Genomic DNA, 144179 nt, shown 5'->3' on the forward strand with positions numbered 1-144179 from the left:
TCCGCTGTCGCCACTGGCTTGCATGGTTTGGGATCTGTAGAGCTGCGCATTGTTGGATTTTCTCTTCAATATTTGGACTCTCAGTAGTGATTATTAAACCACACTGAACTGAGCTAAACTGAACTGAACTTAAACACTAAAAACTGAACTACACTGTTCCAATTTACTATGACCTTTTACGTAAAGCTGCTTTGACACAATCTACATTGTAAATGCGCTATACAAATAAAGGTGAATTGAATATTGAATTGAATTTTCTTATTATATAATTCTGCTTGGACTGTATAATCATGCAAACATTTGTTTGTAGAGCAAGTAGTTTGACCGTTTTTCTGCGGTTTATTATTCCGAGCCATTTCTCCCATGGGCGACTGAATCGGAAGTTCTAAAACAATTGCAATAACGAGCGCACTTCTGCATTTAAGAATAAGGTCAATACACAGCCAGAATACACTGAACGTTTTCAAAAGGTACATTTTTGTTCCTAACAGGTACTTTTAGGTACATAACAATACCTAAAAAGATAAATGTGTACCTCACAGTAACTTACAGGAACAACAATGAATCTTAAAGATACAAAAGTGTACCCTAAAGGCACTAACCTTTAAAGTACAAAATGTACCTTTTGAAAAGGTACCACCCCAGTGAAAGATTTTATACCTTTATTTCTGAGAGTGTAGGGGCAAACAAGGCGTAGATTTGGTGGAATGACCCCAATCCATGAACCTCTTTTTCTTCAGGATGTACTTCATTTGATTTTTAAAAGTTAAATGTGTTCAAGGGCTCAGTGTTAACCACTTCCGGACGACTCCATTTGAGTGAACATGCACACATTTTCTTTGATAAATACTTCCAGGACATTTGTGAGCTGTTCGGGCTTGTTTAAAAACACTTAGAAGTCCTGAAAATAACATATTTAGGAAAAGAAAACATCTGCTGGCATATTTCTGTTTACAAACTTGTTGCTGTTTGTTTGAAGGGTCATCATCACTTTAATAAATAGGCATCCCGTTTCATTCGTGAATTGCAATAGAATTAATGATAGTAGTTATGATAGCAATCACATCTTTAAGTTCACAAATTTCAGTTCAAGTGCAAGACTATTGTCAAGGGCTAGTAATGCAAAGTTGCCAGATATTGCTACAAACAAAACAAACAAAAGCAATCCCCTTCAATAGACTATGTTGAAATTGTATTTTGCTAATATATATATATAATTGCTAACTCCAAACTTCCTCTTCTGACTTAATAGCCAACATTTTTAACTCTGTCATTATTAGTAATAAAAACAAGTTCAGTGCTGCAGCATGGCACAGTAGAGACTTCACAACCTTACAAGCTCTTTCACTCCTGCATCTTACGGCTGCTGAGAGCCAGGGATGAGAATTTATTCTGCAACATGATTTAAAAGAAGTTTTCATTCGTAAAACTTTAAATTTATCTTTGAAAATATTACAAATTCACACATTTATTTGTTATAAATGTTTAAAATGTTCAATTTGGTATGAATGTTTTTTTCTTAGGGGCAAAAAAGGCACAGATTTTGTGGAATGACCTCAATCCATAAACCTCTTTCTCTTCAGGATGTACTTCATTTGATTTTTGAACGTCAAATGTGTTCAAGTGCTCAATGCTAACCACTTCCAGACGACTCCATTTGAGTGAATGTGCAGAGATGTTCATTGATAAATACTTCCAGGACATTTGTGGGCTGTTCGGGCTTGTTTAAAAACACTTTGAAATCCTGAAAATCACATATTTAGGAAAAGAAAACATCTGCTGGCCTATTTCTGTTTATAAAAGGTGTTGCTGTATCTTCAGTTCGGTTGAAGGGTCACGACTTTGATGAATGGGAATGCCGTTTCATTTGTGAATTGCAATAATATTAATGATGGTAATTATGATAGCAATCACATCAGCGCGTGTGTGCTGATCTGCATAACATGCTTTTGGAAATCGGTTTCCCAGTCTATAAACCATTCTAATGCAACAGGCTTTTTCATTATGTTAAAAATGTACTTCATTTGGTTGAATTGCAGCCGCTGAGCACAAGAGTCATTTCGTGTAATTTCTTGGATGCTTCCCAGCACACACATTATTGGCTTTTTATTCAAAATACTCCAACGCAAGCAGGTAAATGGAACAAAACTCTTACTGTGAGCCATCAGCGGGCAGCATAAATCCAACCATTAGTGTTTTCATTCATTCTCCACTGTATATATTCTGTGAGAAGATGTTTATGCAATGTTTACACAATCCAAATTTAATCTGCTCATGGTATATGCGAGTCGATGCGAAGGTTAATGGATTTTAATGTCCCTCATGATGTGATGTTACGAATTGTGAGCTACAAATTCATGGAGCGTGTCTAAAAGAAACATATGGTGAAGAATGTCAGCTGGACGATCCAGTTCATGTGCTCTTGTTACAGGTCACTGCTCGCTGAGTATGTAGATAGCGTGTTATTTCAAATGTGCAGGTACATGCAGCATATGGAGGCATTTTTGTGTGAAATCTAGGTCACTTCCTCTAGATCTACATAGTAATGAACTACTGAAATGTGTGCAGTTTTTGTCCTCTTTTAGGTTCCACTTCAAACTAAATATTATGATTAGTTTGAAAATATATCCACAATGAAAAAAAAAACATTGGATTCACTATATTTTTTAAGGGAAGTGATTGCAAACAATTCATATGGGCTGAATTTAAATAAATTAAATGAGCAATGTTTAACTTAATTAGTTTAGATTCAGCCCATATAAATTGTTTGCATCCACTTACCATAAAAAAAATTAGTAAATTCCATGCACCATTCTTTTCAGTGCAGTTAAAGCATGGAAAAACATATACACTGAATATAATTAAATATGTCCAGTCAGATAAAAGGGTTATATTGTCAGTTTACAAGACTAGATTGAGAAAAAGCCTATGAAAAATCTCTGTTTCTCAGACTACACACCATCTAACATGCAATTATTATCCAGAGTTTATAGTTATAACTGAATTTGGCTGTAAATTGAGACTGTAAAATAAAGTGAGAAACTGTTGAGGCTTCCGCTTGCGCTACATGCAATAATAAATCGCTTGATTACTGTAGTTCACAAACAAACGTCTTGATTCTCTTAGTGGATCAAAAACATTTGAATGCAACTAGTGTAGCTTTATTTACCAACAAACGACTGCTATGAGTAGGATCTTTTCAGTAATTCAGTAAGTGTAGACTGATTTGGTGAACTATTGAATTGCTTCTTAAAAACATTTAGCATGATCTAGTTTATTAAACCATTCTGATGCCATATCCATACTTGTACATTTTAGTTTAAAGGGAACCTACAGTGCATCCGGAAAGTATTCATAGTGCTACACTTTTTCCACATGTTTTATGTTACTGCCTTATTCTAAAATGGATTAAATTAATTGATTTCCTTAAAATTCTACACACAATACCCCATAATGACAATGTGAAAAAAGTTTTTGAAATTGTTGCAAATTTATTAAAAATAAAAAACCTGAAAAATCACATGTACAGAAGTATTCACAACCTTTGCTCAATACTTTGTTGATGCAGCTTTGGCAGCAATTAGAGCCTCAAGTCTTTTTGAACATGATGCCACTAGCTTGGCACACCTGTCTTTGGGAATTTTTGCCCATTCCTCGTTGCAGTACCTCTCAAGCTCTATCAGAATCAGAATCAGAAAGAGCCAGGTATGTTCACACATACGAGGAATTTGTTTTCGTGACAGAGCTTCTACAGTGCAACAGGATTACAGAGACAGGACAAAAAACAGATAATAAATATATTTTAAAAAATAGAAGTAAGTAGTGAATGCAAATATACAAATTGACAAGTGTATGTACAGCTAAATTACTATATACAACGTAATACGTGCAGCTGTTTTGTGCAAATTGGCATGTAAAGTGTGTTGTTAAATAAGTATATATGTGTATAAAAGTGTATGGCAAGTAGTGATGTTGTCTTTGTGTTCATGAGATGGATTGCCTGAGGGAATAAACTGTTTCTGTGTCGGGCTGTTCTGGTGCGCAGTACTCTGCAGCGTCAACCAGAAGGTAAAAGTTCAAAGAGGCAGTGTGCTGGGTGTGAGGGGTCCAGAGTGACTTTGGCAGCCCTTTTGCTCGCTCTGGATAAGTACAGTTCTTGGGGAGTAGGAAGGGTTGTACCAGCGATTCGCTCAGCAGTCCGAACTATTCGACGTAGTCTTTGAAGATTGTATTTAGTAGCTCAGCTAAACCAGGTTGGATGGGAAGCCACTGTGCCATTATCAGATCTCTCCAGAGGTGTTCAATAGGATTTAGGTCTGGGCTCTGGCTGGGCCATACAAGGACATTCACAGAGTTGTTGTGAAGCCTCTCCATTGATAGTTTGGAGGTGTGCTCTGGGTCATTGTCCTACTGGAAGACAGCCCCAGTCTGAGGTCAAGAGCGCTCTGAAGCAGGTTTTCATTCAGGATGTCTCTGTACATTGCTGCATTCATCTTTCCCTTTATCCTGACTAGTCCTCCAGTTCCTGCTGCTGAAAAACATCCCCACAGCATGATGCTGCCACCACCATGGTATGGTAGTAGCCTGGTGATGAGCAGTGTCTGGTTTTCTCCAAACGTAACGCCTGGCATTCACTCCAAAGAGTTAAATTTTAGTCTCATCCGACCAGACAATTTTGTTTCTTATGATCTGAGAGTCCTTCAGATGCTTTTTTGGCAAATTCCAGGCAGGGAGTGGTTTGCGTCTGGCCACTCTACCATATCACATTCTCCACAGAAGAACCCTGCAGACAGAGTGACCATCGGGTTATTGATCACCTCCCTAACAAAGGCCATTCTCCCCCGATCACTCAGCGAAGATGGCCGGCCAGCTCTAGGAAGAGTTCTGGTGGTTTCAAACATCTTCCACTTCCGGATGATAGAGGCCACTGTGCTCATTGGAACTTTCAGAGCAGCAGAACTTTTTCTGTAACCCTGGCCAGCCTTGTGCCTCGAGACAATCCTGTCTCGGAGGTCTACAGACAATTCCTTTGTCTTCATGCTTGGTTTGTGCTTTGACCTGCACTGTCAACCCTGGGACTTTACATAGACAGGTGTATGTCTTTTCAAATCATGTCCAATCAACTGAATTTATCACAGGTGAACTCCAATTAAGCTGCTGAAACATCTCAAGAATGATCAGTAGAAACAGAATGTACCTGAGCTCAATTTAGTGTTTCACCGCAAAGGTTGTGAATACTTATGTACATGTGATTTTTCAGTTTTTTTTGTGTAGAATAAATTTGCAACAATTTCAAAAAATCTTTTTTACATTGTCAGTATGGGGTATTGTGTGTAGAATTTTGGGGAAATAAATGAATTTAATCCATTTTGGAATAAGGCTGTAACATTAAAAAATGTGGAAAAAGTGTAGCACGATGAATACTTTCCACATGCACTGTATTATGGCCTTTTTTACAATATGTAAAATAAGTCTCCAGCTCAAAATACCTCACAAACAATGTTCTGTACCTCTTTGAAACTGCCCCTTAGGCTTTGATCCTAATTGGGCCATTTTCGTGAACGTCACCCTAAATTCAAATGAGATTGGGCTCTTTTCAAAAGAGGGAGAAGCTACAAATGCCTGTGTGTCAGCATAGTAGCAGATCCACAAAAAAGACTAATCTAATATGCTAATAAGAGAGAGATAGTCACTAATGAGCAAGACTTGTCAGGAAGAATGTCAAAGTGTTTCTGCAGACTGTTTTAGGAAGTGTGATTATAAAAAATAGAATTAATGAAGTTTTAGCATTAGAAGCTGGTTATATTCACAGACTTTTGCCACACATCTTTGTTTAAACCCATTATAAAAGTGATTTTTGCATAAAAGGTCCCCTTTAACAACATATTTTCTCTCTGTTTAGGCCTTCTGTCCACACTGTGACTGTTTGTAGGCAACAAAAATGTATCTTGAACCTCAAAAATACAGTTTTTGCGTCATTTTGTAGACTGTGAAAATTGAGGCTTTCAAATACAGTGTTTTACTGTTTTAGTCATGTGACCGATTCAGCACAGCAGTTGTTATGGATGCTCTCTTTTTGGGCAGCATTGTTGACCAACTTTTGAGAAAATATTGTAAATGATAGTGTGATCTGGCCTTTTAAAGTGCCATATCACCCTGCAGCCCAAGACCGGTTACTTACTGAAGCTAAGCAGGGCTGAGTCTGGTTAGTACCTTAATGGAGGATCACATGGGAAAACTAGGTTGCTGTTAGAAGTGGTGTTAGAGAGACCAGCAAGGAGCGCTCAACCTGCGATCTATTGAGTCCTAATACCGCAGTATAATGAAGGGGACACTATATGGTCAGTAAGCACCGTCTTTCTGATCAGATGTTAAACCGAGGTCCTGACTCTCTGTGGTCATTAAAAATCCCATGGCACTTCTTGTAAAGATTATAGGGATGTAACTCTGTGTACTGGCCAAATTGCCTCCATCAGCCCTTACCCAACATGGCCTAGTTAACCTAATTAACCTAGTTAAGCCTTTAAATGTCACTTTAAGCTGTATAGAAGTGTCTTGAAAAATATCTAGTCAAATATTATTTACTGTCATCATGACAAAGATAAAATAAAGCTGTTATTAGAAATGAGTTACAAAAACTATTATGTTTAGAAATGTGTTGGTATAATCTGCTCTCCGTTAAACAGAAATTGTGGAAAAAATAAACAGGGTGGCTAATAATTCAGTGGGGCTAATAATTCTGACCTCAACTGTATATGGTCATTATGGTTTTGCACATCCCAGCTAATGAAAACATTCTCAGTTTTGTTGCAATAAAGTAATAAAGATGTACATTTCTTAATATCCAGTTATGTAGATGTTTTAAAGAAAGTAAAAGTTTGTAAATGTTTTAAAGACAGATTTAAAGATAGTTCACCCAAAAATAAATATTTACTCACCATTAATTCAATCTGGTTCAAACCTTCATGAGTTTCTGCTGAACACAAAACAAGCTTTTTGATAGAAGGTCAGTAATTCATAGACACTGACTTTCAGATTAGGGAAAATGGCTACTTGTGATCGGACTGCTAAATATGTAAAGTAGAAACAGGACCTGAATGTTTATCATCATCATCATCATAAATAAATATGATCAGTTTTCATTAATTTTGACTGAAAGCATTCCATAGAAACATTCTAGCTGCTCTCAAATGGTAGTGGAATCCTTCCTTTTTCTCTCTCTCCCTCTCTCCCTTTCTCCCTCATGTCTTATAGCGTGTGAGGGAATGATCTGATGTGACGTTATGAGAACGTCTGCTCCAATATATCAAACATCTCTCACACCACAGCAGCGATCACAGAATATCTGCTCACTCACATAATCCTTATAACATACATGTCACCCTTTGACTTCAAATCAGATCCGACCCTACAGTCACAATCTTTACAAAACAGGCCTGTTTACGCATCTTGTATTTTTTTATCTGGCTAAATTATATAAAAAATATAAACTAAAAATAACTTGCAAGTAAAAAAAAAAATAACCTTGCACTTTAAAACAGTTCTATTTAATATCTAATTTAATGTAAATTATGTAATCTATTAATTATGTACAGCTATTAAACATACACTATATTGCCTAAAACATTTGTGGCATCTGCCTTTACATGCACAATAATTTTAAAGACATCCCAATCTAATTGCATACAGTTTAATTTGGAGTTACCTACCATTTGCAGTTATAACAGCTTCAACTCTTCTGGTAAGGCATTCCACAAGCATTAGAAGGACCATTCTTCTCTGCATTTGTGAGGTTAGGCACTGATGTTGGACAAGAAGGCCTGGTTCACAGTCTCCACTTTGATCTTAAAGGTGTTCAATCAGGTTAAGATCAGGACTTTGGGCAGGTCAGTTCATTTCCTCCACACCAAACTCTAGTTCACTCTAGAACTAGTTCACTCATTCATGCATTTATGGGCCTTGCTTTGTTAATCACTGCACAGTCATGTTGGAACATGAATCCCTATCCCCAAACAGTATTGACAATGTTGCAAGCATGAATTTGTATACAATGTCTTGGTATGATGAAGCATTAAAAGAACACTCCACTTTAAAAAAAATATATAATAATAAGCTCTTTTCATAAGTCCCCAAATGATAAACAGTTGAGTTTTACCATTTTTGAACACATTCATTCGATCTCCAGGAAATTAATGTTGCTATTTTTCTATAGGATGATCTGTCTTGGAACTATGCTCTCATTCCAGAGTAATGATCAACTTTTACTTAACGGAGTAATAAGCAACTTTCCGGTTGCACCACAATGTTTAAAATATTATGCAGCCCTGTTACTTCGTTATCTAGCTGGAGACTAGGCATGGGACGATAACCGGTTTTAAGGTTTACCACGGTTTGGAAAATTTTTGGTTTCGTTTTAAAACCGCAAACATTTATATCAAACAGGTATATGTAAAGGGTTTTTTTATTTGTATTTTTTTATTATTATTTTGTAAAGAAATCTGTGTGTTTGAAACAAAAACTGTGTTTTAAAGTTAGCAGAAGTCAATGATTTATTTTAATTATTTAATCTAACCTGTTTACTGCCCCAAATTATTATAAATTTTTCCTAAAAAGTTTCCTAAAATGAAATATATTGTGTTCAATGGGAAAAGGTTGTTGTTTTTTACTAAGACATTTAAAAATAAGTTATTTTAGAGCAATAATCACAATATCGTGATACTGTTTATCCAAGGTTATTATTCAGTCAGAAACTTATACTGGCCCATGCCTACTGGGGACTATTATCAGGTTCCTGGATTATTATAGTTCCTATATATCAACCTAGAAAATAGCAACTTTTCATTTTCCATCAGTCTTTGTACATGATGTAATTACAGAGTAGTCACATTATAAATTGGAAAATTATCTAAACTCTTTTTTTTAGATGCTAATGGTCTAATCTGATTCAATTATTTATGCTAATCTAAACTAAGCTAAAAGTGCTCCAGCCAAACCCAAAGATCGGCTGAATGATTAAAAAGTGGCAAAACTCAACTGTTTAACTCTAGGTGACTTGTAAAACTAGCATATTTCAATAAAAAGGTGGAGAGTTCCTTTAAGATTTCCTTTCACTGGTACTAAGGGGTCAGGGAAGGCGTTCACTCATGTAAATATGTCTGATAATCCATATCGTTTGCAAATATTTATGAAATAGTTGGCAATGGAATAATTAGTAGTGAGGAAATATGTGGGTAAAAATTATGCATTAAAAAGCCTACTGTAGTGTGGGTTCACAGGTAGGCCCTTCAGTAGTAGCATTGCTCTAAAAGGCCTGTCTGGCTGGGAGGTTTATATGGCGCTCCTCCATCTTGCCTCGGTTGACCCCCTCTAAGTACAGCCTTTGAGGTTTCTCTGGGGTTTAAAAATACTCTCCGCCAAATTCTTCTCTCTCACTGGCTTCAGATGGCGGGCGAATCTGAGCACTGAGCTTTTCCACATAAACATTGACAATCTTTTTTTTCCCCTCCCTCACGATTTGGAACAAGAGAGCTCCAAAAATATCAGGTGTGAACAGAGAACACCAGTGTGCTCACCTCCGTCTGCAGGGCAAGTCTTTCCTAGCGCTCTCTGAGGATTTGTTCTGTGCAAAACTATTGAATCGGTTATAAACCTCAGACTATAATCCTTTAAAACTATGTGGAAGCAATATAGCTTCATTTAAGCTTTACATCAATGCTACATATAGAGATTTAAAAGTCACTCTCTGAGAAAAAAAATAGCTGTTAGCATGCTAATCTACTCATAGTTTTGAATGCTTATTATTTTTTTGAATCCATCAAACATCTTTATTTTTATGACAAGCACACTAGGACTAATTAAGGCATATCATTAAGTCATTAAGATAGTGGAAAAAACAGAGTAACACTGACAATCTACTATTTAAGAAGAAAATGGCTGTTTTGCTCCAGATCATGGTTAAAGTCGGCATGAAATCAAAGTATCTGGATGCAGCCTTTATGATGCAAGCTGAGATTGCATCACTCAGCTGTGCAATGTCAGACACAATGCACTCAAATAGAGCGAGTGATGTCACTGTGAGGGGTAGGGTTAGGGGTGGGGTTAGGTGAGCCTATTAAAAAGCATTGGATGCAGCTTAGATTGCACTGCACCAGGTCTGCATCCAGACCCCTCTCAATTTTATATCTTAAATCAACCGTTTTAAAAGAAAATGGTTGTTTTACATGCTGTTACCCAAAGCATGGGTTTCAATATGTTAAATTTATTATTATTCATTCATTCATTCATTCATTTTGGCTTAGTCCCTTTATTAATCTGGGGTCGCCACAGCGGAATGAACCACCAACTTATCCAGTATTTGTTTTATGCAGCGGATGCCCCTCCAGTTTCAACCCATCACTGGGAAACACATACACACTTTTTCACATACACACATATATACTACGGACAATTTAGCCTACCCAATCCACCTGTACCACATGTCTTTGGACTGTGGGGGAAACCGGAGCACCCAGAGGAAACCCACGCGAACACAGGGAGAACATGCAAACTCCACACAGAAACGTCAACTGACCCAGCCGAGGCTCGAACCAGCAACCTTCTTGCTGTGAGGCGACAGCACTACCTACTGCACCCCTGTTTCGCCCAATTTATTATTATATTAGGCTTAATTTAATATTAACTTACTGTATGAGTATAAATGGACATTGAAACTGCAATCAATGTCATTACAAAAAAAGTTGTTTTAATAATGTTGATGTTAATACTAATTTGTGAATATTAATACTAATATTAGCATTAGCAAAAACATTGATGCTTTTTAGTATCTTTAATGTGGCAAATTTTGATATACAACATTAATCAAATCTAGTTTTAAACATGGCTCCTTGATGAGGTACTATAATTATTTAAAGTGACAGCACACAATTATTTTGCGGTAAGCAATCAGTGACTACGTTTACAGAGATGTCAGTAATAGAATTATTTGTCTTAATCTGAATAAGACAATAATATGATTAAGGTGTTTACATGAGTTGCTTTTTGACTGTTCCTTTAATGATGCCGTTTTACATGTTATAGCACATAATATAATTAACATCATTGCATCACCACGCTATCCACATTTCCTCCAGAATTTCATGTACTGTACTTTCAGATGTTTAATTTTACATTTTTGGACTTTAACTGCAATTTGGCACGTTCACTTTCATTCTGGAACATTTCATGCATGCCCCCCATGACAAACTGACATATTGGATGCAAGTATGAACTGCTGGAAGAGTTTTGTTTTAATGGAGTTTGATCCCGCATGCTGTATGGGAAATAAAACTCTGCATTTTGTGATGCAGGTTTCTGTGGTTCTTCACTGACTTGGTAGGTGCAGAGAATACTGTCAAACAGCTGTGTGTGTATGAAATATCCTGCCTCAAAATGCGGCGAAAATCCTACATGAGGATAATAGTTTGATTTATATGTCTGTTCTGCACATCAATAAAGCGACTAAAATAGGCATACTCCACATGTCTTAATTCGATTTCTGTTGAGTTCCATTATGACTTTAGTCGAATTAAGGTCATCAAAAATCACTGTTTACATTGTAGACTCTTAATCAGAGTATTGCCTTAATCATTTTAAAATCAGATTAATATTGTCCATGTAAACATGCTCAGTGTGAGGTTGAACATGAAGTCTTACAGTTTCATTCACTATCCTTTGGCTTAGCTCATGATTTTTAAGGGGAGCCACAGCAAAACGAACCACCAATTACTCTGGCATATGTTTAATGTGGCTGAACATAAATTATTAGAGATAAATAGCGAGACAATAGCTCCTTTAACACATGCAGACGTTTTTGAAAAACTACTGGTAAATTGCTGTAAAGAGATTATGTGTGAACAGACCCTTTTTATAAACGTTGGAAAATTAATTTCAGGAATTTTTGGTATAAAAAGTTAATATAAAATTTAAAATTAATCTTTTGCATTTTTTTAAATTTACCAATAAAGTCTATACAGTAATTTATCAGTTTTACTTTGTGAAAGGGTTTCAACAAACATGTCAAAATGCATGTACTCAATATAATAACATCACATACAGCATGCAACCCCTGATGGAGCTGCTAAACTTAGGTCCCAATTTCAGTTTTTAAGTGCAAAAAGTAAATTATTTAAGCGGTTCTTTTTTCCTTATTACAAGTTGTGTTTCTCTTTTCATGTGTAGCACTAATGATCAATCTACAGGTTATTGCAATAACACATCCTTAAGTGTTTCATTTTAAAAGTAAATCAGGTTTAAATGGCAAAAGTTCCTGCATGAGGACAAAAGTAACACTGTTGTTTGTGTCCCACTGCTGATAGACAAACCTCATTTTTCAGTTCCATATTAGAGTTTTGACTGTTTGGATTCAGATGTTTTTAAAAATGAATGCATATTGCCAATAATAATGAATAAAAATTCAAAAATTGTAGAAAATTTTAACATGTTGCATTGTTGAATTGCTTTTGAAACATTTGATGGAACGTTTTGCCAAAATAAAGGATAAAATATATTTGCAGTGAACATTAACAAGGTCATACTCAAGATATATATAAAATAAAGAAAATTAAGCCAGAAAATCTTGCAAATATTTCTGTGTTACTTTTGACCCACCCACGTGTTGTTACTTTCGTCTCTGCTGATTGGATTAAAAGTGACAGTGCGCAGCTTTTGTTTAAAGTGTTTGTTTAAAGTTATATTGGAGTTGTTCTACATTGAACCAAAATAACACCTGGTTTAGACAGAGCACTGTTGTGCATTGGTAACCACAGCAAAAATATATTTCTGCTAAAAACTTTGTCTTTTAAAATGTGTTTTTATGATAAATGTTGGCGTTACGGTGGCGCAGTGGGTAGCACGATCGCCTCACAGCAATAAATTCACTGGTTCAAGTCCCGGTTTGGTCAGTTGGCATTTCTGTGTGGAGTTTGCACGTCCTCATCATGTTTGCATGGGTTTTCTCTGGGTGATCTGGTTTCCCCCACAGTCCAAAGACATGCGGTACAGGTACATGAGGGTGTTTCCCAGTGATGGATTGCAGCTGGAAGGGCATCCGCTGTGTACAAAAAATGCTGGATAAGTTGGCGGTTCATTCCACTCTGGCGACCCCTGATGAATAAAGGAACTAAGCCGAAGGAGAATAGAATTATTATTATTATTATTATTATTATTATTATTATTATTATTATTATTTGTTTTTATTAATGATGACTAGTGCTTTGTGATAATAGTTTATTAGTATATAAAAATTATATTAAAATATCAAATATCAATTTAAAATCAATTTGATATTAAAATGATTAAATAAGCTGTGAATAACAATAATATTAATTTTCTATATCTTCCATTTTTACAACCAAAGTGTTTATTATATTTCCTACCCTATTAACTTCATTTTTAGACTGCCCTAAGCAAACATGTTAATATTACATTACAAAACCACAAGTGAATCGAGCCGAGGCTGATTCTCAATACTTGTCCTAATTATCCAAAAGAAACTGACGAATTTACTAACACAGCCTATTCTTCCATCCCTGTACTTCCTCAGATAAATCATATTTTACTGCCTTGTTTTCTGCCCACAGCATTACAGTTTTTACTGTTTATCACGATTCAGTTTTTGTGACTTAGCTTACAATTAGCTCCATTTAAGCTCCCGAAATGGGGCTCATCTCGAACGGAGGGGGTCGCGCTGTATCCCCAGCAGCAATAATAGAAATGGCTAAAGCAGCATGCAGTATCGAAGTGCAGCTGTCCCGTCTAATGAGATTTTAAAGTGCTCCCATAATGCCTCATAAATGGCCCCTACATGGGGAATTATATGCCGGAGACGAGGAATCTGATTGGTGTTTTGGAGGGGGCGGGGGGCGTCTGTCGTCCCGCCGCTGTGTTATCAACAATGAGCCATGCAATAGAGCGTCACAGTTATTTGGGACAGTGGCCCTGCCAGGCACACCCATTCACTACACATACAATCGTGAATTAGTCCAATGCGTGGATCGTTCGCTGCCACTGTCCTCCGAGCAACGCTTAATTCAGAAGGCCAAAACAAATAAATAAAAACAAACTTTCACTGTGGATTAATGCATATTTACAACAACATAATAATAATAATAATAATAATAATAAATAATAATAATAATAATAATAATAATAATAATAATAATAATAATAATAATAATAACAATAACAATAATAACAACATTATTATTATTATTATTATTATTATTATTATTATTGTTATTATTATTATTAGTGTTGTAGTTGTTGTTGTATTTTCAGTAATAATATAATAATAAGATGAAAAATTGTTTTGTTAGTGCTTCTCTTAAAAATACAAGCAAATAAATTCTAATTTTCACTAAAATGATTTACAAACATTCCCAATAATAATGGTATTACCATGCTAAAAACAAAGGAAAACATTATAGCCATGCTGTATGTCTAAATATGTTGAAAATAGCAATTATTCCTGTATCCAGAGTATTAAACAAACATAAAAAACACTTTAAAAAACAAATATTTTAAAATATAATGGGAAAACAAAAGACAAAACAATAAAAAAATAAATGTAAATGTAAATAAAAAATATAAAAATATCATATAAAAGGTCACAGTCCACAAAATAAATAATTAAAAACATAAACAGAAAAATATATAACAACATGTCCATGCATTATGTTATTTCCTTCTACTGTGTTCACAATAGAAAACATGATTCATTTTTCATATGTCCACAAAAAAATGTTAAAATGTGTTTACATAGTTTACATAGTTGACGGTTCTCCTCAGTACTTCACAGCAATCCATAAAACATGTCCATAAAAAATAGCAGTTACCATACATACATTTCAGTACTATAATATAGATTAAAGTGTCATGGAATTACCAGAGACATCATTGTACTATTGTATGTTGTACTATACAACACTGTAATTACAGTATATACCTAATGTTTTAATATTCATGAACCTTACAATTATACAACTGCAATAAATTAGCATGAAACTAAACACCATGATCAGTATATATATCTATCATGACATTATTAAGTTTCTACCAAAAATAAGTCTTAAAAATGTCAGTTATAATGTAAAATCTGTCTAAAATGCCTCGCAATATGGCCCTGAAATTGTCCCCTTGAATGCATACATCACACTTGACATGACCCGTACAGATGCAAATGCTTTTCCAGTGTTTTTATTTATTTTTTTTTTTTTATTAGAATATGCAAAATGATACATAAATTAGGATCATACAAATACAAAGAAAAAAAAAAAAACAACAACAACAATGTAGTCAGGTACTGGTAGGTATGTGTGTGTGTGCGTGTGTGTGTGTGCATGTAAAGGTAACTTGGTGGACAGGTCAGAGTACATACATAAAGGACAATAACAGTCAATGAATGAAGCAAGTATCAAAGATACAAATAAAACAGATAGAAAGAAAGCAGTCAGTGGTAAGGAGGAATAACAACAATGCTTCTAATGTATGATAGTAATAATGACTGTAAAAAGAAAGAAAGGACAACAGTAATAATAACTGACAACAACAATAATAATAAATCACAAGTACTACACCAACTACTACTACAGAAAGTTATTAATATTACAACTACTACTGCTGCTACTATAGCCACAAACATGACTACTACTACTACTACTACAATGTCTACTAATACTGATACTACTACAACAATGACTACTACTACTGATACTACTACAGTGTCTGCTACAACTAATACTACTACAACAATGTCTACTACTACTACTATACTACTACAGCAATCACTGCTACTACAACATCCTCCAGTGTTTTTAAAGTCTGCATGTACCTGAAGCTGCTCCAGACTTTTATTTCATTTTGATGTATGTATTCCCAACTGAAATGGAATATTAAGTAGGGGGTGGGGTTTTATTTTTGTGCTCTTTCTCTCATCTTTAACTCACAGGAGGGGCATGGCTAAGCATATTTCATCCAATCTGTCAAACTGACATTTTAGAGTGGAAGCAAATGCTTAAATTTTGATTAAAGATTACCAAAACAAACAGATTTTTGTACATTTTGATTTCAAGTAGACTTTGATTTCATGCAGACTGAGGTCAAGTTTACGCTGTCAGATCTTGATGTCCAATTCCAATTTGTTGCCTAAAGAATATATGATATTATTTTCCTGTCCGTTTACACGTTCTTTTAATTGTGACCCATCTCCGATTCATGTGTATGCACTTGCCATACAATTTACGCTGTCTCGCATGCATAATGGTAGGTTCTAGCATCTGCACCACACTTGCCACGATGAAAGAAATGGACTTGCATTTAGCTCTGCGAATTATGCGAAGTTCGCCCAACTTTAAAATGATTTTGAGGCGGAGGAGGAGAGAAAGGGCTCATCTCCCTACAGGGTAAGAAGACAGTTAACTTCTGCCGTCGACCACTGACCACTTTCCTCCTCCATGTTTCCTCTGTTGTTGTTGTTTACCACATCGGCGTCTCCACACACGCGCTTCCTTCTATGTCATTAAACTACGGAGAAATACCACATTGTCACAAGTTTAATGACGTACAAAACCGAATGCCTCAATGAATCTGGCTGGCATACTAGATAGTCGCATTGTCACATATCCGATTTATATCTGGTTTATATGAAGGAAGCCTGAAACCGATCTTTAAATATTTGAATGTATGCAGGGTTTTTTTTTTTCAAGTTTACACGGTCAGAACAGATCTGATCTGTGTCACATATGTGCAAAAATTTGGAATTGGGTCACATTTAACTGGCAGTGTAAATGGGGCCTAAGAAGCCTGTATAAAAAAAGAAAAGAAAAAAGAAAAGAAAAACACAACACAACACAACACAACACAAATACAAAACCAAACAAGACAAAACTGTGTCCAAAGAATAATGGTGTTTACATTCTAAAATGAACTAAACAAAATATTCAAGGAATAGGGGTGCGTGCTCACCGAAGCATCTCAACAGCACCTTGATAAAACAACATCAAATTGGACACCAATTTTTTTACCACCTAAATCGATACAAAAAGTATTATAATTAGGAAGGTTTCATTCATCTGAATGCTTCAATTCCAAATTCCAAATTTACAGTACATTGGGGCCATGTTCAACTAATAAGGATGCATGTATATTGAAGCATATTTTTCCCAAGCCAAGCTTATTTTTTACGTTTTGGTCAAAGGAAGTGCCATATTTTTTTCAAATTAGTGTCAGTTTTATGCAAAGTGCTCAGTGCTCAGCATTTTTTTAAAAACTTCAACAGTTTAAAAAGTCCTTATTGCTGAGCATTTTTGAAAGAGCACTAGCATTTTCCGCTGTCAAAAAAGCTTAGATGAACAGACACCTAATAGTATTTACATTCTAATATGTCCAAAACTAAACAAAACAAGACAACCATTTTTAAAGAACAATTTGAATGGCAATTAGAATTTTCAAAACAAAACAAGCATGTCAAATAAATAATTCCAGTCTAAAATGCCCACAAAAAAAAGTACACTTTAAAAAAATACTCCTGGAACCTGGCAGCTGTGGTTATCAGAATTATACCATTAAAAAGACAGTAGAAACTATAAAAGAAATATCAATTACCTTATTTCAATTTACAGTGTTATACACCATGTTTTGAAGTACATACACATCATACCTTTGGTACATAGACAAAAACACATCCACAAGCATGTGGGGATGATAAAGTTAAATGATGAACCAATGTTCATCACAAACACCTTTTCCCACAAGCAGAGAAATACTAAAATATAGAAGATGCTCAGAGTCTTTAAAAAAATGACACCGTGATAACACAATAATCATTACTGATCAACATTAGATGTAACATGAAATGTGTAATATACATAACTGATGAGAAAAATAAAAGAGCCATAGTAGTGTCAACAAAAAAGCATCATTCAGGGAACTCTGGGAAAGTCCACATATGTATCAGCAGTCATTCACCATATATAATAAGGAAACTTACTGTTAACTAGGTTACAAGTTTTTAACTGTAGTATTTTTACAGTTTTTTCACATTTGAATTCACTGCCACTGCTTTTTTTTTACACATCTCACAACTAAACAATTTTGTTTTTAATACTTCTACTGTTGAACGCATCTACAGATACATAAACAACTGACACAATCTAAAAATCACATAAAATTGGTAGGATTGGCCTAAAATTGTCCTTTTGGATTCACACATCACACCAGACGTGACCTATGGAGACGCAAACACTCCCCGGCGTGTTAAAGTGTGTGAATTCATCATTGTTGGAGGCCTGTACTCATACAGAACGAGCCGGAGAGACAAAACATGACTGTACGAGGACATTGAACACAGTGTGGGTTGTGTCCGGCCTCAACACATCTTTTGTATGAGATATGTAGCCTCTTTGTGCGCTGAGAGAGCTTGTTTGCATTAGAATACCATCTCGGAGGGTCACGTGTGTACCTCGCTCTCACAAACCTCGAAAACGCATTGGAGTTACAGCGTATTCTTAGGTCGCTTCTTTTGTTTCCATGTAAAAATGAGGTGTAGAGCATCAAACCTGCTCATCATGAGCACAGTCAGGTGCTGTTATTGGTGTTATGGGTCTCCAGCTGCGGAGAAGAGCTTCACCTGAGGCCTGGGATGCTCAATCTGTCTCAGCCCAAACTCAAACAGGACACCTCATGTGTGGAAAGGCATTTATAGTCATAGATCTATCAGTGATTTGATTGAAGAGTGTAATGCGTGTTGTGAGCTGGTTTGAATTATTGTTTTTTTTTTTTTTTTTGTAATAACTAATATAGAAAATGTTTGATGTTTGATTGATGTCTGATAGATGTTTTGAAATACGATTGGGTGCCGGCCTGTCACTTGTTTTTTTTGCCAAATAGCAGATGGGGGATAACTTTTTTTTCTTTTTTTTTGTACCAACAGTTCACTTTTTTTACAGCATCCATCTATCCATTTATCTATCGCTCATTTAAGCCTAGTTAACTTTATTATTAATGCAGTTTTAAATAAAGTATTTTGTGGGTTGTGGACAACATGTGCCTGAGTTATATTGTTATAAAAACTACATTTAATAAAAATACAAATCCAATCAAGCCAGTCATTAAACTTGAGGGCATCTCTTTACAAATAACATGAGTGTGGCTGCGTGGCTTGAAATTATTTTTGTGTCTTAGTTTTTTTCCCACCAATTTCAGATGGGGGAGTGTTGGCGTAACTTTTTTTTTTACAAATTTTTTTCTTTTGGAAATTCTGTTTGTTGTTTGTAAAGAAGAAAATCTTTTGTTTTTCAATTAAACATTTTATATACAGTTGAAGTCAGAATTATTAGCCCCCCTTTGATTTTTTTTTTCCTTTTTTAAATATTTTCCAAATTATGTTTAACAGAGCAAGGAAATTTTCACAGTATGTCTGATAATATTTTTTCTTCTGAAGAAAGTCTTATTTGTTTTATTTTGGCTAGAATAAAAGGAGTTTTTAATTTTTTTTAAAAAGCCATTTTAAGGTCAAAATTGTCAGCCATTTTAAGCAATTTTTTTTTCGATAGTTTCCAGAACAAACCATCATTATACAATGACTTGCCTAATTACCCTAACCTGCTTAGTTAACCTGATTAACCTAGTTAAGCCTTTAAATGTAATTTTAAGCTGTATAGAAGTGTCTTGAGAAATATCTAGTAAAATATTATTTACTGTCATCATGGCAAAGATAAAATAAATCAGTTATTAGAAATGAGTTATTAAAACTATTATGTTTAGAAAAGTGTTGAAAAAAATCTTCTCTCCATTAAACAGAAATTGGGGAAAAAATAAACAAGGGGGGCTAATAATTCTGAATTTATATTGTTGGTGACACACATTTTGGCAATAACAAGAACAGCAGCAACAAACAGTAAAACAACAAAAATAAAGACAAAACAAAATCTGATTGTAGTTGACAATAGCATATGATTTTAGGGGCAGGGTTATTTTTGAACAATAGCAATATTGGATCATATGTTCAAAAACAAACATTTTTGATAGTTCATTTACTGACACGCGTGCTGTAAAAAAGTAATCTGTTTTGATGAAATCTAAATTTTCAATGTTAATTTTGCAAAAGCATGTTGTCATTCTTTAAATATTTTTTCTAAAAGTTTGCTTTGGTTATCTTCAAAGTCTGACCATTTGAATCTCCATTTTTTTTTAAACTTCCAGGTTCTGCTGGTTGCAATTCTCGAATTTTCATTGCAAATTTTAAGCCAATTGTAATCATTTGTTTGGTTCAATTTTGAATTTCCCCAACCTTCACAGAGCCAGGGGAACCAGAGTAAGTGCTCCAGCTTGGCCTCCTCTTGTCCCCCTTTGCTTCTGCGTTATTTGTGGCCGTACTTTTCTGTTGACATCAGTTCGACATCTTCAGCCAATATTCTTAACCATGCCCCTCTTACGATAGAATGATGTGGAAAAAGAAAGCTCCGCCCCTTTTTAATAATCTGTTTGAGCTTGAAGTACATCCAAATACTGAAACAAAAGAATCAACATCTTATGTTTCACTGAGACATTAATACTGTTTCTAAGCCAATATAGACATTGTTTTTTGATTGTAGTTCCTTTTAAGTCAACATGAAACCAAAGTTAAGATTTTCCAATTTTTCTTCTGTCACAATTTACATTCACATTAAACAGTTCCGAGATTAGATAAAAAATGTAGGGCAGTGCATAATTTCTACATTAGGGAACCGATTGGTTTGTTAGAAGATAATGAAAGGTAACAAAATGAAAGAAGATTGATGAACAGACAAAAGTAGGTCAGAAACAAGACATGCACTGAGAACCCCTCCCAAAAAACATTCCATGTGACCAGAAATTAAGAAAAGCCATTTTGAAAGGGGAGGAAAGGTTGTGGTACTTGATAACAGATTATGAAGACAAATTAATTTGTACAAAATAATGAAGTGCACAAATAAATAGTTTAGAACACGCGCATTACTATATACATATTTCGATTTCATTCTGGCTGTAATTTCATACTAACACTACTAAGGAATATAAAAATGAAACATACAAACCTATTTTGAAGTTATTATGCCAAAACAATATTTACCTTACTGTATAATACCGCACAATCCCCTTTTCCCCTCAAACTGCTCATAAATACTAAAGATCTTGTAAGTGTCTGTGCATAAAAGCATCTTTAAAATACATTAAATATAAATATAAAGTCCTGCAGCCCATATTTCATGCCAGATGCAAAAATGCAGCACGGCCAATAGCATGTTAACATGCATAACGAGCCACCGCAGAGAACATTTGAGCATCTCTGCATTCATTTGCTATATTTAGAGTAAGCTTGAAGTGCTCAATTAGAGACGAAACCCGTCACAGGAAAAACACACTAATTACAGAGTGTATGAGGCCAGTTTCAGTTAAATCTCCTATTGAACGTACAGTAGGAGAAAGAAGGATTCTGATACATTTCATGAACACACAAAAACTACAGTGAGTTGAAATGTTGCATATGAAAGATGGTATGATAATCGCATGGCGGGGAGGAGTTACACTTGACAGCTGAATGCAAATGCAGCTCGCAGATTCACTGATGATTTATTTAAAGGGAATTTCCCTCTTTGACCCGTTCAGACGTGGCTCACAGTAAAACACAGTTCACGTTCACCTCGTGTTGCCCTATTTAACACTTTAACCCCTAAATATGCATACATACTTATGGTTAAAATGTAAACATGGCTTGGGGTGTTTTTAGGTTTAATTTAAAGTTATTGTTTTCAGGGATTTTCTATCCTTCATACACAACAATAAATTAAAAAGTACACACACAAACTAGGACATGTAATATTCCTCATATATATATATATATATATATATATATATATATATATATATATATATATATATATATATATACATTCAGTGCTCAGCATACATGAGTACATCCCCCACAAATCTCTCATTTAAAATAACATTTTCTATAAGATGCTTTACAATATTTTATTAGTGCGCATTAGGTTTGTAAGTAATGAAGCCAAATCTGGTGCTAATATAACAAAATAACTTATAATAATGATTAAAAAATTAGTACCACGAATTTTTATGTTAGTGAAAAATATTCAATACATTTTTCAAAAAAAAAAAATAATAATAATAAAAAAAAAAAAAAAATATATATATATATATATATATATATATATATATATATATATATATATATATATATATATATATATATATATATATATATATATATATATATATATATATATTTAATGCAGTTATTCAAGTGAAATTATATTGACCAAAATTTACTTTGGATTTAGAGCTACTGATGTATAAGTAAAACATTCCTCTGTTCCAGTGTGTCGCCATTTCTCAGTAAGGAAAATAAAATTAAGACATTCATTAACTTGTAAACAAACAATAAAACAACTAGCATGTTTCCTCCCGAATTTAATATCCTTAAAAATATATGTTTAATTAATGAGCTTGTTCACAATTATATTTAAATATTTAGCAAACAAAGAGACTATTAAATAAAACCCTTACATACCTCTGCTACTGCATAATGTAACATTTTGGCCTAAAGGTTATAAAAATAGGCATATTAAATAATTTGCTTTATTCATAGCGAGTTAGAAATAAAGCATATATTACAGACCTACATATTTCCACAGCGACACACTGACTGGTGTTGCTTTTATTTAACATTTGTATTCGTACTTAAAAAATAATGCAGGCTTGAAGATGAATGAAATGTCCGTGCACGTGCTTCTTTTGTTGACAGGCGCCATCTTGTGGTTCACCTTTACATTACAAAGGTTTGTTTTAAGGCACAGTTGCGCTGGTTTCAAACGTTTTGCGTTTTCTAGGTCAGGTTATGCACCTGACGAGCACAAAAACAGGTCAGAATAACCATAAGGCAATACCTTGACCCGAATATATACACGAGTGGCACTGCTCGTGTTTATGTTCACCTGTGAAATAGGCATGCATTTTGTTTAGGCCTTCGTGTGTGTGTGTGTGTGTGTGCGTGTGTGTGTGTGTGTGTGCGTGTGTGTGTGTGTGTGTGTGTGTGTTTGTGTGTGTTTGTGTGTGTGTTTGTGGTGGTGGTGGGGGGGGGGGGGGGGGGTCACTTGAGAAAACATTTTACAAGTAACTTTTATTTTTGGACCTTATTCTTGAAACAAAAAATACCAATAAAAAGGTGTGAAGCACCAAAAGCGTACATGTTAAAATAGATTTTTGTCTAAAATCGTTAAAAGTGTGGTTCTGATAACCATCCGACAAGCTACTTTAGAATAGTGCTTATGTCACTAAAATGCAGTATTTAAATTTCATAATTAAATAGAGGCGTATACTTGCAAAACTGTCACTTTTTGAGAAAAAAATAACCCTTTCACCAGGCTGCCTAGGGTACTGATATAACATTTCTTCTCATTTAAAATAGAAAACATTGCAAATAAGAGTCTTTCTATTGGTGAATAAAACAATAAACACTCATATTGTTCAAGCTTTTATTATTTTTGTTAACTTACATCTGCTTAAAATGAAAATAGGTATAGCCTATATGAGAGATTCAGAAACACAAACAGTAAAACGAAAGATAGTTTGATGACAGCCCTGTAGTGCAAGTCATCTTTGCCATAATTTTGTTGTTCATGAACATAAAACAATATTTATTCACATCAAACTTTTAATACAACATAATTTAGACGCAAGATTGTGCTTTGATACAGTTTACTAAAAACAAAACAAATGGTAAGGTCCTATTTTACAATACATTCAAATGCAATTTGATAGCCTAATAAACTCAGATCATAAAGCAAAACCTTTACACTTGTGAATAAACAATCAATATAAACAGATTCGTCACAAATATTATAATTACACAGAAAAATTTAAACCTGAGAGAAAAAGTTTAAAAGGATCAGTAAAATGCCGGTCAAACGACAAAAACTGAACTGTAAAACTAAAATATAAAAAAAATATAAGAAATATTAATTTTTACAATTTTGCCAGAGACACTTGGTGTCAAATCAGTGAAATGTAGCTGAATAAAAATCGCTAAGCTTCAACAGTGGCGGCGGGTCCGTTGGTTGTGGCCTCCGGTGTGTTTTTCTCTCCGTCTCCCTCTGCTGGTGAAGCCGCGGCACTGCTGTTCTCCTTGGCCTCTGGCTCACTGCTCACCGTGGCGTTTTTTCCGTCTTCCGTCTCCTTCAGTTCGGGAGCAGGGGTGCTGTTGGCGGGCTCGGCGGCAGGCTCGGCGGCGGGCTCGGCGAGGAGCGCGGTGGTTTCGTTGATCTGCACAGGTGTTTCGTTGATGATCTCTGCGCTGTCGGTTGCAGCCGGTGTCTTTATGGTGCCATTTTGCACCGGGAAGGCGCCCTCCAGAGCTGTGTAGAGGAACTGATACTGCTCCTGTGGTGAGTTCAGAGTATTTTAACTTCAGAAGTGCAACTTAATATAGTTTATGAACTTGTTGGATATACATTTACAAACTATGGTTAATTCTTTTTAACCGTTTACCGGTTCAGGGTAGCATTTTTGAGCATATGCTAGCTAAAACTGTTTGAATTAGCTCAGGCTAAAATATGGTTTGTCTGTGGCCCTGTTTGTTAACTTTTCTCTGAGGTACTTCAAAAACTATATTAAAAGCACTTTTATGAAACATTTTGACAAGGTTTAGCAAGGGTTTCATTAATTTGTGGCCCTGTTTGTTAACTTTTCTTTTACTTTTAAAAAGACACTTAATTTTGTGTTATAAATATATAGAAAGAACGTAGTCAGGGTTTATTTTATCTGTTCTGTTTATTTTCTTCATACCTCTATATTTTAATCTTTTATAGATCATTTAAGGCATGTTAACAATAACAATGGTCCTAACGTATTTCCTGTTTTACTTTTTTAATTTCCATAGCTTCAGAATTTTCAAAAATGTCTGCATATTGATAAATGATGTTACGATAGATGTTTTAACGTTAAATTATTATTAAATTGTATACTTACTATAGTTATGAAATAGTTTGACAACAAGCAGGAAATGTTCATAGGCCAATTGCATCACCTCATTGAAATTGTCTATATTAGCCTAAATTACAAAATAACCTTGCATAATTTAAATGTGAATGTGAAAGTGGCCCAAGAAAAACAATACTTCTCTGATAGCCACAAAATTACAATGAGCATTTGAATGAACACTTATTGATGAATATTTTTTGATATATAATAATAGAAATTTCATTAAATCCTGGTTACAAAAAATAATTAAAACTTACAAATGTTTCCACCATTCCCTGTCTCTCCTTACGCAAGTTTTTAACCACTTGGAAGACGTCAACCAACTTTTCTGTTAATGAGCAATCCATAAGATTCCACAAAGCACAGAAGAGTCCAGTACGCGAAGACCCATTGCTGGAAAAAAAAGTTTAAGAAAATATAAAAAGACATCTATCCATAGATCCATCCAGAAAAAATAAGTCTCCGATATTGGCCTTACCTGCAGTGCACTACTATAGGGATGCTCCTGTTTTTTTTGCTGTTGTCATATTTGCCGCTCTCTCTGATGTTCTTTATCATCTCTATCAACTCCTGAGCATTTTCTGGAAGTTCACTGCTTTTCCATTTCAGGAACTGGTACTGGTCCAACTCCAAGATTTCATTCTTCTATTATAGCATTCAAAACAAATTAATCAGGGCATCCAAAATGATATACTTATATAACATATTCTACATTAATTTTGTATGTGAAAGCAATATGTGTGCTGAGTAGTTTGTCTGAATTAATAGTATTCGGTAAACAGGTGAGAAGTACATGGATGACTTACAGGTAGGTAATGCAGGTAGGTGAGGTGATAATAATAAATGGTCAATGTGGTATGTTTACATTTAATTTATACTACTCACATTCGTACTAGAACATACTTTTTAAAGGTCGGCAAATACATTCAAATTCAAATGCAGAACCAACATGAGTAGTGTGTGATTTTGGACACATTAATGACTTAATTCAAGGAAGAAAATATGTCTTCAGTTAATAGCATGACAGATATTCCACTTACCTTTGTGGACTGTATTTCCAGATGACGTTTTACATATGTTGGGAAGCTTTCTGTCTTTTTCACCTCGATTTCCATATCTCCGAACACTTTCTTTTCATCTCCCCAATATTGACTGCACAAATCCTAAAAAAATACAGATGTGTCACTCTTACTGGTATGTCTGATCAATCAAATTTTAAGAAATGTCTACAGAAAAACATGAATAGTGTCGAAATTCAAAACATTTACTGTCATTGATGTTTATTTAGTGAGTAACCCACTATTTTTATGAGAGAAAAAAATTAAACATGACAATTTTCACTTAAGCCAAAAAATTAGAAGGATTTTAGAAGGATAGAAACATCATTATGTTTTTTTTTACAGAGAGATCTGATGATTGTAAAATCTATTTATTTTAGCCAAATCTGTTGCATTATTTGGTCATCTATTAGTAAAATCTGTTGACTTCAGCAATATGTCATGCATTATTTGGTCATCTATTAGTAAAATATGTTGACTTTAGCAATATTTGTTGCATTATTTGGTGATTTATTAGTAAAATCTGTTGACTTTAGCTATATTTCATGCATTATTTGGTCATCTATTAGTAAAATCTGTTGACTTTAGCTATATTTGTTGCATTATTTGGTCATCTATTAGTAAAATCTGTTGACTTTAACTAAATTTGTTGCATTATTTGGTCATCTATTAGTAAAATCTGTTGACTTTAGCTATATTTGTTGCATTATTTGGTCATCTATTTGTAAAATCTGTTGACTTTAGCTAAATTTGTTGCATTATTTGGTGATTTATTAGCAAAATCTGTTGACTTCAGCAATAATTTATGCATTATTTGGTGATCTATTAGCAAAATCTGTTGACTTTAGCTATACTTGTTGCATTATTTGGTGATCTATTAGTAAAATCTGTTGACTTCAGCAATAATTTAGGCATTATTTGGTGATCTATTAGTAAAATCTGTTGACTTTAGCAATATTTGTTGCATTATTTGGTGATCTATTAGTAAAATCTGTTGACTTTAGCAATATTTGTTGCATTATTTGGTAATATATTAGTAAAATCTGTAGACTTTAGCAATATTTGTTGCATTATTTGGTGATTTATTAGTAAAATCTGTTGACTTCAGCAATAATTTATGCATTATTTGGTGATCTATTAGTAAAATCTGTTGACTTCAGCAATATTTGTTGCATTATTTGGTGATTTAGTAGTAAAATCTGTTGACTTTAGCAATATTTCATGCATTATTTGGTCATCTATTTGTAAAATCTGTTGACTTTAGCTATATTTGTTGCATTATTTGGTCATCTATTTGTAAAATCTGTTGACTTTAGCTAAATTTGTTGCATTATTTGGTCATCTATTAGTAAAATCTGTTGACTTTAGCTAAATTTGTTGCATTATTTGGTGATCTATTAGCAAAATCTGTTGACTTTAGCTAAATTTGTTGAATTATTTGGTGATCTATTAGTAAACTCTGTTGACTTCAGCAATAATTTAGGCATTATTTGGTGATCTATTAGTAAAATCTGTTGACTTTAGCAATAATTTATGCATTATTTGGTGATCTATTAGTAAAATCTGTTGGCTTTAGCAATATTTGTTGCATTATTTGGTAATATATATGTAAAATCTGTAGACTTTAGCAATATTTGTTGCATTATTTGGTGATTTAGTAGTAAAATCTGTTGACTTCAGCAATATTTCATGCATTATTTGGTCATCTATTAGTAAAATCTGTTGACTTAAGCTATATTTGTTGCATTATTTTGTCATCTATTAGTAAAATCTGTTGACTTTAGCAATATTTCATGCATTATTTGGTGATCTATTAGTAAAATCTGTTGACTTTAGCAATATTTCTTGCATTATTTTGTGATTTATTTGTAAATTCTGTTGACTTTAGCTAAATTTGTTGCATTATTTGGTGATCTATTAGTAAAATCTGTTGACTTCAGCAATAATTTATGCATTATTTGGTGATCTATTAGTAAAATCTGTTGACTTTAGCAATAATTTATGCATTATTTGGTGATCTATTAGTAAAATCTGTTGACTTTAGCAATAATTTATGCATTATTTGGTGATCTATTAGTAAAATCTGTAGACTTTAGCAATATTTGTTGCATTATTTGGTCATTTAGTAGTAAAATCTGTTGACTTCAGCAATATTTCATGCATTATTTGGTCATCTATTAGTAAAATCTGTTGACTATAGCAATATTTGTTGCATTATTTGGTGATTTAGTAGTAAAATCTGTTGACTTTAGCTAAATTTGTTGCATTATTTGGTGATTTAGTAGTAAAATCTGTTGACTTCAACAATATTTCATGCATTATTTGGTCATCTATTAGTAAAATCTGTTGACTTTAGCTAAATTTGTTGCATTATTTGGTCATCTATTAGTAAAATCTGTTGACTTTAGCTAAATTTGTTGCATTATTTGGTGATTTATTAGCAAAATCTGTTGACTTCAGCAATAATTTATGCATTATTTGGTGATCTATTAGTAAAATCTGTTGACTTTAGCTATACTTGTTGCATTATTTGGTGATCTATTAGTAAAATCTGTTGACTTCAGCAATAATTTAGGCATTATTTGGTGATCTATTAGTAAAATCTGTTGACTTTAGCAATATTTGTTGCATTATTTGGTGATCTATAAGTAAAATCTGTTGACTTTAGCAATATTTGTTGCATTATTTGGTAATATATTAGTAAAATCTGTAGACTTTAGCAATATTTGTTGCATTATTTGGTGATTTATTAGTAAAATCTGTTGACTTCAGCAATAATTTATGCATTATTTGGTGATCTATTAGTAAAATCTGTTGACTTCAGCAATATTTGTTGCATTATTTGGTGATTTAGTAGTAAAATCTGTTGACTTTAGCAATATTTCATGCATTATTTGGTCATCTATTTGTAAAATCTGTTGACTTTAGCTATATTTGTTGCATTATTTGGTCATCTATTTGTAAAATCTGTTGACTTTAGCTAAATTTGTTGCATTATTTGGTCATCTATTAGTAAAATCTGTTGACTTTAGCTAAATTTGTTGCATTATTTGGTGATCTATTAGTAAAATCTGTTGACTTTAGCTAAATTTGTTGCATTATTTGGTGATCTATTAGCAAAATCTGTTGACTTTAGCTAAATTTGTTGAATTATTTGGTGATCTATTAGTAAACTCTGTTGACTTCAGCAATAATTTAGGCATTATTTGGTGATCTATTAGTAAAATCTGTTGACTTTAGCAATAATTTATGCATTATTTGGTGATCTATTAGTAAAATCTGTTGGCTTTAGCAATATTTGTTGCATTATTTGGTAATATATATGTAAAATCTGTAGACTTTAGCAATATTTGTTGCATTATTTGGTGATTTAGTAGTAAAATCTGTTGACTTCAGCAATATTTCATGCATTATTTGGTCATCTATTAGTAAAATCTGTTGACTTTAGCTATATTTGTTGCATTATTTTGTCATCTATTAGTAAAATTTGTTGACTTTAGCAATATTTCATGCATTATTTGGTGATCTATTAGTAAAATCTGTTGACTTTAGCAATATTTCTTGCATTATTTTGTGATTTATTTGTAAATTCTGTTGACTTTAGCTAAATTTGTTGCATTATTTGGTGATCTATTAGTAAAATCTGTTGACTTCAGCAATAATTTATGCATTATTTGGTGATCTATTAGTAAAATCTGTTGACTTTAGCAATAATTTATGCATTATTTGGTGATCTATTAGTAAAATCTGTTGACTTTAGCAATAATTTATGCATTATTTGGTGATCTATTAGTAAAATCTGTAGACTTTAGCAATATTTGTTGCATTATTTGGTCATTTAGTAGTAAAATCTGTTGACTTCAGCAATATTTCATGCATTATTTGGTCATCTATTAGTAAAATCTGTTGACTTTAGCAATATTTGTTGCATTATTTGGTGATTTAGTAGTAAAATCTGTTGACTTTAGCAATATTTCATGCATTATTTGGTCATCTATTAGTAAAATCTGTTGACTTTAGCTATATTTGTTGCATTATTTGGTCATCTATTAGTAAAATCTGTTGACTTTAGCAATATTTCTTGCATTATTTGGTGATCTATTAGTAAAATCTGTTGACTTTAGCTATATTTGTTGCATTATTTGGTGATCTATTAGTAAAATCTGTTGACTTTAGCAATAATTCTTGCATTATTTGGTGATCTATTAGTAAAATCTGTTGACTTTAGCTATATTTGTTGCATTATTTTGTCATCTATTAGTAAAATCTGTTGACTTCAGCAATATTTCATGCATTATTTGGTGATCTATTAGTAAAATCTGTTGACTTTAGCAATATTTCTTGCATTATTTGGTGATTTATTTGTAAATTCTGTTGAAATCAGCAATATTTCATGCATTATTTGGTCATCTATTAGTAAAATCTGTTGACTTTAGCAATATTTGTTGCATTATTTGGTGATCTATTAGTAAAATCTGTTGACTTCAGCAATATTTCATGCATTATTTGGTGATCTATTAGTAAAATCTGTTGACTAGCTAAATTTGTTGCATTATTTGGTGATCTATTAGTAAAATCTGTTGACTTTAGCTAAATTTGTTGCATTATTTGGTCATCTATTAGTACAATCTGTTGACTTTAGCTAAATTTGTTGCATTATTTGGTGATCTATTAGCAAAATCTGTTGACTTTAGCTAAATTTGTTGAATTATTTGGTGATCTATTAGTAAAATCTGTTGACTTCAGCAATAATTTAGGCATTATTTGGTGATCTATTAGTAAAATCCGTTGACTTTAGCAATAATTTATGCATTATTTGGTGATCTATTAGTAAAATCTGTTGACTTCAGCAATATTTGTTGCATTATTTGGTGATTTAGTAGTAAAATCTGTTGACTTTAGCAATATTTCATGCATTATTTGGTCATCTATTTGTAAAATCTGTTGACTTTAGCTATATTTGTTGCATTATTTGGTCATCTATTTGTAAAATCTGTTGACTTTAGCTAAATTTGTTGCATTATTTGGTCATCTATTAGTAAAATCTGTTGACTTTAGCTAAATTTGTTGCATTATTTGGTGATCTATTAGTAAAATCTGTTGACTTTAGCTAAATTTGTTGCATTATTTGGTGATCTATTAGCAAAATCTGTTGACTTTAGCTAAATTTGTTGAATTATTTGGTGATCTATTAGTAAACTCTGTTGACTTCAGCAATAATTTAGGCATTATTTGGTGATCTATTAGTAAAATCTGTTGACTTTAGCAATAATTTATGCATTATTTGGTGATCTATTAGTAAAATCTGTTGGCTTTAGCAATATTTGTTGCATTATTTGGTGATTTAGTAGTAAAATCTGTTGACTTCAGCAATATTTCATGCATTATTTGGTCATCTATTAGTAAAATCTGTTGACTTCAGCAATATTTGTTGCATTATTTGGTGATTTAGTAGTAAAATCTGTTGACTTTAGCAATATTTCATGCATTATTTGGTTATCTATATGTAAAATCTGTAGACTTTAGCAATATTTGTTGCATTATTTGGTGATTTAGTAGTAAAATCTGTTGACTTCAGCAATATTTCATGCATTATTTGGTCATCTATTAGTAAAATCTGTTGACTTCAGCAATATTTGTTGCATTATTTGGTGATTTAGTAGTAAAATCTGTTGACTTTAGCAATATTTCATGCATTATTTGGTTATCTATTTGTAAAATCTGTTGACTTTAGCTATATTTGTTGCATTATTTAGTCATCTATTTGTAAAATCTGTTGACTTTAGCTATATTTGTTGCATTATTTGGTGATCTATTAGTAAAATCTGTTGACTTTAGCAATATTTCTTGCATTATTTGGTGATCTATTAGTAAAATCTGTTGACTTTAGCAATATTTCTTGCATTATTTGGTGATCTATTAGTAAAATCTGTTGACTTTAGGAATATTTGTTGCATAATTTGGTGATCTGTTAGTAAAATTTGTTGACTTTAGCAATATTTGTTTTTATCTGTTCTCTGGTATTGTGGGAGTTTGTACCTTGCCGTCCTCTTGACAGTCTGTGAGCATAACAACTGTTTTAGTTTGCTGCTGGTACAGCATGAGCAGAAACTCTGCTGTTGTGTTTGGTAAAGGCCCTTGTGCTGCGATCAGACTCTTTTGACACCAGTAGCCCTGTTGGAAATCAAAAGGTGTGTGTATGGGTTAACATTTGGGTAATTTATTAATTATTTTACATTATGAAAGACATTTTCTCCTGAAATAGATAAATTCAACTGAAACTAAATTCTAGAAAATCAAAAGTCGTACATCTAAGAATGAAGCATTGATGTATTCATTAGATTCTTCTTCTTCTTCGTCTGATGAATATGTGTCATCCTCAGGGTCGCTGGTCTGGTTTCCCGCAATGTCCAGCCGAAACAGCACTCGATTATAATCATCTGCAAAAAAAAATTAAAATAAATTATAATTATCTGATACTAATTCACAACCAATTGAAAGTGTTTTTTTCTGGGTTTACTGGAACTAATACTGTGTGATTTTAAATAAAATGTTAATTTTTTTTAATTCAATAAAGGTAATTATTATTAGTATTAACAACAGATATTAATTTTCCTTTGTTCATGTATTGCTACCCAGTCTGGCCAACACCCATGCAACAATTCATCTAAATAAAACTTTCAAAAAAGGAAATTTTTAACTCTATTTACCATAATGGTTTCATTATTTTCCTTACAGTAACATTTGTTTAATGTATTTACTGCTGAGGACACTGACCTGGACAGATTGTTGTGCATTTATTTATTTTATTATAGTTTTATAACTTTTAAAACATTTGTTTATTCATTTTTTTTATTTTAAAGAAAGTTTATGTTGGAAAAAAGTGCATGGATACAAGTAGAACTTGCTTGTTTTTACACAATATATAAAATATTTTGCAAAAAAATAAAAAAAATATACATTTAAAATTATTATTATATTAATGTATTAAATGTAATTGTTTTTGATCGGGCAAATAAAAATCTTTTCCATCTGGGCCATTTGAAAAATTCCTTAGCGTTTAGCCCTTTATGAGTCTAAAATTTCATTCATAATGATCTAAAAATGTCTTAAAAAGTCTTAAATTTAACTTGGTGAACCTGCAGAAAAGTGGATTTTAGATAAATATAACAAAAGTTAATATACTTTACACAAACACAACTACAAAGCATAAATCAAGAGAGTTTTTGAGTGGTCTCCTTGAATTTTTTGAAATTATGTATGTATATTAGGGTGAGACAGCGGCGAGTGGGTAGCACTTTTGCCTCACAATAAGAAGGTCTATGGTTCATGTTCTCCCCATGTTCGCGTGGGTTTCCTCCGGGTGCTCCGGTTTCCCCCACAAGTCCAAAGACATGTGGTACAGGTGAATTGGGTAAGCTAAAGTGGCCGTAATGTATGTGTTTGGGTGTTTCCCAGTGCTGGGTAACACATGCTGGATAAGTTGGCAGTTCATTCCGCTGTGGCGACCCCTGATTAATAAAGGGACTAAGCTGAAAAGAAAATGAATGAATGAATATGTATATTAATATACTGTAAGTCACTGTTGATAACTCACATGGGATGACTTTGGAGTCCCGGTTTTTGTCCTTGTTTTCTTCACTGCTTCCTGTGTTGATTGTTCTCCAGTTTTTAAATTTTGGCAATTTCTTTGTAAAGCAAAACAGAGAGAAGACCAGCTGCATTAACAGCCAAAAGCACACAATCAGCCAGAAAATAAAACGGAACAAACCTGGAACTCTATTTCGATTATGCTCTCATTGTTTTGTTTCTCTCTGATGGCGTTGAGCACTGAGTGGAACTCAGACAGGGGGATCTCTGTCTCTCCAAACTGATTATGCTCTATTAGAGCCGTGTGGATCAGTATGTACTGGGCCTGACACAATCAATACAGTATTACATGTTGAATCAAGGCAACACACTTACGAAATCTCATTGCTTGCATACAGAACTAATCTGACGGACATTTATTCAGGAGTTTGATAGATGTCTCTATAGTGGTTCAATGTAAAATATAATTTATCTAAAAACAACATTTGGTAACCATCATCAGTTATTTACTCCAGAGCAAATAGATTTAAGTGTAATGCTAAGTTTTACAGCTTACTATATATAATGGTGAATGAAAACATGGTCATTATTATTTTGACTGATTTACTTACCTTTATCTTTATATTGTTGTTTTTTAAATGTTATTGGTCCATAAATGAGATTTGATATAAATTGCAGTAATATTTAATAGAAATGCTTTAGTACAGGTCTCAGCACTGGAGCAGTTATAGTTATCTTTAAGGGATTAAGCAATTTCTCTCAGTGGATATTCTAAACTACAGCAAAGCAAATTCTAGACGACAAAATTGTACATATTTTTTTATTTATATATGTTTTATAATATTATATTAACTATAAATATTAAATGACTATACATCAATTACCAGGTAACATTCAGAATTAAATAAATGATTATTTAATTATAATTAATAAACTAACACGTATTCAAATTGTTATAAAAACAACAACAACAAAAAAACAATAAACTATGCCTTTTTAAATGAAACTTTTATTAAATTTTCTGCACCGGACTAAATGTTTTGCTTATCAATCACAAATCACTTGAAATAAAACCAAATGATACTTTTCCCCAGAAGACTCACCTCCACTTGCACCATGAGGCAACGCTGGCGACGTAGTTTTGCCACAAATCCATAGATATCAACTCTGTTTTCTGCTTCCAGACTCTCAATCATTGCATCAATGCCAATATAGGTTCCTGTACGCCCAACACCAGCACTATAGAGGACACAACAACATTTCAGTCTCATCAGTTACAGTACTTTCTGTGCTACCAAATGTGAATAGTACTCTCTATGGTCTTGTCATATTACAGGACATAAATTTCGAGATTTATCGAGCTGCAGACCTGCAAACCCACACACATTTCAGGCACACACTATTCCTACTGAATTTCACAAATATGGTGATCGAGACCACCCGTGCTATGATTGCCATTCATTAGACTAAACAGTTTATGGTTTCCCATTTCAGTCATTATATCATTATTATATCGTAACAATCATTTTAATATTTGTGCAGTTTTGAAACTCAAATTATGTAAATAAAAATAATTGGTTAAACACTTCTGACTTTATTCACATATCCACATACACACAGAAAACATAAAGGACCGTCTAATTGTAGGATTAAGTGTAATAAACTAATTCAGGATCTTAATGTTGTCATACTTAGTTTAAATCCTTTTGCAGTAAAATATACAAAAGAAACAATAATGTGTCACATTAAAATGAATTACTATAGTTAATAATTTAAAAATAATATAGTTATAAACTACTATTTCTTTTACTAAACTTTTACTTAATTTTTAAAAAATTAATTATTAACAGTTAATTTGTTTGTATTACTATATTTGTTGCAACTATAAATGCCACAAATTACCAGTACTTTATGGTTTAAAAACAATATATTACTTACTATAAATTACTATTTGTTGTGGGAATCATCAATAAAGTTATTAGAAAATTAAGCAAATGAATACTATTCAATCGCTGGAGTAAAACATTAATGTAGTGTTATACATTTAATACATGTAAAAAGATTTGCATTACATATAAAGATGTATTAAAGCATATTCATATTAACTTGCTATTATTTCCTTTATTTTAATGAATCCATTACATAAATGAAACCCGTCCAATTGAGATCATTTATATATCTCTGAAAAAATGTTTCAGCAAGGCCCGCAAATGATTATCTGTTATACTGACTCTGTCAGATAAAAAATGACTGATCATCTATGATGAGTGATAGAAAACTGTTCAGTCTATTATACTGAATGGCGATTGGAAACAACATTCCCCAGTCGTCCGTCTCAATCGGCATTTTTGTGAAATAGTATACACTATTGTTTATTGTGTACAATATTTATTAACAATACACATATAAAAATATATTAATGACGATGTTCGAGAAGACGTTAATAACATTAACATCCGTCATAACCATATATGGTTTGCTTAGATCATATGTGCTGAATTGTGTGTGGGTCTGCGGGTCTACAGCTGGATATTATTGTAAATTTCAGGTGTTACCATAATGTTTCTGCGAAGACACTATTGTGATGACCAACAGCAGCTTTTTCAATGCTAATAAAATGATACATTATTATTAAAAAATATATATATATTTTGGGTTTAAACATTTTATCTTTGGTGCAAACCAAAGAGCCCAAGGGCTGTGCTGAATTAAGGATTTTGACGGGTACATCAGGCTCCCATGATTCTTTGCGCAGGGAATTTGTTTGGTGTTGCACAGTGCTTTCTTTTGGGAAGACCTCATCCCTATGCCCTAATCCCGTCAAAGCATTCACTATTGAAGGTAAACCCTTTGAAGATATTAGGGCCTAGGGACCAACCCGTCTGAATGGAATACAGTGCAAGTGTATACATATCCACTCAATCAGATTTGAAAAGTTTTAAACTACCTCTTATGATCCAAATTAAATATTAATCAGATCCTTATTCTTTTATTCCGATTGACTTGGTTACACATAATTGTTTTTAGTTGGATAGCTCCAATACAATTGGATTATTTGGGTCTGTATAAAGGCAGATAAATATAAATTCAAATAAACAGAAAGATTAGTTAATACATTTTGTATTTGTTGGAGAGTCGAGTGGATTACACTTTTCTTTTGTAGAGCAGACTTTGTAAATCTACAAAAAAGCTAAAGCGAGTAAACAGAAACAGTGGCACAATTGGTGGAAACATGCAGATTTAAGGTTATTGCGCACTGAATCTGAAATTGTGTAATTTCGCACTTAAAAAAGTAAGTTCAACCTCACATTGTGTCAACCGTCTTTCGCCCAAAACATTTGTCCATCATAAAAAAATTTAATCAGATTTGATTTTTTTTTTTTTTTTGTCTCATCTGAAAAGGTGTTTTGAGACATGTTTTAACAATTTAGGGCAGCCATGCAAGCAAAACCAAGTCAAACAAGTCAAAATCCAAAATGGCATTGAAGAAACTAATCCACTTGGTCTAGCAAAGACAAAGCCCTTTATCTAAAAAGATTAGAAAGTAGTATAAAAACAAATTAACTAATATGCATCAGACTGGTGTGCAAGGTTTGTGTGCATGATGAATTTTTTGGATTTGAATACAAGAAAAATGCATTAAAAAAGTTTGAATTTCAGTGTGAAAAGACCTTAAAAAATATATGTATTCCTGTAGTTACGATATCAACATTTTCAGTATGCTTGCAGAGAAAGGCCTTCCAACGATTTTCTTGCTTGGTAGATGCACCGCTGACCCAATGCTTAAACATTGAGAAAGTCAGATTTTTATGATATGTCCCCTTTCCGTACCTGCAGTGGACCACGATAGGGCCACTGAAAAAGTTTTTGAAGGAGTTGACTCTTCTCCTGAGCTTCAGAAGCTGACCAGGGTCTGTAGGGACGCCGTGATCCGGCCAGCTGATGAACTGGATATGAGTAATTTCTCTTTCTGAGGCCTTCTCTCGCTTCTGTAGAGACACACATATGCACAAGATAATTAAATTGTCCAAATAAAGGCACAAAGCAATGAGTGGATCACATGCTTACATTGGCCAGGACCAGATGGCGAATGATATAATCAGGGCAGTGTTCCTCAGTTTTAATTTTCACCACGAAATCATCAAAAATCTCAGTCTCTCTGTCCAGACAGGGCCAGTACTGGGCACATTTGACCTGAGAATACATAAAAATTGTTTTGTTATTGTAAACTAATTAATAAGAACAATTAGTAAATAATATAATTGCTAAAAGGGTTAGGAATGATGCATTATCAAAGAAATATGATGAAATACATGGGTAAGGTTGAAGTATTAAAAGGTAAAATAATCTAAATTGCACAGAAAAACTAATAAAACTTTATCAAAATGTAATAATTTATTAAAAATACAAAATAAAAGGTGACTCAACTCAAACTAATGAATAGAACAACCGAGAAAATTTAAGTTTCTCTGGATTTACAATGCAGAGTTATGCGTTTGTCTGAAACATAATTCGGGTTTATTCTGCAATCAATACCATTTGGTCACATTTTAAAATTTTTTTTTTTCATTTACAGTTTTTTCTTTATTTTACAGGCATGTTTACTGTATATTTAATTTAGATATATATTTTTATAACTTCAGAAGAATTAACAAAGCAACATTTGGTGGATTTTTTAGTCATAAATAATTAAAACATTTGTTATTCTGACCATTTGTCTTTTTATAAAACAAAATACAGTATATATGTGAAATTGGAAGGAACTATTTTTAGAGATATTTATAGAATTAAACAATTAATAAAAAATTTTCTACAAACCCCAACACAATCTCACGACAATTGGTAACTTTTTGTTTTGTTGGTTAATTGGTATGAATTCGTACAATCTCATTCGTACAATTTAGTATTTGCTTATCCCCAATGACGGTTGGGTTTAGGGGCAGGGTTGGGTGCCACGCCTCGTTTTTAAAAGCAAACATTTTCATACAACTGAACTTGTAAAAGTTCATACGAATTAGCCACTAAACTAAACAAACAAAACGTAAACAAAATGTAAAATAGTTACGTTTCCTCGTAAGATCAGGTTGAACAACCCATACTAATGAATACTGTAAATGAATTTTGAAGTGGTAAATTTTTTCCATAGCTGTATACAAGTAATTCTAAAATAACAAACAAAGCACAAACCTTATTCCCTTCCTCACAGCGGGTGACCATGACAATAATGGATGACTTCTGCTCCCACATCATTTGCCAGAATTCAACAATAGTTTCATCTTTGGGTCCTGAACAACACATCCAACAGAATATGGAACTTTAACACTCTATTAATCATCACTTTTAATCATCTTAACTGCTGGTATAAACAGTTCCCTCATAATTTGTTATGATTGTCAAGCAAAAGTAATATAAAATTGCCTTAAAGTGTGCATTCATTGGCCGCTTTAAATGTGGCTAAACCAATCACAGTTCAAACTTTTACCTTGGGCTGCAATGTATTTCTTTGGCTCTTGATAACCCTGTATAAATAAAAATATGTTGAAACAAGAAAGCTAATTTGGTTTTACCAAGTGAAAAATCATTTGATATTATGTATATTATATTTAAGATACATTTAAAAATGATCGCAATTAATGTCAACAACGAATAAAATGATATAACAAGCATGATATATAGAGATGATACGAGTTGTACCTCAATAAAGCTGGCATTGATGTAGTCACCATAGCTTCCAGATGATAGAGTAACACGATTATAATCATCTGCGAATTCATACATAAAACAAGCTGTTGTAATATGTAAATTATGAAGAATGCAAATTGAACTGAGTGTAAACGGATCTGTTTATGGATATTGAGGTGATATTTACAAGGCAGGATGTCAACATAGCGGTTCTTAGACTGGTTTTCTGGTCTCTTCGCCTCCTTGATGGTGTAATTGTTGAAAATTCGGGGAATACTCTGAGGAGAAAACATGCCTTTCTCATTAGTATGAAACAACAGAAGCAGATACTACTGATTTATGGCATACAGCAATGGTGTCCATTTGGAGAAAAAATATAAAAATGAAAAAATTATTAATAATGATATTAGAGAAACGCATACATAAAAATGTATTAAAATAATCTTATATTTATAGCAGTTATTAAAAAATAACTTCTACAAAATTGATTAAATAAGATAATAAATAAACAAATAAACCAAACTTTTTAAATAAAATAAAATTAGACTGAATCTACACAAATTATTTATTAAGTTATTTATTATTAAAATCTCACATTCTGCAAACTATGGTTAAAATTTTGTTAAAATTTAAAATAAAATTATTTTCATTTAGAACATTAAACTATGTTTATCTTAATTTTTAGACAACAGGATACTTCCGAAGAAATTAATTTTTGGTATAATAACACTGATTTTCATTCAAAACTAATAAAAGCATTTGCTATTTTGATGAATTGTCATATTATTTTTAAAAAATTAAATATTAGTATAATAAAATATCCATATGATTTCAATTGAGATATTATTAAGAAATGTCATAAGTAGTTTACAGAACAAAAAACTTATGTTAAAATTATATTAAATTAAGTCAAAATTATTAGTCATCTTATTTAATTTTAATTATTTAAAAAATATGTTTAATAGAAATTAGAAAAAAATATTTCTAATAGCTGATTTCTTTCATCTTTGCTATGATGACATCTTTTCCTAGTTATTATGTAAGATACTTGAGTAACACTTTGGAATAACGTTCTATTAGTTAATGTAAGTTAGGTATGAATAATCTTGTAAAGCATCTATTAATTGTAAAGTATCTGTTGTATTATTAAAATTATACTAAAGATGTGATTGTTTACATTAGTTGTAACTCACGATTTCGGACCGCGTTGCCTAGCATCCATCTGGCAAATCTCCGCTCTCTACCCAACAAAATAGACGAACTCATTCTGCTCTCTCAGACAAACAGGGATTTTCTGCATTCAGCTGCTCTGTGTTTCACGGAAACCTGGCTGAACAACACCATACCGGACAACACGCTTCACCTACCGGGCTATCTGCTGTTCAGAGCGGATCGTGACGAAGAATCAACACGGAAATCGCGCGGTGGCGGGACGTGCTTTTACATCAATGAAAGGTGGTGTACAGATGTAACAGTTTTAAAGAAGATGTGCTGTCCAGATCTCGAAGCACTGTTTGTTAACTGTAAGCCTTTTTACTCCCCGCGCGAGTTCTGCTCGTTCATCCTCGTCAGTGTTTACATTCCTCCGCACGCGCACGCGAGCCTGGCGATACAGAAACTAGCTGATCAGATCACGATGATAGAGCAACAACACCCGGACTCTGTCTTAATCATTCTCGGGGATTTTAACAAAGCAAAACTATCCCGTGAACTGCCAAAATATAGACAGCATGTTACATGTCCCACAAGAGACAGTAATATATTGGATCACTGCTACACCACAATAAAGGATGCATACCACTCCGTCCAACGAGCAGCTTTGGGACACTCTGACCATTGTTTGATTCATCTCATTCCAACCTACAGGCAGAAACTGAAAACAGCCAAACCTGTATTAAAATCTGTGAAAAGATGGACTAACGAAACAGAGCGGGATCTACAAGCCTGTTTCAACCTCACTGACTGGAGTGTTTTTGAAGCTGCTGCAAACAATCTGGATGAGCTCACAGAGACTGTAACATCTTATATCAGCTTCTGTGAAGACGTGTGCATTCCTACCAGGACTCAACTCACATACAACAATGACAAACCATGGTTCACTGTAAAACTCAGACAGCTACGTCAGGCCAAGGAGGTTGCTTACAGGAATGGGGAGAGGGTCTTGTATAAGCAGGCCAAATACACACTGGAAAAGGAGATCAGAGTTGCAAAAAGGAACTATTCTGAGAAACTAAGGAGTCAGTTCTCTTCCAGCGACTCAGTATCTGTGTGGAAAAGTCTGAAAAACATCACAAACTACAAGACATCATCCCCCAGCACTGTAGACAATAAACGACTTGCAAACAACCTGAATGAGTTTTACTGCCGGTTTGAGAAAGCCCCCCATACCCACTCTGAACTGCTCTTCACGCCACCATTAACACCTCCACCACCCCCGCCTCCCCCATACCTGCACTTCAGTTCAGCGAAGAGGAGGTGCGCCAGGTCTTCCGGAGACAGAAGAGGAAAAAAGCACCAGGCCCAGATTTTATAACACCAGCCTGTTTAAAATCCTGTGCTGACCAACTGGCCCCCATCTTCACCCTGATCTTCAACAGATCACTGGAGCTATGTGAAGTGCCCTCCTGCCTCAAACGCTCCACCATCATCCCCATCCCAAAGAAACCCAAACTTACAGGTCTAAATGACTACAGACCGGTGGCGCTAACATCTGTGGTCATGAAGTCTTTTGAAAAACTGGTGCTGGCCCACCTGAAGGACATCACTGAACCCTCACTGGACTCTCTTCAGTTTGCCTACAGAGCAAACAGGTCTGTGGATGATGCAGTAAATATGGGACTGCATTATGTTCTGCAACACCTAGACAGACCAGGGAGCTATGTGAGGATCTTGTTTGTTGACTTCAGCTCGGCGTTTAACACTATCATCCCAAAACTTCTCCTGCCCAAATTAACTCAGCTCTCTGTGCCAACCTCTGTCTGTCAGTGGATCAACAGCTTCCTAACGGACAGGCAGCAGCTGGTGAAGCTGGGAAAATTCTCATCTAGTATCTGCACAATCAGCACTGGCGCCCCCCAGGGGTGTGTCCTCTCCCCACTGCTCTTCTCCCTGTACACGAATGACTGCACTTCAAAGGACTCCTCTGTGAAGCTCTTGAAGTTTGCAGACGACATCACACTTATCGGCCTCATTCAGGACGGTGACGAGTCTGCTTACAGACAGGAGGTTAAGGAGTTGGCTGTCTGGTGTAGTCACAACAACCTGGAGCTCAACACGCTCAAAAAAGTGGAGATGATAGTGGACTTCAGGAGAAACCCCCCTGCTCACCCCCCACTGAGCATCATGGACAGCATTGTGGCAGCAGTGGAGTCATTTAGGTTCCTGGGCACCACCATCTCTCAGGACCTGAAGTGGGACACTCACATTGACTCCATTGTCAAAAAAGCTCAACAGAGGCTGTACTTTCTTCGTCAGCTGAGGAAGTTTAACCTCCCAAAGGAGCTGCTGAAACAGTTCTACACCTCCATCATTGAATCAGTCATCTGCACATCAATAACTGTCTGGTTTAGCTCAGCTACTAAATACGATCTCCAAAGACTACATCGAATAGTTCAGACTGCTGAACGAATCACTGGTACAACCCTTCCCACTCCCCAAGAACTGTACTTATCCAGAGCGAGCAGAAGGGCTGCCAAAATCACTCTGGACCCCTCACACCCAGCACACTGCCTCTTTAAACTTTTACCTTCTAGGCGACGCTACAGAGCACTGCGCACCAGAACAGCCCGACACAGAAACAGTTTCTTCCCTCAGGCAATCCATCTCATGAACACTTGATGATAATAATTGCGAAACCAACATCACTACTTGCTATACACTTTTATACACATATACACTTATTTAACAACACACTTTACATGCCAATTTGCACATAACAGCTGCACATATAACGTTGTATATAGTAATAAACATGTACATACACTTGTCAATCTGTATATTTGCATTCACTATTTACTTCTATTTTTTTTTTAATATATTTATTATCTGTTTTTTGTCCTGTCTCTGTAATTGTTATGAAGCGGACAGGAGACAGAGGTAAGGAAACGTTAGGGTGTTTATTAGATGACAACAAGGAGCACATGAAGGATAGCCAGGAGGATCAGGAATGATGTTGGGGTCTTTTCCTCCGTGGCTGGGTAACAGGAATACACGAGGATGGACAGCACACACCAGATACAGCTGACAGAGGATGACACAGACTTGGAAGGACTGGAAGACAGGACGATTCGGGAGGACCAGGAAGACTAGGAGGAATACAAAGAGAACAGGTAAGTAAATCGTTTGTTTTAGCTGAGGATGACTACGCTGAGTGGTCGCTCAGTTGTCCGCTTTCGTCGAGACGAGCCCGGACAATGAGCGACTGGAGTGCTGTGCTTTTATCTGGTGCTCGTGAATGTGATGCAGCTGTGTGCTCATTAGAAGTCAGGTGATGGTGATCTTCGTGAGTGGGGGTCGTGAGAGCCTGACCAATCCATGACAGTACCCCCCTCCCCAGGGCCCGCTCCTGAGGGCCGACACCTCCGACGCCGTGGTGGTCTCCCTCTGCCTCTAGGCGCTGGGAACTCAGGGTGGCTCTCATGAAACTCCACCATGAGACTAGGATCGAGAATATCAGCTCTGGGAACCCATGTCCTTTCCTCGGGGCCGTACCCTTCCCAGTCCACCAGGTACTCCAACTGGCCACCACGACGTCGGGAACGCAAGATCTCCTTCACTGCGTAGACGGCTCCTTCTTCTAGGAGCAGTGGAGGAGGGGGTTCCTCTTCGTGGTCAGGCTCTGTGGAGGGAAGAACAGGATCGTGATAGGGTTTCAGGAGTGATACGTGGAATGTAGGGTGAATACGGTAGTGAGAGGGTAATTGTAGTTTGTAGGTGACGGGGTTAACCTGTTCCACGATGGTGAAGGGACCAACAAATCGGGGACTTAACTTGCGAGAGGGCAGTCGCATGCGTATGTCCCGGGTGGATAGCCACACCTTTTGTCCGGGTGTGTATCTGGGTTCTTCAGACCTTCTCCTATCGGCGGTTACCTTGCTTCGACGGACTGCCCTCTGCAGATGTTGATGAGCCTCGTCCCAGACTCTCTCGCTCTCCCGGAACCAGTGATCCACTGCGGGGACATCAGATGGTTCGCCATCCCAGGGAAAGAGCGGTGGTTGGAAGCCCAGGACGCACTGGAATGGCGTGAGTCCGGTGGAGGGTTGCCGCAGTGAATTTTGGGCATATTCTGCCCAGCCCAAATACTGGCTCCAGGAGTTCTGGTGACCACTGCAGAAGGTCCTCAGGAACCGTCCCACCTCCTGAATCTTCCTCTCTGTCTGCCCGTTGGTTTGGGGATGATATCCAGAAGAGAGGCTGACGGCCACACCTAGGAGCTTGAAGAAGGCTTTCCATAGACGTGAGATGAACTGTGGACCTCTGTCCGACACAATATCTTCTGGAATACCAAATGACCTGAAGACTTGATTAAAGATATTGTCGGCAGTTTCAAAGGCTGTGGGAAGACCTTTCAGAGGGATTAGTTTGACAAACTTTGAGAATCTATCTACTATGACTAGAATACAGGTATTACCTTCTGACGAAGGGAGGTCAGTGATAAAGTCCACTCCTAGGTGTGACCAGGGACGGTTCGGAATCGGCAAGGGATGGAGCTTTCCAGCGGGTAGATGACGTGGGCTCTTGGATTGGGCACAGTCCTTACAGCCCTGAACATATTGCCTCACATCCCTTGCCATGTTTGGCCACCAGAATCGTTGGGATACTAGCGAGAGAGTATTGTTGATCCCTGGATGTCCAGTGCCTAGCGAGGTATGTAAGGAGTGGATCAGATCTACCCGGTGTTCAGGTGGTATGAACTGCCGATGAGGAGGGCATCCCGGCGGAGCAGGGGCTTCCGGAGTGGCAACGACTGGAGGAGCGTTCCAGGTGATCGGACAAATGGAGATGTGTTCGGGAAGAATCTTCGTTGGGAGTTCTTCATGATCGTGATGCTCGTGTAAACGAGAGAGAGCGTCTGCTCTTAGATTCTTGGGTCCTGGACGATAGGAAATGGAGAAATCAAAACGTGAGAAGAAAAGTGACCATCTGGCTTGACGTGGACATAGTCTCTTGGCCTCTTTGATGTATTGGAGGTTTTTGTGATCTGTGATCACCTGGAACGGATGTTTGGCTCCCTCCAACCAGTGACGCCACTCCTCCAAGGCTAGCTTGATTGCTAGAAGCTCCCTGTCTCCTATGCTGTAATTCTGCTCCGCCGGGCTCAACTTCCGAGAGAAATAGGCACAGGGATGCAGTCGGGGCGGTGTATCATGATGTTGAGATAATACTGCCCCGACGCCGGTGGTGGATGCGTCCACTTCCACCACGAAAGGAAGATTTGGGTCAGGATGAGTCAGGAGTGGGGCCCTTGTGAACTCCTTCTTAAGAAGGCGGAAGGCTGCGGCTGCTTCTTTGGTCCACTCCAGTCCTTTGGGTTTACCCTTGAGGAGATTAGTGAGAGGTGATGTAATCCTGCTGTAGTCCTTGATAAACCGTCTATAAAAGTTAGCAAACCCAAGAAACCTCTGGAGCTCCTTAATGGAAGTGGGTTCTGACCAGGATAGAACAGCCTCAATTTTCTTCCCATCCATACGTATACCGGTTTGGTCAATGATGTATCCCAAGAAATGAATCGACTTCTGGTGGAATGAGCATTTCTCCGCTTTGAGGTAGAGGTGATGTTCTCTCAATGTGTGTAGGACCTCCGCAACGTGTTGGCGATGTTCGGCCTCACTCCGGGAGTAAATGAGGATGTCATCTATGTACACTATTACACAGTGGTGAAGAAACTCCCGGAGGACTTCATGAATGAAGTTTTGGAATACGGAGGGGGCGTTGACCAGACCGTAAGGCATGACCTCATATTCATAGTGGCCAGTAGGGGTCACGAATGCTGTCTTCCATTGGTCCCCCTCACGTATTCTTATCAGATTATACGCGCTGCGGAGGTCCAATTTAGTGAAGACTTTAGCTTCTCGGAGCTGTTCCAAAGCGGCTGGTACCAGAGGAAGGGGATATCGGTATTTTACTGTACCGTTATTTAGGACCCTGTAGTCGATGCATGGACGCAGCCCTCCGTCCTTCTTGGCCACAAAGAAGAAGCTTGAGGCGGCTGGTGATTTTGAGTGACGTATGTACCCCTGACTCAGAGCCTCCCTTATGTAATCTTCCATTGCCTGATTCTCTGGAAGCGAGAGCGGGTAGATCCTACCTCTTGGCAACTGGGCATCTGGAACTAGGTCGATCGCGCAGTCCCATGGCCGATGCGGCGGTAGCTGGGAAGCTCTCTTGGGGCAGAAGACATCATGAAAGGAGCTGTACTCCTTAGGAATGTGGATAGACTGCTTCTCAGGAGGGCTCTCGACCGATGTTGCAAACAAAGAAATGGGGTTCCGACCTTGAAGAGGGAGATTTGGAAAACAGGCAGGTGTACATCCAGATCCCCATTTCTTTATCTCTCCTGTGCCCCAAGAGATGATGGGATCGTGCTTCACCAGCCACGGGCGCCCTAGAATGATGTCCATATTTGCACCCTCCAGAACCAGAAATTGAATCCTCTCTTGATGTAACAACCCCACTTGAAGAAGGATGTCTTCGCATTGTCGATGGATACGGGTCGAAGATCGAGTGCACTGGGTTATCGGTTGTATCTGGTATATATGCGAGGACGCCTCAGTACGGAGGTGGAGTTGACGACAGAGGGATTGGGAGATGAAGTTCCCTGCTGACCCGGAGTCGATGAGGGCTGTGACAAGGAGAGAAATAGAGGCAGTAGTTATTTGTACGGTGGTAGTAAGTGGTTTACATTGTTCAATATTCGTACTGAATACACTCACTGAAGTCCGAATGGGACGAAGGGGACACTCCATACGGGTGTGTCCACTGACACCGCAGTATAGACACAGACCCCGGGTCAGCCTCCTCTGTCGTTCCGCGGATGTCAGTCTTCCAGACTCTATTATCATGGGTTCTGGTTCTGGAGAGGCTGTTGACTCAGGCGATTGGAGGAGTGCAGACGAGGGGGTGATGGTGTCCTGTTGATAGGAACGGAGACGATCGGAACATCGGAGAGAATGTTGGATGAATCTCTCCAGACCCATTGTATCATCTAATGTGGCCAGTTGGATTCGGAGAGTGGGTTCCAAGCCGAGCCGGTACGTGGTCAACAACGATCTCTCATTCCATCCACTTGCAGCTGCTAGAGTGCGAAACCGGAGAGCATATTCCTGTGTAGATAGAGTACCTTGCTTTAGATGATACAGCTGCTCTCCAGCGGCTACTTCCCCATCAGAACGTCCAAACACCTCTTTGAAATACTCCGTGAAGGTAGTGATGGAATTCATGACCGGCCCGGCTTGGTTCCAGATCGTCTCAGCCCATTTAAGTGCAGGTCCAGAGAGTAGAGATACGATGTAGGCGATCTTCGACTTATCTGTGGGATATAGAGAAGGTTGCATTTCGAATATGAGGGAACATTGTAACAGAAAACCATTGCACTCCCCCGCTCCGCCTGAGTAGGGCGCTGGTCGGGCCATGGGACTGGAAGGAAGGGCCGAAGAAGAAACTGTGGAGGCGGAAGTGCTCGGTGCTGGTGGTGCGTTGGAAAGTGGAGCTGGTGGCTGTAGAATCCGCTTCAACTGGTCCGCCAGCTCTTGAAGGTGATCGGGGGTGCTCATGTTGTCGTCGATTATGGGTCCGGGCTTCTGTTATGAAGCGGACAGGAGACAGAGGTAAGGAAACGTTAGGGTGTTTATTAGATGACAACAAGGAGCACATGAAGGATAGCCAGGAGGATCAGGAATGATGTTGGGGTCTTTTCCTCCGTGGCTGGGTAACAGGAATACACGAGGATGGACAGCACACACCAGATACAGCTGACAGAGGATGACACAGACTTGGAAGGACTGGAAGACAGGACGATTCGGGAGGACCAGGAAGACTAGGAGGAATACAAAGAGAACAGGTAAGTAAATCGTTTGTTTTAGCTGAGGATGACTACGCTGAGTGGTCGCTCAGTTGTCCGCTTTCGTCGAGACGAGCCCGGACAATGAGCGACTGGAGTGCTGTGCTTTTATCTGGTGCTCGTGAATGTGATGCAGCTGTGTGCTCATTAGAAGTCAGGTGATGGTGATCTTCGTGAGTGGGGGTCGTGAGAGCCTGACCAATCCATGACAGTAATGCTGTTGCACTGTAGAAGCTCTGTCACGAAAACAAATTCCTCGTATGTGTGAACATACCTGGCAATAAAGCTCTTTCTGATTATGATTATTTCTGATTCTGTGCATTAACTGATGCTATTTAACTTAAATAGCTTTGTTAACTAATGTTAACAAGGATAAATAAATACTGCAATAAATGTACTGTTAATAGTTTGTTCATGGTAGTAAATACATTAACTATGGTGTGATATTTTAAAGTGTACTATATTTTTATTCAGCTTTAAAGTGCAATTTAAAGGCTAGGTTATGTAGGCATGTTATTGATAACAGTTCTTTGTTCTGTAGACAATAATAATAACCTTAAGAATTGTTTACAAAACTAAACCCTGCTTTTATTGAAGGCAAAAAACAAAACAAAAACAAGACTTTCCAAAAAAGAAAAAAAAAAAAGAAAAAGTATTTAAAATTCTACAGGAGGGATAATAATTTTGCCTTCAACTATATGTTTAATTGGTAATATTTGAGAATAATGTCTATTAGTTAATGCTAGCTAAAGTATTTACTTACATTATCTAATAAGTTAAACACATTTCTAATCATAATAGTTTTAATAACTCATTTCTAATTACTGAATTTTATCTTTGCCATGATGACAGTAAATAATATTTGACTATATATTTTTCAAGACACTTCTATACAGCTTAAAGTGACATTTAAAGGCTTAACTAGGTTAATTTGGTTAACTAGGCAGGTTGGGGTAATTAGGCAAGTTATTGTATAATGATGGTTTGTTCTGTAGGCTATAGAGAAAAAATCGAGCTTAAAGGGGCTAATAATATTGACCTTAAACTGTTTTTTTTTTTTTTAAATTAAAAACTGCTTTTATTCTAGCTGAAATAAAACAAATAAGACTTTCTCCAGAAGAAAAATATTATCAGACATACTGTGAAAATGAAACACAATTTGGGAAATATTTAAAAGAAAAAAAAAAATCAAAGGGGGGCTAATAATTATGACCTCAATTGCTTAGCATTATCTAATGCATTATTACAATCCAAAGTTGTGCTTGTTAACGTTAGTTAATGCACAGTGAGGTAACATGAACTAACGTTTTTTAACTTAAATAACATTAACTAAAGTTTACATTAACAAAGTTGAATAAATAATACTTTCATAAATGTATTATTAATTGTTTGTTCATGTTGGTAAATACATTAACTAATGAACCATTATTTTAAAGTGTTACCGTTTAATAAAAAAAAATCACAGCATACATTTTTTAACCATTTTTAAGGGCCACGTTTGGGGTCTGTAGCATTGAAAACTCCTGGGGCCTCATGTACGAAGACTTGTGTTGAATTCATTCTAAAACATTGCATACGGACAAAGCTGTAAATGTGTGTACACAGTAATAAATTCAGATGTATGAAACACTGTGCACGTGGACATCCAAATTAACGTGAAACTGAGCGCACGTGCACGAGCGCAAAACCCCTCCCTGCCTCCCTCCCTCTAAATATGGTAATAACTCTACTTTTGGCAAAACCAAATGAAAAAGCAATGGCAAAAGCCAGCAGGAAGAGAAACTTTGAACAGAATGTGAATTGGAGGTGCTCCTTTCGGTGGTAGACCGGAGATAAACGGAGTTATTTGCAAGTTTGTCCTCCAGAATTAATAACAAAAGGAAAAAATAGAGTGGGAGAGTTAAGCTGACCCGGTTAACGCAGTGGGGTCTGAACATCGCACTGTGAAAGAATTAAAAAAGAAATAGTGTGATATAAAGGTGTAAAATTTTGTAGTGTCCAATTTTATTGACAGAGTTAAAACAATTAAAGAGAGCAGCCATCAGCAGCGTGAGTGGCGTAGCTCGTAAAGCACATGGCAATAAGTTTTGACACAATCAATCATGAACTCGGCTCGAATCCAACATCTGATAAACTCAATCTTTTTTCCCCACTACTACATATCAGATTTTGCCTACTCTTCATCACGAGGAAGACAAGTAGGAATCATTAATAAGTGTATGTATTGTGTTAAGCACATTTGAGCATCACATATTATTTGCACATTTGTTGAATGGAAATGTTTCTGATTCACGTATGCAAATTCATCTTCAGATGGCACCTTTATAGCAATGTGTGTACAGTCGATCGTTCCGATTACACTGGGAAAATCGGCGATCACTGCATATTGCGCTTTAATGTTTGGCTGGTCAACTGTATGGTATAGAAACCTTATATACCTGCTAGACATGCAGATGATCCTGTCCTATACAGCTGCCATTGCACGGCTCAAAGATACTTTGTAGTGTGCAATTTAACACAATTGCCTCTAGGAGTCGCCAATGGAATAGTGTTGGAAATACACGTACGCCAGGCATGAAGTTGGCGTGGACCAACGCACATTCTCACGTTCATTTCATCATTAGTAAATCCAAACGTGAGTGTGAAATCTGGCTAACGCAAAGTTTTTGTGCGTACGCAGCGTTGATACATGAGGCCCCTGCTATTGAGAATCACCTGAAACTCATCCATAAACAGTCGGCTCTCATCAGCAATCTTGGTCCTATAAGCATCAATTAAACCATCTGGATAGATGGGCTCAACCCTGCGCAGGGGCTCTAGAAGAGGATAAAAAATATATTGTTCAGAAATCCATTCACCATCAAAACACACCGATTTTAACAATGCGAATGACATACGTGTAAGACAGATCTCATCTTCCTCAGGAGTCCTGCGGTGAGACATTACATCAGAAACATAGATAAGCACTACACTAATGTTAATACAATAATAATGTTTATATTAATTTAAAAAAAGATTTGACAAACATACTGTTTTCTTTTGAGCAGGAAAATTTTGTACAACACAAAAAGGAGAGCAACTGAAGTCACTATGATGAGAAACGCCAAGAACCCGATTACAGCCTTATGGTTATCTAAGAAAGAAGTGCAAAACTCCAGATTCAGGATATTACTACATTTAGAACATTTTATTACTGCAAATACAAAACCTTTTATGTTTTATCTTTATCTTATAGTACTTGTAAATATTTTGCCATCTCTAGGTGGGTTTGACTTTCAAATCAAGTAGGAGTTTATCTTACAGCTAGTGGATATGAACGCTGAAATAGTGGTCACATTGCCATTGCCATTTTTGGCTGTAATCTGAAAGAAATAAAAAAATATTGTGAGGCACAAAGCAAAACACAATAATGACACTGGAGCTACTGTAAAAAAATACCTCAATAGTATAGTTTGTGAGGTAGTAAAGATTTTCAAATGAAAACCAGCATGTTGAATTTGTTTTAGTTTGTTCATAATTGATGAGACGAGCTCTATAATTTCCATTATGTCCATTCCATTTCTTCACATCATTACACTGTGCAGTAAAAGAATTCTGAGATGTTTTATCGATAGTGATTTTGGATTCAAAATCTGGAGCTATTAAAACACAGAAAAGAAAAGACAATTGATATGATGACATTGTACTGATTATCTGATGTCTATTTAGTCCTGCATGGCGAATTACTGGCATTTAAATAATATCCAACAATCTAAATATAAGATAAAACAGATCAAAATAGCCACAGAACCACAAAAATCAAAATGGAGACTTTTAGTGCTGTTCAATTAAAAAGACTACCTGATTATATTTCTGTTATATTCTGTGACATTTTGGCCATTTTCTGGCATCACACTTTCTATCAGTTAGCATCTTGTAGTCCACGTCATATAAAACGTTAACATATAAAGAACAGAGGGTAAAATAAATAAAATAAAATGATGTAACACTTACTGTGAGAAGGTGTATTTATGTGAAATGGAGCTGTATGAAGAGTGTAGTCAGGGGGATCAGATTGGGCTGTAATATCACATGTATAGTTGGTAAATGCTTCTACTTCAAATTTACAATTTTTCCATCCAGACGGGTCACTGGAACAGGCTTTGAAAATAAAAATGGTATTAGTGAGTTTTTATAGGATTTGTATAATACTTATATGTTTTTCCTTTAAAAATTAACACTTAATCATCAGTAATTACTCATTTGGGACCAGTAACATGAACAATTTATTTCTAGTTTTTTTAATTAATACATACATGTATATATTAATTGTTTCACAATTAATATATAGGGGGTAGGAATAATGTTTTTTTTTTTACATTTTTATTTGTATGCAGTTTTCCTTAACTCTGTTAATGGAAACAGATAATAATTTCAAACCTACATTAACCTGATATCTGGAAATCTCCAAACCTACATGAAACACATTCTGAGTTCTTACCGACTTCTTTGTTTTGTTTGCTTTTGCATTTGCCTGAAAATGTGAATACAATCCCTGAGCATTTGCCTTTATATTGTAGATTCCATGAAATCTCAATTGAATTGTAGGATACAACAGGTGACTTAGTTTCATTAGCCAAATCTGTAAAATACAAAACTGATGTCATGAATAAGGGAACACAAAAAAGCATGTAACGATAACTTATGTAGCTCATTGTTTGTTTGTTTGTTGTTGTTGCTATAGTTTTTGCTGTAAGACCAATTTATGTTCCAAACCTTAATCGCAACAAAACTGCATGATTTTGATATTGTTTGTCTACAGCTTGTGATTTATATTTGTGCAGGTTTTGTTTTAAGCTTGGCTATAACCATATTTTTCTTTCACTAACAAGATTAAGATTAAATAAAATATATTTTAAAGAAAAAATACAAATATTACTTGAAAATAATTCATTTCAATTGTGCTTTTCTGATCAATCTCTAATTTTGTCCAATTCTTGTTAAAGTCAATCGAAGTGTTTGAAAGTGTTCAGAAACAATAATGGAAATAGCTTCTTTTGGAGCAAGTTTGTACTTTGTAATTTTCCAGATATTTTTCATGCTCAAATGGCATGAATCTGCACTAAAAGAAGTTAAAGACTTCTTTAATTTAACCAAAAACTATTGTTTTAAGCAACCCAAAACAAACAAACAAAAAAAAAAAAACAGCCAGATAACAATAAAACATTATTACGGAAAACTGGAATAAGTCAGCTACTTATGGCGAAAGCCATATAAGTCAGCTACTCACTGCAAGTGATGTTGATTACACTGGGACTGCTTTCAGAGATTGTTTTGCCATTTTCGTATTTTCCAGTACAGTTGTACATTTTGGAAGGAATGAATAGCACATTTTGTTTCAAACCATATCTTCTGATTTCGCCTTCTAAAATGTAAAGAATGAACCTAATTAGCTACAGTATTAATGGTTATGCATCAACAAAAACATTTAAAAAAAAGATTCATTCACATAAAAATAACATAAGCATTGCTGTTACTTACTTTGATCAGTACAATGGACCTTAAAGTTGCTTTCATGACACGTATCTGGTTTATTTTCCCACAGAAACATAGTTGGACTTGTTTCATTGTAATTTATCTCAGGTTTTACTGGAAAAAGACAAAAATAAATAGTTAAATATCTGTTATTGTGCTTTCTATTAATATCACAATGCATTTATCATTCAAAGCAAAAAAAAGTTACTGTGATGTAAATAGTGAATAGAAATGTTAATGTAAATGAATTGTAATCATAATTATCAAATAAATACATCAACTACATTTATCTTAATACAATAATTGTAAAATGATTGTAATGCACTGTAACAAACACTCTTGAAGCCAAACAAAAATGACAAGACCTATTGTTTTATTTATCTTTATCAAATACTTACAAGGGGGCATGTGGACATTCATTCTGTAGATGCATCTGCTTTGGTTAAAGGAAATTGTCCTCTTAACACAGGAGTTATTGGCTTCTATTTGTAAACATTTTTTCAAATTCCATTTGTCATCTTCAAAACACACTTTGTTTTCCTCATCAAGTTTTGCAGTATGGCTTTTACTTTCAGTTTCTAAAAACAGAGAAATAATGATCACACTTCAAAACAAGGTTCCATTAGTTAGATAATGAATTTACTAACATGAACTAAGACCAAGCAATACTTCTACAAAATGTACTAATGCATTATTTAAAAAAAAATGATTTATTAGCAAAGTGTTTTATTCTATAAAGGCCTGATAACAATTAAATTCAAATTCTGCTGGTTAACTAATCATTATGAGCTAATAGGACTAACAACAAACATATGTATTTTTATTAACTCACATTAGCAAAGATGAATAAATACTTTAATATATGTATTGTTCATTGTTACCTCTGGTTAATAAATACATGAATTACTGTAACAATAGCTAATGGAACCTTATTGTAAAGTGTTGTTTTACAAAGTATTGTAAAGTGTTGTTTTAAAATTATTTACACAGAAGCAGACATTACATTCCTGGTTTACATCAATAAAAAAATAGCTAGTTTCAAATCAACATTGTTAGTCATGCTGTATAGCAGGAAGAACTTGGCTTCATATTCATACTATATTTGGCAAAATCACATAGTAATTTCTAGCTGTAAATGACTTACCGTCAACATAAAAAGAGTTTTTCCCATCAAAAGGACAGTTGTCAACGTAGATGGTGTACTCAGTGCACGGTGTTAAATTTTTAAGTGGTATTGTGAAGGGAGAAATTCCATATATGGATTTATTGTTGTGCCTTAACTCGATTCTGTAGTCACTTGCATTTTTGGTGATTGAAGACACATTGATTATTGCTTCATTCCCCTTCCATGTTATGTTGTACCAACCTGTAAGTGCAAATTAATATTGACAAATAAATAAGAAGCAAATTGTAGATTCTGAACAACACAAACAGAGCTGACTTCACACAACAAGTGCAGTACTCACATGTACTTGGGCTTATTGTGGCACCTGGGAAAAGCACACAATTATAAGTTAGCTATTATATACAAGCTATTTTGTCACAATAATCTGTAATCATTTGTACAGAGAGCACAAATGGCATGACTTTACCCTTGCTGTTGGTGGTGACTGGGGGTGTGGGTGAGGTGGAGTGCGTGAGGGTGATGTTTAGAGGTGAGCTGGTTTCATTCGCTAGTTAACAAAAGAAGAGTTAAATCTGGCTGACCAGGCCACAGATTACCTTATTAGCTGTGATCAATAATGTGATCATTCATTACATTATGTAATTCTCAAAAGATTATCCATCTGATGCACAATATTGGGTTTAAAGCGACCTGAGTGAGTTTTTTTTATTGTACATGTACTGTATATAAAAAAGGGACTACAGTTCTCAGTTCTGCTTATTAATCACATGTTTTTCTATAAAAGTCTCATTACATTTCTTCCAAATCTCTAATTGAAATTTTGTCTTTTTGTTTTTTAATAATTGAGAGTGCGCTAGAATAGCACACGTTATTTCAAATCCTATAAATGACTATTTTTATGTACATTTTTTATGTTTGGAAGAAATGTCATGATGTTTACACTAAAGATGTATTTTATTTTGAAACATGTAACTATAAATCATAAATCTAGAGAGAAACTAGAGAGAGAAATCTAGAGGATTGTCAAGTGGTACTTATTTTTTCCAGAACTGTATACTGTATACATGCATTTTTAATTGTTTAGTATTCCAAGTATTACTTAATGAAATTTCAATCATCTCAAATCCTCAAATCCTAATTTTCATTGTTCCTTTCTTAATTTGTGAGTAAATTTACCTGCAAAAAATTGTGAATGTTTCATCTACAGTATAAATACAACTAAGCTTTTTGTAAAATTTCAAAAATTAATTTGTGGAGGTCAAAAGCAAGACATTTGATAATTACCCGGAAAATACATTTAATTCAGAAATACATACATAAATGAAATAACCCAGGAATTGAATACAGGTAATTTTAGACCCATTTTGTGCATTAGAAGGTGTTTGCAGAGTCTTTGCACCAAAGAGTTACTTAAATACTGCAGTATTAGCCATGAAAAAAATGTGCAGGAAACAAACTGAAATACAATGTTAAACACAATGGGCTCTATTTTGACGATCCATGCGCAAAGTGCAAAGCGCAGGGCACAAAAGCAATTAGGGCATGTCCGAATCCACTTTTGCTAATTTAATGATGGAAAAATCCGCTTTGCACCGTGGCACATGGTCTAACAGGGTTGAGCCTATTTTCTTAATGAGTTATAGGTGTGTTTTGAGAATAAACCAATCAGAGTCTCATCTCCCATTCCCTTTAAGAGTCAGTTGCGTCTCGCCATAGTGCATTTGCTATTTACATGACAGACTTTGTAAGTGGAAAAACTGAGTGTTTCACTAGAGAGAAAACAATTAACAGAGCATCTACAGTGTGAGAATGAGAGATGAGCCTCCTCATTATTAACTTTCACTTTCGCTCTTGTGGATGGGGAAACCTTGTATGCACAGACATCAATTAGCATATTAATAATTAATTTCATTTGTTAAGAGCAAATATTTGTTTCAAAACTATTTCTAAATTAATTTCTAATTTTCACCAAACGAATAAATGAACAATAATAATGAAGTGTGCTCAAACAACTGAGTTATATCCAAACACACATGCTATGCCCCATATGGTCTAAAACCTGACAGGTGGGCAAATCTAATCTTGTTTTTAATAAAACAAATATACATATACATATAATAAATAATACTACTAATAATAATAACATTATACAAAAGCAATTTGTTATGAATAAATTGAAAAAGCCCCCCGAGATGAAGGCATGAAGGTTTGGTTTTTATATTTATGTAGGCTAAAAATAATATGTTTTATAATATTTTAATCCTTTATAATTATATCCTATAGGCTATATATCCTTATTATATCCTATATATATATATATATATATATATATATATATATATATATATATATATATATATATATATATATATATCTTAAATATTTTAATTATTTTTCATTTGTAAAGATATTTGCGTATTGCTGTACACCCTGTCTGTATTAAGCAATGTGTAATCCAGGCGCACAACTAACGCGCTCTGTGCTGGACAATAGACCAGCTTTGATCTGATCTATATTTGAACCTTCTATTTAAGCTTTTCAATGCGCCTCAACACGCCTCCTTTTTTAGATCAGAACGCCTATGGGCGCACATATGAGCGCAAATGCATTTGCTATTTAAACAGAGTGGCGCAAAACATCAAAACGACTCTTGCGCCAAGCTGAAACTAGCAAACAACTATTACGTCGCACCTTGCGCTGAGATAACACTGATTACATTGCAACTAACTCTATAGTACTTTAATCACTTTGCACTTATTTGTGTATTTGACAGGATGTTGAGAGACCTGCTTAAAGACTGCTTCACCAATTGTTGGGAAGATCGTTGTACTGGGCAGTACTACAGAAGAGGAAGATGCCAACATAGATGATCCCATCATTCTGTCTGAAAGGACTTTTTAAATTTGTTTTATTGAGAAATTTAATTCAAATTAAAGTACTCAATGAAAATGTGTGGCAGTTTTATTTAACATTTTAAAATAAAGTTAACTCAGGATAACTAAAAAAGATAACTAGGAATATAGGATAAAATATAAATCTCAAAATAGTAATATATTTAAACATACGACTTAAGTAAATTTTACAAACAAAAAGTCAATAGAATTTACTTAGAATTCCCCACATGAATTTAACTTAACATTTCTAATTAAATGTACTAATAATTTTGGTTAATCTGTTACTTGGCAAAGCTTTGAAGATTTACTAGCCTTTTCTGAGTGAAAAAAGTTGCCAAGCTTTTTTTAAGTAAATCCTACTCCTCATTTTTACTGTGTAATTTTTAAAACGGTAAAATATTATTGAAGGAAGTCAGCTGGAGAGCCACATATTTTTGGTCAAAGAGACACATGTGGCTCGAGAACCATAGGTTCCCTACCACTGCCCTAAATGATAACCTTCTTTCATTCATTTTCTTTTCGGCTTAGTCCCTTTATTAATCACGGGTCGCCACAGCGGAATGAACTGCCAACTTATTCAGCATGTTTTATGCAGCAGATGCCCTTCCAGCCACAACCCAACACTGGAAAACACCCATACACTCTTGCATTCACACATCACTACAGCCAATTTAGCTTATTCAATTCACCTATAGTGCATGTCTTTGGACTGTGGGGGAAACCGGAGCACCTGGAGGAAACCCACGCCAGCACGGGAGAACATGCAAGCATCACACAGAAATGCCAACTGACCCAGCCGAGGCATGAACCAGCAACCTTCTTGCTGTAAGGCGATTGTGCTACCCACTACACCACTGTGATGCCCCAGATATAAAATTATTAATAATAAAATACTGTTACCTGAAGTGTTGGTGGTGTTTTGTTGTTGCGAGGTGCGTGGAGGTGAGGTTGGTGTGTTTGCCTTGGTATTATTTTCAGAATTATTACCTAAAATGGATTAATGAATCAATTAAAATTTTGGGGAAATTTTTGATGACTTGAAATAATACTAGCTTTTTGTTCCTTTTTTTTTTTTATATGTCCTTAAATTTAATTTTATTATAACAACAGAATGCATACACTCGACAATATCCAAATATATTTTAGCAAACTAAAACTGGTTGGTCTCAAAAAAACAGAATGTCAAATACGCTCATGACATTAAAGATAATGATTACATCAGAAAGAAAAGTCGATCTTTTAAACAATATACAACTGAATAAAAAAAATTAACTTAATGTTAATACAGTGTTACCTAGAGTGGTGATGATGGTGTGTTGTTGCATGGTAATGCGTGAAGGTAAGCCTGTTGGTTTTGTGTCATTTATATCTTTAGTAAACATTATAATGGCTGTTATAATAAATAACATTCTTATGTAATAAATACACTGACACTAAGGAAGCTGGACAATACATGACAAGTAAAATTAGCACCAAAAATGGACTATTATTGTTACAATAAACTGCAGAAGTTCAGCAATATACATACAAAAATTATACATTTACACTTCACAAGGTCTGAAATTAAGGTTTTCCTCACCAGATTTTTTAAACTCTCACAAGGATTATTTTTATAATTACCTGTTGACTTTTATGCCAAACACTTCAAATTGATTGCTACCAAATGAATCTGTTAGAATATCATACCGTTTTCTATATCAACAAGTGTTTCAAATAGTATATATAGTATAAAAAAAGCACATATATAGGTTCATCATCATGAATTGAGCCATTTTGTCACAATAAACTGTAATCATTTGTAGAGAGGGTTCAAATGGTGTGACTTTACCTGTGCTGGTCTTGGTGACTGTGGGTGAGATGGAGTGCATGGAGGTGAGGTTTGTAGGTGCTGGAGGTGCTGTTGCTGCTTTCACTAGTTAACAATAGAAGAGTTAAAACTGTCTGATCAGGCCACAGATTATCTTATTAGCTGTTACTGTTCATTTAGTCAAGTCAAAGATTAACCATTTAATGCACAATATTGGGTCTAAATTGACAAGAATGAGTTTTTATGTTTTACAGGTATGGGGAGACAAAAAAAGAGCACTTAACAGTTCTCAGTTTATATTGGTTTTCTATATTTATTATGTATGTGACATTTCATAAAGGTAAGATAACATTTCTTCCAAATTAAAATGTTGTCATTTAAAATTAGTTTTCATTTGTTGTGCTTGAAAATCATGGTTATTCCACCAAATATTGATTTCTTCACTCTTAAACAATGGTGCAACAGTGCAAGATCGGTTTGTTGCTGGACCAATCAAGAGCTTAAATTGAGGAGCTCGCCACAGTCAGAGTTTAAAATAGTGGGTCAGCGCAGCACATTCTGTGTCCGATGTGAAAGCTGCTTTATGCAACAAAAACAGCTACATATTATTTAAATAATGCTAAATAAATTACATTTTATGCAAACACATAACTATTATTAAATCTGAGAAACTAAGGATTGTCAAGTGGTCCATTTTTTTCAGAGCTGTATACTGTAAGAATAAATTTCATTGTTCAGTAATCCAGGCATTGCTTAATGAACTTTCAATCGACTCAAATCCTAATTTTCATTTTTCCTTTCTTACATATTTACAAATTGCAAATATCAATGGTTTCTCTATATTCGTCATTTTTGACCCATAGGAGTAAAATCAATGTAGAGTAGAAATAGAAAGATTGCGCTTTATGTGAAATATGTCAAAAAGTTAATTGTGGAAAACAAAAACATTCATTTAATGAATACCTGGAATTACTAAAAGATAAAATATATTTAAATCAAAAACATCCCATAACTGAAATAACACAGGGATTAAAAACAGGTAAATTTAGACCCAATTTGTGCATTATAAGGGTTCTGCAGGGCTTGTGCATCACAGGAGTTATTATATAGTGCAGTAGTATTAGACATGATAAAAGATCAGGAATTATTTGCAGAGAGAGCTCAAATAATATGACTTTACCCGTGCTGGTTTTAGTGACTCTAAGAGTGGGTGAGATGGAGTGTGTGGGAGTGGGATTTGTAGGTGCTGGTGCTGCCTGTGTTTTCACTAGTTAACAAAAGAAGAGTTTAATCTGGCTGATCAGGCCACAGAACAACAGAACAGCTGATACTGTGTATTACTGTGATCATGTGACATTCTGCACTACTGTTCAAAACCCCTGGTCAAAATTACAGTTCAAAAACGATGCAAACCATGCAACATGTCCAACACCGTTGTGAACATTTATACTTGTACTCATAATCCCTAATGTCAGCGGCGAGACATTAGATTCCCCTTATATCAAATCTGTGGGCCATTTTCTTAATTTTGGCCATAAACAATGGTATAGTAACTGAAGACAACGTAAAAAACATAGGTAAACAGTTTATAAACACCTGAAAAATAAAAGCTGAATACACTTTTGTGTTTTGTTGCTGTGTATGAGATTGATGTGTTGTCTGCTTATTTTTAGTACTATCCCCTAAATCAGTGGTCCCCAATTGTTTTATCGCCACAGACCGGTCAACACTTGACAATTTTACCTGGGAGGTTGGGGGTCGTGTCTACTTAGATTGCTACTGTAGGCGACCATCAACCATTTTCTCAGAGGATGACAAGCTGACAAAACATTGCTGTAGCTCTGATACAAGTTTCATTTATGGAGAAAATTATAAAGCACTGCAGTGTTTGTCTGAGATACCGAAATGTGTATATTCCATACAAAATATGAAGCTGTTCGGTCAGTTCTTATCATGTGACTCGAGATGCACTCGCAGCATTCTGAAGATGATTGCAAATGGGGGCACCTGGAAGGCATGAGCACGTCACTCCCCATATGTGCACGAAAGCCGTGCGCATCCTTTGGGAATAGTGGACCGCCGTCATTTGCGTCATCTTCTTACACAGACATGCTGGATTCACCTGATTTGTTTTCAAATGTGTTGCGGATTAATTCCCTGGCAGTTAATGGGTCTAACCCTAACCCTTTCGTAAACTTTCCAAAAATGTCAGTTTTTTACTTATTTTGCTAGCTTTTGGATAACATTTTGGCCATGACTGAAATGTAACTGAGAAAATACAGTTATTTGAAAACAAAAAAAAAAGATTTTTCAAAATAAAAGATCGTTCAGACTCAGATAATAAATAAGACGAAAATAATTAAGGATTTCTTGTGCGACGCGGCACCAATTGCTTAACAAACTGGTACCGGTCCACAGCCCAGGGGTTGTGGACCACTGCCCTAAATCATAACGGTCATTAGAATTAATTTAAATGTTGTTCTTATCAATACTTTTATACAATCTAGTGTGAGATATAAAAAAAAATTGAAATAAAATAATTAAATCACTGTTACCTGAAGTTTTAGTGGTGCTTGGCTGTTGTGAGGTGAGTGCAGTTCCGATTGGTGTGTTTGTCTGGGTATTTCTTTCAGTATTACTCACTTAAGGATAATGATTATTAGATTAAATCTATTGTTGCTTTTATAAATGTTTTTTTACACAAACTAGCATGGGATGTTAAAAAAACAAAACAAAACCGAAATACAATGTTAAACACACTGTTACCTGAAGTATTGGTGAAGTTTTGTTGTTGCGAGGTGCGTGGAGGTGAGGTTGGTGTGTTTGTCTGGGTATTTCTTTCAGTATTACTCACTGAATGATAATGATTATTAGATCAAATCAAATTTAGCTTTTCTAAATGTTTCTTACACAAATTAGCATAGGATTTTAAAAAACAAAACAAAACTGAAATAATGAAATAATAAATGAATATTGTTAAACACACTGTTACCTGAAGTGTTGGTGGTGTTTTGTTGTTGCGAGGTGCGTGGAGGTGAGGTTGGTGTGTTTGCCTTGTTATTATTTTCAGAATTATTACCTAAAATGGATGATTGAATCAAGTAAAGTGTTTTGTAAATATGTAAACACAGTTCAGTATGGGACAACATGGTGGCTCGACATAATACAACATATAATTTAGCAAACTAAAACTCTGGGTCTGATGTTGTGTTATTTCATGGCAGTGCGTGAAGGTAAGCCTATTGGTTTTGTGTCATTTATATCTGTAGTAAAACTTATAGTGGTTGTTATATTAAATTACATTTTTATATATAAAAACACTGACACTAATGACGTTGGACAACACGTGGCGACTAAAATAAGCAACAAATAAATGTACTGTTATGTTAAAATAAACTGCAGAAGTTCATATTAATCAATTTACCCCTTACAGGGTCTGAAATTAAGGTTTTCCTTACCAGATTTTTAAAACCTTGACAAGGGTTATTTTTATAATTATCTGTTGACTTTTATGCCAAACACTTTGAATTGATTGCTACTAATTAAATTATTATCTATATCAAGTGTACAATTTAATTTACAGCACATTTATACTTCTGCATTAAGCAGCTCTCTCCCCTATGGTGTAAATATTGCAACATGGCCAACACTGTTGTGAGCATTTATACTCATCATCCCTTAAATCTTCGCAGGGACATTTTTATTCCTCTTATATCAAACCTGTGGGCTATTTTCTTTATTCTGGCCACAAACAATGGTAAAGTAACTGAAGACAACATAAAAAACATAGGTAAATAGTTTATAAACACCTGAAAAATGAAAGCTAAAAACAGCGTTACCTGCACTGATGGTTGTGTGTTGCATAGGGCTGAGTGGAGGTGAGATTGATGTGCTTGTCTGGTTAATTTTAGTACTATCCCCTAAATGATAATAGTTATTAGAATTAATGTACTGTAAATGTTGTATTTATATTAAAAAAAACTGGAATATAATACTTGAAGCACTGTTACCTGATGTGCTGGTGATGTTTTGTTGTTGCGAGGTGCGTGGAGGTGAGGTTGGTGTGTTTGTCTTGTTATTATTTTCAGAATTATTACCTAAAATGGATGATTGAATCAAGTAAAGTGTTTTGTAAATATGTAAACACAGTTCAGTATGGGACAACATAGTGGCTGGACATAATACAACGTATAATTTAGCAAACTAAAACTCTGGGTCTGATGTTGTGTTATTTCATGGCAGTGCGTGAAGGTAAGCCTATTGGTTTTGTGTCATTTATATCTGTAGTAAAACTTATAGTGGTTGTTATATTAAATTACATTTTTATATATAAGACCCTGACACTAAGGAAGTTGGACAACACGTGGCGACTAAAATTAGCAACATATAAATGTACTATTATTGTTACAATAAACTGCAGAAGTTCATTTTTATAAATTTACCCCTTACAGGGTCTGAAATTAAGGTTTTCCTCACCAGATTTTTAAAACCTTGACAAGGGTTATTTTTATAATTATCTGTTGACTTTTATGCCAAACACTTTGAATTGATTGCTACTAATTAAATTATTATCTATATCAAGTGTACAATTTAATTTTCAGCACATTTATACTTCTGCATTAAGCAGCGCTCTCCCCTATGGTGTAAATATTGCAACATGGCCAACACTGTTGTGAGCATTTATACTCATCATCCCTTAATTCTTCGAAGCGACAATTTTATTTTTATTCCTCTTATATCAAACCTGTGGGCTATTTTCTTCATTCTGGCCACAAACAATGGTAAAGTAACTGAAGACAACATAAAAAACATAGGTAGATAGTTTATAAACACCTGAAAAATGAAAGCTAAATACAGCGTTACCTGCACTGATGGTTGTGTGTTGCGTATGGCTGAGTGGAGGTGAGATTGATGTGCTTGTCTGGTTAATTTTAGTACTATCCCCTAAATGATAATAGTTATTAGAATTAATGTACTGTAAATGTTGTATTTATCAATACTTTTATACAATCTTGTATGGGATATTAAAAAAAACCTGGAATATAATATTTGAAGCACTGTTACCTGATGTGATGGTGATGTTTTGTTGTTGCGAAGTGCGTGGAGGTGAGGTTGGTGTGTTTGTCTGGGTATTTCTTTCAGTATTACTCACTGAATGATAATGATTATTAGATCAAATCAAATTTAGCTTTTCTAAATGTTTCTTACACAAATTAGCATAGGATTTAAAAAAACAAAACAAAACTGAAATAATGAAATAATAAATGAATATTGTTAAACACACTGTTACCTGAAGTGTTGGTGGTGTTTTGTTGTTGCGAGGTGCGTGGAGGTGAGGTTGGTGTGTTTGTCTTGTTATTATTTTCAGAATTATTACCTAAAATGGATGATTGAATCAAGTAAAGTGTTTTGTAAATATGTAAACACAGTTCAGTATGGGAAAACATGGTGGCTGGACATAATACAACGTATAATTTAGCAAACTAAAACTCTGGGTCTGATGTTGTGTTATTTCATGGCAGTGCGTGAAGGTAAGCCTATTGGTTTTGTGTCATTTATATCTGTAGTAAAACTTATAGTGGTTGTTATATTAAATTACATTTTTATATATAAGACCCTGACACTAAGGAAGATGGACAACACGTGGCGACTAAAATAAGCACCAAATAAATGTACTGTTATTGTTACAATAAACTGCAGAAGTTCATTTTTATAAATTTACCCCTTACAGGGTCTGAAATTAAGGTTTTCCTTACCAGAATTTTAAACCTTGACAAGGGTTATTTTTATAATTATCTGTTGACTTTTATGCCAAACACTTTGAATTGATTGCTACTAATTAAATTATTATCTATATCAAGTGTTCAATTTAATTTACAGCACATTTATACTTCTGCATTAAGCAGCGCTCTCCCCTATGGTGTAAATATTGCAACATGGCCAACACTGTTGTGAGCATTTATACTCATCATCCCTTAAATCTTCGCAGGGACATTTTTATTCCTCTTATATCAAACCTGTGGGCTATTTTCTTTACTCTGGCCACAAACAATGGTAAAGTAACTGAAGACAACATAAAAAACATAGGTAAATAGTTTATAAACACCTGAAAAATGAAAGCTAAAAACAGCGTTACCTGCACTGATGGTTGTGTGTTGCGTAGGGCTGAGTGGAGGTGAGATTGATGTGCTTGTCTGGTTAATTTTAGTACTATCCCCTAAATGATAATAGTTATTAGAATTAATGTACTGTAAATGTTGTATTTATATTAAAAAAAACCTGGAATATAATACTTGAAGCACTGTTACCTGATGTGCTGGTGATGTTTTGTTGTTGCGAGGTGCGTGGAGGTGAGGTTGGTGTGTTTGTCTTGTTATTATTTTCAGAATTATTACCTAAAATGGATGATTGAATCAAGTAAAGTGTTTTGTAAATATGTAAACACAGTTCAGTATGGGACAACATGGTGGCTGGACATAATACAACGTATAATTTAGCAAACTAAAACTCTGGGTCTGATGTTGTGTTATTTCATGGCAGTGCGTGAAGGTAAGCCTATTGGTTTTGTGTCATTTATATCTGTAGTAAAACTTATAGTGGTTGTTATATTAAATTACATTTTTATATATAAGACCCTGACACTAAGGAAGTTGGACAACACGTGGCGACTAAAATTAGCAACATATAAATGTACTATTATTGTTACAATAAACTGCAGAAGTTCATTTTTATAAATTTACCCCTTACAGGGTCTGAAATTAAGGTTTTCCTCACCAGATTTTTAAAACCTTGACAAGGGTTATTTTTATAATTATCTGTTGACTTTTATGCCAAACACTTTGAATTGATTGCTACTAATTAAATTATTATCTATATCAAGTGTACAATTTAATTTACAGCACATTTATACTTCTGCATTAAGCAGCGCTCTCCCCTATGGTGTAAATATTGCAACATGGCCAACACTGTTGTGAGCATTTATACTCATCATCCCTTAAATCTTCGCAGGGACATTTTTATTCCTCTTATATCAAACCTGTGGGCTATTTTCTTCATTCTGGCCACAAACAATGGTAAAGTAACTGAAGACAACATAAAAAACATAGGTAGATAGTTTATAAACACCTGAAAAATGAAAGCTAAAAACAGCGTTACCTGCACTGATGGTTGTGTGTTGCGTATGGCTGAGTGGAGGTGAGATTGATGTGCTTGTCTGGTTAATTTTAGTACTATCCCCTAAATGATAATAGTTATTAGAATTAATGTACTGTAAATGTTGTATTTATCAATACTTTTATACAATCTTGTATGGGATATTAAAAAAAAACCTGGAATATAATATTTGAAGCACTGTTACCTGATGTGATGGTGATGTTTTGTTGTTGCGAAGTGCGTGGAGGTGAGGTTGGTGTGTTTGTCTGGGTATTTCTTTCAGTATTACTCACTGAATGATAATGATTATTAGATCAAATCAAATTTAGCTTTTCTAAATGTTTCTTACACAAATTAGCATAGGATTTAAAAAAACAAAACAAAACTGAAATAATGAAATAATAAATGAATATTGTTAAACACACTGTTACCTGAAGTGTTGGTGGTGTTTTGTTGTTGCGAGGTGCGTGGAGGTGAGGTTGGTGTGTTTGTCTTGTTATTATTTTCAGAATTATTACCTAAAATGGATGATTGAATCAAGTAAAGTGTTTTGTAAATATGTAAACACAGTTCAGTATGGGAAAACATGGTGGCTGGACATAATACAACATATAATTTAGCAAACTAAAACTCTGGGTCTGATGTTGTGTTATTTCATGGCAGTGCGTGAAGGTAAGCCTATTGGTTTTGTGTCATTTATATCTGTAGTAAAACTTATAGTGGTTGTTATATTAAATTACATTTTTATATAAAAGACCCTGACACTAAGGAAGATGGACAACACGTGGCGACTAAAATAAGCACCAAATAAATGTACTGTTATTGTTACAATAAACTGCAGAAGTTCATTTTTATAAATTTACCCCTTACAGGGTCTGAAATTAAGGTTTTCCTTACCAGATTTTTTAAACCTTGACAAGGGTTATTTTTATAATTATCTGTTGACTTTTATGCCAAACACTTTGAATTGATTGCTACTAATTAAATTATTATCTATATCAAGTGTACAATTTAATTTTCAGCACATTTATACTTCTGCATTAAGCAGCGCTCTCCCCTATGGTGTAAATATTGCAACATGGCCAACACTGTTGTGAGCATTTATACTCATCATCCCTTAAATCTTCGAAGCGACAATTTTATTTTTATTCCTCTTATATCAAACCTGTGGGCTATTTTCTTCATTCTGGCCACAAACAATGGTAAAGTAACTGAAGACAACATAAAAAACATAGGTAGATAGTTTATAAACACCTGAAAAATGAAAGCTAAATACAGCGTTACCTGCACTGATGGTTGTGTGTTGCGTATGGCTGAGTGGAGGTGAGATTGATGTGCTTGTCTGGTTAATTTTAGTACTATCCCCTAAATGATAATAGTTATTAAAATTAATGTACTGTAAATGTTGTATTTATCAATACTTTTATACAATCTTGTATGGGATATTAAAAAAAAACCTGGAATATAATATTTGAAGCACTGTTACCTGATGTGATGGTGATGTTTTGTTGTTGCGAAGTGCGTGGAGGTGAGGTTGGTGTGTTTGTCTGGGTATTTCTTTCAGTATTACTCACTGAATGATAATGATTATTAGATCAAATCAAATTTAGCTTTTCTAAATGTTTCTTACACAAATTAGCATAGGATTTAAAAAAACAAAACAAAACTGAAATAATGAAATAATAAATGAATATTGTTAAACACACTGTTACCTGAAGTGTTGGTGGTGTTTTGTTGTTGCGAGGTGCGTGGAGGTGAGGTTGGTGTGTTTGTCTTGTTATTATTTTCAGAATTATTACCTAAAATGGATGATTGAATCAAGTAAAGTGTTTTGTAAATATGTAAACACAGTTCAGTATGGGAAAACATGGTGGCTGGACATAATACAACGTATAATTTAGCAAACTAAAACTCTGGGTCTGATGTTGTGTTATTTCATGGCAGTGCGTGAAGGTAAGCCTATTGGTTTTGTGTCATTTATATCTGTAGTAAAACTTATAGTGGTTGTTATATTAAATTACATTTTTATATAAAAGACCCTGACACTAAGGAAGATGGACAACACGTGGCGACTAAAATAAGCACCAAATAAATGTACTGTTATTGTTACAATAAACTGCAGAAGTTCATTTTTATAAATTTACCCCTTACAGGGTCTGAAATTAAGGTTTTCCTTACCAGAATTTTAAACCTTGACAAGGGTTATTTTTATAATTATCTGTTGACTTTTATGCCAAACACTTTGAATTGATTGCTACTAATTAAATTATTATCTATATCAAGTGTTCAATTTAATTTACAGCACATTTATACTTCTGCATTAAGCAGCGCTCTCCCCTATGGTGTAAATATTGCAACATGGCCAACACTGTTGTGAGCATTTATACTCATCATCCCTTAAATCTTCGCAGGGACATTTTTATTCCTCTTATATCTAACCTGTGGGCTATTTTCTTCATTCTGGCCACAAACAATGGTAAAGTAACTGAAGACAACATAAAAAACATAGGTAGATAGTTTATAAACACCTGAAAAATGAAAGCTAAATACAGCGTTACCTGCACTGATGGTTGTGTGTTGCGTATGGCTGAGTGGAGGTGAGATTGATGTGCTTGTCTGGTTAATTTTAGTACTATCCCCTAAATGATAATAGTTATTAGAATTAATGTACTGTAAATGTTGTATTTATCAATACTTTTATATGATCTTGTATGGGATATTAAAAAAAACCTGGAATATAATATTTGAAGCACTGTTACCTGATGTGATGGTGGTGTTTTGTTGTTGCGAGGTGCGTGGAGGTGAGGTTGGTGTGTTTGTCTTGTTATTATTTTCAGAATTATTACCTAAAATGGATGATTGAATCAAGTAAAGTGTTTTGTAAATATGTAAACACAGTTCAGTATGGGAAAACATGGTGGCTGGACATAATACAACGTATAATTTACCAAACTAAAACTCTGGGTCTGATGTTGTGTTATTTCATGGCAGTGCGTGAAGGTAAGCCTATTGGTTTTGTGTCATTTACATCTGTATTAAAACTTATAGTGGTTGTTATATTAAATTACATTTTTATATATAAGACCCTGACACTAAGGAAGATGGACAACACGTGGCGACTAAAATAAGCACCAAATAAATGTACTGTTATTGTTACAGTAAACTGCAGAAGTTCATTTTTATAAATTTACCCCTTACAGGGTCTGAAATTAAGGTTTTCCTTACCAGAATTTTAAACCTTGACAAGGGTTATTTTTATAATTATCTGTTGACTTTTATGCCAAACACTTTGAATTGATTGCTACTAATTAATTTATTATCTATATCAAGTGTACAATTTAATTTACAGCACATTTATACTTCTGCATTAAGCAGCGCTCTCCCCTATGGTGTAAATATTGCAACATGGCCAACACTGTTGTGAGCATTTACACTCATCATCCCTTAAATCTTCGCAGGGACATTTTTATTTTTATTCCTCTTATATCAAACCTGTGGGCTATTTTCTTCATTCTGGCCACAAACAATGGTAAAGTATCTGAAGACAACATAAAAAACATAGGTAAATAGTTTATAAACATCTGAAAAATGAAAGCTAAATACAGCGTTACCTGCACTGATGGTTGTGTGTACAGCGTGTGTCTGCGTGTGTATCTGGTTATTTTTAGTGCTATCCTATAAATTCTAATAGTTATTAATATAGTTTAAATGTTGTTCTTATAAATACTTTTATACGATCTAATATGGGATATATGAACATGTTCGGAAATATGGCATATTTTTGCCATTTAAAGCAGCTTTCACAGAAAGTGTAGTGCTATTAAACAAATTAATTTCAATGGCTTGCTCAGTGCAAGGTTGGTTTGTTGCAGCACCAAAGAGCTCAAGCTGACAAACTTGCTATGGTCAGAGTTTAAAATAGTCGGTCAGCGCAGCACATTCTGCGTCCGGTGTGAAAGCTGCTTTATGCAACGAAAACAACTACATTTTAGGAATGTTAGATAAGCAAGAATTATTTGTATAGAGAGCACAAATGGTGGTGTTTTACCCGTGGTGATGGTGGTGGGTGGGAGTGAGCATGGAATTTTAATGGATAGTAAATGCATGGAGTTCAGTGGTTGTTGGGCCTGATTTACACTTCTGCATGATACATTTCCAGAGTAACATGAGCTGCGTCTCAAATGGCACACTATGCACTCATGCACTATGTATTTATGCACTTACACACTCACAATATATGTATGTATATGTATATATGTTTTTTTACTAAGCGGAAATTCAACCCGTTTCCTTGATGACGTTTGACGGTTGCCAAATTAGTGAAATTAGTGAAAAGTACCAAATAATACCTGCCATGAGTATAACCGCATGCACCATCGGGAGGCGCTATAATCACTCTCGTTAGAGTATTTTTTTCACCATCCAAAATAAATAATTATTATTAAATAATTATTAAACCTGGGGTCGTTAAGTGCGTGAATTGTCCATCATCACACACTTCATTTTACCGGTTGAATGAGGGCATCATCCGGGTAATTAAAGTGCACTTATTATTTTGAGAGTTTTCAGTGTAAACGCACTACTTACACCATTTATACTACAAAATGCCGTAGAATAGTGCATAAGTATGCGATTTGGGACGCAGCTATGGATTCACTGGTCACATTTAAAGCAAAGTCAACAACTGCTTTAAATGCCTCCTCATATTGTTTCATAAAGTCTCTGCAGGATAGTAATGGGAGTTCCCAGATCAGTGGAAGTTACCAGATTGGTGGACAGGAGGGCTGGTTTTCAACCCTTTACCTGTTTGGCTCATTTGGGTCAGGTTTTATTTAATTTCACAAATTTACATAATTGATTCTGTGATTGATCATGTGGCATGTTTAAAAATGTCATCAGGCTTGATGGATTTCTTATTTTTGTGCAAAACCCCTCTAGATTGCTGTTGCTGTTTTTTGTAGCATATGCATGTGTGAAAGTGAGTTTGTTGTGTTTGCCTTTCTATCTGTGATAATACTCTCTAAATGAGCATGATTTTTAGATTAAATCAAATATAGCTCCTTAAATAGTTCATTCAACTAGGGCCATAAAAAAAAACTTAAAACATAATATCAAATGCGGCGTTACCTGATTTTTTGCTGGTGTCTTGTGTTGAGGCATTGAGTGTGGGTGAGGGTGGATTGTTTTTCACAGGCAATTTTGAATCAGAACCCTTCCCTACATGTAAATTATAATTTGATCAATGTGTTTTCTCATAAGTATTTTCATATAGATTAGATATGAGTTATGTACACATATCATATGTAAATATGAATAATTATTAGTGGATTTTCATTCATTCATGTTCAAAATTAGATATTACATTAACCACATTAAATGTTACAAATGGCACAAACACCACTGCCTGCATGTCAACAAATAAAACATATAGAAGATAAAACAAACTAATCATCAAAAACATTAAAGTCTAGATGAAATATCAACATGAAGACCGCTGTGGCCTGAAGGGTTTGCTAGGGTTTCAAACAGCCAATGAATCAGTTTGTCTGTCTGTCTTCCAATCAGTCACTGATCAATAATTAATCAATCAATAAATTAACCAAATTATTAATCAATCAGTCCTTCCATCAATCAATCAATGAGTCAGTCATTGATCAAACTCAATCAATCCAGTGATCCATCATTCATTCATTCAGTCAGTAAATCAATCTGTCTGTCAGCCAATCAATCTTGAAAGTATGAATACAAAATATTGTTCTTGTAGCATGACATGATCGTAAGATGGAGGTCAGAGTGTGAGAGTGTGCGTGAAACAGACTAGCAGTGCAGGAGTGTGAGTGTGTTGATGTTGTGGAGTCACCTTTATCTGAGAGGAACTCGTCAGATGTTTTGGATGAGGTGGAAGTGGTGTTTGGCTCAGTGACTGTAATGATGGATTGACACCATGAAATACCTAAGCTTATTCAGTTTTCCACAGACACATACTCCATCAGACAAATCCAGTGTTGGGGAGTAGCTAATCTCAGCTATTATGTTTGCTACATTTTTCAGTAGCTTGACCGAAGCTCGGCCACTTATGATACAATCTAACTTTTCCAGGAGCTAGTTACCTTTTCCAGCAAGTAGTGAAGTAGTTTAACAGCTACATTACATTTAGTGAAGCTGAAATGGTCTGAAGCAGCACAGCATTGCCTTACAAGATTACACACTACAATTACAGACGTCTGTTGCTAAATCTCATGGCTTAACATTATTTGTTTATTAATTTATTACTGTTATTTGTTAAATAATATTTTAGTTATAGTTACACCAGTTGAAATTCAATTCATAAAGTATTTCAACAGTTGTCAGTGTAAAGTAAGAACGTGGTGTGAAGGCTTCAATAATATTTCTTACCAAAAATGGAGACATGATGTTTATTTATTTATTTATTTTGAGAAAATTCTACCATGTGCTAAATCTGACTTAATTGTATTATTATTGCAATGCAACATTTGTTGCCATCTTGTACTGACACTTGACAGTCAATAGAGAAAATTTAAAACTATGTTTACAAAACATTAAGCTTCGTAGCTTTAGTGTAATAGCGACTTTTAGGAACTTAGCTTAGCTACTTTTGCTGATGAGCAGCTTGTAGCTTATTAAATTACAGTTTCAGAGAAACTTCCCCAACACTGTACAAATCATCAATTGATTTGGGCTTGGGCACTGGGAATTATTTGGGGTTTGGCATTGAGAAACAGATGTACCCCCTAAATGATAATGAGCATAACGAGAAAAGTTGATCTTTTAAACAGTATACAAATGTATTAAAAACATGAAACTGGATGTTAATGCTGTGTTACCTGGAGTGGTGCTGATGTGTTGTTGCATGATAGTGTGTGAAGACAAGCCTGTTGGTTTTGTGTCATTCATTTAGTAAACATTATAACCGTTGCTATATTAAATTGACTGACCAGGCTACAGATTACCTGATCATGTGACATTCTGCACTACTGTTCAAAACCCCTGGTCAAAATTACAATTTAAAAATGATGCAAACCTTGCAACATGTCCAACACCGTTGTGAGCATTTATACTTGTACTCATCATACCTAATATATGTGCAGGGACATTTGATTCCCCTTATATCAAATATGTGGACTATTTTCTTAATTTTGGCCACAAACAATGGTAAAGTAACTGAAGACAGCGTAAAAAACACAGGTAAACAGTTTATAAACACCTGAAAAATAAAAGCTTAATACACTTTTGTGTTTTGTTGTTGCGTATGAATGGATGGAAGGAGAGATTGATGTGCTTGTCTGGTCATTTTTAGTACTATCCCCTAAATGATAATGGTTATTAGAATTAATTTAAATGTTGTTCTTATCAGTACTTTTATACAATCTATTGTGGAATATTTAAAAAAACATATATAATAAGTATAATAAGTAAAAATAAATAAATATAGTAAGTAAAACACTGTTACCTGAAGTGTTGGTGGTGTTTTGTTGTTGCAAGTTGAGTGGAGGTGAGATTGATGTGTTTATCTGGTTACTATGTTGATTACCTAAATCAAAATAGGTTATTGAATCAATATAATGTTTTATAAAATGTACACATGCTTTTCACATCAACTTGACGTAATAGCAGATTTTAGTTTCTTTTTTAAAAAAGTAGTGCTTGAATTTAAATCTATTATAACAGCAGAAATCATACGCTCAACAGAATCCAAATCTATTTTAGCAAACTAAAACTCACAAATTGATACATTAATAAAATACATGAAATATAGTGTTAAATCCACTGTTTTTCATTAAATATAAATACACTGACACTAAGGAAGCTGGACAATACATGCTGACTAAATTTAGCACCAAAAAAAACGTTTTCCTTACCAGATTTTTTTTTACCTCCACAAGGGTTATTTTTAGAATAACACATTGTCTTTTATGCCAAACACTTGAATTGATTGCTACTAATTAAAACTGTTAGAATATCATACTGTTATCTATATCAACAAGTGTTTAAAATAGGATATATAGTATAGGAAAACACATATTTTTAATAGTTTAAATTCTGACTCTGATATTTACATAGTAAATGAAGACAATATAAAAGCACAGATAAATGGGATATAAACACCTGAAAATGAAAGGTAAATACTTTGTTACCTGCAGTGTTGCTGGTGATTTGTTGTTGTGAGGTGAGTGGGGGTGAGGTTGATGTGTTTATCTGTTTATTATCTTTATATGATAAAGGAATAAAGCAAATGTTGTTCATGTTAATTACTTTTATACAATTCAGAAAGGCATTTCAAAAAATAAACCAAAAAAAAATTAAATACACTGCTACCTGTACGGTTTTGTTGTTGCTTACGGTTGAATAAATTTTTTTCAAGCCAATCTAGTATGGTTCTGAAAACTCCCCCTTAAAAATATCAATATAGTGTCAAATGCAGTGTTATCTGTTTGTCACCGGTGTATTATTGTTGTGAGGCATTGTGTGCGGGTAAGTCTCTTGTTAATCAAAACTCTTTTCTACATGTAAATGATTACTTGATCAAATAAAATGTTTGTTTTATTTTTTTCTTGTAAATTTTTATACTTGTACACATCATCCCTAATATCTGTACAGGGACATTTATATTCCCTTTATATCAAATCTGTGGGCCCTTTTCTTAATTCGTGGCCATAAAAACGGTGAAGGTGAGATTGATGTGCTTGTCTGGTTATTTTCAGTACTATCCCCTGAATGATAATAGTTATTAGAATTAATTTAAATGTTGTTCTTATAAATACTTTTATACAATCTAGTATGGGATATAAAAAACCTGAAATATAATATTAAAATACTGATACCTGAAGTGGCTGGACAATACATGGTGACTAAATATAGCACCATATAATAATTTACTATTATTGTTACTATAAACTGCTTCAGTTCAGCAAGATTTATATATTTACACTACACAGGGTCTGAAATTAAAATTTTCTGTACCAGATTTATTTAAGCTTCACAAGAGTTATATTTAGAATTGTCTGTTGTCTTTTATGCCAAACACTTCAAATGAATTGATACCAATGAAATCTATTAGAATATTATAATGTTATCTATATCAACACGTGTTTCAAATAATGTATGTATAGTATTAAAAAGCACATATTTATAGGTTCATCATCATGAATGGAGCTATTTTGTCACAATAAACTGTAATCATTTGTAGAGAGAGCTCAAATGGTGTGACTTTACCAGTGCTGGTGTTGGTGACTGTGGGTGTGGGTGTGGGTGAGTTGGAGTACGTGACGTTTAAAGGTGCTGTTGCTGCTTTCACTAGTTAACAATAGAAGAGTTAAAACTGTCTGATCAGGCCACAGATTATCTTATTATCTGATACTGTTCATTTAGTCATGTCAAAGGTGACCCATTCAATGCACAATATTGGGTCTATAGTGAGCAGAATGAGTTTTTATGTTCTACAGGTATCAGAAAAAAAAAGACCACTAACAGTTCTCAGTTTAAATGGGTTTACTGTATTTAGGTATGTGTTATTTTATAAAGGTCAGATAACATTTCTTCCAAAATAAAAATTTTTCAATTAAAATCTGTTATTCCAGTGTTATTCCACCAATTATTGAGTTCATAACTCTTCTACAGTTGAAACACATAACTATTTATAATAAATCTGAGAAACTAAGGATTGTCATGTGGCCCTTAATTTTGTATATTGCATGAATACATTTCTTTGTTCAAATGAATATAAATGTGTAAATATCAAAGGAAGATTGCGCTTTATGTTAAATATCCAAAAGTAATTTGTGGAAAACAAAAACATTTATTTAATGAATACCTGGAATTATTAAAAGATAAAATATATTTTATTAAAAAAACATCCCATAACTGAAATCACACAGGAATTAAATACAGGTCATTATAGACCCACTTTGTGCATTAGAATTGCTCTGCAGGACTTGTGCATGAAAAAGTTGTTAAATACTACAGTATTAGCTATGAAAAAAGCCAGGCAATGCTGTGACTTTACCTGTGCTGTTGTTATTGACTGTGGTTGTGTTGTAGTGTGTGGAGTCTGTGTATAGAGATGAGCTGGTTTCTTTCACTAGTTAACAATAGAAGAGTTAAAACTGGCTGACCAGGCCACAGATCACCTGAATAGCTGACACTGTGCCATGTTAGATAGGTAGGAATTATTTGAATAGAGACCACAAATGGTGGTTTTACCCATGGTGATGGTGGTGGGTGGGAGTGAGCTTGAGGTGGTGAGTGTGGAGACATTGAGAGTGGATGCATGGCGTACAGTGGTTGAGGGTAAGGTGGTGCCAGCCTCTTGGTGTTGTTATGTTGGTAGTTGGTGATAGAAGAGTAGAAAATGACTGACAAGGATATTACTGCACTTTTCAGCATTATTACTCCAGACTGATTTACACTTCTGCATGATACATTTCCAGAGTAACATGAATGCACGGGTCACATTTCAAACAAAGTCAACAACTGCTAAATTGTTAATACGTTTCAGCTCCTCATATTGTTTAATAAAATCTCTGCAGGAAAGTAAAAGGAGTTTCCAGATCAGTGGGAGTTACCCGGATTGGTGGACAAGAGGGCTGGTTTTTCAATCCATTACCTGTTAGGCTCATTGGATCAGCTTTTATTTTATTTCACATCATTAATTCTCTGATTGATCATGTGGCCTGTTTAAGAATTTCATAAACATGCACTTTTCTCTAATATCTACATCAAGCTTGAAATAGTGGCACCTTCTCATCCTGAACCAGCAAACATGCAACAGACCAATCCAGAAGACACTGATTAAACTAAATCAAGCCACACTTTTTCTATTATCCTGGATTTCTTTATTCTACTTTTGTGCAAAACCCCTCTGGATTGCTGTTGAGTAAAGGTGAGTTTGATGTGTTTGCCTTTTTATCTCTGATAATACTCTCTAAATTATTATTTTTTTTAGACTAAATCAGATATTGTTCCTATGAACAGTTTTACCCAAGCTAGTATAGGACATTAAAAAAACTCTAAAAAATAAAGTCAAATGCAGCGTTACCTGATTTTTTGCTGGTGTCCTGTGTTGATGCATTGAGTGCGGGTGAGGGTGGATTGATTTTCACCGCCACATTTGAATCAGAACCATTCCCTACATGTAAATTATAATTTGATAAATTTGTTTTCTCATAAATTTGTTCATATAGATTAGATATGAGTTATGTACCCACATAAATGTAAATATTAATAATAGTGTATTATAAAAAACAGTTTTGTCAAACTGCTTACACACATTTTCAAAACAGTGTCACCTTTTTCCAAAACTCTACACAGAATTCTCAGAACTGCACACATAAAATGCAAAATGCCTCACATCTCTTGCAAAATGAAACACTGCATTCAAAATGCCATAAACGCATGTCAGAATGAAGCATTTTCATCGAATGGCAAACACTTCTTTCATAATCGAACACTTTTGGATATTCTGTAGGATGTCAACACTGTTGTTCGACATCTAAAGCTCTTTGTTCTTTCATAGGCTTATATCTGCAGTTCAATACAATGTTCTACGGTGACAGTAATCTGCTGATTGGGGAAACGGGTACACTGTAAACACCAATCATGTGTAGAAACAGTAAATTTTCATTAGGGCAAACATGTACTGTATACAGTAGCATAACACATAAACTTACGCTATGTAAAAAAAGTATGTAAGCATATGTAAAGCAAATGTATATTCTCCGGAATACAGTAAATGCAGAGTGTGGGGTCTTGGGAGGGGGGGGGGGGTGTCCTTTGGTTGGCCATCATACACTTTACAGAGCCAGGCTGAGAATAATTCCTCTGTTCTTTTCTAGAGGAAGTTAGGATAGGATTTAAAAAAGGTGAATATGCAGCAGGTACAGAACTACAAACTGTGGACCAGTTTGGCCCAGAGCAGCCCAGTGTCCTGTCACCATTGACATATTTAAAGGCCTATATTACAGGAAAGCAGTGATTGGTTATAGTGATCAGTAAAGAAATGAGTGTTTCCACATTTGGGGAGTGTGTGTTCTGAATAAGTGTAGCATTTTGATCGGTTGTGTTTGGAAAAGGAAAGCAAATAGTTTTCTGTTAGATTTTTGTGTTTTAGGAAAAGAATTGTGTGTAGTGTTTTGAAAAAAAAAGTGTTTTATACAATTGAGAACTGAGTTCAAGGCTAAGAACTAATTTCTTAGAGGTTTCAGAAATTGTGTGACATGAAAAGATTTTGTGCGTAAGCAGTTGGAAAAAATTGTAAATGTTACAAATGGTGCAAACACCACTGCCTGCACGTCAACAAATAAAACATATAGGAGATAAAACAAACTAATCATCAAAAAGCATTAGAGTCAACATGAAATATAAATGTAAAGACTGGTGGCTGGGTGTAAGCTTGAGGTGGAGGGTGTGAAGAGATTGAGAGTGGATGCAGGGAGTTTAGTTGCTGAAGATAAGGTGGTGCCATCCTTTTGGCCTTGTTGTGTTGGAAGTTGATGATAAAAGAGTTTTTGAAAAATGACTGGCAAGGATATTACTGCACTGCAAACTAGTCTAGCATGCTGTATTACTTGACACAAATAAATGCACTGATATACATTACAGCAGAGGAAATAAGGAAAAGCAAGCTTATGATCATGTGACATTCTGCACAACTGGTCAAAATAACAATTCAAAATGAATGTTTTCTCATTGATCATAGTTTAAAATGACATTTATTCCTGTGATTTAAAGCTTCTGTGAATTTCAGAATTATTACTCCAGGCTTAAGGCCGATTTACATTTCTGCATGATGTATTTCCAAAGTAACATGAATGTCCACTGATCACATTTAAATCAAGTCAACAACTGCTAAACTGTTAATACTTTTCGTCTCCTCATATTGTTTCATAAAGTCTCTGCAGGAAAGTAAAGGGAGTTCTCAGATCTGTGGGAGTTACCCGATTGGTGGACGAGAGGAGTGGTTTTCAACTCATTATCATCAATAATGAAAGCAAGAGAGAAATGTTGTGTTTGCAGCTTGACATGATGGGAAGATGGAGGGCAGAGTGTGAGAGTGTGTGTGAAAGACTAGCAGTGCAGGAGTGTGAGTGTGTTGATGTTGTGGAGTCACCTTTATCTTGGGTGTTTTCGGCAGATGTTTTGGATGTGGTGGCAGGGGTGTTTGACTGAGGGTCTGTAATGATGGATTGACACCATGACATATCTAAGCATTTGAAGCTTTCCACAGACACATACTCAACAGGACAAATCCAGTGCTGGGGAGTAGCTAATCTCAGCTATTATCTTTGCTACATTTTTCAGTAGCTTGACCAAAGCTCGGCCACTTATGATACAATCTAACTTTTCCAGGAGCTAGTTACCTTTTCCAGCAAGTAGTGAAGTAGTTTAACAGCTACAGTACATTTAATGAAGCTGCAATGGTCTGAAGCAGCACAGCATCATCTTACAAGATTACACACTACAATTACAGACGTCTGTTGCTAATTATCACACATCTCATGGTTTTACATTATTTATTTATTTATTTATTACTGTTATCTACTTTTAGGAAGTAACTTGTAGTGTTGTAGTAGAAGTGTAGGTTGACTGTAGCTCAGCTACTTTTCCCCACACGTAGCTTGTTTGTAGCTTATCAAGTTGCAGTTTCAGAGTAGCTTACCCAACACTGTACAAATCATACATCACTGTATAACTGTATATTATAAAGTATGTGACACTAACCTGGAGTACCAGCTGATTCCTCTGGGGGCACTGTAAAATGAGACATTATTAATTACCTTCATCTGAATTTAATGTTTTTTTTTTATATATATTCACAACAGAGGGATGTGCAGAGCAATACGTGGCACAGATTCAACAGTGTGCTGAAAACATTCATCAGAGATTTTAGTTCATATTGACCTGATAGTATCACACAGTTGCTGCAGATTTGTCATCTGCTCGTCTATGATGTAAAGCTCCTGTTCTACCAAAGCCTTAGTGGTTTATTGAATTGAACATGTGAACATGTCTTCATGTTCCCTAAACCAGTCTGAGATGATTTGCTCATGTCAAATGCGTTTTATTATGCCAAATTGTGACTCTACCGTCCGAATGTCACAGCAGAAATTGAGATTTATCAGATCAGACCAATCTCATTCAGTCAAATGTGTTTCCAGATAAGTTTGCTGCAGTGACCAAATTCATTCAAATGACAAGTACAAAAGGAGATCAGCGCTCAATAATTTATTAACTGAACCACAAAAGAAAAAAAAACCTTTTTCAAACTTCTACTGTTCGTCTTGTTGAGCCTGTGTAAACTGTAGTGGTCACTTCATCGTATGTTTAAGTGAATAAAACAGACTTTACAGCACTTAATTCAAAACAAACCACAGCCTTCCTGAGTATCATATCCACCACTTTATGACCACATATCTAGATCATCTCAAACTGATATCTAGAACATGACAGTATGTTCACTGCACTAAAAAAAAGGCCTCCACAGTCACCAGATCTCAATCAAATCGGAGATTCAGATCATGGATGTTAAGTCAGCAATTCTGCTGCATTTATGCATTTGTCATGTCAATATAGACTGAAATCTCTGAGGGATGTTTCCAGCAGCTTGTTGAATCTATGCCACAAAAATAAAGGCAGATCTAAAAGCAAAATGATCCAACCTGCCACTAGCAAGATCTTCTCAAGTAAGTGACTAGTGTGATATATACACACACACACACAATATTCAGATGTGTGGAGGATGGAGGTCAGAGAGAGTGAGAGATCTGGGATTTTGCATGACAGAATAATGATAATGCAGGAGTGTGAGTCTGATGTCAGCTTTACCTGCTGTGGGGTTAGTTGCATGTATGTCTGCTAAATTGACAGAAGTGGTTGAAATATATAAAGGTCAATTAAAAGGTCTGTAAAAGCAATTTTATGGCAGGATTGCTCTATGCAACTGAATCATTTGATTGAATTCTTTACAGAAATCAACAGTACAAACAGAAATGAGTGCATGATGCAATGCTATACTTACCCACATTTATATATACTTCCGAAATATCAAAATTAATGTAAAACAATCAATAATAATAATCCAAACAAGCATTTAATGACTGGCACTACTGTTATCTACAATAACGCCATGTTTATCTTCTTGCTTGAACTTTTAGCAACAACAATCAAGATGAAATACTTATAAAAGTATTCCTATTAATTATTCAGTCAGGCATTGATTGATTTTCTGTGTAATTCACATTGACAACACAGACGGAGCAAACTTTAAATCAAAACCTAGAAAACACAGAACGTTCCCTTAACATTCGTTTTTTTATCGTTGTTGTTGTTGTTGTTGTTGTTGTTGTTGTTGTTGTTTTATTCATTTTAGCATAATTACATTCTAAGAATGATCTATTTAGTATTATGAACACAGGTAACCTTCCCAGACTGGTACAGAGAGTTTAAAATATATATATTTAACAAACTTAAAACGTTTTAACCCAAACACTTAACAGAGCGTTCCCTACAGGTCATTTTTAGAGTTTGTCATCCATTCAATAACAATAGGATAACAAACTATAGAGGTCAAAGGAACGTTCTAGGAACATTAAAAGAAGGTTAGAATAACGTTTGAAGAACAATTGAAGTTAAGGAAACATTAGCATATCTTCAATAAACCAAAAACTTTCCTAGCTAACCAAAAACAAACCCTAATAAAAATAAAGAATGCTCTGAAAACCAGATAGTTTCCGGAATGTTGTGGAAAGGGTGACATGCGCATGAGAGATGATGGAGATGGTGATGGAGAGCTCGGAGTGCAGCATAAAGAGAGAGGTTGAAAGTCAGAGGTCATGAGTGAGAGTGATGATGTCATGTGGAAGAGTGTGTGTCTGCTTTTGTGATGCGTGTTGTCATGGTTACCTGTAGGCTTAGATGTGGTGATATTAGGAGCAGTTTGCATGGGTGAGGTACCGAAACCTATTGACATTAAACAAGTTAAATTGCAGAAATTAGTGCATAATTGGTAGAATTTTCATCCACTGGACCAGTTTATATACTATGTATATTATTTATACACAAACAGACAGACAGACAGACAGACAGATAGACAGATAGACAGATAGATAGATAGATAGATAGATAGATAGATAGATAGATAGATAGATAGATAGATAGATAGATAGATAGATAGATAGATAGATAAAAAATGCACATCAGGCCAGTGACCCCATGCACAAGCAGAGAAACCCCATGCATCTAGTAGAGAAACGCCAACTTAACTCACAAACCCAGTCCCAACATCTAAAGACTAAAGAAGACAGTTACCACCCAAGAGGAAGATATACTCAATTGGCAAAACAAAGTATGACAAATAAAAAAGTTAGCATGCTTCCACCGGATTAAACCTGGGTATGAACTGACCCCGTACCTGACCGACATTAAGAGCCCCGGTCAGAGAAAACTGCTGAGCCAGTACTGTCTGAGTGGACACAGTCTGAGTATGGAGTTGTCTGATACTGTAAAGTATGAGCTGCATTTCCTCACTCACTGCAGCAAATACCTGACCATCAGATATGCTTATTTCACACAATTAACTCTACCTGAAATCCAGCAAGCCGCAAATACAGATAAACTCCATTATATTTGGGGAGAAACTGAAATGTGTCTCCATCTAGCAGCATAGAACTGTATGTGTCCTCATGCCACCTCATGAGAGATAAAGGCTGAACCCTGTTATCCCTTACTAAAGCTCTCTGTCTTTATAATTTATTATTATATACTTATGCTCCATGTTTACACTTTACAGTTACTGTATGTCTTTGACTAAAACATCATTTTAGTTTTATTCTATACACTATTGGACTTTTTTTAATTTGTTCTAAATAACAATATTTTTGTTTAAAATTTGACAAAACTATTAGGATATTACTTAAACACTTAAATCCGATACATTTTGGTAAATTCAATACATTTTGGTAAATCCAATACATTTTGGTAATTCCAATACATTTTGGTAAATCCAATACATTTTGGTAAATCCAATACATTTTGGTAAATCCAATACATTTTGGTAATTCCAATACATTTTGGTAATTCCAATACATTTTGGTAAATCCAATACATTTTGGTAAATCCAATACATTTTGGTAATTCCAATACATTTTGGTAATTCCAATACATTTTGGTAAATCCAATACATTTTGGTAAATCCAATACATTTTGGTAAATCCAATACATTTTGGTAATTCCAATACATTTTGGTAAATCCAATACATTTTGGTAATTCCAATACATTTTGGTAATTCCAATACATTTTGGTAATTCCAATACATTTTGGTAAATCCAATACATTTTGGTAATTCCAATACATTTTGGTAAATCCAATACATTTTGGTAATTCCAATACATTTTGGTAATTCCAATACATTTTGGTAAATCCAATACATTTTGGTAATTCCAATACATTTTGGTAATTCCAATACATTTTGGTAATTCCAATACATTTTGGTAATTCCAATACATTTTGGTAATTCCAATACATTTTGGTAAATCCAATACATTTTGGTAATTCCAATACATTTTGGTAAATCCAATACATTTTGGTAAATCCAATACATTTTGGTAAATCCTATACATTTTGGTAAATCCAATACATTTTGGTAATTCCAATACATTTTGGTAATTCCAATACATTTTGGTAATTCCAATACATTTTGGTAATTCCAATACATTTTGGTAAATCCAATACATTTTGGTAATTCCAATACATTTTGGTAAATCCAATACATTTTGGTAATTCCAATACATTTTGGTTTTGTTTCTTGAAAAAAGTGATGTTTACAGATCAGTTTACATTTGTCCTCTAGAACTCACACTAGTGCAATTGAAGAACCACTTTGGTAAAAAAAAAAAAAAAATTAAAAACATCATTAAGAGATTTTGATTTCTTAAAAAAAATAGGTATTATCGATATCACAGATCTCTAAATATAAGAGCGTTTTAAATAGATTCCCTTTTTTCATCACCTAGTACATTTCAACACCTAGTTTACTGAATCCTACAAAAAAGACGACAATATTACCTGTTTTTACTGTCTTTGTGGATGCAGGTGTGGAGTCTGTGTTTGATCATTTAGGATAATAACTATATGATCTAACTGTGTTAACTGTGTTAGATCATTTAAGATAATAACTATAAATGCACTAAAACTACAAATGTAAAACACCAAAAGAGCTTCTAGCAAGTCATATGCATTCACATGTTTTTTTTATGAATAATAGAAAAATAGAAACTGTTTTGACAAAAATATGCCAATAGTAGAATTTGTGCCAGACTCACATTATCCAACTGCATTATTAATTTTGAATAGTTTATATTGAAGTCAACAATGCAGATTGCTTATTTAGTTTTGTGTAAAAAATGTGTAAACCGATCAAAGCATCGCTAAATCTAAGAACTTGCAATATTTTAAATAGATTTCACTTTATTATCACCTTTTACGTCTGTACTAATCACTGAATCCTACAGAAGATGGCTTTACCTGCTGTTGTTGACTTTTCAGATTGAGTGAGTGTAGGAGAGGGGCTTGAGGCTAAAGGGAAAACAGTTCATTAGAGATAAATCAAGATAATAACTATAAACACACGAATATGAACCGAAACAACCTCTTTCACTATTTTCAGTGATTTTCTAATAAATAAAGAGAAAAATATATTGAATGGTAAGTGTTAGCAATAACAGGTCAGGTGTTAAAGCTTAACCATGTATTGAAAATGATAAGATGTGCCATAATCATATCACAAAACTGAATTATCAACAAACATTTTGTGCCAAAGGGTGATTGCAAATGCTTTGTTTTTTAAGATAAAAGGTATATCTAAATCTAAAAGCTTTCTATTTGTCAAGCTGAAATATCTATCTATCTGGTCTGTGTTCACAACAACTCAACTATAAATCCACCCACTTTATTTTATTTGTTTCCCTAGAAATCATAAATGGGCCGGGGAGCAGCATTTTCCAGTCGATCAACAGAAAAATATTGATCAGGTATTACACAAATTAGAAAATTAATGTAGAAAAAAATATATACAGTATTAAAATTAAATAAATTGAATAATAAAATCACATCTTGTGATCAACATTTGTAGTATTCTTCAATCTATAAACAATATATATAAAGTTTTTAATTTTTTTAATAAAAAGAGTATTGGGTCAATAGTGACTTGAGGTATGTAACAATGTAAGTAAATCTTCTGTGTAACAATAATTTAGTATACACTGACTGTTATGAACACATTTCAATCACTCTGCACTTATGCTTTAGTTATGTCTTTGGCTGAAACATAATTTTAGTTTTATTCCATAAACTACTGATGACTTTGTTTCAATTTTGTCCTAAATGACAATCATTTTGAAGAAATGTTATCACACCTTGAATAAAACAAATATTAACATTTTACTCAAACCCTTAAATCCAATATATATCCAAAGCTGAGCTTTTAAGTATAATAATTTTCACAGATCTGTAAATCTAAAAAGATTTCCCTTTATTACACTAAAAAAAAGATTCAAATATTTACTAATTTTTAAGGTACTGTAAGTGGTTGTAAGCAATATATTTGGGCTGAATTTAAACAAACAAATTAAATTATTTATTAAATAAATTAAGTAAATTTAGTTGTATTATCACCTCATACATCTTTACTGGTCCCTCAATCCAACTATAGATTTGTCTAGTCTAATAGAATAACTACACTAAAACTACAAATTTATACACCAAACAACCTTAGCATGCACAGAAACTTCTTTTTAGAAAACAATAACTGTAAACAGTACAATTGTCCTCCAGAACTCATAGTGGTGCGATAGAAGAATCATTATGTTAAAAAAGAAAAACTCAAAACATCATAAAGAGATTTTCATTTCTTAAAAAAAATGTATTAATGATTTCACAGATTTCTAAATATAAGAACGTTTTAAACATATTCCCCCTTTTTTAATCACCTAATACATCTTTACTGAATCCTACAAAAAAGTCGACAATTTTACCTGTTATTTCTGCCATTGTGAATGCAAGTGTGGAGTCTGTGTTTAAAGCTATGTGTGAGATCATTTTAGATAAAAGATGAGGCCTGTGGTTAAAGCGGTGCTTCTCAATCCCGGTCCTAGTGCCCTACTGCACTGCACATTTCAAATGTTTTCAAGTCAGACGTTTGTTCTAATTCAACAAGGATAACCTCCACAGGATATTCCATCATGATTTCAAATTGAAGGGAGCATATATATTTTTCATTCAAATGGCATTTATATTGTATTTATTTATGGAGGTATATTATGTTTTATATATATATATATATACATACAGTATTTTACGCTTCCCTGGTAAAATGTTGTGTAAATCCATGAGTGAAGTGAAATAACGGTTTCTTGTTCTCTGGTAGAATGTAATGAAGAAGACAGGAGTAGGGAAGAATGTACACTGCATAGGGAAGTGCAACTCAGAACACATTTGAGAAATGCAAAATATGCACATCAGTGGGGCACGAGGAGCGGGATTAAGAAAAGCTAAAGGGAAATATTCAATATTTTAAAAAGATTTTACTTTATAATCACCTTGTACATTATTACTAGTCATTGTATCCTACAAAAGAGGATGACCATTACCTGTTGTTTTTGTGTTTTCAATAGGAGTGATTGTGGGTGAGGGGCTTGAGGCTAAAGGAGTTAATTGGAGATAAATCAGTATTACTATAATCACACTAAAAGTCTATAACTATAATCACACTAGTTTCATAGATTTGTTTATGGTTTCAATTTATTTTTAACAAATAAATAGAAAACAAAATTGGATAGAAAGTGTGAGCAATGACAGATCAAGTGCTGAAGCTTTATTGTTTTTTGAAAATGATGAGATGTTTCAAAATCACATCATGCATCTGAATTATTAAATGTAATTATTTATAGGAATCAACAACACAAAGTGCAACAAGATCAAATGGATCTGCAACTCGAAGAACTTTCTGTTTACTGTATGATTACCTCTTACATCCTACTGCATCCTAAAAAGAGGACAACCATTACCTTTTTCTGTTGATGTTGGTGTTGAGTTGTTTTTAAAAGTGCGTGCGGGTGAGGGGTCTATGGTCAAAGGGAAAGCAAAGTTCAGTTGAAATAATCCAAACTACAACTTATACAAATGTTGAAAAAGGTTCTTTAGCCTGCGCCAAAACATATTTAAAAAAACAATGCATGGATGAAATATTACAATAAGATTCATTACTTAATGCATTTACTAACACGAACTACATATAAACAACACTTGTACAGCATTTATTAATCATAATTTAATATCTACTAATACATTATTAACATCCAAAGTCATGCTTGTTAACTTTTAGTTTATGCACCGTGAGTTAACATGAACTAACAATGAACGACTGTATTTTATTAACTAGCATGAACAAATACTGTAATAAATGTATTGTTCATTGTTTGTTCATGAAAGTAAATCCATTAACTAATACAACCTTATTGTAAAGTGTTACCTAATTGTGCTATGTTAAAAATACCACTAGAAAAATCCACTAGAAAGAACTTGTTGCACAATGGATGCTAAAGATGAATTAATGCAAAATGTGTTTACCTTGATTTATTTACTTACCTGAAACCATTACAAGATTATTTAGTTTAGTTTTTTAACTGGAAGCCAAAATTAATGTTTCTTTTTAAATGCTAAAGAGCTCATGCTACACCTTTAGTGAGTTTATATAGGACATTCTACCAGAAGCGTACATTTTCGATTATAAAAAATGTGACAGGGCCTGACCTAAGCTTGTTGTCTTCCAAAAAAACATACAAAACAAGCATAAAATAATACAATTCAATAACAGAACGCATGTTTGATCACTATCAGCTTCTCCTCTATTAAATGATGTCACTTCTGAGTCATAGCCCTAAACGTGTTTAGCACACATTTGATGTTAAAGTTAATGCAAATGTGACAGGACTGACAGAAACATGGACAACTGTCAATATATTTGCATTACATTTTTGTAATATTTATTTGTAGAATTAATTTCATGTTTTTAATCAATTATTATTAATGATAGCAACTTAAACCTGCTATTTCTGAAGTTTTTTTTTCTAAATAACAGTTTTTAGCTTAACAAAGTCTGTAGGTTCAATTGGGCTGAGGGCAAGGACAATGACAGGGTTTGTACATTTGTAAAGTGTTTTTAATAAAGAAAAAAAAATCTGAGCATCAAATAAATGACATATTCCTTTACAAAACAACTCACAGAAATCAACCATCAGCCCATTTTAGACATTTTTGGGATGAAATCCTTTTCATTCACTGTGTTTATGTTTTTATGTCAGGGATAGATAATGTACGTTTCTAGTAGAATATCCTGTTTACTATGGTAAAAACCCATCCATTCTCATTTTTATTTTTCCCACAGATCAGAAATGAGTCAGGGCATATCAACAGCTCATTAGCTTTTAAATCGAAACATAAAAAAACAGCATGTTTCTTCTTAATAAACAAAACTGATTAATAAGGCATGACACAAATTAGAAATTAAATGTTAAACATTGACTATAATGTAAGTATTTTAATAGAAATGACATAAATCTGGGACTCCTGAGATTCATATTATACTTTGAAAATATTATATCACGTTTTGTAATCAACCTTTTTTAGTATTCCTAAATTAACAAACAGCATGTCAAGGGGAAGAAAATAAATAAAACTATTCTGTACATTTTTTGTTGTTGTTGAATCAAATGAACTTTTAGTGATCCCAACTTACATTAATCAAACTGACTAAAATATTACTTTGAAACTTATAAACCTACTAAAATAAGTTAAAGTAACATAAAAAGACATTTGTACATTTTTTACAGTGTAGTAATTAATGTCCTTTTTTAATTTAAAAGTGTTTTGAAAATGCGTATAGGGTCTATAGAATCTATATTTTCTGCATAACAATATTTTAGCATATACTGTAATGATTATTCGGCAAGGTGGCAGCATTCAACACAAAGGTAATACATTATTAAAAACAAAATAACTGAATCAGCAAAACTTGAAATGACTTGAATGGCTTTAATTCAAAGCAGTTACTGTACACAATCAAAAATATTATTGTTATTGACAGAGCAGATCTGCTGGAAAAGCAGAATATACATTTTGAAGACATGGAAACTTTTCATAATATGGTTCAGAGCATTGATATGTATGGAGGAATTGAATTTTAATAATAAGTAATAGTGAAATAATCTGCTCAAACTGAACCTTTCCACATTACAAATAATAACAAAACATGGATAATTTTATTTTTCCGTAAATGTTGTTAAAAAATGAAGAGAGCTTTAAGCTATTGATGCATATACAGTTGAAGTCAGAATTATTAGCCCCCCTTTGATTTTTTTTCTTTCTTTTTTAAATATTTACCAAATGATGTTTAACAGAGCAAGGAAATTTTCACAGTATGTCTGATAATATTTTTTCTACTGGAGAAAGTCTTTTTTGTTTTATTTTGGCTAGAACAAAAGCAGTTTAAAATAAAAAAAATAAAAAACATTATTAGCCCCTTTAAGCTTTATATTTTTTCGATAGTCTACAGAACAAACCCTCATTATACAGTAACTTGCCTAATTACCCTAACCCTTTAAATGTAATTTTAAGCTGTATAAAAGTGTCTTGAAAATATCTAGTCAAATATTATGTGCTGTCATCATGGCAAAGATAAAATAAATCAGTTATTAGAAATGAGTTATTAAAACTATTATGTTTAGAGATGTGCTGAAAAAAAATCTTCTCTCCATTAAACAGAAATTTGGGGAAAAATAAACAGGGGGGCTAAAAATTCTGACTTCAACTGCATAGGGCCTGGTCACTAAAATATATGTACAAATATATAATAGTACAAATATTAAACACAAAACTTGTATTTAATGGTTAAAAGTTGTTTGTGGGACCATAAATGGCCATGCATTTGCAATTTTTATGATTATATTTATTAATTCATTTGGTAATTTAGTGTTTAGGTCAATTTCGATCGTGCACACAAAAAATTATTTTTGCTGCTTGTTCAAACTATTTAAACTGAGCTGATTCGTCACAATTCTTGTGCTGTTTTGGGACAGCTTAATTGTTTTATCCTAAAAAAGGGACCACCATTATATTTTGTTGTTGTAGTTGTTTCTGTAAAGATGGTTTATACAGTGCATGTGGGTGAGGGGTCTACTGTATGTTTACAGGGAAAACAAAGTTCAGTTAAAATTATCCAAACTACAAACTTATACAAATGTTTTTAAAAAGTTTATTTTGCCTGCACCAAAACATATTTAAAAAAAATTTAAAATAAATTTAAATTAAATTTGAAACTTAAATGTAAAAACAAGTAAGTTAACATAATCTGTTTGTTTTGGACAAGATGAAGAAATTGTGTGAAACCCTGCATTTCTTACAGAGTAATATTGTAAAACCGATCCCTATTTACACAGATCTGAAAAATTGAGCAAAAAACGCCACATTCTACATGCAGGCCAGTAGATGGTGATGTTATACACAAGCACATACAGTACTGCAATGCTAGCAATTTGTAACTTTTTTTAATTTAGTGGCTAATTTGTGTGGATTTGTACAATTTAGTAGGATTTGCTCATCCCTCAATGATGGCTGGGTTTAGGAGTCGGGTTGGGTGCCACTCATCCTTTTAAAAACCTACGACTGAACTTGAAACATGAATTAAACTAATTTGACAAAATGTAAAATAGTCACGATTCCTCATGCAATCAGGCTTGTATTTCAACATCGTAGTTGCTGACTGAAGTTTGAACACATAATACACTCACATGACATCACTACTTTCACATAGGGACAATATTGCATTAGGGCTGCACAATATTGGAAAAATCTGACATTGCAGATGTTACTTGGTGCAATATGAATACAATTTCCCCTGATAAACTAAATTGTTCTTTAGGTCTATTTGGAAAGAATTAATCATTTCAGATTGATTATAATAATTTTGCATAAAAATATATATTAAATGTACGTTAAAAAAGTTGTCACTAGGTAATTTTTGTACTTTTTAGGCACTAATATGTACCTTTAAGCTACAATGCAGACATTTTAGGTACTTATGTTTACTTTTAAGATACCATTTCAGATTCTTTAGGCCAGCGGTGTTCAAACTTAGTCCTGTAGGGCCGATGTCCTGCTGAGTTTAGTTCCACCTTGCTTCAACAAATGTGCCAGGAAGTTTCTAGTATATCTAGTGAGATCTTGATTAGCTGGTTCAGGTGTGTTTGCTTAGGGTTAGAACTAAACTCTCTAGGATACTGGCCCTCCAGGACCGAGTTTAGACACTGCTGCTTTAGGCACTAATATTCTCCCTTTACATACACTGTATGAAATGGCAATTATTATGGCATTTTATTATTCATAGTTATTAAACAGGCAATTTCTGCGATTTAAAAAAAAAACTGTAAAAATGCTACAGTAAACGTTATTTTACAAAAATGAGTACACAAATTTACTTCCCGAGTCATTTTTCCCAGTTATTTCTGCTTTTTTTGACATTACTATGGTTACTTTTAGTTGTTTTCTCATCAGTGATGTACTTTAGAATTTTATGAAATCTAATCGTGTTTAATACCGTTTATTACATTACTTTATCATGCTATCACAATGGTGTTTAGTAGCTGTTTAGGTGAAACTGAGCGACTTCTATATATGATTCTGTGCTTGTGGAAAAAAGCTTTGGCTCATTATAATGATTGTCTCATAACCACATGTTTATGGTTGTCTTTGTAAGTGAAACAATGGTACAATATATAGATGTTAGTACTTCAAAACACTGTATAACATTATAACTTTGAAATACGGTAGTTTACTGTATATTTAAAAAAAATATATGGTTTGTACTGTGTTTTTAACACAGCTGCCAAGTTATATACCCATAAATTTTACTGACTTTGTTTTTGAGTGTACAAAAGTGTAATTTCTGAAAGGTTACTGACCCAGTGACAGCTTTTCTACCTTTATTTCTGAGAGTGCATGCAAAGATAACTAAAAAGAGCTTTACGGTCTGTGGAAAGACTAATAGTTTTCAGGTAAATAAATTGAATAATCAAATGTAAAATAACAGTTCGTTGTATAAAATAAACAAATACAACACTGTAAAAAAAAAAAAAAAAAGAGTTGACTTGACCATTTAACAATCATCGTAACCAGCTGGTTGACCTTTTATCCATAGGCTATCATTATTATTTTAATTGCTTATTACTGTTTATCAGAGTTCTGTCAATATATTTTTAACTGCAAGCGTGGGCCACAAAATTATTTTCAAGGAGTGCACCTTAAAGGGTTAACTCAAAATTGTAAGGCAACTTGCTGCAGAGCTCTTTTGAGTTGACTCAACTTTTATCCCAAGTACTGCACTTGACTTGATTAAAGTTGAGTAAACTCAAAAATGTCCTGAAGCTGGTTGCCTTCAAATTTTAAGTTGAGTGAAATTTTAAGTTTTTGCAGTCAATTAGTGTTTTTAACTGCTCAACTACAATCCCATATCAAGGCTAAATCGATATATTGTGCAGCCCTAAATGCTATCATCTTCAAAAAACCTCACACACGCACCGAAGGCTGATTTTAAAAGCTCTAACATTGTATGTGTGTAAAAGCCCCTTTGGAGCAAAAACATTCGGCTCTAAAAAACAAGAACAAGTTCCTTCACAATCGAAGAGTTTATTTTAGAAACAAGTCAGCTATTGAAGTCCGCCACTCTCTCGGCTCAATTCTTGTAAACCCGTGTGAAAGATGCGCCCTGCGTAAAAGCGTCAGATCAGGTCAGAAAAGGGGAAGGGGGTTACTAAACATGGTCTGAATATGGCGCGACCTGGTTGCCATGGAAACGCAGAGCACAAACTATTTCGGTTTCTTAACCACAGCTTCCTGTAAGCTTGACAAAACCCTTCCGTCTTCTTGAGGCACTTTGCTTTCTTTTTTGTTCTGCTCGATATACTAGTCTAGGGTTGTTGCAGGTCTACGGTCATGTAGCTCATATACAGAGCGTGTACGGAAATGGGGAATATGAGAACCAAAATGAATTTTGGGAAAGATAAGATATCAAAAGATTCACAAATTATATATATGCTACTTTATATCTACTATATTGGTTAAACTTATGAAAGTCAGTCACGTGGTGCAAAGTCATTCATCAAGATACACTGTTCTGAATTCATTTAAAGGGATAGTTCAGCCAAAAATAGACATTTTCCTACTATTTGCTTACCATCAAGTGGTTACAAACACTTTTGAGTATCCTTTTTTCTGTTGAACACAAAATAAGATAATTTGAAGAATGTTGGAAACCAGTTGACTTCCATACAAAGAAAAAAAAATACTGTGGAAGTCAATGGTTACAGCTTTCTTCAAAATGTCTGTATTTTTGTTTAAGAGAAGAAACTAAAACAGAACATAAATTAATTTTTGGATGACCTGGCCCTTTAATAATATACTATAAGGCTTAAATATTATTTTTAAAACACGCATTTTATCATTCCGAAAATCTCCTCTGATATCTTTCCTCAAATGTTAACAGTAGTTTTAACTGCGACACAGCAGAGTAGCTGTACTTTTCACATATTTGCTTTGCCGGATGTGGTTTAGCTCGACTCAATTTGAGGCGCTCGGATGTTGAGCGTGGCTGTTTTAGCAGGTCCACCCATTACAAGAAACTCATTCAAGGTTGAATGAGAAAAATGACTTTTTAAATGTGTTGTTCTAACAGCATTATATTTCAGGGGAACTATGATGAAGTTAAGCTATATCTTGCAAAGTGAAGTGTCTAATTTAAAGGGACAGTTCACCCAAAAATTTTAATTCTGTCATAATTTACTTCTCACAAACCTGATTGAGTTTCTTCTCTCTGTTAAACACAAAACCAGTTAGAAACCTGTGACCATTGATTTCCATAGTAGAAAAAAACAAATAGTGTCAAAGTCAATGGTTACCGGTTTTCAACATTGTTCAAATGAACATCTTTAGTGTTTAGCATAAAAAACAAACTCATAAATGTTTGGAACCACTTGAGGATGAATAAACAGTGAGTAAATGTTTATTGTTGGGTGAACCATCTCTTCTTAACAATAATAAATAAAATTACATCCTCACATAACATATATATTTGTGAAAATGAGACCTGTGCTTATTAAGATGTGGACATCTTAAATGTAACAAATCTGGTTACATTTGAAATGATCATTAAATAGACTCCTTTAATGTCATCAAATGTATCTTGTGCTAAATATGCCTGACAGGATTTTTTTTCTGGTGTAAAACCTATAAAAGTCCTTCTAAAACAATTCAACAACATAATAAAAGGTCTTTTTAGCATTATATGGTGTCTTTATTGCAATAAATTATCATGTTTTCAGTGGATTTGACACATGAATCTTCATTTCCTTTATTCAAAGTGGTTGAAAGCACATCGAACACTGCAAGAATTTGACTTTAAGACATGATTTTTATTATTGCATTCATAAATTTTTGTTAGAATTACTAAAAACTACTTTAAACTTGTTTAAATCCTTTTTGAACTTAGCATTTTAGTGTATTTCCTATATCATAATACACTGTAAAAAAATCCTGGTTGTCTTAAATTTTTAAGCTGAATCTAATTATCTGTATGAGTCCATTGAATTTATATTATGTTAAACTGACTTAAAACAGCTTGCAATACTTATATAATTAAGTTAGAAGATGATTAACTTTGTTTAATAAGCTACATTGACATTCAAACATATGCAGTCAGGACTAATTGATCAGATAATTTTGTACAGTGTACAGATATTTTGGGTTAGCTACAAATAAAAGTACAGTACTGGTTAAAACCCTAATTCAGACTTTATTTAGTAAAATCAGCACCATTTTTTCATTCTTTCTTTACTGACAGAGCTGGCCAAACCCAAAACTAATTTAGGTGGGTCATTTGGTCAATGCAATGTGTCAAATATTTACCGCAGTGTTTCATGTAGGCATGATTTACATAAACCTTTAACGGCCTCTTCTTTGAAACTCAGACATCAAATCAACACTAATCCAACGACAGCGATTGGGACAAAATTATTTCAATGTATATACAAAAAATACTGATAATCATCGAAAGTCATCCTTTTCGGTGGATATTGCTGATGAAGTGTAATACAGAAACAAAAGCTCAATCCAACAGGGAGTAACTATACGCATTGTCAGAATTTGTACAAATTCACACGATTGAATTCATATAAGAACGTAGGATTTTTGAAAGGAGGCGCGTCCTCAAACCACACCCCTAACCCTACCCCTCATTGCGGGATGAGCAAATTGTGCAATAAAGCAAATTTATACACTAAAGTGTATAAATGACATCACATAAATTAATATGAATTAACCACAAATCAAAAAGTTACAAACTGCTATGAGATTGCAGTGGAAACAGCACATTTAAAGGCTTTTTAAATATAAAACACTGAAATAATTATTTAATTATCACTTCAACTTAATACCTGATCTGAATTGTGTTGATTTGGTCATCTTAATTTAATTTAAAATTAGATAAAATTGTACACCATACCAAATATGAAAAATATAAACATCCAATTTTGTGTTTTTGTTATGCATAATTTACTCATAATAGACAATTTACTTGCTCACCATCATGTCATTTTAAATCTGTATATTTATATTTTGTTCAGCCATATTAGTCATGGCATAATTAAACATGACACATGCAGAATATTCTAAATCTTTCAGTTACTCAATCCCTTTATATGAGGATTTCAGTATTTCAAGATTTAACTTTCTTTTATTGACGTCAGAAGACTTGAACTATATTTTAACTATTGCTGTGATGCATTATTGCTTTTTTGCATCCCCATACTCTTTTAATTTGTACTATATGAAAATGTGCAGCATGAACACTCTGCTAAACTTCTCCTTTTCTTTCCACAGATTAAAATAAAGTCATTTGCATTTGAAACAACATGCTTTTAAACTTAATTTTCGTGACTGAACGTATCGACTTTTAGGCCTCAATTTTACATGTAGGCTCTTCTTTTCGATTCCTATCTTCTTTTTGTGTGTGATTTGCATGTACAGTGCTGTCACAAGGATTCTCATCCGGCCTCAAGCCACAACACTTTTATATATAGATATAGTTTTAGATGCAGCTCGTCTCTGTAACTCTCGCGAGCACCATTTTAGCCGGCAAATAAACGAGACACAAAAAACAGCTCAAAATGGAACTAGGAAGTGGTCAGAGGCCTCTGCAAAAAGACATGTCACAGAGCATCATGCAAAGTACGAAATCCAAAAGACAGTCAAATGATTATAACACAACATATTATTATATTTTCAGTTAGTAGTCAAGGCACAATATTATGTCCAAATACACACTGTAAAAAGCGATTTATAGACTTTACTTTTTAAAAGTGAGTAAATCCATTGGCTTTAAAGTGATTAGTTGAGTTTACTTAAAGAAATGAGTAAACCTGATGACTTAAAGTTATTAAGTAAATGATCCATGTGGGTAATTATACAAAATTAAGTTACGTTGATGTAACAATTCCAAGTTACAATGAGTTTACTCACTTTTTTTAATCACGTTTTACAGTGCAGACACAATAATAATGCTGATAATCAAAGACCGTCCATTTTGGTGGATATTGATGATAACGTGTTAGTAATACAGAAATAGCAGCCCAATCTCACAAGGAAACGTGACTATTTTATTTTATTAATATAATATATATTTTACAATATTTTTAAATGTTGTTTTTAATTCATAAAGCTCTTATTATATTATATTATATTATATTATATTATATTATATTATATTATATTATATTATATTTATTATATTATATTATATTATATTATATTATATTATATTATATACATGTATTTCACATTTTTGGCAATTATTATTATTTTTTAAATCAACAAAAAAGTTTTATACTCTTATTAATAATGCAATCTTTATTAAAATGCAATATGCTAATAATTTCAATTATTTTATATTATTATAAATATGGAAAATGCAAGAGATTGTAATTAAATGTAAATTAAAATGTAAATGTAAATGAATAAAAAATAACATTATACAAAACGTATTAAATAAAATGCCAAATACGTTATCAAAAAAATTATTTTACTTTTAGTTGTTATGCTTATATTTTATATTCATTTTGTTTTATTAAAGGAAAGCACATGCATTTTAAAGCAAAACTTGAACATGACTTAGCCTTTTGAGTGAAAATATTACTATATTATATTATATTATATTATATTATATTATATTATATTATATTATATTATATTATATTATATTATATTATATTATATTATATTAGTAAACGTGCAACCAATAACAGGCTGATGCAATTTTCCCACCAAGATCTCGAAAGACCTCAACCCGAGAAAGTCACGCATGTTTCTTCACATTAAAAATCCCAAAACACTTTACTTTTCACACTCAGAACAACAGCAGACCATCGAACAAACAAATGGCCAAAAAAAGCATCCATAAGCATCCATGTGTGACTGAAGTCTGGATGATTGACTGACAGCTCGGCCAAATCTAGTCTTGAGGGACACACCCAAACCAGCCTGATCTATTACTGATCTTTTGACAAGCTTACTCCAACTACTGTACCATACTGTCCCACCACAGACCTCCATTTAACAACACTTTCAACATTTTACACTTTACCGCCAAATACTTTAAACATTAAAAACTTTAAAAACCAAAAACTTTCAAACGGCTAAGAAGAAAGCCCCTTCATAATGAACGATAGTGATGAGAAGAAATTCAGAAGAAGTAATCAATAACTCAAAATTAGAATAATGAATTAATATGTTAATTATATGCGTGCTGTTTGAGGACACACTCATTTAGGTTTATGACTTATATCAATTAATTATACTGAGAAAGATTGAATAAACTAGTTTTACAATTCAGACAGATGCTACAAAACACAATTAAGACTAAAGTAGGAATGAAATTACGCCACAAGAAGCATGTTAAATGTCAAATGGATCCCTAAATAGGTTACAAAAGCCACAGAACACAAAACAATTTAAAGAAACATCATTTATACAACACAAAATGGCAAAAATCTCAAATATTTTTTACTTACATAGGACCAAGCAAAGGACCAAAACCAAGGGTCCTATCGCAAAAAATCTCGCCATTTCCAAAAGTTCAAACGCCTCTTCTTAAGACACCATATGTCCTGTTTGAAACACACACACAGATCTGGGTTAACCATCAGAAAAGCGGCATGCCTTTTTTTTTTTTTTTACATTGTCCTTCTGGGTTTTCATCAAATCTTACGTGTTCTAATGCGTCTGATGGCTCGCTCCTGTTGTCGGTGAGTTTCCACCTTCAAAAAAAGAAATCCTTTAGCTGTGTTTTGTCGGGTCTGGAGATAGCAGAGCCGTGTCAGAGACACTCTCGCCTTCAGCTTTTCGTTAAGGCCCTGTCTTAACAGGAAGTTGCATTTTCATCTACGCCACACATCTCGCACTGTGTCATGTCCTTCAAAATGGGAAATGAGAGAAAATTAGCTCATTTTTGGTGCTCTTTTCCTGTTGCATCCATGGTGAAAGCAGCACCTTTTAAACAAACATCACATCCAGATGAAGGTGTGAACATTTTGTAGACAAATGTCATCAAAACAGAAATTACTACATACTTTTGTGAATGAAAGTATCACCAGAACTTACCTGTTTTCTATAGGCAAAGCAAGGCAAGTTTATTCATATAGCAAATTTCATACACAGTGGGAATTCAAAGTGCTTTACATAAACAGGAATAAAAGAAACAACTATAAGAGAAATAAAAACAAATAATAAAAATGGTATGAAAAAAAACAACAAAAACAGATAAAATGTGTTATAAAAGAATGAAAAAGAAGAGAAAAACATAATATAGTGCGATCTGTCGGATGTAGCACAGTGCTCATTCAGTAAAGGCACAGCTAAACAGATGTGTTTTCAGTCTGGACTTGAATGTGCCTAATGTTGGAGCACATCTGATCATTTCTGGAAGCTGATTCCAGCAGCGAGGGGCGTAGTAGCTGAAAGCCGATTCACCCTGCTTTGACTGAACTCTTGGAATTTCTAGTTTATATGATCCTACAGATCTGAGTGATCTGTTAAGTTTGTATTTAGTGAGCATATCTTTAATGTATTGAGGTCCTAGGCCATTTAGTGATTTATAGACAAGTAATAATACTTTAAAATCTATTCTGAATGTAACTGGGAGCCAGTGTAAAGACCTGAGAACAGGTGTGATGTGCTCTGATTTCCTGGTTCTGGTCAGAATTCTGGCCGCAGCTGCAACTGTCTGACTGTCTTTTTGGGAAGGCCAGTGAGGAGGCCGTTACAGTAATCCACCCTGCTGCTGATAAAAGCATGAACAAGTTTCTCCAAGTCTTCACTGGAAACAAAGCATCCAATTCTTGCAATGTTTTTGAGATGATAGTATGCTGATTTACTAACTGCTTTGACATGACTATTGAAACCCAGATCTGACTCCAGAGTCACACCAAGATTTTTGACCTTATTTTTTTGTCTTTAAGACCATTGTAGAAGTTCTCCTTCAGATAAGATAAATAATCTTTATTATTTATTTAAATAATCCTTTAATTAATTCTTAATTATTAAATCATTTGAATACTTTTACATTTTTAATAATTATATTAAAACACTGCACACCAAATGTAGATAAAGTACATACACCAAAATGATATTTACATATAAAGCATTGTAGCAATTTGTTTTTACCTTACACTTTTTTTACTTTATTTTACTTATATGTGTTGAGAATAATATAATAACACACTGACCGCCAGATAGATTACATTTTTAGTTTAAACTGTGGTGCATTGGGATTAGTAATAAACAAATAAATGGCTACTTGTATGAAAGTAAAAAACAACAATAATGTATACATTTTTTGACAGTATTATTATCATTAATTCACAGCCTGAGTGTGTTCATGAAAGTCTGGAGCACAAGCTGGTTTATAATTACATCCAGATTTAATAATAATTAAATAATAATTTATTTTATTTATCTTTAGGGGCTAAGGCCTGTTATTGCTGCTTGCAGCTATATTTTTACAGAATTAATACCAATAATTCACAAACTGAGTCTGTTCATGAAAGTCTGGAGCACAAGCTGATTTATATTTATATCCTGATTTATAATTGCAGTATGTAGAGTACAGTACATATAATAAACATTGGCAATCTGTAAATATTTTTCCTAAAAAACAAAGTGCTGGAAACCATTTTGTGAATATACTTATCATTGTTAAAGTTTGGCCTTTTAAATCATATAAAACTTAAGTACAATATTTATGTATTATAGTTGTGACCACGAACACAAATCAATGGAAAATATCCATTGATTTGTATTAATTCTTTTTGGATACTTCAAATGGTTTAAAATGATTAATTTATTATGCAAAAAATGATTTAAAATCATTTCCTAGAGCAAATATATCAAAACTCCATTTTTGATTAGTAGTGTGCATTGATAAACACTTCATTTGGAAAACTTTATAGGCAATTATTGCAGTATTTAGATTTTTAAATCCTCAAATAGATTCACAAATAGCTGTATTTTGGCTAAATTATTGTTATATCTCACAAAGAAGCGTCAGTTATATGTATAAAAAAAACGAGTGATTAAATGCATAAATGCACTATTTCACCAAATGCACTGATAGATTTGTTGCAATATGAACCACACATTCAAGTAATATGTGTTCTTGGTCATTAACTTAAACCTTACCGTATCTCACTGTACCAGCAACTTTTCAAATTAGCTTCTAATGCTACAGTGTTATTACTAAAACAGAAATATTTTGGAGTCTCATATTACATTAAAAATAGGATAAAGAATATATATATATTTATTTATATATGTTTTCAATATCAATGATTTTTTTTAATGTATCAGATTGTGATGTTTTTACGATTCAATCCAATTCAAGTTTATTTGTGTAGGGCTTCTCACAAGAATTATTGTATCAAAGCAGTTTTACACAAGGTGCACATTATTGTATTACAATCAAATTTGAAAAAGTTAAGGTTATTAGTTACTATAACTTTATTATTTACTAATAACTTTAACTAATTAACTAGTAACTGATGGCATTTAACAGTTAAAGTTATTACACATAAACATAGTTAACCTGCAGTTAAATAGTATATAGGTGATGTGTACATGTACATGTTTAATGAAGTGTTTGTGTTGTTCTCGAAGTCCTCGATGGTTGGCATCATCTTTTCCCAGGTCTTGGATCTTATCAAGTGGCACTGCACAATCTCTAGAGGCCTCGGAATGAGTATACCCAGGTGGAAATAGAGAAAAAAGAAAATAATTAGCGTAGCTGCAGTTCATAATGTATTTTAACAAGAGATATTAAATGTCAATGCAAAAATGAAGCGCTATAAATGATAACAGGAGTTATATAAACAGACATAGAAGTATTTCTAACAAAGTGCCTGGTGTATTAAGACAGGAAGACTGTGTCCTACGAGTGGTTTTTCAAGCCCACTTACCTGCAAGTACCACACTTGCATTGAGTGTACGCTTTACTAAACAGATACAGTAGGTCTTTAATCTTGTTTTAAACTGAGAGAGTGTGTCTGAGCCTTGGACATTATCAGGAAGGTTATTCCGAGTTTAGGAGCCATATATGAGAAAGCTTGGCCTCCTTTAGTGGACTTTGCTATTCTGGGTATACCAGAAGCCATGAGTTTTGAGATATTAAAGAGTGGGTTGGATTGTACAGAGACAGAAGGTTGGTTAAATAAACAGGAGCTAGTTTATTTAAAGCTTTATTGGTAAGCAGTGATATTTTAGACTCAATATGAAACTTAACAGACGGCCAGTGTAAGGAAGATAAAACTGGAGTGATATGGTCATGTAATAATTTATAATAAGAATGTATAATCAGATCATTGCCAATATTAGGCTTATTGGAATTTGATTAAAATACTTTTGCCTATAAGTAATATTTCTCAAACTATTTGTGAAATCTTCAAAACATAAAACCCTGAAAAGTTTTCAAACAATGTTTACTTGCATAAATGCTGCAAACTATATCAACTTTCCTAATGCTGCAGCAGCTTAAAAACAGTCATAGTGTTTGATATAGGAAAATAACAAAATATACTGATAGAAGTTCATACTGTAGATGCACTTTTGATACCTAAAATTAATTCAATAATTTTTAATGGTCATTTTTTTAACAATGACCATAAAAAAAGAACTTTAAAAAAGAATTGTATTTTGAGTCCTTTAAGTATTTGCAAATATTAATTCGCTGACTAAAACTATGACTTTTTGGGGAGATATTTGCATGCATTAAACATGCAAAATTCTATCATTGCTTACTGTTTGAGTTTCTTTTTTGGTTGAACACAAAACGTCAAAACATTTTGAAACCCAATAACCACTGACTTCCATACTATTTGTATATCTTACAATAGAAGTCAATGGCTACTGGTTCCTAACATTCTTCACATTTGTTTCTTTTTGTTCAACAGAAGAAACTCATCGAAAAATTGGAAGCAAATGCTATTTTTTATGTAAACTATATATTTAAATCTACATTACACAAGCTTTTAGGGATGATCTGACCATACTAATCCACATTTTTTTCTACATTTTCAACAAATTCACAATTTTCACATCTACACAAAAGAGCATCAGTGTTTAAAATGTGCATAAATGACTCAACGACGACTTCAAACTCAAACCTTCTCTTCTCTCGCATGGCTTACAAAACTTGAACTTTGTAGTTTCTTGACTATCTCTCACTTTCCAAAAGCCCTCTGCGTGTAGGCAGCGCTGCAAGATACCACTTCCTTGCCTGATCTTTTTTTTTCTCTCCTCTCTTTTTGGTTTCCCGCCTGTTTGAGGAAGTAGCACAAAGACAGAGAGAGAAAGAGAGAGAGGCATGCAAAGATTAAAACTTAAAGTAGAAACCTGTACGAGCACAGATAACACAGATAGTAATGAACTTCATACATAAACTGATTATCAGTAATGAAAAGTCAAGACAGTTTGACTTCAGCGTAGGCCTATAAGATATAGCACATCAAAATGACGTGAATCAATTCCTCATTTCTTTACTTCTCTCTAACACTTTAAGAGAATCTGTGGGAAAACATTTATAATGTTTTACACTCTTTTTTTGTCAGATGCATCACTTTATGGTAAAAAAAAAAGGATGCATGTCAGACATTTAAAATACAACTTCCTACCAAAACTTGTGGTGGTGATAGCAAGTATTAGCACCAATGTTCACAGGCTAACTTACTTTTTTTTTTTACTTCAGGTTGGCTTTAGGCAGATTACAGCGGGGCAGACTAAAGAAAATGCTAATAAGTTGGTTACAATAAAAACTCAAACTTTGTTGCTACAATAAAACTGTATGTGGGGGTAGTTAGCTGAATCAAAAGGGTGATTAACCACTTCCTGGGCGGCTGTTCTCTCTGTCAAAAGTACATTTGCAAATCTGCAAATGCAAATCTGATATGTAAACACCTCCTACAATAATCCAGTGTAGTTGATGAGTAATTCAGGTACTACATTGTGAAGCATTTGATGCAACATTTGTTTATCGACGTTTAAAATGATTTACTGCTAAAATGATCACTGTTGGGTAAAGTTACTTTTCAAAGTAATATATTACAATCATGAGCCTATTTTATTAATAAAAACTACTCTAAATAGCACATACTTTCACATTATTTCCTTAAAAAGTAACTAAGAAACACATTTTCAGCAGTTCCCTTTTTTTTAAGTCACTCACGAATGTAGTCATCATGAAATCTGAATTTACTCTTCTTATTTTTAAATGTTTACACTACCTGACAAAAGTATTGTCGCCTATACAAGTTTTAGGAACAACAAATATTAACTTGACTCCATAGTTGATCATTTGGTATCACAAGTGGCTTATATGAAAGGCAAAGGCCTCTAGATTATGCTTATTTTACCAAAATAAAATATGATCATGCCTTGATTTTTAATTAGGACAGTAAGGTCTGACTTTGCTTAGACAAAAGTCTTCTCACTTAACAGAAATACTGTACAGTATAGAATATAAAGTCATGGAGCAGAGGAAAAATAATTAATATTGTGTTTGACTCCCATAAGCTTGGACGACTGCATCCTGCATCTCTGCAATGACTCAGATAACTTATAAATTAAGTCATCTGGAATGGCAAAGAAAGCGTTCTTGCAGGACTCCCAAAGTTCAATAATGTTCATGACTGGTGACTGGGCTGGCCAATCCTGAAGCACATTGACCTTCTTTGCTTTCAGGAACTTTGATGTGAAGGCTGAAGTGTAAGGAGCGCTATCCTGCTGAAGAATTTGCCCTCTCCTGTGGTTTGTATTGTAATGGACAGCACAAATGTTTTATCACCTCAGGCTGTTGATGTTGCCATCCACTCTGCAGATCTCTTGCATTCCCCCATACTGAATGCAACCCCAAACCATGATTTTTCCTTTACCAAACTTGACAGATTTCTGTAAGAATCTTAGGTCCATATGGGTTCCAATCAGTCTTCTGCAGTATTTTGATGATTGGGTTGCAGTTCAACAGATCATTCCTCTGAAAAATCTACCTTCTGCTACTTTTTCAAATGATCAACTAGAAGCTATTATTTGTAGCTCTTACAACTGGGATCGACGACAAAATATTTGTGAGGTAGTGTACATCAACAATGATCTAGAAATGATCTATCATTGCAATTGATTATTTTGCAAAAATTCACATGCCCCCATAATCTTTTATCAAATACTATAACCCAGGGGTCGGGAACCTTTTTTCAACAGAGCCATTTCTGATTTTTTTTAGCAAATACCTTTTTTAAAGAACCATTTGGATGTATATTTATCTCAAAATGCATCTTTAAAAATGCCTTTGCTACTGTATTACTACCATAAATAATACAGGTTTGAACAAAACATTAATTTATGTCCATGTACAACTTAAAAATAAACAAATATGAAGGATCACATGTTGAGCAAGTGTATGAATGAAGAAAGAACGCCCTTTAATTGTTAACAGAGTTCTTATTCATTTTGCTGTAAAAAATTACAATAAAGAGGGAATTGTATTTGTATTTTCGATAGGAAACCGATTTCTAGTGACGGTTATCATTTTTAAAGGTAAAATATTATTGAAGGAAGACAGCTGGAGAGCCACGTATTTTTGGTCAAAGAGCCACATGTGGCTTGAGAGGCATAGGTTCCCTACCACTGCTATAACCTTTCCTTCATATTTGAAACAACTTTTCTTCACCTCTGGTCACATGGAATGGCTTTAGGGCAGATTATCCCCAAATCAAAGTTTTTTCAGAGGAGTCCTAAATGGAGTCTAAAGGTGTGTTTATAACATGGATGATAATCAACAAGATATAAAGTGCGTTAATGCCATTTCGTAATAACAAAATTACTTTAAGTCATCTTGTACATACAACTTTAAACTATATGTGATTTTTTTTCTGGAAGTTACAACTTGTACTACCTAATTCCACACATAGTGTTGCGCATAATTGTGAAAATCCAGCCAATTTAAAGTGACCAAGTATTTAAAGCAGATGACGACAAAACGGCATTGCACTTATAAACCAAGGCCAGGTTACACAGACAGGGGTTGGCCTAAGTCAAAACTAGGTCTTGGTAAAAAATGTGCATATTCAAGCTGATTTTATAAAAATATCTTAAAAAAAAAATCACTTGTGTGCCTCTTAAGATAACACAATGACAAATGACACAATGATAAATCATTCAAGTTTTTTTGTTGTCACGTCAGCTCAAACATGTCACTTAGTTTGCTACTAGCTTTAAGGAAATACCATCATTAGAATATTTGTTTATATAGTTACCATTCAAGAATTTTTAAGAAATATATGCACACTATTGAGGGATAACATTGTTTATGTTAAGTGCACTGCCATTTTAGTTCTTCAGCAGTCTATGAGATTTTTCGTCCATGTTATAATTCGCCAATCTGATTGGTTAGATCACTGTAGGATGAAATACACAACAAAGTTTTGTTCAAATAATTACTTAAATTATTATAATTTAGTGTATATATAGTATAGTATTAGTACTATAATTACGTCGCAACATTAATAATCATATTAGCTTTAGCAAACACCACAAATACACTAATACAGTGCAGCCATTTTATGTGTACAACACTGTGAGCTATATTATAGAAACATAAAGGGACTAAGCTGAAAATAAAATAAATGAATTATAGAACTATTTAGAATAGTTATTGTAATATTATTATATCTCAGCCCTTTCTAAGGTTGTAAATGATCTCTTAGCTGCTGATTCTGGTCTTCTGTCCATACAGTGTTTATTCTTTTAGACATTACTGCTGCTTTTTAATACTATTAGTTCTATACTGTTAGAGTAGCAGATAATGTGCTGTGCTGGATCTCATCTTATTTAAGTCACAGAAAATAGTTTGTGCTGATAAAGAATAGACGCTCTGATCCTATCTCAGTTATTCATGGTATTCCTCAAGGGTCAGTATTGAGTCCACTTTTTATCATTTATCATTTTTTTTATGATGTGCTTGCTATATACTGTCTGTAAGGTGTTCTTAAGTGCTTTAAAAAGCATCAATTAAAAACGAATTATTACTACTATTATTATTATTATTATTACATTTTGAAATGATCAACAGCAACTCTGCAATTCTAGGCTACATTTAGGACACTTAAATGATGCTAAGCTAAGTGCTACGTATTTCATAAAAATGCAGACTTCGCTTTGACAGGAGCAGAAAGCTCTAACCTGCATGTGGACAGAAAATAGCTACACATGTAGCAATTAATCCTGCTGGTGACCATTTCCTGTTTTTTTCCAACCTTTCAACCTTCTCCAGCACCTTTCGAGGTACTGCTGCAGGACAAAAGCAGCCCTCTGACCTGAAAGAAATCTTTGTTGCACTTGCAACCATATTTATCCTGTTTTATGGCTGTCTGGCACTGGTCCACACAATGGTGTACCGCATGTTTACATAAACCTCTCAGGGGCATAGTGCCGTGTGCTAACGATGGCTGAATCCCAATTCTGCACTGTATGCAAGATTAAGGCTAATGCAGCCCGAATCGTAGTATGCTAAGTATTAGTATTAGTAGTAAACTAGTATGTCAAGCTTAGTGAAACAGAATGATACTTATAAAAAAAGATTAAATATTACAGTGATCATAAATTTATACATTTAATCAAATTAAGACTGCTTTTTTTTATTCATGCATTCATTTTGCTCTGGGTTTCTCCCTGATTTATCAGGGGTCGCCATAGCGGAATGAACCGACAACTATTCCAGCATATCCAACCCATTATCGGGAAACACCCATACACTTTCACATTTACACACACACACACACACAATCATACAATTCATTCAGTTCACCTATAGAGCATGTCTTTGGACTGTGGGGGAAATCGTAGAACCCGGAGGAAACCCACACAAACATAGTTTGAATATGCAAACTTTACACAGTCTCCGGGACTCGAAACAGCAACCTTCGTTCTGTGAGGCGACAGTGCTAAGCCACTTTCTTTCACAATAGGAAATTTGTCTGGATGGTGAATTGTTGGCTGTGGACTTTTATTTATTCTGTTTTTAGAGGCTTATATACACAAACCACTGTTGAAGGAAAATGAGGTTATGACAAGTGTAGAAAATCACTTCCATGATGTGTATTTCTCAATGAAAGAAGCTATTAAGCCAAACAAAACAAAAATGTTGTGTGGCTTTTAACCGAGTGTTGATTGGATTGTCTGTATTACGGATCTAAAAAAAAATCGAGGAGCTGTTAATTGTTTTATTGTGTTGTATATGTGTGTGAATTTTGGTGATGTTGAAATGAACAGCCATTCAAACACATCTCTTTTGAACACGTGTTTGGATTTTAGTTCCTTATTTCCTCTCAATCAACATAATTCTTTGGGCACTAAGTATGATTTACGAATACTATTGAATGAACAAACCCATGTTGTGTGGTTTACAAGTAAACAGAAAAGAAAGTAAAGCAAAATAAGGTGAATAGCAAAATCATAATCTTTTCAACCTCATTTTCTTCCTGTTACTGAAGTACACGTCGCTAACCTGCAAATATACCAGCCTTATCTCACGATGAAACTTAACTATTTTGTCAGTTTAGTGGCTAATTCGAGTTGTCGTATGAAAATCTACGATTTTTTAAAAGAAGGCGTGGCACGCAACCCCACCCATAAACACAACCATCATTGGGGGATAAGTGAATCATACTAAATTGTACAATGAGATCGTACGAATTCATACGAGTTAGCCACTAAATCAAAGTTATAAAATGCCGCGAGGTTGCGTTGGATATACATTTACATTGTACATTTCTTTCTTTATGCATTTAGGTAGTTTATTTCCTATTTAAATGTGGATTTCGACCACGTGTACCCCCTCCAAGCAGCATCTGAAACACCATCCAGCAAGTCCAACTCTTATAACAAGCAATGCTTTTAAAAGTTTGTTCTGCTTCAAAATCACTATCTCTGCTGATTTTGGACACACATATGTTTATCTCCTCTAACTGGGATTTAAAATGGTGTCTCAAGCCCCGTTTGCACATATATGTTTTAGTTTTAAAACTTATAACTTTTGCTACGGTTACATCTTCCGTCCACACTACGCCAGAGTTTTCAAGCCCCGAAAATAGAGCTTTTTGAAAATGCTGAAGAGGCCTTTTATTGTTTTAAAACGCTGCTGCTCTGGGTCAGTGTGGATGGATGAAAACGGAGACATCTGAAAACAGAGGCGAGGCTGCCGATGTTCATCTATCTGATTGGGGCTTTTTCTCAATATCAAGTGCACAAAATTCATTCTCATATCCTTTCCTTGTTCAGACTTTGCAAGTGTAATATGGAAAACAAACTTTTGAGGACACCTCATGTAAATCTGCAAAGTGAACAGTGTAGCTACTTCATAACCTCATTCGCATCACCCTGGCTAAGTTGTTTCACTATCTTAACAATAAAATGAAAACATGATATAAGGCAGTGCCTATTTTCAGTTTGATATTAACAACTTATCAGACACCAAAAACGTTGAGGCATTGTGTAGCTACATATTTATATGACCATCATCTTCCCTGCATGCATATTTATAACAAAACGGAGCCTATAACATTACTGCCTCCTTTCATTTTCTTTGAAAAATATGAAAAATACCCTCTCTTTTGAAAAAACGTTATAACGTACAATACGTTTATACAATATAGGAAATAAAAGCAAGTAATCAGTCAATATGCACAATCAGTGTACGTGGTTACATATATTAATATATTTGGCGCTCAGCCAAAACACGTTACCTGAGAACAAGTTATAGATTTAAAAAACAGAAGAGTCATTAGATAGAGACAAGATTAATTACATATATCACGTTTAACAACTATAGTGAGATGAGGGTCCAGCGGTAGATCCTTGATGAACTGTCCGACGTGCCCTGTGGAGGTGCCTGCAAAGAATGAGAAGGATGCCAGTCACGCGCACTTGCCCCCTTCCCAAAACATTACTACCATCCGGGTCACGGCACCAACAACAACAACAAAAAACTAGTTTTCCTTTTTTTTTTTTACTCTGAGCATGATTTGAAAATTCCGTTTCCAGCATGGGAAGCAGTTGCACCAACAATGGCGCTAAAGAGTGAATCAGTACCTCTTAAGGCCAAAAAATTGACCTCTTTTACAGTATGTTTCAAAACTATTTCCTACTGTAGACCAAATAATAGCTGCATACTCAGTGATGTGCACCTCTAGCTATACAAAAGTTTCACAGTGTCAAAGTCAGCCGATGATTTAAGCTGTTTTCCATATTTCTTGTCACTCTCTCTCTTGTCTCTCTCTCTCTGATCGCTGATGTGTCAGAGGCTCTATTTTTAAACTACCCAGTATTTAAGTAAGTGAAAATGAAGAGGCGTGTCCTGAAAGACCTACAGCTGTAGTACGAGTGAGTAGGGCAGTCCTGAGAAACAGCATCTCAGTATTACGTAAACAGCACATTTCTTTCCCTTTTGTTGAGCTTTTCTATGGTGAAATCTCTGGATTTATGCTAGAAAGTGAAGATGTTCAGACGTTAGCTTTTGGATCAATGCACAGACAATAAGTATATTTTCCCATAAGCTACCTGTACATATTTGTTACCTACCCAAAACATCTGGCAGTTCCTGGCAATGCAGCTGGCATAATTATAAGGTCATGTGGAGAAAAGAGGTCATGATGGAGCATGAAACACATGCTGGGATGCCACAACAGCACCTACTGTAAAAATGCAGACAACTTCTTTCAAAGGAAGTAATGCATTTTTATGGACTTGCGTTGATTAACTAACTTTGTGTTTCTCCAAATGTTGTAAAACAGATCAAATTTCAGGTCCCACTTATTAATATACAACATGCATATAAAATATGTTAAGATCTACATTTGAATGTGTTTTGATACTTGCATGAAAGAAATGGTGACAACCTGGTCACGCATTGTATTTACAATGCGTGACCAGGTTGTCACCATTTCTTTCATGCAAGTATCAAAACACATTCAAATGTAGATCTTAACATATTTTACACAATTACTAGAGTCAAAAGATAAAGGGATGACAGAACTGTTAATTTTGCAAGAAACTGTAAACTCTATTGAAGAAGTCAGAGCTACTGCTGCACCTTTTTATCAGCATAATCCTGTTGAGACTAATGCTAAAATCGATGAACACATTATCCCCACAGCACATACCTCCATTACTACTGACCACACCACAAATACAAACACTGTTTATCTAGCATCATCTGCAGCTACAACTGACACAGGAGAAATTAGAGTATCAAACACAAACTCAGACACTAACCCAAATATAGTACACCCAAGTTATGAAGAACTGACCAAGAACCTTCTTCATTACCTCACATTATCCACACAACAACCTACAATGACACAAAATGTAACACACAAAATTGAAACCACACAGTCTAACAATCACCCTGAGAAAATGACACAGTTGATGCCAGACAAAGTAATTTCCCTTAGAGACCTTTCCTTCCTTCAGCACAGAGAGTTCAAAATACATGGAGGACAAATTGGCGATTACACATCAGATATTACATACACTAATGTATGTAGACAAATCGAAGATGGAATCAAACAGAATTACAGTGAGGCAGAATTAATTAGAGGCATTTTTCGAACAATAAAACCAGGGACCTTCAAAGACATGCTGATGAATAAGGAAGATATTACTATTGAGGAGCTAAAAGGATTCCTTCAGTCACACCTAGGAGACAAAAGCAGTACAGAGTTATTCCAAGAACTAATGTGTACAAAACAGAGTGAAAATGAAACACCTCAGCAGTTCCTGTACAGAGTAATAGGACTCAAACAGAAAATTCTCCTTGCCGCAAAACAGAACAACTCTGACATCAGATACGACTCAGCAACTGTTCAAGATGTGTTTCTACATACCATATACCAAGGCTTGGGACACAAATATAAAGACATTCGTAGTGAATTAAAACCCTTGTTATCCAACCGTTCCATTACAGACGAAACAATATTGAGAAGTGTAACAAAAGTCACCAGTGATGAAAATGAGAGGGTGCGAAGGCTGGGTCCATTAACTCGGGTTAAGCAAACCACTGTAAGCTGTTCCCAGCTGGAAAGTAAACCTGTTGGAGAATTCAATGAGAAAACCAAAAATGACCCCATAAAACAACTAATAGTTCAAGTCGATGCACTTACCAGAATGGTGGACTCCATGACAAAGCCAAAACAGCTGACACAACCTGACAATGCCTGTCCATGCTCTCGGAGTAAGAAGATTTCACAAAGAGGAGTAAAATCTCGTGGCTGCCCAAAATGTGTTGAAGCTGGACATAATTGTAATCACTGCTTCCGATGTGGTGAAACAGGACATTTGGCGAGAGGATGTTTGCGGAAACACAGACTTCAGGGAAACGAGGAATGGTCACTGCAAAGGGACGAGCAGTGACCAGGCCTTCGTTGTCCCAAAACTCAGTAAATAAATCAGACAGTGAAGATAATCAGCCACCTATTTTAACACCACCTAAAGCCAAGAATGATAAAATTGTTAATTTGATTGGAAGAAAAGCCTTAACTCAGTGTAACCTCAATGGCCTTGCAGTTAGTGCTTTGCTTGACACTGGAGCTCAAGTCAGCATAATTGATCGTACATGGAAAGACAGGTATCTACCTGATGTAAATGTAAGACCACTCACTGAGCTTATAGGAACTCCAGACAAACTAGAAGTGTATGCAGTGAATGGAGACCTTATTCCATTTGATGGTTGGGCCATTATTACTGTTAATTTACAAGAAAATGATAATCCCAACTTCTCAATCAATGTTCCTTTTTTGGTTAGTCATTTGCCAATTGAAAGACCATTACTTGGATTCAGTGTAGTGGAAGAACTCATTCAAGGGCAACCTGAGCGCCTGGTACCAACTCTAGTTTCTTTACTTTCTGGAGCAATATCTGTGTCAACTGAGAAAGTCCAAACTCTTGTGAATTTTGTGCAGACTTCTGAGCCCAATATATGGTGGGAACGAGTGAAAGTAAAACGAGGGGGCGTCATCATCCCAGCTAGACAAGTTGCATGGGTGAAGTGCAAAGTTGCATGCGAAACTGATCGGGTTGATAACTTAGTATTGTTTGAGCCAGAGGAGAACAATGTGCATTTAGAGCAACTAGATATAGGTGGAGGGCTATTAGAAATTCAGGACAAGAAAAATCCATATGTTTTTGTGCCCATCGGTAATAACTCTACATGCGACATCACTCTGCCCAGTAACTCAATACTTGGATACTTCCAGTCAATTGATGAAGTACTACAACCTGAAATGATAGAAAGGACAAACTGTAGAGTGAGGGTTCAGAGCATGACTACTTCAGCTACTGAAGAAAATTCACCACTATGGCACCCACCTGTAGACCTCAGCCATCTGAAAGAGGAACAACAAGCAGTGGTCAGGAAAATGCTGTATGAAGAATCGTCAGCCTTTGCCCAAGATGGAAATGAAATCGGCTGCATTCCAAGTCTACAAATGTCAATCAACCTCAGAGATGACACTCCGGTACAGCATGCATATTCATCAATTCCCAAGCCTTTGTTCAAAGAAGTCAAGGACTACATTCACGATCTACTGGCTAAAGGTTGGATTGTAAAGTCTAAGTCCCCTTATTCTGCTCCAGTGGTCTGCGTAAGAAAGAAGGATGGTTCACTGCGTCTCTGTATTGATTATCGCCAACTCAATAAAAAGACAGTACCAGATAGACATCCACTACCAAGAATACAAGACTTGATTGACACTCTTGGGGGATACAAATGGTTCAGCATTCTTGATCAGGGGAAAGCTTATCATCAGGGCTTTATAGCTGAAGGGTCTAGACATATGACAGCTTTTATAACACCCTGGGGACTTTATGAGTGGGTGAGAATTCCGTTTGGCCTGTCTAATGCACCTGCAGCATTTCAGCGCAGTATGGAGGAAATGCTGGACTCCCTCAGGGATGAATGTTGTATCCCATATCTAGACGATGTGCTATGCTATGCCAAGTGTTTTGAGGAACATGTGGAAGGTATTCGAAAAGTCCTTCAAGCTCTTAAACATCATGGGGTCAAGCTAAGACCAGAGAAATGTGAACTTTTTCGTCATGAGGTCCGATATGTAGGTCGCCTCGTATCAGACAAAGGTGTGAGAATAGATCCCAAAGACCTTGAAGCAGTTCTATCTCTAAAAAGCCAAATACCAAAGACAATTGGTGATGTAAGGAAACTTCTTGGATTTCTAAGTTACTACCGTTCTTTTATCCAAGATTTTTCATGCATAGCTAAGCCACTTTATGAACTACTACAAACAAAAGCTGATGTGGCAACAGTTCAGTCCAGGCAAAGAAAAGCTAAAGGCCCACAACTGCCCTCACGAACTCCTGTGGAGTGGAAAATTGAACATCAGAGAACACTTGGAACACTGATTGACATGTTAATGAAACCACCAGTTTTGGCTTACCCAGACTTTAACCTACCATTCACACTTCACACTGATGCATCAGAGAAAGGTCTTGGGGCTATCCTGTACCAACATCAAGATGGGAAGTTGAGAGTCATCGGATATGCCTCTCGAACACTTTCACCAGCTGAACGAAATTACCGACTACACAGCGGCAAACTTGAATTTCTTGCATTGAAATGGGCTGTGTGTGAGAAATTTAGGGACTATCTGTATTACGCTCCACATTTCACCATCTATACAGACAATAATCCTTTGACCTATGTTATGAGCACAGCAAAACTGAATGCAGTTGGTCATCGCTGGGTGGGAGAATTATCTGACTATCATTTTGATATCAAGTACCGGCCTGGTAAAATAAACATTGATGCAGATACACTTTCACGCATTCCTCTTGATATGGAAAGGTTTGTCACAGAGTGTACAGAGGACCTGTCATTAGAAGTTGTGCAAGCAGTCTGGAATGGGACTCATGTGGCTAAAACAAAGGATGTAGCTTGGATTGCAGCACTCAGTATCTCCTCAATAGACTCTGACCCATCATCTCAATGTTCATTGTTACCAAAGATAAGTAAAGCTGAGCTTTCCAGAGCTCAAAGAGAAGACCCAGTGATCTCAAAGATAATTAAGATGAAGAAGGATGTCAAGGTACCTGATGAGGACATGAAAAAACAAGTGACTGGAGCTGCCAGGAAACTCCTTTACGAATGGCACAAACTATTTTTAGAGGATGGGTGTCTTTATAGACAGACTAATGAGAGGAAACAGCTGGTTCTCCCAACCCAGTACAAGCAACTTGCTATGGAATACTTGCATGATAATATGGGGCATGTGGGCACAGAACGAGTACTCCACCTGATGAGAGAAAGATTTTATTGGCCATATATGAAAAGGGAAGTAGAGGAGTATATTACACGAAAATGCCCATGCATCAAGCAAAAAAAGCCAGTAACCCATGTCCGGGCACCAATGGGCAGTATAACTTCTAACTCACCTTTTGAGCTTGTTTGTATTGACTACTTGCACTTAGAACCAAGCCACGGGGGCTATGAATACATACTAGTAGTTGTAGACCACTTCACTCGATTTGCTCAAGCTTACCCAACAAAAAACAAATCTGGCAAAACTGCAGCTGAACGTCTTTTCAATGACTACATCCCTCGCTTCGGCTACCCTGGAAAGCTACATCATGACCAGGGAAGGGAATTTGAAAATGAACTTTTTCGAAATCTTCGACAACTGGCTGGAGTACGCCACTCAAGAACATCTCCTTACCACCCTCAAAGTAACCCAGCAGAGAGATTCAACCGGACCCTCCTTCAAATGCTTCGGACATTGGCAGACAAAGAAAAAGCGAGATGGAAAGATCATCTCCCACATATAATACATGCATATAACTGCACCCGTCATGAGTCTACTGGATATTCCCCATTCTATCTGTTGTATGGACGTCAACCCTACCTTCCCATTGATTTGATATTTGGATTGGTTGAAGAGGGCGAAGAAGTGACTCACAAGGGTTTTGCTGGCCAGTGGGCCAAAAGGATGTCTGAGGCTTACCAAATAGCAAATGAAAACAGTAGACAAGCAAGTACACGTGGCAAAAGTCAGTATGATATGAAGGTCAAAGGTGTGGTTCTAAAACCAGGAGATAGAGTTCTTGTCAGAAACCTTAGAGAGCAAGGAGGTCCAGGAAAACTTAGGTCATACTGGGAGAAGAGCATTTATGTGGTAAAGGAGCAAGTTTCAGATAATCCTGTGTATGTAGTAAGCCCTGAATGTGGAAATAAGAAAGGAACAAGAACTCTACACCGAAATTTGCTGTTATTGGTAAATGACTTGCCTGTGGAGACATCGTCCCATCCAGGGGAAGTAGCAAAGCAGAGACAGAAGAGACAAAACAACAGAGAAACTAAGAACAATGAAACTAATTACAGCAGTGACACAACTGATTCGGATGAGGATAACCATGAGAGATACTGGCTGAGGTTCCCCTCAAGTTGGACTGAACAGGAAATGGAAAATACACATCAACAGAGGCCTGAGTTAGTCCAGGAGACTCATTTTAACACAGCACCTGAAAGAAGAGACACAATAAATGATAGAGGATCATTAAGAGATAACTTGGAGGAAAGTCAAACACCAGATGAACTCATCACCGATTCAATACCATCATCAGAGAGATATGCAGATAATGAAAATGGATGCATACAAATTGATGAAGCCACAGGTCACCCATCTGAAGAAAATTATCCTGAATTAAGACGATCTACCAGAGAGAGGAGACAGAGGCAGACATTCACATATGAAACACTAGGTCAACCAACATTACAGCAAAACACAGCAGTTAACACTGTAGGTTTTTATGAACAACCAGCTAATCGCATAATAAGCTATATGCCATACTACCATTCACAGACACCAACATACTTACCTCCATGTTACATACCTCAGTCTGGACCTTCCATGCCATACCATACATTCCCACCATTTTCCTACCCTGTATATGCCTTTTGAGACCACAACTGTTTAAGAAAATTGGGAAGTAGCATCTTCTTTGGCCGGGAGAGTGTGACCCACATGAGTTTTAGGTCACAAGAGGATAAGTTAAAACTATATCTGTTTTTTATTACTGTATTAACATTGTATCTTTAAGAAGAACACAAAGTTGCATTTTTTTAAACTGCTGGCAGTTGAGAGAAAGTGTTGGCACGACAACCACAGCGCGTCTTCAGTCAACAAAGAGGACAGCACAGCTGAAGACCAACTCTCTGTTTCTCTCTGTTTTTTTATTCATTTTTAAGACCTCCAGAGTGAGGTCTGCAACAGGAAGTAATGCATTTTTATGGACTTGCGTTGATTAACTAACTTTGTGTTTCTCCAAATGTTGTAAAACAGATCAAATTTCAGGTCCCACTTATTAATATACAACATGCATATAAAATATGTTAAGATCTACATTTGAATGTGTTTTGATACTTGCATGAAAGAAATGGTGACAACCTGGTCACGCATTGTATTTACATTAAATTAATAAAACATTTTAATGAAGAAGTTAGTGAGTGAAATACTTAGCAAGCTTAATCTTAGCTTTCCATTAGTCTTGGTCAATGTGAATTCAACATTATACACCGCTTTTATTAACGCTTTCACTTACAGTAACGATGCTTGTCTTATCAAACACTGCTAAAAATAGTTTCCCAGCAGACAGAGGACGTCAGATTGTATCCAGGGGCGGATTAAGTGATTTGGGGGCCCTACGCAACTCCAGCCATGGGGCAAAAAGTCCTGAAATGCACCCTTTCTACTTTTATTAATTTAGTTTTTTTTTATATCACTCATTCTTCTTTTCTACTTTTTATCTTAATATAAGCTTTATATTTTAAATAATTAGAGATCTTAAAATTAATTTACAACAAAACAATAATATCTTTTTTTATAAAGTTGACTGCTGGACTGTTCCATGATTGAGGATTAATGTTTTGTTTTCATATGATTATTACATAACATTACGTTATTATGATGATATTATATTTATTGTATATTAAAAAAATAACTTATTGTTTATTATATTTAATTATGTAAAAAATTAGTTCTCACTATACAACTATATAGACTATATAGTTATATATATATATATAGACTCACTATATAGACTCACTATATAGACTCACTATATAGACTCTCACTATACAAAATATGATAAGAAATGATGTTAAATATAGTTTATAGGTATAATTTATACTTCTAGATATTTATTAGGGGCCCCCTAAGCAGCCGCTTACCTTGCTTATATTGGTTAAATTAATTTTATTTGGAAATGAAAATCGGGTTGACATCAGGCCCACATCAATGTCCTACGTCATTGCATTTTGGTTACTTTCCAACGCAACCTAAAAAAAATATCAACGTCTAATGATGTTGCAGCTTGATGTTGTGTTACTAATATACCATCTATCAGACAGTGGATTTTGGTTGCCATACTGGGCGAATAAATGTCAGTATTTGACGTTAATATGATGTTGGTTTAAGATGTTGGCTCATTGTTGAATTTTAATCACTTTTCAACACAAGCTAAAATTAAGAAAATATCAACGTCTAATGATGTTACAGCTTGATGTTGTGTGGACGTTACTAATATAACATATATCAAACATTGTATTTTGGTTGCCATACCTGATGAATAAATGTCAGTATTTGACGTCAATATAAGGTTGGTTTAAGATGTTGGCTCGTTGTTAGATTTTGGTAACTAAAAACAGCTCGTTGTTGGATTTTGGTCACACATCACAACCTAAAATCAACGTCATTTAATGTTATTACTAGAAGTCAAAATAACATTGTCCTTAGAAGCTGGTGAACTAAATCTAACCTAATATTAACGTATTATGACGTTGTGTGTCTGCTGGGTTTATACTATATTTTCTGTACTGCATTATCAACTTTATTTCATAGTTATATTTAAACTATCCAGTCCAACATCAAGCATCTAACACAAAACAACAGCTTTATTTAAAATGTCAAATGACTATAAATAACTGCTTGAAAAAGGTTTTTCTAGGTGAAACGTGTGTGAAACAAAAACATCTTCTCAAGAAGTATTGAACTGAAGACAAGTATATGGGCATTTTAGCATGGGTTTATTTTTGCACTTTTAGTTCATGTCTGAACATTAATTTGCATAAAGTTTTGTTTAAGGCGCTTAAGTTTTGAGCAATTACAAGAACACAGTGACATGAGGACTGCAGTGGTTTCACTTCCTTTCACGAGAAAACGTTTGGTAAGAACAAAAGTTCCTTTTTGTGGACAGCTGTGTCTTACACCGACAGCATCAGCGTTTATTTTTTATATTCATACTAAAAAAGATCTCTTCATAATAACAAATTCATACCAGGAATTACAGCCCTGTGTTAGCCACAATGTCACGTGGCAACCATTGCACGCTATTAAAGTATAAGAAAGGGTGTGTGTTAACTATAGGCCTACTCTGCAGTTTGTATGTGATGTCAAAGGCAGGAAATATCCTATATAATGCTTGTAAAACAATCTGTAATAACTAAAATCATTTGGTTGAAGTTTTAAAATAGCCTTTATATGGTATTTAGTACCTGTGAAATCAAAATGAAAATGTTTAGGTGTATCAATATTTAAGGTCTTTGTAGGTGCCTTACTATATACTGTAGCATGTTTGTGCCATCCAGGTAGCACAAACATGTAGCCAGACAGGGTATGGGTGGTTTGAAAGACCCGTCCCCCACTGACAAAGTCCAGAATTTGGCCCCTATAGACCATTTCAATGTGGTGATGTCATTGGCCCATGAAAATTTCCTGCTGGTTGTCAAACTATTTCATAACTGTAACAAGAGGTGATTCAATCATAACTTTACGTTAAAACACCTGTCATAGGATTATTTATCAATATTTGGACTTTTTTGAAGTCCTTCTGAAGCTGTGGAAATTAAAAATGTAAAACAGCAAATACATTTGGAGCATTGCTATTGTTTACGTCCCTCAAAATGAGCTCATGTGTCCCATTTTGACAGTATGCCATCATAAATTGTGAAACTAGCCGATAAAAGAGGGCTTTAAGACAAATAAAATGTTCAATTATTTAAATTTACAAATTCTGATTGAGGAAATGATCTGGCCAGTGTTATTTACCTACAGGCTACAGTTTTTAATATGTTTTTTTTTGTTGTGTATCTTTGTATATTGTATGTTTTTAAAAAGTTTTAACAGATTCCTAATTTATTTTTATTTTTATGGTGCATGATAATACATTTGTATTTTAAAAATAAGTATTTTTTCATACTACTTTATTCTACATTTTTTATTTAAAATTCCCATCTCATAATATTATTTATAAAATTGTAATAACTTCGTTTAAAAGCACAACTCTAATTAAACACTTTGTGGTAAAATAGTATGGTAAGCACAAGATCAAAAACTGTGGTTATGATCACCAAGCTAATGCAGCAAAGATTAGTGCTTAAATGACACTAAAATGCAGTATTTGAACCTCATAATGTGTTAGAAATTAAGGAGAATAACTGCAAAAAGCTCCACTTATTGAGAAATAAAGAACCACCCCTTTCAATAGGCAACGGGTCTGTACCCCCAAAACAGGGCATACTCAAATGCTAATTAAGCAAATAGTTCACACAAAATTAAATCCTATCATGACCTCCCTTCACTTCAGCCTGCACAAAATAAGATATTTTGAAGAATATGCCAGGCAACCAAAGTCCCCATTAACTTTTTGCTAAACAACATTTTTTCAAAGCTGAGAAAGAATCTCATAAGGCTGGAGGGTGGCTAAATCTTGAGTATGTTTCTTTTTGATCCCTTTCAGTTAAAACAATTCTCTTTAATATGCAATTTTTATATGTATGTAAGCTTTTCAAATCATTTAGTTTATAAAATGCAAAAAAAAAAAAAAAAGAGAGAGAGAACTTGTCCAACTCCACCGCTTGATGGCAGTGTTTATCCATCACTGGGTCTATTCACTTACCTCGAGACTTGTCTAAACAGTTTGACATTCGTAGATTATAGTTCATACACACAAATAATCAGCTGTTGGTATCTGCTTAAGGAATTGTGGTGGCTGACGACCGGAGAAACTGCCTGTTATTGAGTAACATAGTTGATTGTGTTCATATTTAAACCAATAATCATGTTCAAAACCAAATAGCCTGCAGAAAATAAGTTAAATGTCAAGCACAAACATGCTATATCTATCAAATTACATTAATAAGTCACTTTCAGCTTAGCTTGCTACATTTCCCAGAAGGTAGCTTTACTGTAGTTAGGCTACATTTTAAGTAGAGTAGCTAATAGCTCAGCTCACATTTCTCAAGTAGCTTGCCCAACACTGTATGTTATGCTAGCTTTGATTAGCCTACATAACTATAGGTGTTACAATTAAATTAGGCTATGGAAAAGAGAATATTGACATTTTTGCGACAAAGCCAGATTCGGGAAATACATACAACTACAAAACTGTAGCATGCATGTTAAGCCTGTAGATGGGGGTGCTACACGTCTGTGCACATCCGGTCCTCTCATTCACCTTTGTTGTTTTGTCATTTTTTGCACAGGCCTACGTAATATGACTTCATAAAATCATAAAATCGTGTTTTTGTAGTTAACATTAAGATCAAAATGTTTTAAAATTGAACAATTTCAGGCCTCCAAATGGTCAACATCTAAACAAACAGCCAAAATAAATCTTTTGTTTTTAGTTGATAACAAATTCCCTCTTAAACTATTTTATGATATTATCAATAATAAATAAAAGAACTTACCTCAAAGCCAAATTAGAAAAATCTTCCCAAGACAATGCGTATCTCATCATCAGCAAAATCCACAGAGACCTGTGCATCTCTAAAATGAACTCAATTTCTAACAAGATATCCATGGTGCAGTTTTGAGAGCCAAGAAATATCCAATCAGCTGGAGAGTTTCTTTGTTAATACAGCTGTATTGCATGAAGACAGGGATCACAAATGAACATATCTGACCAGCTGGACATGGAAACCAAGAGTACCTCATTGTCAGCATACCTTGGAAATCCATTCAACCAAACCTGGAGGCCATCATTAAAATTCCAGATCAAAGGATACATTCATGCCAGCTACACAACAACGACAAACCTTATTCATATGTGGCACTAATCAAGATGCGCAGCTGCAACAAAAGCATTCAAACGTCAACTTCTGGATCTACCAGGACCAAAGATGTTGAGAAAGAGCAATTGAATGCGAATGAAAGAATGAGAGGCGAAGAATACACCACGAGGGATTCCAAACATCTTGAATGCACTTTGATGTATACATCTATTTTTAAATATATACATACTATTGCGCTCTCCTGGGCTGCACTATAATATTCCTGACCAAACAGCAAACAGCAGGTATGCTAGCGGACTCTCCAGAGGTATTCATCTTCTATATCTTCTGACAAGGTAGCTCTACTCATTCAGCTCTTCTCTGTTTCTCTTTCTAGTAAAGGTGGAATCTGTCAGTCAAAGGCTAGAGTACAGTACAAGATATACACATTATTCTTTATCCACAGCAAGTCATCCATACACAGATCACTGGATATCTATAATTAGTCCACATGAAATCATAAATTTGTGTTTATTTTGCCATCTCATATTGTTTGTCTTTAGGTGAACTATTAATCCTTGCCAATTTTCAAAATCAAAGTCTGACCGTTTGCTTCAGCATCTGGACCGTTCACCATTCTCTCACCATTAGTTTGCTATGAGGCAAGGATGTGCAAAAAGAAAGTCCCGCCCCCTACTCAATATTGCATTTAATTTTGTAGTACATCAACATATCGAAATAAAAGTCTTAGCAACATCCGGTTCACGCAGACTTTAGTATTGGTACATATCTGAAAGAATGATTCTGTGATAGTATCGTAATGCGGACAACAAACTTTAAACCAATTTGTATCCAACACCCAATCAGAATTAAATTATGACTCAATAATGGGTCTTTCTAAAGCAGAACTGCGGATCTACAGATGAAATTGATTCTTAAAAAAAAATCACTTGGTGGCAACACTTCCAAGTCTTTTGCACATGTTTGCTATATTAAAATGTTTGTTAGCTTACTAATCGCTCGAATAAGACATTAGTGCTAACAAATAAGTGATGTTCTGAGAGAACATTCCCTGGCTGCCTGAGGGATTTGGTAATAGAACGCTCCTGACTGGATAGCATATTAAAGCTGAAACAGGGATGCTGACCTAAAGAACTGCTGCTAAAGACCAGTTTAAGCTAGTATGTTTTGCTATCAGCTATATCTATAGCTTGTAGTATCACCTTGATTGGCATACTCTGAATTCCTTTGGATCCCATTTAGCTTGACATGCAACTCTTTTATTATAACCTACTGAGGTCTTCATTATTTGGTCTTGAGTGATTACCCAAATAAGCTTGTATAATAAGTCCTATTTACAGATATCATGGCAATATAAGGAGCAGGGCCTACATCAGAAACTTGGAATGGCAAAGCATTCCCTTGAGAAATATCTTTTTTTGGAAAGATACATTGGCTGCACCCCAGAGATTTGGCTCTCAAAAGCTAGCCACACACAGTATGCAGCCTTTGTTCCACTGAAAGCATTTGTCTTCAGTGCAGCGCAAAGAAGAGGGGTTAAAATCCAATTCAATCGATATCACTGGAGACGCACAGATACAAACAGAGGCTAAGGACCCCTCCCTTCTCCAGCTGAAAGTTAAAATAGAATAAAATGTTGAAATGCCTTTGAAGTTTCAATACCAAACCCTGAGCAAGTCAATACTGGCCGTATTGTTACAGATACCCAGAAATTTCGACAGAAATCCACAGAAAAACAATGACAGCCCTGCCTAGTTACTCTCATTGAGATGTTAAAATCTCTGCTTAAATATAGTCATGCGTTTCTGAGCAATAAATTGTTTTTTAAACATTTGGTAGATTTATAAAGGTCTTATAAAGTTTATTAAGGCCGTAAGGTATAGTAGGTGGTCCATGTGTGGGTTTCCTCCTCGGGTTTAAATTTTAGGCCATGGAGGTGTAAAATAAGATGACTGTCCCATCACCCCAATTCACCCACCATTCTCTTACCTTACCACCTTCCCTCCAGGTTAACCCTGTGCATCCTAACTAATGAGGAGTTTCCGTGGCCTACTGAGCTCCCGGGATGGGATGGAGCTTACCCCTGGTGTGGGACCGGGGGAGCGGGACGGTAGAGCACCGGTGTCAGCCTCCGCTTCACTGCACATACATCATGCCGGTCATTAGCGGAGGATCAGGCTGGACCTTTGGCCAGCGCGCCACTGGCGGCAGGGAGGGGATGGCCATAAAAAACCCCAGGCTCTGTCACTCATTGTCACTTAAAGCGAGAATTTATCAGGGCCTCTGCCTGCGCGCCGATGAATAATGAATGAGGTTCTGGAGCTTTGCCTTGACGCTCGGGTGCTAATGGGGCCGGAAAGCTGCGGCAGGACCATCCTTTGTGCCGGGAGGTTGCACTGTCGGGGTATGGACCGGCCTCTATTGGTGGATGAGTCTGGCCATAATATCACACATTCACAGTGAGGTCTGGCCCCTTCTTCTCTTGATGTATATGCCTAGAGCAGCTTCTAGACCCTGGGTAGTCTGTTACATACCACCAAAAGTGTAAGGAAGTTTAACACCAGTGCCTATTTAAGCTGCATAAGAGCCCTCAGTTTCGGAAGTGTCAGAATTCTTGTCCAACTAATGCGTGTTGACATTCCCTTGCGTTATTTGAACACGAGACTGGATGAATGTTGTTATTTTGACATAAAGCTGCTTAGGGTGGCCTTAGAGGACTTAAAACTTACCCTTGACTTTAAATATGGAAGCACTCTTGCCTTTAAGATCTGGATTCAGGGAAGGGAAGTGCATCCCTCGTTGGCCGCTTTAGAATAGATTCATGAAGATCAGCTTATTGCATCAGTTGCGAGAATCCTCTAAGAGAAGAAATTTGATCATAGGGCATGATAATAAAACAAAGCTTGGTTTATTTTACTTGTTAATTCGGCACAACCTTGAGATGAGGTGAACACATCTGACAGCTTTGTGCAACCAAAAAAGGAGATAAATAGAGATGAATGGTATCCCTATCTTATATTTATGTGGAATCCAATCCAGCATATTGGAGGAAATACTGTCGCAATCAAATGTGTGGAATTGTTCTAAACTTCTTATAAGGAAAGTTTGTGTTTTCTGGACTGAAAAGGACTACCCGCTTTACACACTTTTGATACTGTAACTAACCACACAACTCCTCGCTCCTGATGAAATAAAGAGTTCAAATTCAGTCTTAAAGTCTCAGAGCGAAAGAGTTTTTGATTTATTCAGAGAAAGATTTTGGGGCGAAAAAAAAGCAACAATAAACAAGAGAACATTCTGAGCTTCTGCCACACTTTCTTCCTGTCAAGTCTCTGAGAACTTTCAGCTAATTACGAGCAAAGCCCCACACCACAGAGAACTTGCATCCGTCGCTGTCTGAGGATGACAAAAGGCTTAGAGGGGGCAAGAAACAAACAAGCCCCAGAATAAGAAAAAGGCTTTCCAGCGGAGCTGCATGGGCGACAGCAACATCTAATCAGTTGTGTTTTTTTCCTCAGCACTGCCTTCAGCGTCGCATGGAAGGCGCAGTTCCTCTGATCAGCGAGCGAAGGGGCTCTCCCACTGCGCCAGTCTCCTGTCCTCTGAACCACGGGTCAGTCCTTGGTGAGTAGCCTTGCTCCTCCATCTACTTCATGGTGGTGCACCCAGTCTTCATTACCATGCAGAGACGCATGCCGGGGGTAACTGCACCCCAGGACTGCCTGGAGGGGCTGCGCTCTATCCGGCCTCCATCGGGAACTCCTGCGCTGCTGGTTGCCGCCGAAATGGGAGCGCAGGATGGAAACACAGTGCATTAAGTGACTCCATGCCTCGGGGTCAGAGAGGAGGCGACGTGGCATCTCCGCCGAGCAATCGTAAACAAGCAGAGGATGTTAGATCTCTTCATCCTATTCAAATGCTTTATTATGCTGATTTTTGAGCAAACTGTAAACTAATCAGGGCAACTTTTTACCAGTTCTCGCATGCACACGGGGGGAATTGTTGGAAAGGTTAGGCGCTGCGAGCCGATTGTGGTGCCTCGCCTCCAAACTTTGCACTCTCCGGATCATTTCAAACAAACACGGGGAGAGTCCGAGGCTGGAAGAGATTTCATGCGGCATACTTAATTGGAAAAGGGGGGCTGGTGGACCATTGCTAGAAATATTCACATTCAGTATGCTCATTGGGACCAAAGTTGTAAATAGTTAATTATGACTCTGTATGCAAATGTTGGCCTTTAAATGAATTCAAGGAATAATTTCCATGTTCATGTATTTGCATAAATGCATATTACATGCATTTCGCACTCAACACCTCAAAATGTCATAAAGAGTGATACATTTAAAAAAAAAAACTAATATATTCACTTGCTTTACCTCCCACAGTTCACAGAATGGACCTTGAGCATTTCACAAAAACGGAAGGGATATTTTATACACTACAGATATCAGTTCATATTTCCTTTAAAATATGCATTTACAATTACTTCACATATACATAATTGAATAAAAATATATAAAATACAACAATTTATTCCTCTTAAAATACAAAATGTTAATAAAACTACTTTAGTGCATATGTTTTTAAAATGTTCAGTAGTAAAAATATCGAATGTGATGAACATCAACATGCATTATCCATATTAAAAAAGACATAATAAAGTTAAGATGTTTTAATCCTTTAACAAGCATTATAAGCATCATAATTGTGTCAGTATAATATTCAATCCAAGATGTGGGCCAAAAAATATTTTCAAGGAGTGCACCTTAAGATTGTTTAGATGATTCTTCCCGTTTTCTTCCCTCATTTCTAGAATACAGCATCTTTGTATTTATTTACATTACAATAGATATATTAAATTATATTATATTAAAGAGAAGTGGATCGTGAAAGGTCAGCAAGCCAAGACTCGAAGTCTGGATACCCGAAACACAATGACACTACAAGTCGATGCAGACAAGATACTGCAACTTTAGTGTTTCAAACTCATTTAATTCCTCCAAAAAGGTTGGTCGTCCACTAATGACGAATGCAAGAGAGGACATAATGCAGATCATTTTAATGGCTAATCAGTTTACCAGCAGAAGTTGCTTGCCAGTTCAACACTGAACAGTTGCGTCAGTATATTCAATCCAAGATGTGGGTCAAAAAATATTTTCAAGGAGTGCACCATATGATTGTTTAGAAGATTCTTCCCATTTTCATTGTAGACCCTCAAAAGAAGGCCACATGTACAAATAAATTGACTGCATCTTACAGACAAATACCCTTCCAGAAGTGATTCTTCACTGATCACCCACTGCAATGAGGATCCAACACATTACTGTTATCCATATTCCTGGTGGGCTGGTCTTAAGACAAAAGCTTGAGCTCTGGTTGACAAGAACAGGTAGAGAGAGGAGGCGGAGGAGCGAAGGAGGGCGGCTAGGATGACTGTGTTAATTGGACTTTACAGTAACAGTGTGACAGGTGTTGTTTGGAGGAAGAAAAAAAAACTTGCAGAGAGTTGGGAAAAGAACACACCAAGTCGTTTGTCAGGAAAAGGCAGCTCCATCCTCCTGCAACCGTTTCCCTTGCCGTTTTCCCTTAAAATGAATGCTGTCTGCTTGTTTAGTGTCGGCAGAACTCCAGGCCCAGCATCCTTCCACTTTTTTTTCCTTTTTTTGGCCTTACCACACGGATGTGGGACTAAGCCTCATATTTAAGATAGAAACCCGCATCAAAAATATCCTGACATGATCCCCCCCACCTAATGCCTAGATATGCCATACTTGTCATTTACAACAGAAAAGCGAGGTGTTTTTCACAGATAAGGCAGGTCATGCCACTTTGTTGTTTCGTTGCTGTCAGAGCAAACTACTTTTAAAACACAGGATGTCTTCTCTTGCGTTAAAAGCTGTCAACAAATAGAGCCGACAACAGCTCGCTCCCAGCGTTCTCCCCAGGCAAAGAATTTGTCCAAAACAGATGTTTCACCTCTAAATAGATATAGAGTTGCTTGTGACGGAGGTAATTTTGTCCCGGGGAATATTGTCGGTACAAACTCCAAGCTTCTTTGGACATGATGTGGATTTCAAAGCTGTATCCTTCTCGATGGAGGTCATCAGCCAATGAAAAGCATCTCCGCTGTCAATTCCAGCCTCTTCTGGTAATGACCGGACCCAGCAGTACAGAGGAAAGCGTGGGAACGTACAGGCAGACGTGGGCTTTAGCTTCGGCGTGCAGCGAGGCCACAGGTTTATGCAGGAATGCCTGTGGTCGCACGCTTGCCGCGTAAATCAAGGCCCCAAAACAGAGCATTTCATTCAGCGAGGTTGGGGAGGCAAAAGCTCAGAGGACGCCTGCATCTGGTAGCGTTTTTGATTTACTAGGGACCTGCACAACATTACAGCACTGAAAAACGGTGGGAGCCCGAGTCCAAAGGGCTCTAATGTGTAGGCGAGCACAGCCTAAAGATTCAGTCGGAGCGGTTGGCATCCAGGAGTGCTTTGCCATTCCAGAGGATATGAGACCATGAGCAAATGCGCTGGATTAAATTAGTTATTTTTTTCCTGTGCGGATCGGAGACAGGGAAAAAAACAAAGCTTTCAAGGGGAGTAGAACACATGTCAGAGCAGTTAGGGTAATAACACTTGAAATGGGAATATCACATTATCACATCTGACATGTTTATGACATAGCGCACAAATAATAAACTTACCTCTTTGCGTTACAAGCTGTAAAAATTAAAAGAAAACTATGCGCCCTGCGTGATCATTCTGCTAAACATCTTGTTTGTTTAGAACTTGGATGACTAAAATCAGCATAAATGCAAATGATTTAAAGCCCTAAGAAAAAAAAGTTATACTTTAAAAGCTTACCTTGGTGTTTATTACCTGGGCATCTATTTCAATAGATTAAAAGGTAATGGAGATTTATCAGGTAATGGTAATTTGCATAACAAATTTTGATCAGTGATAAATTACAATCAAGTAAAATGAAAGAATAACCACAACGAAAAATGGATGTACAACAATTAACAGTCTAATATAACTGTTATAGTGCTTACAACAATACAAAACTGGTAAACATGAAAGAATTAAAATCAAATCCTAATATCCACACATGTATGATCACTCAATGCATTGCAGACTTCATTTGCATGAAAAGAAAACTCATTTGTTGAACCATTACTATTCATGCACAGCTTACATGACAATCCCTACATCTCTTGTTAATTATTTATTTCAGAATGATTTTAATTACTTTACACTCCAGATTGGAGTCCAAACGAAAATAATGGCAAACATTCTCTCTTTTCATGCTTACTCAAGCAAGTCTATTTACTTTTTTTCTTCATTCACAGCTTGATGGAGGAAGGCAACAGGATGGGATGTGACATTTTGGTTGGAAAGGCTTCAGAATTCGAAGCAGCTGTGGGTAAAAAACCACCTGTAAAGACACTCTCTGGATCACATTTCTTTTGAAACCTCAACCGAGCATTTGTTTCCAATAGTTAAGTTTGTAAAAAAACCACAAAAGTTTGTAGAGATGCTTCCTTGACTGGGCAACATGGGCTAAATATACCAGGAGATGCTATTGAAATGTTTATGGGTCCAGCTCAGAGGGGAGCATTTTTTTACTTCGTTAAGGTTCACCACAGATGACCATGTTTTTCGCCATGCTTCCTTTAGGCTAAAAAACAAAACAAAACCAGGAATACAGGGACATGAACAATACTGTGTGTGAAAAGTAATGGTTCACGTATTTGCACTAAGGATTTTCACTACAGGTCTTTAGAATCAGTAAACCTTTGTTATGAACAAATACAAGCCCCTTCCACAGAGTAGTATCGGTAAATTGGTGTAAAATTACTGGAACATTAACTGGGACATCATAAAATTACTGAAACATAATTTCGTCAAATTGCTGAAACAAATTTTCTGTATTTTTAAAAAGAACATGTTCATTTATAACCATTTCAAGGAAATTTAACGATAACTTTCTGGAAAAGTCTACATGTCTGAAATGGAGCCTTGATAAGCTTCAAGTTTCATATATCTTTATGTAAGACTTTGATGCTGATTCCAAAGATCAATCTTTTTCAGCCATGGAAAGAAAAGCTAGTTCCAAATGATTTCTAGAACCAAGTGATTTCTAGAATACAGCATCTTTGTATTCATTGATTGCAATAGGATAAGAAGTTAAGTGGATCGAAAAAGGTCAGCAAGCCAAGACTCAAATCTGGATGCCTGAAACATCTACATGTTGTCACAGACAAAATACTAAAACTTTAGGTCAGTATTGTCATTATATTCAATTTCTCCAAAAACGATGGTTGTCCATTAAAGACAAATGCAAGAGAGGACAGGATAATGCAGAGCATCTCAATGGCTAATCAGTTTAACAGCAGAAATTGCTTGCCAGTTCAACATAGAACAGGATAAAACTATTGTCACACTGCCTTTTTTTACCCCATTAACTTCCATTTATATGCATGCGAATGTGCCAGACCAGAAACGCAAGCATTTGCGACAAGTTTTGCATGTTGCTGTGCTCCAAAGTTCAAGGTTGGTGAACTCTGACCTGCAAATGAATTGCATGTGAATGCGTGAAACCAACGGAAGATCAAAACGTGACCTCTCTATACAGAAATTTACAAAATGGAGCAATCGTTTCACACAGTAATATTGGTAAATTGCTGTAAAATTAGCAGTAAACGCCAGCAGAATTCCAGCTATTGTTACAATGTGCTACTTCGTCAATTTGCTGCAACAAACTTTTCTGCATTTTAAAAAGGACCTGTTCACATATAATCTCTTTAAGGAAATTTACCGGTAAATTACAGGAAAAGTCCACATGTGTAAAATGGAGCCTTGATAACCTTTAAGTTTCATATATCTTGATATAAGAGCTTATTGCTGATGCTAAAGTTAAATCTTTTTCAGGCAAGGAAAGAAAATCTGGTAGTTCCAAGTTAGTAATTTCTAGAAAACAGCATATTTGTATTCATTTATTGCAACAGGATAAGAAGTGCATCGAAAAAGGTCTGCCAACCAAGAACTCTGGATGCCCAAAACACAATGACACCACATGTTGACAGAGACAGGATACTGCAACTTTAGTGTCACTAACTTATTCAATGCCTCCAAAAGGATGGTCGCCCACTAAAGACGAATGCAAGAGAGGACAAGATAATGCAGAGCATCTCAATGGATAATCAGTTCAACAGCAGAAATTGCTTGCCAGTTCATCGCTGAACACGATTAAGCCATGGTCACACTGCCTTTTTCACCCCATTGTCTTTCATTTACATATCTGCGAATGTGCCAGACCAGAAACGCAAGCTTGTGCGACAAGTTTTGAATCTTGCTGTTTCCAAAGGTTGGTGAACTCTGACCTGCAAATTAATATCATGTGAATGCCTAAAACCAATAAGAGATCAAAACGTGACCTTTCTGTACAGATATGTAAAACATGGAGCAATCGCTCATTTCACACAGTAATATTGATAAATTGCTGTAACATTAGCAGTAAATTCCAGGAGAATTCTGGCAATCGATGCAATTTCTCATTTCGTCAATTTGCTGAACAAACTTTTCTGTATTTTTAAAAAGGACCTGTTCAAGTCTAAATGTGTGAAATGGAGCCTTGATAAGCTTCAAGTCTCATATATCTTGATGCAAGGACTTGATGCTAAAGATAAATCTTTTTCAGCCAAGGAAAGAAAAGCTGGTTGTTCCAAATCAGTGATTTCTAGAATACAGCATCTTTTTAAAGATTTATTTCAACAGCATAAGAAGTGAAGAGGGTCAGGAAAGGTCACTGAGCCAAGACTCTAACTCTGGATGCCCAAAACACAATGACACTACTCGTCGACACAGACAAGATATTGCAACTTCAGTGTCACAAACTCATTCAATTCCTCCAAAAGGATAGTCGTCCACTAAAGACAAATGCAAGAGAGGACAGGATAATGCAGGGCATCTCAATGGCTAATCAGTTCAACAAAAGAAATTTCTTGCCAGTTCAGCGATGAACAGGAGAAAGCCATGGTCACACTGTCTTTTTTACCCCATTGACTTCAATTTATATGCATGCGCATATGCATTCAGTCCAGAAATGCAAGCCCATGCAACAAGTTCAAGCTAGATGAACTCTGACCTGCAAATTCACATCATGTGAATGCGTGAAACCAATGGAAGATCAAAACGTGACCTCTCTGTACAGAAATTTTAAATATGGAGCAATCACTCGTTTTATGAGTGTCACATCTTGTTTTATCCCACCCCTTTATGCAGCACCATCTGTCATTGTTCTTAGCTTGATTACAAAAAGTGAAGGCAAACAAATGCAATGGAAGTTTTATTTTAAATACTTCAATGCCTAAAAAAAATGCAAGGAAACATCATTATCAACAGCCATATCATTCTATTCAATTCAATTCACCTTTATTTGTATAGCGCTTATACAATGTAGATTGTGTCAAAGCAGCTTCACATAAAAGGTCACAGTAAATAGGAACAGTGTAGTTCAGTTTGTAGTGCTTAAGTTCAGTTCAGTTTAGCTCAGTTCAGTGTGGTTTAATAATCACTACTGAGAGTCCAAATACTGAAGAGCAAATCCAACGATGCGCAGCTCTACAGATCCCGAACCATGCAAGCTAGTGGCGACAGCGGAGAGGGAAAAAAAACTTCACTAAATAGTGAAAGTGAAAAAAAAAAATAAAATTCTGCAACCCAAGACCGGTTACTCACTGAAGCTAAGCAGAGCTGAGCCTGGTTGGTACCTGGATGGGAGACCACATGGGAAAACTAGTCAGTTAGTGAGGCCAGCAGGAGGCACTCAATCTGCGGTCTGTGTGAGTCCTTATGCTCCAGTAAAATGAAGGGGACACTATACTTTCAGTGAGCGCCATCTTTCGGATGAGACGTTAAACCGAGGTCCTGACTCTCTGTGATCATTAAAAATCCCATGGAACTTCTCGTAAAGAGTAGGGGTGTAACTCCAGTGTCCTTACCCATCATGGCCTCCCAATCATTCCCATCCACTGGATCCCCCTCTCATGATTGTAAAGCGCTTTGGGTGAATGGCCATACACGATAAATGCACTATATAAATACACATTACTTTTCCTTAAGATGCTTACAAGTTGCAATCCTGATTCTGAGGAGGATTAACCAATGAAAATAATCCATAATTTATTTGTACATAATTGTTCTTATCAGGGTGATGATCATAATATTATAAATACGTATTAATTGGCTTATATTATATGACTGGTGGTATATTGTGCATTGCTAGTAATTGTTTTATAAGATAGGGAGTAATCATGACTTAAAAAGCTAACAAGGCTGCCCAGTAACAGAACAACATTTTTAAACCTAAACTTAACATAATGCTTGTGTTTGAACCTGACACTTTCTCCTTCACAGATTTGATACATGTAGAGTGAGTGCAATTACATTATCAATTATTTACTATAACAAAACTTGTAACAGAGTTAACATCAAGATTATCGCCAACTTAAAACAAAGCATATGATAAATTGACAATAAACTAAATTTTTTTTAAGTAAACACAACTATTAAACTATTCATTATGACAAAGCACATTTAAAACATTTTGTATATTTTTAAAAATAGGTAAGATCGACACTATAGATGAACAAACTACAATTTATTTTGCTGAAAATGTGCACATTTGCCAATATAGCAAGGCAAAAGCCGTGTGAGCAAAGAGTGGCAACATGTTTTTGTTGATGCGTGTAGAAAAATGTCTCCCGAACCACAGTAAAAGCTGAAATCAGATACTCATTGTTAAAGCCATTTTTTCTTACATGCATGCATATGAGGGAACACATTTTCTCGAATGACCCAATAAAAACAGAGGGGAACTACAAACAGAATCATTAACAATACATAAGCCCGAGTTTATACGCTGTTGTTCTTCTTTTCCTCAGAAACCGCAGTTGTAAGAAATTGCCAGATATAGCATATTTGGAGCAAACTTTTCAATAGAGCAACGGTTTGAATGGTGGATGTTTGGAGATCATCCCTTGATAATTCCCTTCCCCTCGCAAACTAATTGGTTTAAAGTTGCCAAGCATGTGCCACAAGCTATTTCAAACCTGCGCGCTATTGATATTTCATGTTTCAAAGCACAAATCCTTTCAATAAAGAAAAAATCTAGAGATGCGCCAGCTATTTTCCCCTCCATGCTCGTCCACTGGGGGAAACAAACAGTGAGGAACCCGGATTCTGTCTACATGCTTTTTTTCCCCGCCCCGACTATACGACTTATTTGCTGTCCCAACTGCACTCACAGCTCCAAACTTGGACAAAGTTTGGCTCAAAGAGCGACTCTCTCTGCTGACCACGCAGTCGGGCCAATAAAGCATCAGCTTTCCGGCCACTTCAAACGCAGCATACAAGGCAAAACTCGCCTCAAGAACCAGACTTAAAGAGCAACGGCACGTTTCTCTTGCCGAAATGCAGCAGAGGAAAAAAAAAATCTATGAAAATTCTGCCAGCAGCTGAATCTGCTGCCAATGCAGAAGGGACACGTTACAAGTGCTGGTCCCTCTGGCAACAGACAGATATAGAGAGCTGAACCAAGCACCTGGATCTTAAGGAAAGAGAATATATTTGGCCTTGGTGCAAAAGGTAAAACATCTGAGTCAGATGGGCTTCTGTAGTGACATCTCTCAGTGTCTGTGCAGTCTGCCGACAAAGTGGAAAACGGATCAGTGGGTAACAACTAGCATACTGTTCAATAACAGCGCTACACTACTTTGGAACATGTTTTGCGAACAGCGAACAAAAAAATAAATCTCAATTTCTTGAGAGTGACTGATGCAATCGCTGGACGTTGGAAAACGAGGTGATGACAGCAGAAAATGTGACTTTTAATGGCCTCTACAGTTCTGTATGAATCAGTTGCTAATGGTTCGACAAGATATTTAGAAGAGTATTAAAGAAACAAGTCATATTTGAGTCAAAATGTTATTAAAAACAATAATATGATGATTTTCTATGACATTAAACTGATTAATTCTAATATGCTGAAAGGGGTTTATGCATACAGACTTTTCATTTCAGTCAGCCAGCCCCAGGACTTCCTGTTAATTGCATCCTATAAAAAAAAAAAAAAATAAATAAATAAATAAATAAATAAATAAATAATGAAAAAAATTGCTGCATTAAAAATCTGATTTCTTAAAAAAAAACACAAAAAAAAAACAGCTATCTTCACTGAGATCCAATATAAAGTGGGCATCAGACCAAACAAGACGCACTGCATTCAATTCTATATTTTCTGCGCCATGTCTTTAAAATATGGAAATTAATTTGACCATTTTCAATGGAGTTTCTGCACTAGCCTGCTGCTAATGACAGCGCCTGCGTTTAAACGGTCTTTCGTCTCTTTTTACGCTTTAACAACCAAATGGATGCTTAAGTCTGTTTAACTGATTGTATTTGATCTACATTACTGCATCGATGCTGTAAAAGGAAAATGAAATTGAAAATATTCACATAAAGCTTTCACCGGAAGTTCATCATGGGCTGAAAAACACTAGCTGTGCATATACGTAGTCCACTGGTGCTAAGGCAAGATTTGCTTTCAAAATAGAAAATAAAAGTCTTTACATTAATTAAAAAGTCATTTAATAATACACAAACTTCTCAAGTTAAAATTGTGTAATTTTAAAATGAAATATTAAAATAAAAATCAATATTATTAACCAGTTTTATTACCGAGCATTAAAAATGGCTAAAAACTAAACTATTAAAATAAAGTGCCTTAAAGGGATAGTTCACCCAAAATTGAAAGTTCACAACACTTAACCTTCACTTGTTGCTGTTTAACTAAACTCTGGGTACCTGGTACCGGGTCCATGAAGTTATTTACTTCAGCCTTTACATTTTAAAGGTCCGTACTAGCCCAATACCCCCATAAGTGGTTCCGTTCTCTCATCAGTTGGAATAGAACGTTTGCATAGATTATGATCAAGACATTTTTCTTTTTTCCTATGATTACTGACATGTGCAGGAACCAACACAATTAAATACAGCAACCTAGACCACACAGAAGCAAAAAGGTACACTTTCAAATTTGAGTTCACAAAAAAAACCCCAAAAAACAAAAGTGCCTCTTTTTCTTTAGGGGTTTATTATAAAACAGACAACATATACCATTATTTGAATCACTTTCAGCAGTGTGTTATGAAAAAGGCTTCTCTTTAAAATGATACCAAACCTTTGCTTTTACACCTCAGCATGTGGATTTGGGAAGCTTTTGGATTTGGGTAGGCAAAATCCAGGCGGAAACCCCAAAATAGCACTTGACTTTAATTGGGTAAGCTTCTTTTTTTCTGTTGGACACAAAAGACGTTTTGAAAAATGTTGGAAATCTATCACCATTGACTTCCATAGTATTTGTTTTTCCTACTATGGAAGTCAGTGGTTATTCAAAATATCGGTAACACTTTAGATTAGGTCACAATCCACAGTGCTAGCAAACCATTAACTAACACTACTAGCTTAATAAACTAATAATTAGATGTTATTAATAGTAAGGTATAAGCTGGGGTTAGGCTTTGGGTAGGATTAGAGATGTAAAATAATGTCATACTTTATAACTACTAATGCAGTGTTTCCCAACCCTGTTCCTGGAGGCACACCAACAGTACATATTTTGAATGTCTCCCTTATCTGACCCATTAACTTCAGGTGTTGGAGTCTCTTCTAATGTTCTGATGAGTTGATTCAGGTGTGTTTGATTAGGGAGAGGTTGAAAATGAGTACTGTTGGTGTGCCTTCAGGAACAGGGTTGGGAAACACTGTATTAATGAACCGTTCACATCCTAATATTTTCCTTTCCATTCTTTCATGTTTTTAACACATATTTATCTGTTGTAATCACTTGTATTATTTGTTTTGATCTTCTTATATTTGTTTCTTTTATTCCTGTTTAGGTTTAGGCACGTTGAATTGCCACTGGGGATGAAATGAGCTATATGAATAGACTTGCATTGCCTTGCCTAATAATAGGCTGGTAATAAACTAAACCCCTAAACTAAAGTGTTACCAAAATATCTTCTTTTGTGTTCAACAAGGAAATGTATACAGGTTTGGAACCATATGAGGGTGGACAAAATTAAGTACATTTTCATTTTGGGTTATCAACTATCCTGTTAATGTTAGAAGTATACTACAGTCCAGTAAAATGGGCTTTCAATGAAAGAATGAATAAAAAAAACTGTGTTTGCCTCTTTATCATCTAGCAATCAAGCCAACAAGAAGGTTTCATTAGAGTCAATGTAGTGCAGTTAGACTGTACTACCACTAGATGGATACCTGCATCTGCTTTCCAAACCCTGAATGAACACTAAGCCCCAAAACAACAAACAACAACAACAGAAACTCACCAAAAAGCCTTTTTTTTCCCGTAACTAACACAGAAACAAGTCTGGCTAAAGACAGCAGCTTACAAGAGCCGTGTTTCCACCGAGCGCAATATCAATTGTGATGTTTACTTAAGTTTGTTTTCGTTGTTCTGCCAGTTTCAGGGGAGCAATTTCCAGAGCTGAAATTGAAGCGCTCTCCTTGAGGAATTCATTAGATTGAGAGGAAATAGTCCCCTTGTTGAAGCTTCTCCTGGAGGGAATAAGCCGGACGTGGCCCCTCAGGGCCCGAGCATGACACGCTGCCAGCTAATAAAGCTTGCGGCTAAGTGGAGACAGTCGTTAAAAGAGCACAAATAAACACAAGCAGATATGAGTGGGTGATGCTTTGGGGATTGATAGGCATGTACAATTAAAAAAACGAAAGAGTCAATATGATTCCAGTTGAGTTGTATATAGACATGCTACTTTCACAGCAGTTCAATTCTAACTTTATATTCAGCTTCAAGCAGTAATTAAGGGAACAAACACAACAGAGACAGATTTACGAAATATCGTCATTACTGCTATGATTGAATTATTAACAGTTTTGACCAATAGGTAGCGCTGTTATCAACAGCTGCATTTCCACTGTCGGGCCAGTGCAGACCAGGGATTTTATCGGGCCGGGCCATGCCAATAGCCCGGGAGCATGAGCAGTGAGTCTGAAATCATGTCGCATTTCCAATGTTGGACTAAGGTAAAGTCTAGATAGGATATGCGGCCGGCCGGAGGTGCGATATGCACATTAATATAGCAGCATTTTTTTATGACACTGTATAGCAATACTTATTGTTTTTTACAGTACTGTGAAGTTTTTTACTTAAGTGTTTTTTACAGTACTGTGAAGTTTTTTACTTAAGTGTTTTTTACTTAAGTGTTTTTTTATTTAAGTGTTTTTCACTTAAGTGTTTTTTACTTAAGTGTTTTTTATTTAAGTGTTTTTTACTTGTTTACTTAAGTGTTTTATACTTAAGTGTTTTATACTTAAGTGTTTTATACTTGAGTGTTTTATACTTAAGTGTTTTTTACTTGTTTTATATTTAGGTGTTTTTTACTTAAGTGTTTTTTACTTGTTTTATATTTAGGTGTTTTTTACTTAAGTGTTTTTTACTTAAGTGTTTTATATTTAGGTGTTTTTTACTTAAGTGTTTTTTACTTAAGTGTTTTATATTTAGGTGTTTTATATTTAGGTGTTTTTTACTTGTTTACTTAAGTGTTTTATACTTAAGTGTTTTATACTTAAGTGTTTTTTACTTAAGTGTTTTTTACTTAAGTGTTTTATATTTAGGTGTTTTTTACTTAAGTGTTTTTTACTTAAGTGTTTTATATTTAGGTGTTTTATATTTAGGTGTTTTTTACTTGTTTACTTAAGTGTTTTTTACTTAAGTGTTTTTTACTTAAGTGTTTTATATTTAGGTGTTTTTTACTTAAGTGTTTTATATTTAGGTGTTTTATACTTAAGTGTTTTTTACTTAAGTGTTTTATATTTAGGTGTTTTTTACTTAAGTGTTTTATATTTAGGTGTTTTATACTTAAGTGTTTTTTACTTAAGTGTTTTATATTTAGGTATTTTATATTTAGGTGTTTTTACTTGTTTACTTAAGTGTTTTTTATTTAAGTGGTTTATATTTAGGTGTTTTTTACTTAAGTGTTTTTTACTTAAGTGTTTTATATTTAGGTATTTTATATTTAGGTGTTTTTTACTTGTTTACTTAAGTGTTTTTTATTTAAGTGGTTTATATTTAGGTGTTTTTTACTTAAGTGTTTTTTACTTGTGTTTTATATTTAAGTGTTTTATACTTAAGTGTTTTTTACTTAAGTGTTTTATATTTAGGTGTTTTTTACTTAAGTGTTTTTTACTTAAGTGTTTTATATTTAGGTGTTTTATATTTAGGTGTTTTTTACTTGTTTACTTAAGTGTTTTTTATTTAAGTGGTTTATATTTAGGTGTTTTTTACTTAAGTGTTTTTTACTTAAGTGTTTTATATTTAGGTGTTTTATATTTAGGTGTTTTTTACTTGTTTACTTAAGTGTTTTTTACTTAAGTGTTTTTTACTTAAGTGTTTTATATTTAGGTGTTTTTTACTTAAGTGTTTTTTACTTAAGTGTTTTATATTTAGGTGTTTTATATTTAGGTGTTTTTTACTTAAGTGTTTTATATTTAGGTGTTTTTTACTTAAGTGTTTTTTACTTAAGTGTTTTTTACTTAAGTGTTTTATATTTAGGTGTTTTTTACTTAAGTGTTTTATATTTAGGTGTTTTATACTTAAGTGTTTTTTACTTAAGTGTTTTATATTTAGGTGTTTTTTACTTAAGTGTTTTATATTTAGGTGTTTTATACTTAAGTGTTTTTTACTTAAGTGTTTTATATTTAGGTATTTTATATTTAGGTGTTTTTTACTTGTTTACTTAAGTGTTTTTTATTTAAGTGGTTTATATTTAGGTGTTTTTTACTTAAGTGTTTTTTACTTAAGTGTTTTATATTTAGGTATTTTATATTTAGGTGTTTTTTACTTGTTTACTTAAGTGTTTTTTATTTAAGTGGTTTATATTTAGGTGTTTTTTACTTAAGTGTTTTTTACTTGTGTTTTATATTTAAGTGTTTTATACTTAAGTGTTTTTTACTTAAGTGTTTTATATTTAGGTGTTTTTTACTTAAGTGTTTTTTACTTAAGTGTTTTATATTTAGGTGTTTTATATTTAGGTGTTTTTTACTTGTTTACTTAAGTGTTTTTTATTTAAGTGGTTTATATTTAGGTGTTTTTTACTTAAGTGTTTTTTACTTAAGTGTTTTATATTTAGGTGTTTTATATTTAGGTGTTTTTTACTTGTTTACTTAAGTGTTTTTTACTTAAGTGTTTTTTACTTAAGTGTTTTATATTTAGGTGTTTTTTACTTAAGTGTTTTTTACTTAAGTGTTTTATATTTAGGTGTTTTATATTTAGGTGTTTTTTACTTGTTTACTTAAGTGTTTTTTACTTAAGTGGTTTATATTTAGGTGTTTTTTACTTAAGTGTTTTTTACTTAAGTGTTTTTTACTTAAGTGTTTTTTACTTAAGTGTTTTATATTTAGGTGTTTTATACTTAAGTGCTTTTTACTTAAGTGTTTTATATTTAGGTGTTTTATACTTAAGTGTTTTTTACTTAAGTGTTTTATATTTAGGTGTTTTTTACTTAAGTGTTTTATATTTAGGTGTTTTATACTTAAGTGTTTTTTACTTAAGTGTTTTATATTTAGGTGTTTTTTACTTAAGTGTTTTATATTTAGGTGTTTTATACTTAAGTGTTTTTTACTTAAGTGTTTTATATTTAGGTATTTTATATTTAGGTGTTTTTTACTTGTTTACTTAAGTGTTTTTTATTTAAGTGGTTTATATTTAGGTGTTTTTTACTTAAGTGTTTTTTACTTAAGTGTTTTATATTTAAGTGTTTTATACTTAAGTGTTTTTTACTTAAGTGGTTTATATTTAGGTGTTTTTTACTTAAGTGTTTTTTACTTAAGTGTTTTATATTTAAGTGTTTTATACTTAAGTGTTTTTTACTTAAGTGTTTTATATTTAGGTGTTTTTTACTTAAGTGTTTTTTACTTAAGTGTTTTATATTTAGGTGTTTTATATTTAGGTGTTTTTTACTTGTTTACTTAAGTGTTTTTTATTTAAGTGGTTTATATTTAGGTGTTTTTTACTTAAGTGTTTTTTACTTAAGTGTTTTATATTTAGGTGTTTTATATTTAGGTGTTTTTTACTTGTTTACTTAAGTGTTTTTTACTTAAGTGTTTTATATTTAGGTGTTTTTTACTTAAGTGTTTTTTACTTAAGTGTTTTATATTTAGGTGTTTTATATTTAGGTGTTTTTTACTTGTTTACTTAAGTGTTTTTTATTTAAGTGGTTTATATTTAGGTGTTTTTTACTTAAGTGTTTTTTACTTAAGTGTTTTTTACTTAAGTGTTTTTTACTTAAGTGTTTTATATTTAGGTGTTTTATACTTAAGTGTTTTTTACTTAAGTGTTTTATATTTAGGTGTTTTATACTTAAGTGTTTTTTACTTAAGTGTTTTATATTTAGGTGTTTTTTTACTTAAGTGTTTTATATTTAGGTGTTTTATACTTAAGTGTTTTATATTTAAGTGTTTTATACTTAAGTGTTTTTTACTTAAGTGTTTTATATTTAGGTGTTTTTTACTTAAGTGTTTTTTTACTTAAGTGTTTTATATTTAGGTGTTTTATACTTAGGTGTTTTTTACTTGTTTACTTAAGTGTTTTTTATTTAAGTGTTTTATATTTAGGTGTTTTTTACTTAAGTGTTTTATATTTAGGTGTTTTTTACTTAAGTGTTTTTTACTTAAGTGTTTTTTACTTAAGTGTTTTTTACTTAAGTGTTTTATATTTAGGTGTTTTATACTTAAGTGTTTTTTACTTAAGTGTTTTATATTTAGGTGTTTTATACTTAAGTGTTTTATATTTAGGTGTTTTATACTTAAGTGTTTTATATTTAAGTGTTTTATACTTAAGTGTTTTATATTTAGGTGTTTTTTACTTAAGTGTTTTTTACTTAAGTGTTTTATATTTAGGTGTTTTATACTTAGGTGTTTTTTACTTGTTTACTTAAGTGTTTTTTATTTAAGTGTTTTATATTTAGGTGTTTTTTACTTAAGTGTTTTATATTTAGGTGTTTTATACTTAAGTGTTTTTTACTTAAGTGTTTTATATTTAGGTGTTTTATACTTAAGTGTTTTTTACTTAAGTGTTTTATATTTAGGTGTTTTTTACTTAAGTGTTTTATATTTAGGTGTTTTATACTTAAGTGTTTTATATTTAAGTGTTTTATACTTAAGTGTTTTTTACTTAAGTGTTTTATATTTAGGTGTTTTTTACTTAAGTGTTTTTTACTTAAGTGTTTTATATTTAGGTGTTTTATATTTAGGTGTTTTTTACTTGTTTACTTAAGTGTTTTTTATTTAAGTGGTTTATATTTAGGTGTTTTTTACTTGTGTTTTTTACTTAAGTGTTTTATATTTAAGTGTTTTATACTTAAGTGTTTTTTACTTAAGTGTTTTATATTTAGGTGTTTTTTACTTAAGTGTTTTTTACTTAAGTGTTTTATATTTAGGTGTTTTATATTTAGGTGTTTTTTACTTGTTTACTTAAGTGTTTTTTATTTAAGTGGTTTATATTTAGGTGTTTTTTACTTAAGTGTTTTTTACTTAAGTGTTTTATATTTAGGTGTTTTATATTTAGGTGTTTTTTACTTGTTTACTTAAGTGTTTTTTATTTAAGTGGTTTATATTTAGGTGTTTTTTACTTAAGTGTTTTTTACTTAAGTGTTTTTTACTTAAGTGTTTTTTACTTAAGTGTTTTATATTTAGGTGTTTTATATTTAGGTGTTTTTTACTTGTTTACTTAAGTGTTTTTTACTTAAGTGTTTTTTACTTAAGTGTTTTATATTTAGGTGTTTTTTACTTAAGTGTTTTTTACTTAAGTGTTTTATATTTAGGTGTTTTATATTTAGGTGTTTTTTACTTGTTTACTTAAGTGTTTTTTATTTAAGTGGTTTATATTTAGGTGTTTTTTACTTAAGTGTTTTTTACTTAAGTGTTTTTTACTTAAGTGTTTTATATTTAAGTGTTTTTTACTTAAGTGTTTTATATTTAGGTGTTTTATATTTAGGTGTTTTTTACTTGTTTACTTAAGTGTTTTTTACTTAAGTGTTTTTTACTTAAGTGTTTTATATTTAGGTGTTTTTTACTTAAGTGTTTTTTACTTAAGTGTTTTATATTTAGGTGTTTTATATTTAGGTGTTTTTTACTTGTTTACTTAAGTGTTTTTTATTTAAGTGGTTTATATTTAGGTGTTTTTTACTTAAGTGTTTTTTACTTAAGTGTTTTTTACTTAAGTGTTTTATATTTAGGTGTTTTATATTTAGGTGGTTTTTACTTGTTTACTTAAGTGTTTTTTACTTAAGTGTTTTATATTTAGGTGTTTTTTACTTAAGTGTTTTATATTTAGGTGTTTTATATTTAAGTGTTTTTTAC

General features: G+C 34.4%; 1 protein-coding gene across 10 annotated transcripts; it reads right to left on the reverse strand.

Moving 5' to 3' along the window:
* Nucleotides 1–23532: 23532 nt before the first annotated feature.
* ptprc (protein tyrosine phosphatase receptor type C) lies at nt 23533–99483 on the reverse strand. Of its 10 annotated transcripts, XM_056447380.1 has the most exons (39): nt 99316–99483; nt 99119–99214; nt 85473–85523; nt 82853–82909; nt 80672–80701; nt 80061–80123; nt 77991–78080; nt 74406–74486; nt 72062–72151; nt 59804–59887; nt 58876–58962; nt 55548–55628; nt 55422–55445; nt 55100–55321; nt 54354–54533; nt 53962–54069; nt 53711–53845; nt 52922–53062; nt 52435–52581; nt 51880–52079; nt 51743–51803; nt 51472–51574; nt 51339–51370; nt 51157–51257; nt 39568–39658; nt 39393–39460; nt 39181–39217; nt 38886–38983; nt 37767–37892; nt 37530–37687; nt 34802–34937; nt 33880–34023; nt 33706–33796; nt 32418–32548; nt 32148–32282; nt 26091–26213; nt 25529–25695; nt 25308–25443; nt 23533–24450 (listed from the first exon to the last, which is right to left on the reverse strand). In XM_056447380.1, exons 2-39 carry the CDS (start codon nt 99171–99173, stop codon nt 24097–24099), a joined length of 4218 nt encoding a protein of 1405 aa, XP_056303355.1. In that variant the 5' UTR covers nt 99174–99214; nt 99316–99483; the 3' UTR covers nt 23533–24096. The 10 variants fall into 10 exon arrangements, with proteins under 10 accessions (XP_056303355.1, XP_056303356.1, XP_056303357.1 ...); XM_056447381.1 differs by lacking the exons at nt 72062–72151; nt 74406–74486 and having other exon boundaries at nt 99316–99481; XM_056447382.1 differs by lacking the exons at nt 72062–72151; nt 74406–74486; nt 77991–78080 and having other exon boundaries at nt 99316–99480.
* Nucleotides 99484–144179: the final 44696 nt, after the last annotated feature.

Source organism: Danio aesculapii, chromosome 22, assembly GCF_903798145.1.
Source record: "Danio aesculapii chromosome 22, fDanAes4.1, whole genome shotgun sequence".
In the NCBI taxonomy this organism is placed as follows: Eukaryota; Metazoa; Chordata; class Actinopteri; order Cypriniformes; family Danionidae; genus Danio; species Danio aesculapii.

Coding starts and splice junctions, on each gene's coding strand:
- ptprc (XM_056447380.1), bottom strand. CDS start 99,173: ATGGCGAGATTTTTTGCGATAGGACCCTTGGTTTTGGTCCTTTGCTTG. Junction 53,846..53,961: donor GGTCCATTGTACTGATCAAA/GTAAGTAACAGC, acceptor TTTACATTTTAG/AAGGCGAAATCAGAAGATAT. Junction 25,444..25,528: donor CCTATAGTAGTGCACTGCAG/GTAAGGCCAATA, acceptor TTTTTTTTCCAG/CAATGGGTCTTCGCGTACTG.